The sequence below is a fragment of the Neopelma chrysocephalum genome, unplaced genomic scaffold (genome assembly GCF_003984885.1).
Source record: "Neopelma chrysocephalum unplaced genomic scaffold, ASM398488v2 Primary Assembly neopelma1_70, whole genome shotgun sequence".
Taxonomy (NCBI): Eukaryota; Metazoa; Chordata; class Aves; order Passeriformes; family Pipridae; genus Neopelma; species Neopelma chrysocephalum.
In genome coordinates, this window is record NW_020897730.1 from 3,637,297 (window position 1) to 3,781,475 (window position 144,179).

A 144,179-nucleotide genomic window follows, 5' to 3' on the forward strand; every position below is an offset into this window, starting at 1 on the left:
AGTTCCACTGCGTCGGTTGCATATAGTTTTCCAGAGCAAGTGTCCAGTGAGAGAGAACTGGACATTTTAATAAGAATCAATGGGCTTAGCAGATGACAAGAAAAGGTTATTACTACTTTTGCAATTCAAATTGAGAATTTTCTTTGATGTCATCAAGCCGAAAATTCAGGGGTTTGATTGGAGTTGATAGTAGAGCCAAGCTGAGAGATTCGTGAGCTTTAATCTGCACCAGCCTGTAACAGGAATAATTCCTGTTCTTAAGAAGCCATACTTTTCTCTACAATAAGAAACTTGATTTTTAGTGGATAGAAATGATGTACCACATCCATAGTTGATGGATTCAAGGGTAAAACCACGTGAGCATATTATTATTTACTTGTTTCCCTGTGTTAGTAAGAAACCTCTCTGTGCTAGACACAAGTGGCAAGATGACCTGTTTGAGGGAGTTAATGGTCTTGGGCAGGTTGTGGAGGTGGGAGTGTTCCCTGGGGAGATGCTGCTGCAGGGGGCAGACCTCAGGTGAGGCTGCACCCAGCAGCTGGGGGCAAAGGAGAAGGTGAGTGAAGGGAAGGAGAAAGAAAAAGCCTAGGTTAGTAGTGGTGTGTTGGTCTGGATTGTATGGAATGGTTACATGTCCCCTTTGTAGAACTGGGAGGTGTTGAAATAACAAGATACTATTATCACAGATATCTGATACTGCCTACAAGAGCATGCAAGGCTAAAGACAGCTAAATGCTTGTGTTTTGCAGAGTAAGGTTTTGAGTGTGACCTTGTTTAGCCTTGTTTGGCTGTATCCTGTGCACCATTAGGGGTATTGCCTTAGGGAGCGAGTAGGAATGGCTGTGTGCTGTGGGGAACCAGGCTACCTGGAGAGGGGGTGCTCTCTGAGCCTCTCACCTGTTGCAGAACAACACAGGCCCGTAGTGAGGGGAGCTCATGCTCCTCCCTATTGCTGAAGAAGAGCCACAAGCACCAAAGCTTTCAGCAGTGGCCACTAACTTTGTGCAACCTATTGTTGGTTTCCTCTAGCTGGAGGCTCCAGGCATCCTGAGCCTCCCGAAATGCTGAGTGCCTGTAAATGCAGTTCTTGCCAACGGGAGTTTCTTGGGAAGTACATGAATTGCTGTAAGTGCTCTAAAAAAACAAACCAGGGGGTCCAAAATTGCAGAATTAAATGATTCTTTGGACTTGTACCAGCTCTGGAGAGATAGGGAAAGCCCTGGAGAAGGTGCAAGAATGCCATAATAGTTTTGCATTCACACAAAGAGTTAAATAACAACATAGTGACCGGTAGACAAAATGAGTGCAGTGAGAGGAAGGATTCCCTGGCTGAGAATAACTAGGATGAGATCCTGTATTCAAAAGCTGGATCCTAATCTATACACGTATGAGCCAGAGTTACATGAGCAATATCCCCAACCCCTCTGAATTTTTTATCTTCAAAAAAATGTTGAAGCCTGATCTTCCCTTTACATGTTGTGAGTCACCAGCCTGGCCAGAGCTGCTGGCAGCGCTCCTTGGCCCCCCAAGGAGATCTTGTGCAAGGCATAGATGCATTTTTTTTCCCTTCTTTCTCCCCCTCAACATCTTAATTCAGTTGCAGGTGTCCCATGTTGCTCTCTTGTCCCAGGCTCCCTCTGTCCTGACACCTAGCTGCTATGAAACAGATGTTGGTGCCATGGGGGTGTTGAAGGGGGCCCTGTGCTTGCCCCTGGCATTACAAGTGCTCACCCTGCCTGACAAGCAAGTGTTGGGAGGGTGCTGGGCGTGGGATTTTGGTTGCAGCAGGATAGTGTTTGGTCACTGGGTAGAGTAGATGACATCTTGTGGTCTCTATTAATATATTCTGGGATTACGGATTATGCCAAGTCACTGCTGTAGGATATTTGGGGATGTATGATGGCAGATGCAGCCCTGTCTTTTATGTCAGGCTGGTGTATGGGTGCAGAAAGTGTGGAGCTGGCACTGCTTTCTTGATAGTCTAATGTGTGCGTGGTATGTGGCTTAATTTTGACCCACATGTATCTTGCATTGATATCCAGCTGTGGCGAAGTGCAGGTCTGTTGTTAGTCCGTGGTGTAGCTCTGTACTAAGTAAATGGCAAAGAAAATATTTTCATCTTTCAGAATATTTCTTTTGGCCTGATTTAGTAAGGGAAAGTATGAACTGACTTTGGAAGTGGATGCCTGTTGGTACGGGTCAGTCCTGCACTCATTGCTGAGACAAGCTCTGTATGTTTAACTTAAATGGCAGCGAGCATCGCGGTGTGAAGGCTCCTGTTATGTTCTGACAAAGAGCTCAAGGGTCATCTATTCTCACGGGTCTCCTTTCCCAGTTCCACACAGTGTATGGCAAGACTGCACATTCCTGGTCTGTGGCCATTCATTAAAATCTGCTTTTGTTCCAAATGTGCTCAGTCCTGTCAAGTTTCATAGTTTGTGCTGAAATTTTTGGCGTTGACCAGATGGGTACAATTCCAGTAGTGAGGTCAGCAGCAAAGCTCACGCATACGCAATAGGAATGAAGTGTCATCAGCAGCTGGGTTGCAAAATGCAGTGAGCTGGGGCACGAGCTGGACTTGCCCCCCGCTGCTGTCATGGCCACTTGCTACTGAAAGCTTCATATGCTACTAAAATATGCCCCCCTTCCCAGGGCTTTGCTTTCTGGCTTTGCTGGAATAAGCTGTGATCGGTTGTTTGTTAGTTTTTTCTTGTTGTTGTTTGTTTGTTTGTTTGTTTGTTTGTTTTTTTTTTTTTTTTTTTTTCTCAGCCTGTTCTGTACTTCCCTCTGATCCCTCTGATGGAAGGTTTTCCTGTTATCCTGCTGCTTAATGAAGAAGCCCCGCTGTTTCTGGAAGATACGTTGAATTGAATTAAATGGGTTAGAAGAGTAAGCTAGAAAAATGTAAATATCCAAGTTTCTGGAATTTTCTTGAAAATATAGTACAGTGAAGCCTGCTTTTCACTTATAGCAACATTGAAATTTCGTCCATTTTCTCCAAAGTTAGTGGGACAGTCAGTTACATGGGAAACCACACAGCTGGGATGTTGCAGGAATAGACCACAGGGATCAGCGAGTCTCTGGTGTGGTAAGAAGATTGTGATTTTGCAGGTAATACAGGATTAACGTTATTCACACTTAATGTATGAGATGATTTGGGACTGGTTTTGGGAGACTTTTTCCCTTCTAATTTCTGTGGCGGCATTCCTGGTTCGTGTTCGGTAAGATGCGGGAGAATATACCAAACACGTGTGTGCCTTCTAGTCCTTAATTCAGATATTTAAGGGTTGTTCTCCCTGAAGGGAATGCTGGGACTCCAGCCCAGGGCTCACAGTACCTTCCTGGTATGGTTTTCATTGCCGTGTTTGCAGCAGACCTTATCGATGGTTATAAGCAGTGTGCGCTGATTTGTGGCTTGATGCTTGCAGCAGCGGCACTTGTTGAAATGATGCTGAAAATATTCCGAAATCCTTCTTTAAAATGATTTCCAAATGTACCCTCTGTGCCTGGTTCAGCAGCCCTCGGCAGTGCAGCTGGGATTTTGGAGTTGTTGGCTTCATTGATGCTCCCTGTGAGGACTCTGAAGTGATTTTTGAAACCAAACAAGGTCTTCACACAAGTTTCGTGTGCCTGCCTGAGAGATGGCCGCTATTGGCTTTGAAACCTACATTTTCCTGGAAGCTGGGTGCCAGACATTGTTTCTAGATAATAAATCCCAGTGGGTGCATAGTTTCCGAGGTCATGCTGTTTATAAGCCCTGTTTATAAGTTTCTCTGCTTCTCTTAACACATGTGGGTAATAGGGATCGCTGTATTCAAATACATTTTGCCCTGGAGCAGAGGTGCTGCCCAGCCTCGTGCCAGGTGTCCCTGAGCTGAGCTAGGCCCACGAGCTCTCTTCTTAGAGAAGCTCCCACTTTTCTTCTGCAGGTGGTACAGGTGGTGGGCTCATGTGGGTGGGGGTGAGCTAGAGGGGAACAGACAGGTGTGCTGTGCCACAGACCTTTGGGGCCAGATATGGTTTGGTGAAGTGGCTCCATACGGATGTGCAAATAGCCAAGTGTTCACAGTAGGACTTCAGTGATTCTCAGTCTGCTCATCTGGAAATTGAATATTCTTATTGAAACGCACAGTTTTGGGCAAGGATTTAAAAATAGATGGCTGTAGTGTATTCTCATATTGCTAGAATTTATTTCTTTTGTGAAGTAGAGTTCCACATCTCTTCTAATGTGCTGTGAAATACTATGCAGGAGAGCTGCGTGTGGGCAAGAGGAGATGAAGTGAAGTGGGTGATGGAGGGCAGGAAACTTCAGGTCCTTTACTGGGGCAAGTTTGATTTCCTGAACCCTGAGGCTTAATTCTGCCATTGTGTAACTTGTGCAGCTCCTCTCAAGTCCATGAGAAATAAGTTTGTGTAAGGTTGCTTTACATAGTCTTTGAGTTGCTGATGTAATATACCTCCACATCATTAAGATATAGCAGTAAACACACAGTGTAGCTATTAATGGAAGTGAAAAAAGTGAGAGCAACAGTACTGGGGTGTTGCTCTCCTTCCAGCTGGCCTCTGAGCACTGCTCTGCAAGGCTTCATAAACATATTACTTGTTTTACTGGGATTTGTTACTGTACCCTCTAACCTTGCATCTTCAATCTACTGATACTTTTGATTTTGGGATCATTGACTCTGTTGCTAAATTAATGTATATTACATACATCTGCTACCACTAGTATACTCATCAGATGCCTTTCCCATATCAGGAATACTGGAAAGTTCTTTCACTAAAGAAAAGTAAGCTCTGGGCAGACTTACACACGTGTGATGGCTTTGAGGTGATCACAGCCACAGTAGTTTTATGACAAACGTTTGCATGTGTTCAGATGTAGTGTGGCTTTAGGTGTTGTTGGTGCTTTCAAAATCAGATCCTCATCCTTCTCGCTGTTCAGATGCATATGTGTGTTGAAAAACGCAGCATACGGTCAGTTGAAAACAATAGTTTTCCAATTTTTAAAAGCATATGGAAAACCTTTTTAAACCAAACACAAGCAAGTTGTAAGCACTCAAACAGCTGTCTAGGCAGAAACCGCTGCAAGACATGTATAGCAGCACTGATACTGCTACTGCACTCTGGTTTCATTAAATATTATGTCAGAAGGAAAAAGTGAAAAGTATTTGAAATTTAAGCCTGAGTCATGTGGGTGCAAACGTCTGAAGTCTTACAGCCCAGTGTTTTGGCACTATATAGCTTCAGGATATCTTTCAAGGCATCAGAGTTTTTGCTATGACTTTACAGCAGTCAGGAATCTTTAAAACAAAGCCCCATGATTCCAGCAGGCTCATCTGGCACCACTTAGCTTGGGCAGTTCCTTTTTTCTACATTATTTATTCTTTGTAGAAAATGAATGGCTCTGCAAAAATGTTAATTTTGGGAAGCATTCTGTGACCAAAAGAAAATCAAAATCAGTGAGTGCCTTGTGGAAAGCCCCCTGGGAACCGATCTTCAGGGTTCGTTTATAGTGTACTACTAGTTTGTGTTTATGAAACTGCCAGCCTGTTTGATGACCAAGACAAAAAAATAAAGCAGTGATTTCCTTGAAGGAAGGCAAACTAAAGCATTCAGTCTAAGTAGTTCAGCATTTTAACTGCATGTTTCATATTTTCTGCATCCCTGGTGTCAGCCAGCAGGACAGTCAGCAGTGGTGTGCCCTGAGCGTTACTGTTTCCTTCCAAGCATGGCTGTGTTCCCAGCAGACAGACCTTTGGCTGGGGATGGGAGGTGTGCTCTGTGCTGAGGTGTTGGGCTGGAATCCTCACCCAGACAGGAGCATGGTGGTGACTTAGTTTGTGACTAGCTCTCTCTGTAGGCAAGGTGAGAGTCTGGCCCAGAGACATGTAAATATGTAGCTGAAAGGTCCCTTTAAGCAATATTTAGTACTTACAATTTTTTTCCCCCACACAGTGCTTTCATGTATGATAATTGAACATACTGACACTTCAAATAGTAGCTGGAAAAGTTACAGGTGATAGTGTTAGTCTTCTGAGATGTTTCTCAGTAAGTGGATCAGAACTCTTAGACCAAAGATTTTAAATGTGAGTGATTGTAAAAGTGTCCTGACAAGACCTAATTTAACTTTTCATGATTTGTTTTTCCTGCTGAAATGCTGAAAATATGGAGTGGTAAATATAAATCTTAGATGCATATTATCTTAAGGAAAAATAAAAAGTTTTGTATTGCTGCTATTTAATATTCTTGTAATGATGGTGCATCAACAAAATTATACACAGCCACAGCATGATTAAGTTGATCTCACTGCACTGACACTTACCTTAGCAGTTTGGGGGTGACTTTTGGAGTGTTGATCTTTCTGAAGAACGTCCATACATGTTTTCATTGGAGAAATAAATGTTCCTCTCACAGCTCAATGGCTGATTTTGCTTCCAGGCAATGTGAACTGCTACATTTCTAACCTGAGTTGTTGATGACGAGTTTTACTGACTGAGCCATGCTGGGAGCACAGTGCTGTTGGGTTTGGGATCTCTGTGCTATAGCACCAGTGCAGTCAGTGTTCTTCCACCATACCCCTTTGTGGCACTGGGCCTGTGTTATGCCAAACAGTTTTCAAATGTCTCCTCATGTGAAAACATTTTCTCCAGATATATTTGATGGGAACTGCCAAGAATACTGAGAGCAGATAGAAAGTTAATTAAGTGTCCTGAAGCTCAGATTTGTGGCCACCTCTTTCTTCTCATTCCAGGTTCCCCTCTGTATTTGAGAGGTGGTTATTCCATATGTCTCATGGGAAGCTTTCAGTATGACCCTGGAATAAGTTTACAAGTATTCAGAGCCTCCATTTAGGGCCAGGCTGTTCCAGAGAGTGTTTTACCTGGTGGACTGTGCTCTTCTGAAAACTCGCCCACTCAATGAGTGCCTGTAGAGGAGAACTGATGTTCAGTCTGGTGAAGTAGCTCCTCTGAAAATCTTGCAGTGGAGTCTGATCCAAACTCCGCTGGGGTCAGTACCAACCTTGAGCCTGATGATTGTAGGGCAGGGCAGCAATCCCATCCTGGGCTGTTACAGGAGATCCACGGTGTTTGTATAGTCTTATTGAAAATGAGTAATTCTCCCCGCTATGGAACTTCTTCCGGAGACTGTCTGCTGGGTGGGAGGCAGGATAAGAGTTTGAGGTTTGTGGGGGATCAAGGGCATGGACCTCCATGATGATGGTGGCAACATCAAATACATCATCTAAGCCTGCAAGTTTCTAGCTCTCCATTCCTTCCCTGAGCCCAGGTGTTGGGAGACAGGAGGGATGATTGGATGCAGCATTTCCTCTCTGAGTGGCTGCAGGGGGAGGCTCTCCGGAGCGAGCACCAGCTTTTCCTGCTGTCAGGATTAATCTGTGCTTTCTGAGCCGATCACAGTGATACTGACCTGAAAATGGTATAGTTTGTTGGAGAGAGAAATCACCCTGCCCTCCAGTCATTCTGGTTAAAAAACAGGCAAACAAAATTTCTGTTATTATTCATCAAAACTGTCCTATCCAAATTAACATGCTGCACTTGGTTTCTAGTGTCATGTTAAAGAATTTTGTCCTTTTTTTTCTCGTATTTCCTTCTGCTGGGGAGAGGAACATGATGAGAAGAGTTGTGTTATGGTGTGATGGTTCTTCTGCTTTCAGCTTTGAGCTGGAGAGCATAAAGACAAGCAGTAAGTGTTAGAAAAAAATACGCGAGACTTCAAAAACAGGGTTTTAATCCTTTTTCCCCTTATTTGAGGCTATTTATTTAACAGAACCTTTTGCTCAATTTTAGCTTTTCCATATGGAATTTATTATATTTTTTCCATTTTTGACCAGAAAAATAGTTTTTGGAACTTAAGCAAACACCAAGCTGCAGCTCCCTGAGCTGCCTGGGTGTCGGGGCATAGCGTGGGCCTCTGCCCCAGCTCACTGCACAGTGTGTCACCAGAAGACGGCAGTGAATTTCATCCATATTTGAGAAAATTGCCAGCTTAAGCACTTTTCTCTTTTCCCTAGTCCATGGGAATTTTCTGTGCCTGACTATAAATTTGAATCAGAAAATGTAGAAGCTTGAATTCTGTCCCAGTGCTTTTAAGAAGGAGCCTGTGCAGCGCAGATCTGCACAGGCTTCAGTTTTCACAGCTGTGCTCTGTTGTTTGGATTAGAATTAGAAGGAAGGATATTTTGAAAATTTTATGTCGGTCCTCTTGATAGTGTGGCTGAAAGGGCCTATTGAGCCTGGTATTGCGTGTTTGAGAAAATCCTGTTAGTAAAGACAGCTTTGGTGCCTCCTGCTAAAATGAACTGCTGGAGAGATGTGCAGTGCTGTTAAAGAGTACTGGGTGCTTGTTTTTCTGGTAGGCAACGAAGAGCCAACCCATCAGTGATTTCTGAGACACTTAACACTCAGTGATCCTCCAGTCAAGGACAAGGCACAGAGGCTGACTATGCTCTGAGCTGGGGTCAGGTTCACCCTTCATGAACTGGGCTGCCCCTGGGAACCGTGGATTTGGGGCCCGGCTTTTTTTTTGCCACCAGCAAAGCTGCCTGTTGGAATATGTAGTTGGGGTGATGGGAGAAGCGGAGTCCTCTCTGCCACGTTCATGTTGATGGAGCACCAGTGCTGAAGTCTGCAGAAGGGATGTTACTTTCTATCAGATTGGATAGTTCACTTTGATAAATGTGTGTTAAATCACTCAGGTTTAGGCATGCAACCTTATCTCTGTGCATAGGGATATGCCTTTGACTTCATTAACTTTTATCTTGCCATTTGAGATGGCAATGTAACTTTTCTGTAGTTTATAAGGAATGTTAGGAAGCATTTGTTTGTGAGTGACTTTTGTTTTGATCTGGTGTTTAGAGGCTCTTTTTTCATTAAAGAGCCTGAAGCTTGTTATTGGGACATGTAACATTTTCAAAGGGCAATGTTTTAATCTTGTAGCTCTAAAATACAGAGTTGGTATGGAAGGACAAGTTGAACAGTTTGAAAGGTTACAGGAGCAAAAGTAGGTTCTCATGTTGCCTCTTCCCACAGATTAGTATTACAATATTCAGTTCTTTCTCTTTCTTGTAGCTTTGAGGTTGTATGTGATTCCTTGTACCTGACAGTCCTGCAGGTACTGGCTCGGTAGCAGGACACTGGGTTCCCAGGACTTACCCCACTGTGATGACTTAGGATTTCGTTTCCTCAACAGCTATCACGCACGAAGTTCAGATCATTTCCTTGGGGCTGTTCAGTGGGAACTGGGGCTGCCTAGTGTAGGAAATAGCCCTGTCAGAAATACCAGACTTGCTGCAGGGTCTGCTGAGGCAAAGGGCAGCCTTTCTGGGCATCGTGGCCAGCCTGGGACCAGTCTCTAAATGAATGAGACCACTGCCTTTCATAATTAAGGGTGATGATAAGCCCTGGCACTTCAGAACAGTAAAAATATTCACTGAAATTCTACTTAGTCACTGCTTAATTGTTCCTTTTGTGAAGCCACTCTCCCCCATCCTGCTCACGTGTAAAACACTGACAAGTTTCAGGCTGCAGAACTGGTGGAGCTCATCTCCCCTAACTTTTGAAGAGATGCTGAACTGCAAGTGTGAGCTGAAATGAGTGATGGCCAGATCTTTGCCTGTAAAGAGACAGCTGCAGCTTAGGGATTTCACCCTTGTGGCCAGACAAGCTCCTACTGGTTTTCTGAGCCTGGGACTGGCCTCTGGCAGGTCAGAGCAGGGTCCAGCTCTGTGAGGCAGTGAGGTCTGTATAGGTGAAGGTATCTACAGGTGTTTACCAGAAAGACAGAATCTAAGGAGGCTTTGGACTAAGTTAAGTGCATTGTAGTGGTGTAGAGCTTTTGGGGGTAGGAGGAGCAGGTCATCAGCTGGGGACCCGAGAGATCCATGAGTAGTCAGGCATGATCTGGGAGCCACATCTGCAGAAACCTTGCACCGAAACAGGTCACTTCTGGTTCATTTAAATTACTTTCAGAGGGCATTTATATTGGGTTTTTTTTCAGTTTTTTTTTTAATTTGTTTATCAGGAGTTATTCATGCTGCTTATTCATGATATTAGAAAAACAGCCAGCTGCAGTGGGCAGCATTGACCAGGGAAATGCCCATATCTTGTTTGTTTTATGTTTACTGCATTGGTTCTGGAAATAACAGCCTGATTTTTCATTCCTGTTATGATCTGAGAGTGTTGTTACGTGGATGTGGAGCTTTCCAAGACAAACAGAGTGAATGTGGTTTGGCATTTAAATCACTAATGTTGTATCAAGCTAGAGAGTTTCAGAAGCATTAATGTCTACAAGAGATGTCATTTTGTTCACCTGGGGATAAACTTTGCCCTTGTCTATATGTGGGTCTTGTTTTTGGTCCAAATTCAGATCTTGAGAACGTTGCTATAAACCTAAGTGCCAGTACTAATGCTAGTGGAGTTACCATGTGTTTCTTTTACTCGGATTGAGTAAAGAAACTTCATGTGTTTTTAAGAGTCCAAGTTTTACCTGATTTTTTTTCTTCTTTCTCCTTTTTTTGAAGAGTAGATACATGAGACAAGATTTAACGTCTAAGAAAGCTGAACTAAACTTTTCTGTATGACTCTTTTTGGAAAGCGTATGTTATTGAAGTCATTCTGGACCGGGCTCTAATGCTGTTTGGATAAGGGGCTGCTCTGTATCCGACAGAGGAACGTCTGTGTCACGCAGTGAGTGCGCCGCCCGCTTGCTTTGGGGTGGGGGGAAAACTGCTTCACAAAGTATTTATGGAAGTGTTAATAAACCTCCCGGTTGCTATATTCCTCCCCTCCTTAAGGCGAAAAAGGGTGTATGGGTCCCTCACAGGAGGGTTGGTGTGGGGCCATGGTGGCAGCCTGGCAATGGGCTCAGAGCATCACCAGCCCTGGTGCCCCATGGTGGCCGCAGCTGCCTCCTGGCACAGTGTGCAGCCACCACACACCCTCAGGGCTTCAGCAAATATTTTCAGTTTTCAGCCCAAAACCTTACTTCTTATTTGTGAATCCAGTCAGTTTCTGCGACCTTTTCTTATTTTCATATTTTCTTGTGAAAGCTTCATATATTTGTTTCTTCAAAGGGTTTAAAATGCCCACTCTGCTTTTAATTTTTTTTTTCAGCATTTCTCAGGAACAGACCAGTGTTTCTTATCCAGCAGTCATGGTCACAGAGCTGAAGTTAGAAAAGCAGTCTCTCTCATCCTGGGAAAAAACCCCATTGTTCCCAACATTTTGTTATTCTCAAATCCATATGTGTATGACAGGAAAGTGCAGTCCTATTCTTCCTCATTTCCCCAAAATCTACCTGGTGATTTTTAATTTTTTTTTTTTTTTTTATTTTTACACAGCTTTCTGGGAGATTTTTAAATCTTTCTTGCCTCCACTGAGCTCTGCGACTCGTTATAAATCTGCATAAAATCAGACTGGAACATTTGCTTTAAAATGACCTAGTCCTTACACTGCCATACAAGTGCCATATGTGACTTCCCATATTGATAGTAAGGAAATGTTGTATATTTGAGGAGATCTAGTTAAGTAAGTCTTTTTCAGTAATTGCATTTGTGCTGCAGAGCTGTTGGGGCAGGGCTGCTTTGGCTGTGCTACACAGTTTCCAGAAAAGTTAGTCTTTATAGCATCCCAGTTAGTAGGTCTTCTCAGGCAGCAGTAGTTTTATTTAAGAGAGAGTTTTTTTATATCCCTTTTATTGGGACTCTCTGCCTAAAGGAGCAGGTAAGGGCTCCCTTTGCAATGCCAGTGGGCTTGACTGGCCAGGGAGGGATCATGACTGTTGGGAGCGCTCCGAGGGAATTGGTGACTGTTTCGCAGCAGGGACAAACTGACACAGCTCAATTTGTCCATCTATTGGAGGTATGGAGGAGTGACTTTTAAGCATATCATCACATCCTTAATGTGATTGGTTTTTCCACTCAGAAGAAGGTGATTGCAGTACCAGCAATGCCAAGGTGACTGAATCCTGTACAGTGGAGAACAGAGGGTGTGATGCTGCCTGCACCAGGGTAACACCACTTGCTTTGCCTGGGTGATTCACAATACTTGATGTTGTTGTTGCACTCTTTGACCCTTCTAATCCTTCCTGACTATGGGTACAAACAGGGTACAGAGATGCTAAAGCCCAGATCTCCAGTGGAGCAGGGAGCTGAGCTGCCAGCGCACACCATCATGGAAAAATGGGATGTAATTTTGTGCTTTGTAAAATTCTCATGTATGTGGTAGTTTGTACAGGTCCAGCCTTCGAACAAGACTTTGGAAGAGAGTTTGGAGACAGGTGTCTGCCTGAGGCTGCCATGACACTCAGTGCCTGCCTTGGTCGATCTGACTGGGAGCTGGCAGGCTCCATAGTGAGAGTTTGTGCCATAAATGCTGTGCAGTGACTTGCTGCTGGGGCTGCTTATCCCACGTGGTGTTTTCTGCACCGTGCATACAGATCCAGAGCTTGCTTTAGGAAATACTTAATGCTGTTCTGCTTTGTACACCTGGAGGTCAAAAGGGAATGTGGTTTTTCTAGCTAATCATCGTCTCTTGCCAGCTAATTGTAAGTAAAATAAAGCAAAGGAAAAGCATGTGGAGTCTGGCCAGCGCTTACTAACGTCTGAACCAACTAGTCTAATGTGGTGTTATTTTTCTGACTTGATTTTACTGACCTTCTGTGGGAATTTGAAGTTTTATCCTGAAAATCTCAACTTTTACTGTGTAGTTGTTGTTCTTTGTGCTTTCTTTAGATTTTTTGTTTGTTTGTTTTTCTTTTTCCTAGTGGGTCAATATAAGGAATTACTTTGAACAGTGGGTGTGAGATGGCTGAAAGAAAAACAGAAAGGTTTTTGCTACCAGCACTTACATTATAGATACTCCATGGAAGTTAACAGTGAAGGGTCTAATGGGTAGGATGCTCACTTACAGGGGTCGTATTTACAAAGATCTGGAATATATATCTTCCTGGAGGGTTGTGTCCTTCTTCTTTGGACCTGACACAGGATCAGCCGGACACTTTGGATGGTGGGGAGGCTGCCCACTCCCTGCTGGGCGAGTGAGCTGTTTCTTGGTTTTCTCCCTTGACTGCTTTGCCCTCTTCTCCCAGATCTGCCAGACCTAGGATGCTGTGTGTCTGTTTGCTGAGACACTGTATGGACAAAGGCTGAGTCCTCACCTGAGGAGCTGAAGAGTTACAGTGGGGAGCAAGATGATTTTGGTTTCAAATGTCCATGATTCAATTAATATCTTGTTAATCCTGTGTTAACGCTTAACAGCATGTGGTTACTAGTATAAATATTTGTTCTTGGTATGTAGCTACAGATATGTGGTAGGATTAATGCTAAATTGTTAACAGTTAATACCCAGTTTAAGTAAAATCAGTTTTTCAGACTGCTTTCCTTTGGTTTCTTTTTTTTTTTTTTAAATTTGGCAAGAGTATTCACAAATAGGGTTCAGATGGCCAGAGCCTCCAGAATCTCATTATCTTAATTGAAAAATGTCACCCCTTGACATTAATAAATGATTTAGCTAGTACATGATTTAGTCGTTGGGGAGAAATGGAATTGACTGTTACAACCATCCTTCACTTCTAGATGCTAATGATAAACTACAGCCCACAGTTTTAAAAATTAATAGCTCTGGGTTTAGAACAATATTTTTGTATATTAGAACATCTCAATTCCATTATATTTGATAACATTTTATTCTGGAATACTTTCACTTATAAAAAACTGGAAGGTGCTCAAAGGACATCCTCTAATGTTTCTCTTCAACTTTTTACAGCCTCCAGATGTGTTACCAGTGCTCTGCCTCTTCTTTTTCAAGAAAATCACATTGTTTTGTTTCGTTTGACCATTCCTTACTGGAGGAAATAAGTTGTTTAGACAATGTGTGGGGATTTAGCTGTGTAATGAACTACCACAGTAAACAAGTAATTAATTCTCATTGAAACGTAGACTGTGCTCTGTGCATGGATTTTATGGCGTCTTCTGGAAAGCAAAAATATTTTTCTGTCTAAAAAGCATTTCCTACCCAGTGACTAGCTGTAAAAGAAACAGCTTGAAAATGTTTCCTGGCCAAAGGAAGGGATCGGTACATCCCTTCAGTTTGCCTTTGTGGTTAACATCACTGTGTGTTTTTCTAACCCTTCTTTTTCTCAGTTTTATGTACCTGGTGTTAATAAATATAGGTACAGAAATAACAGCCTGCCTGAGCCAACTGATTTGATCTTTTCATTTGCTAATGCTGATGCTGGGGTTTTGCAAAGGATAATCTCAGGATTCAGGCTTGGCTTTGCTCCTGTTTGAAATCACTGTTAAAATACAACTTTGCTGCTGGATCAGGGGCCTGTGGATTGTGCCTTGTTTTTTTTCCTTTTTCTTTTTAAAGAACTAGATCAGTGGGCAAAATACAGCATTACTGCATTGAAGGAGACAAGTGGTAGGACAGTGTGGCTGCCGGAGCCCCGTGCGTGGGATGTGCCCTGCACATGGTTGTGCAAATGCAAGCTGGAATTTATGGTGAGGCGTGTTTCGGAGCACGGCCAGTGACAGATGGGTTTTGATAACCAGCTTTTGCCTTTAGAAACAAAAGTATAGTGTTTATTTCGGCTTCTAAACCAGGTTAGTGAAGAGCTGTTAGCAGTACCAGGTGCTGTGCAGCTGTTGGTTTGCAGAGCTTGATGTTTTTGATGCTGTTACTGGTCAGCAAAGGAAAGTTGGAGTTGGAGATATTGATATTTCCAGAAAATAGGTAATCAAAGGTGGCAAACGTGTGTCATCAGGATTTCTGCTCAGCCTCCCTGTTAATTCAGGTTTTTTGATGTTGGCTTCTGGCTTTGCCTCTTGCAGTTCTCCGTGGGTCAGCATAGTGGATTTGACACTGTGTGGGCAGAATTTCACTGGCATCAGTCCCTCTTAGCAATCTGCCCTGCAAGCTCTCTGAGCTACCCTAACTCAGGAGGATGAAATTATTCCAGATTGTGAGGACCCTGTTCCCTCTGAGTTTTTATTACTTAGCTGTTTCCATTCCTGCCATTTCCTGGCACCACTCAGCAAAGTTGTGTGGTGCATGTTTCCTAACGGGGGGGTGGTGACTCTGCAGCATGGACATTTCCTTGGGTGACCTGACACTAAGGTTTCAGTGTCATTTATTTGGCTGTTGTATCATACTGCAAATGACTGCTTAACTTGTCTGGTTTCCTTGCTGATTCCCGGCAGAGCTGTTTGCCTTCTTTCAAATCATGCATCACTTTAGCCTGACCCCCATAGTCTGGGATTTCTGCAGTGCCTCATTTTCTATAGACATGTGATTACATGTGATTTTCTGTCTTAAATGGTTGTTACTTTTTTAAAGTTGGCTTTAATCTGTTACTGTTGCAGACAACATCTAAAACTGTGATTGAGATGCTCAGAAAACCTGGAGTCAAATGAGAAGATTCCTAAATTTATTCACCCTTTGAACTCTTTCACCTGTGATGGTTTCCACACTGATGGTTACAACTTTGGGAGACCAGGGGTGAAAGCTAGAGCTGTTAGGGATGGTGAGCTCTGTGATAGCAAAAGCCAGGTTAGAATACCCCAGTGGTTTTTTGGTAGCTGTGTTCTCTGGCAGAAATAGGTTTGAAATGTTTTCAAAGGCTGGGTACAGAGTAAGACCCATAAATAGATCCTGTAAACATGCTCTCCTGAGTTGCAGAACAGCCCTCAGTAGTCAAACCTAAAGACCACAAGCTATTCATGCTTGTATATATTCATATGTGAGTGTACTGCCATGAAATTGTCACAAAACTGGAACTTAGGCAGGCTGAAATGGAAAAGCCATGCCAGTGGAAATAATAAAAAGTGCTGCAGTGTTATTGCTATGAAAGTCTGCCTTTATTTACAATAACAAAAGTCTAATTTCTACAAAACTTCAGTCACATGCATATTTTTATGTCCTGTGAGCAGCCCCTGGTGCCCACAGGCCTGTGCTCTGTAAATAAGGGACTGAGGCCTTGCTGAGTATTCAGCATTTCAATGCTCATGTATCTTTTCCGGAATTGAAAACATCTTTTATTCCCCGGGCTGAGCTGGCAGCCTGCACAGAAGGCAGTCTGCTTTATGTTTATCAATCCAGGGAGAAGTCCAGCTCTTGTGAGTGTATTTCTCATCTGCCAAGAGCATCAACAGAAACGTAACTATCTTCCACTCTCTTTTTTTTTTTAATTACTTAAATATGGCCATTCAGGGAGGCGTTTAATTCTTTAAATATGGCAAGCAAGGCATTAGTGAATTAAGGGTAGAGGTTTAATCTCACAAGATTTCCACAGCTCTGCTGGTGGCTGGCCATTGGCGATGGCTGGGTGCTGTGTGATGATGTGTGATCTGTCCTGGGGGGTGCTGTGGGAGCATCCTCCCTTTTGTACACCAGCCCTGAGCAGGGAATCCCATCTTGCCATGTCCTCCATGCCCCTCAGTACAGGGGGATGCTATCTTCATGGCAGACCCTTTTGAGGATTTACCTGTGGACCGTGTTTTTTTGGGGACAGCCTAATTTAAACTATTGCCCTGTGTTGAATATATGGAGCATATTCAAAGGGAACAAGAAGCCTGGTCCTGTTGTATTCATTAAGCTATTCCATTCATTTTAATTACTCTAATTTAAGTTGTGATGTAGGTATTTTGGGGCCTGGCTGAAATCCTCTGATCCAAGGCTGTAAACAAACCCCTGGCAGTGAAAGAAAGCCAAAGGACTTTAGAAGGGTCTTTTCAGTGATTCTAGTGCCCATGTGTGGAGGGATGGGGATGTGTAAAAGGTTTCCCAAGTAGCTGAGGAAATTATAAAAACCTGTAATGGTGTGTTTTACCATCAGAGTTTCTTAGGTATTAGAGTTTTTTAGTTATTAGAGTTCTAGCAAGAAAATTTCTTGCATAAATTGTGGCAGCCTATTTCACTAACTGACCAACAGGTTTGTTACTGTATGAACTTGATAATTAGTTTGTAATCCGTGCATAGGCATTTCATCCTGGTGGTTTTCTTGCAGAGAATAATTTGCCTTTTATTTGTTCAGAGTGGTTTTTTTAGTGAAAACAGAACTCCCATTCATGATGGGCACAGCAAATGTAGTAAAACACTATCATAGCTGGGATTTGTTGTACGCTATGGATTTATGTCAAGAATGTTAATGATTTGTTTATGAATAAGTGAGCCTGTAGTATTGTGAAACAGTATCTGGCAGGGTTGCTGAATGGACATTTTGAGAGCAGAGGATTCTTGAATTGAGTAAGCTGTAAATATTTGTGTGTCTCAAACTAGTCATAAGTAAGCTTATGTATCTTAAACAGAAGTGTTTATTTAATGCCTTATCATCATCTACAGTGCTCATCTGGCATATATGTGTGGGACACTTGATAACAAGCAAAGAGGTTGTTAAGTATTTTTTAAGGGCAGTTAATCTCCTTCTAGTGGGCTTCAGTTTAAAAATAAGGTTTTCTTCCGGAAAGCAACTCAAATCCTTAAGCAGAGCAGTGAGATGTTTGCAGAGTCAGTGTGGATCAGGAAGGTACAGGTTTTGCAGTTTCTCACTTGGGGGTAGCACCTAGTTTAGCAAAGCCACTTGAGTTTCCTGATAAAGTTATCATGTGGATGCCAATATGTCGTATGGTCCCAAACACACACTTTCTTGATGAGGACTTGGGAAGGGTTTACAGCTTTCTTCTGATCCCTATTTTCTTGGAAGAATACCTTCCAGTGGGTATGGGAGGTAGTTCATTCCCATCTTATATGAGACCAAAGACTGATAGACATTTCCTATCTGTCGGGGAGTATTTGTGAGAATCGAAACACAGTCCCTCAAAAGAATAATTTGGGGGCTAAATTGAACCTCATCCCAGGTAATTCCTTGCATTGCCTGTTGAAATTTGCATTGTGAAGGTGTCAGATCTAATCACTGGTCTGTCAAATCAACTAACCAACAACCGATATCCAACAGCATAAACTGAGAGTTCTATCACTGTCCTTAGTCAAACTAATGTGTGACTTTTCATGCTAAAGTTTAAAAAAATTGATTGCAATATTTATCTTCTCTCCAGTCATCCTTCCTGTAATGAGCTTTGTAGCTGGTTATATGGGTGCAAATGCTTAACCTGAAGAACGAGTTGTCACTCGAGTAGGATTCGTGCATTTTTAAATGTGGCTAAGCCTCTTGAAAAACTGCAGGTAGAAGATGATGCTGTAGCAAGAAGCTTTGCTGTGTGACTTCATGCACCATGGGCATGGGCAGCTGAGCACAAAGCAGAGGGACTTCAGAGCTGGATTCAGAAGTGTCAAAGGTGGTTGGTGTTGTGCATCCAGGGTGCTGTGTAGAGCGTGACTAAACTCTGCCTGATAAATTATGGCATTTCTTGAAATAGTGCCTTGTACTTTTTAATGAGCTGGGCTATCAGCTCTGCATCAGTGGATGGTTAAAATGAGGCAAGAATTGCTTTAGCATTAAAACCATGCCTGGAGGACTTTCCTGAGAAATTGCTTATGATTATTAAGTGAATATAATACAGTAAGACAACCTTACTTCTTTGCTGTGCTTTTTTTTCATACTGAGTGCAGTTTTGGAAGTTGAAACATGTACAGATGGAAAGTAATGTTTAAATGGGAATGGCTTTGGAAGGTGTGCCGTGCTCTCTCCCTTTGAACGTGGATAGGGACGAGAGGTAAGTCACAATTTATTGAGATACAACTTTTATAGAAGAATTGGATTTCCTCTAAATATGGTTTGATTGTGTGCCAAACAGAAAAGAGGCTGAAGCCAGAGCACTTCGTATGCTGAACTGGAGAAGAATATCTTCCAAACTGAATGGGCTAGGCCAAAATGAACCTTATGATGCTTGTTCCTTCTGCCGTGCATGCACACTTATAGCTAAATAAATAGAAAGATACCCACCCTCTGTGACAATTGATGATGAAACAGCTGTGGGAGACAGTCGGGCCAGCTACTACCCAACCTACTACAGGGCAGAAACACTCTGGGAGTGTTTTATGCAGCCTGGGGCAGGTGGCATAGGTTGCCATAGGTAGCTCTGCCAAGTTAACACTGAGAGTTACCCCTGTGTCCTGTGTACCTTATTTCTTCAATGGTGTGCATGTTCCTGCCACTGTTTTCACAATTACCTCCTGTTTCTTTCCCCGAATTGTCTCAGAGAAGGTATTGCAGCAAATGAATAGCCCACAAGCTGCATGTTACTCCAACATAGCAGCACACATTCAGGGAGGAAGGTAAAGAGGGAAACTCAGTGGAAGCTGATGAACTAATTTGTTCTCTAGATAGATGCTTGCACCCTTTTTCCACTCAGATACACACTGCACCATTAAACACTATTAAATATTGGCAGCTTCACACTAAACTGCATTTGTGATTTGTCTACTGTGTAATCAGAAAAGGCAATCCCAAATCTGCCTCAGGAATGGCTTTACTCTGCCAGGTTAGGAACATCAGTGATAGCCACCAGAGCCTTTTAATTTCTGACTATAATGGTGATAAAACATGAAAGTGAAGTGCTCATGTCATAGAGCATGAGTTGGAACTAATCACCTTCCTACAGATGCTACAGGGAAAATGGATCATAGCACATAGCCCTGTTTCGTGTGCTGGCTGAAGCTGTTTCCCTTTAATCTTTATACCTTTATATATCTTTATATTGCAGTAATGGAGTACTGTGTGGAATATCACGGTTTTCAAATTATTTCTAACCTATATTTCTACAAATTAATTCTTTTAAAAATCCTGTGTTTAAGCAGCTGCCCTTGTCATACATTTTTTCATTGTGCCACAGTAAAAACCCATAGTCATCCTGTGTGGATAACTACTGCATACATTCCCCTGGCTTGAATGAGAGAAAGTGTTGGTAGTTTGTGTTCCTGTTTCTTCAGGGAGTCACTGTAGCTCTTCAACCTCTGATTTTCTCTGCTGTGCTGTGGATGACACTGAGATGTATGTGATACCCAGCAGTGCTTAAGGATGAGGAGAAAGCAGAACTGAGAACACTTCAGTTATGGCGGTTGTTGGATTGTACCCAGGAGGGAACTGGCTTTGTTGCATGATCAAAGGTCCCCTTCGCTCATCAGCTACTGGGAATGGAGCAGACAGATGTTTATCTAGCCCATTGTCTTGTAAAACTGTAGAATTGGCTTGTGCAAATAGCTGTCCATGCAAAACTTGACTCTTGTTGTTTCAGAGGCTTTTCTAGTGTCATCTGAAAATCTGTTCCAGCCAGAGAACCTGGAATCCAAAACTGAAAAAAAATCAAACAAGGATACCTTCTACTCCTAAAGCCATCTAACACTAAAAATAGTATAGTTGGATGAAAGGTTGGTCTGTTGGAGGGGAGCTAGCGGTGATTAATTGATGTGGAGTTAGTCTCTTCTGAAAATCTGTAACTTCAGTTAACAACTTGCCCAAAAATTTCCACTTTTGAGGTTGTCTGTTTCAAGCTTCGCATCTGGACTGAAATGACATACTTTTTTAAAACAAAAATATTTTTGTTGTGGTGGTCTCCCAAGTAACTTACCAACAGTACAAACATTTTTACAGACTTTGCTTTAAATAATGGTAATGCTTGGAAAGTAGGAAAGCAGCCCTCTGTCATCTAGCTCAGAATTACCACTCAGCAAGAGAAATACTCATTTTGAGTGTTCCGCTCTGACCACTCTCTGACTTCCCAAGTGGAGACCTAGAGGCAAAACATTATTTTGTGCCCGCATGGAACATTTTGTGCTGAACGTTCGTGATTAGGGTGTAGGCAGAGCAGCTTTGCAGGGGGCAGTCTTCAGGATCTCAGCAGCTGAAATGGCAGCTCTGATGGAAGTGAGTGGTGATGAGACAGAAGTCTGGTGAAGCTGTCATCCTGTTGTGCCCTGTTTGCTGTGTTGCTTCACTGATGGATGTACTCCACTGTGGTTCCCTTCTGATGATGGTGCTCTGTCAGGGTAGTTGGTCTTGATGATCCCAGCCATGGGTTGGTGTTCACTTTAATTGCCTTTTAAATGATCCTTGCTTTCCAAAGGTAAGAAACCACAGTAAATATCTGGAGCTAGAGAGTTACTTTTCCTAAAAGGATTTGTGGAAGAGACCAGGAAACTTGACAGATTTCCTTGAAAAGTCTTCTGTGGATTCATCTTTCGTTGCAGAATTGGGGCTGACCCTTACAGAAGTGGCATTGGAGACTTGTATTGAATCCCTGTATGCATGCATCCATCTGCCTCACATTTACAGTTTATCTGGTTATTAATATACCAGAAAATGTTCAGAATTGGGCTATTTTTCTTTTTCTTTTGGCCAGATTACCATCCTTGACATCACTTAGTGTGGCTTGGAGATATTTTGAAAGAACTCTATGGCCATTATATATGCAAATACCTTAGATAAGCAGAGGTGAGAAACCATTGGCAGAGCTGCAGCATGAAGAATTTAGAGTATAAAAAAAATGAATTATAAGATTGATGACCTTTGTGCTTAGTGATCAGAATGCAAATAACAAGAGCTGCAAATCTGGGCAGAAAGGCATGCTATAAAAAGCATTATTGCAAGATTAAGCTGTGGAAGACACATTTTTTCATGGTAATCTACTGAATTTATTTTGACAATTATTTATTGGTGGTGGCGGTTATGAAAGTGGAATTTTTAGCAGTCTTGGTATAATTATAGAGGACTGAATTTGTAAAGCTGCTCAAACATTTTGTATCAGGGTTGAGTATTTTTTTCAGCCAAATACGTGCCTTTTTTTTATTAAATGAAATATTTGTCTTGATACTTTTTTCCCCCGGTGGAATGACTAATATGTATTCACAGGATTCAATACTTTAATATTTTATCAGAGGCCCCTGAATTCTTTCACTCCCTTCTCTTTCAGGGTAAATAATTTAGATTTCAGATGCATTAAGTTTGATAAAAACCACCTTGTTAATGTCTCCTGTAGAATTACAGCTCTGTGTGCTTAGAGGGTTTCTGGAATGACTGCATCAGTAATGCTTCTAAGTTAAATTGAATGGGGCAAATGAAGAAGACGGTGGGGGAATGCTGGGCAGGCAGTTAATTTATTTTAATTTTGTTGGTTCTTTCACATCTGTTTAACTAGCTGCCTGACACAGGTACACAGGAGACCATAAATGTAATGGGTATTCAGAACACTTCCATCATGTTGTATTACAGGAATATATATTAGATCTGCATCTAGAGAAGCTCAGGGCTTTAACAACCCATGTCCTTTTCCCTGGATCTTGATGTTCTGTATTATTTCTTTTCCCCTAAGTCTGAAACATGTTAAAATATTACTTGCAATAATTGACAGGGTTTGCATGAACAAACATTTATTAATAATAACCCCCCCAAACAACCCTCTCATCTACATTCCTTTTTCTTTTGCAAGTTCATTTCTTGAAGTTGAGCCCAAACTTGAAAATACAGAATTGATTAGTTTTTCTTTGATGTAAAATTATTTAAGTTCTAAATTGGCTGAGAATAGATGGTGTTTGTGGTGGTCAGCAATCAATGGAGGAGGGAAGAAAGTTGAGACTACTGAGAGTAAGGGTGTTCCTCTTTGTTGCTGTGTGGAATTCTTTATTTTCTAGTTTTTTTATGTGTGGAAACTTGCAAGTGGTTGCTATATTGACCAGCATTTGGAGCAGATTGGACAAAAGCAAGAGTATAATTACTGGAAACGGAGAAAGTAGCTTTCACAATGTAAAGATGTTGAACGATGTTCCTTGTAGAGGTAAAGTCTTCCTGTTCTGCTGGTCTTGCTGGAACAGAACATTTGGATAGTTTTGAACTCCTTTGTTTCCTTTAGTTAAACAATTTAATATTTCCATAATTCAGTGCACCTTATTTCATTGGCAATGTTGAATTATAGGACTGACATAGCACTGTAAGTAGTAGTGGCAAGTCTTCATGTAGGTGCATGTGGTAGCACATGTAAAGCAGCAGTAAAGACGAGGATAGTTCTGTTCCTGTTGAACTTCAGATTGTATTGCCAGACATTTCTGTGGAAGCAGGGTTGTTTTGTTCATGGCATATGAGATTCCTAAAGACTGGGATTTGGTTATGAATGAGCATGTGTTTCCAGAATGGAATTACTTGGAATGAGTTTGTTTAATCGATTGTGGATTCCTCCAGAGTGACGCTGCAGCGCCTGTGTGAGGAGTTAGCTCTTTTTAATTGGTCCCATATGTACTGGCAGATAGTATATTAACCATGCCTTGGGGGAATGAGGGCATCTGGTTGAATATCATAGTGCATATTTTATTTCTTTTCTGGAGGGATTTGTTTTTTTTTCCTAGGGTTTTTTTCCCCTCTTTGTTCTAAGAACTGTGGATATGTACGTATATGTATAATCACCAGCATTTTGGAACTTAATACTCAGCTGAGGGATTAGTTAAGCTTCTGCAAAATTATCTGAACTTTGCTGACAAGTAAAGAAGAAGAAACTGAGGTTTTATAGAGAAGCTGGAGTTTCTGAGTATCTCTGGGTTTGAGCACTTAAATTGCAAGAACTCAGAAGCTTAATCTCCCTCCTGTCAACCTCTAAGGACTTGTCCTTTGAAAACCAGAAAAATGGAAGCATCACAAAAGATTAATTACTTTTGGAAAAACCTTGAAAACACCATGCGGATTTAACCTTTATATCTGGAGGATGTGAATGTTGGAGGGCTGTCCTACCTGTGGATGCTTTATGTTGGCCCCAGCAAAGGGGAACCCTATACTTGGCCATTTTACTTGAGTCCCTCTGAACTGGAAAAAGCAGAGTAATTTTGCATCTGGCTGTTAGGGCTCAGCTTAACCAGTAAGGTAGCTGCAACAGAAAAAGGAATGTAAATGAGTCGGTTTGATTTTCTTTTGTAAAGGTTTCTTGGTGCAAATCCTGTCAATTATCCAAATCTAAAGCTCTGCTGAATTAATGAGACACTTTGTAGAAAGGTATTTTTGATCACTTTCTGTAGACTCCCTTATTTCTGATGTAGGCTCTCTAGTGTGCTACTTTTATTCATGGCTTAAAGAATTGGGAGGACTTACTATGTGAAGTTGCCCCGGGGATAGTGGTTATGCATTTGCACTACAGTGGGACCCAATTTTGGTCTATATTCTGCATTATCTGCTGAAAGGTTTGTATAGCTACAAATCCTGGCAGAGTTTCCCCACGATGAATAATTTGCTAGTGGAGGCAGAAATGGAGTAATATTACAGGAGGTGAAATGCCTGTGAGTGTAGTTAGGGCTGGGGAAGTGTCCTTGGGAAGGTGTATGGGACAGAACCAGACATGGTTCACCTGGGAATGCTGTGGGGCATGTACTGATAGTGCTTATGGACATGTGTGGAGGGAGGGAACACTAAAGCCACCAGGATTCTTTCTTCACACCCTGCAAGGTTTGAGAGGATACACCTTCATGAAGGCTTTCCGAAAAGGCTGACCTGCTGAAGATGCAGGTCTGTTCATTTGGAAAGGGCTTTTGTCCATGGGAGATAGGAGGACCCCCTCTCAGAGACCCTCAGGAGTGCCAGGCTTACATCTTGGGGGTGGTTCCAACTTGGAAAAGACAGTGATGTAAATTAGCATCAGAGGACTCAGTGATAAAATGAACAGCTTTAGAGGAAGGAGTGGATTCTCATTATTTTGTAGCTGTAAATACAATAATTCATTAGACCAGAAGTTTATCTGGTTTATGTTTAAGCAACACATATCACTCTTTTGTTAAGAATTTGTACCCTTCTTTCTCCATAGTATTAGACACACTGTTACCTCTAGCAAAGTATTAGGGCAGATTCCCTGTTTGCAGCAGGTACCTTTGTCATCGAGTTCCTTTCCCTGTCTCAGAAAATAAGTCTTAGCAAGGCAAGAAACAGGTCACTGAAGTACATAACTGCTTACCAAGTTATTGATTTATTGCAAAAAATTAAGAAGTGTGACAGAGTGAAATGCTGGTTTTGAAAAGGCTGTATTGGGGAATGCAGTGGCTGTCTGGCAGGTATTGTTTGAGATGGGGTTGCTCTGCCAGGCACAGAGTGAGGAGAAAGAACTTTTTAAAGCATCCTCTGACACAGAAATTATTGGAACGCCTCCAAGAGCAAATTGAAAAAGCAACAGCCGCCTTCATGCTGCAGGATTCCATTGTTTTAATATTGGGCCAACTATACCAAATAATACATCTACTGGAAACTCATGTTAGGAGAAAAATATGTTGGAAAGCAGCTAAGGGGTCAGCTCAAAATCAAAGTGAATGAACTTGACATATCTATGCTGCTGCATGTTCTATTTTGTTCTTTCTCTTCTTGTCATCTCCTATTTCTTAATTTATTTCCACTCTTCCTCTTTTTTTAAAACCATTTGTCTTGTCTTGGACTTGTATTTTGACTGCCATTTGTCCTGAAAAATGCTGGAGCTGATAAATACCTCTGCTTGCACTGAGAAGTTCTGGCATACTGGTATCTTTGAAATTGTAATCTGGTTTAAAATTCCAGTCTTGCGCACAGATACGGTGCTTTTGGGGAGGTACTTCTGCTCTGGTGATGAGATGATGAACAGCAGATAATGGGAATGACTTTCCCTCAGTGCCACATAACGGAGATGTACTTCCAAGACTGGTTTTGTTTGCTGGACTTCTGCACACATTTTGAAATCAACATCATCAAGAATGGGATGGAAGGAAAATGCAGACTTGTTACGCAAGTGTAAATGTTATTTACAATGATTGCATTTAATAAAATATGTAACAAAGTTATGTTAATTGGGTTTGTTTGTTACAAGAATTAGTTCAGTTGTGACAAAGTTATTAAAATTTGAGAATTAACAATGATTTCTATAGCCAAAATAGTGGTAGCTGATGTCTTAGGAACGTCTTATTTTATTTTCATGATTATGAGTGTCTTTGACTCCTTCCTCGGCTGTGAATCTCTATAGTGGGACTTCAGGTTTTGAGCAATTCTGGCTAAACTAGAAACTTAGTCTCAGAATATCCTCTATATTTAGGTTTGTTTAGGTCAGGATTTAGTTTGACTAAGTATAGAGAGATGTTAGAGGATCAATCATGAAATTCTCATCTGGCTCTGAAGTTCCCTGCAGTTTGGAGGGTGTTTGTATCTGGGATTGTGTTTTGTTTGGGCAGCGATCCTGCTGATTGGAATCGCATGAGCTTGGCAACAGAATGAAGGCATCCAGCCAGAGCAAACTCAAAGTACACGGGGTCTGAGAACAAAACGTTTCACATGAATTAAATCGTGAGGAAACAGACATTCTTTAAACTTGTAAGAAAACAAGGCAATGTGAGCACCGTCACACAGGCAGCTATTGATAGGGGAGTGCAGGTTTTATTTATGAAATCTTGATAGTTGTGCGCCTATGAGATATGTCTTATCACTGTAGGAAGAAGAATATTCCCTAACAAACTGGTATTAGAGTAAGGTGGAATAACTCTCGGTGCTTGCATGCAAAGATTCAGTAACATCTTTGCTGAAAGGCCTTTTGACACTCAGCTGATCTTGTATTTCTCTGTACCTTGTCATGTTTTTCCATCTGCAGTATTGTGTTCCCCTTCCCTTCTATCTATCCGTAGTTTCTGTATGTTATAGGTTTATCCATCATAGCTTTGTGCTTGACTGCCTTGTTACATTCAGTAACAGCAGGAGAAGTCCAGGAGGGTCTCTGCCTGGCAGCAGCCAGCATTGCCTGCAAGCCTCTCCTGGTGCTTTCCTTTCCCCAGTCTCATGTCCTGCTTGCTTTGATGCCATCTTCTGCTTGCTGTCCTGTCATACAAATTAGAACTTACCCTGGCAAATGCAGATCACTCTTTTCTATGCCCAAACTATCCCTGCTGCCCCTGTCTCTCTTCTATGCTGTCTGCTGAGGGGTTTTGTGGGAGCAGGGGGACATGAGGGGGGCAGTGGTGGCAGGCACTGGTTCAGTTTCTAAAGTAGAACCATGCAGGGCGTGTGGAGGGGTGACAAAAGTGCTGGGGATTTTGTTTGGCGTGATGTTATAGTGGTGTGTGGTTTTATTTTTTGTTTGTTTGTTTGTTTGTTTTTTGGTTTGGTTTGATTTTGGTTTTTTTTATGTGTGTGGAGCAACATTCCCAGGTGCTTTGTCCCAAGACCCTTGGCGTGCCATGCCCTCAGCCCACTGAGTTGCACCAAGTTGTGCCATGGGCCTGTCCAAGCTCCTGTTCTTCCAGATTGTGTCACAGGGTGCCCAAAGGCAAGTCTGTCTTACCACTTGTGCGTGTTGCCATTTCTTTGTGATTGAGAGATGTAAAGTCAGAGGTAATTATCTGCTTTTTCCCATAAGTACCATCTGTTACCTGAAAGAGATTGAATGGATTTGCTTTGATAGGGTGGCAAAATATAGATCTTGAGATGCTAGATGAGAGATGCTTTTAATAACCAGATTTCTAGAGCTGGATTGCTTTCAAGAAGATTACTTGGGCTGGATCTGCTTGAGTATAAAAAGTCATGATATGGTCTTGGGTTTGTGCATGCCAGTCAGTTTTGTGTTACAAAGCAGGTTGCTGATGGAATGATTTCTGACTTTATCATGACAAAGTGCTTCCATCCCCTCTGTAGTGGGTTTTATTGTAGTGCTCAGTACAAAGTTTATATGAACTACTAGTAAAGAATAAATAAATAAAGCACTGTATAGTTTAATATGGGGAGGAAAAGCATTTAAACTGTATTAACAGTATTTGTTTAACAAGAAATGGATCAGATGTGACATTTATCTCTACTGGACAGCATTTGCTTTAAACAAAACAAAGCCTTGAAATGGATCAGTTTTCTTATGTATCAGAATTCTTCTTTTCTTGCTGAGAAGCTGGAGGCTTGGGGTTGGGTGGTCCTCTGGTCACAGCTGTGCTCATGTCACTGAGGGGTAACCGTATTGCTAAAGGTCTACTGTGTTGTCATCTCCTCTGACCACGAGTAAGAGTGAAGCCTCGTATCTATGGACTGGAAATAGGTGAAAAGGAACATTTGCATTTTCTAAAATTCTCTTGCAATTCAGTGCACTTGGTTGTGTCTTTCCCCTCCTAGGCTGCTTTGTCTCGCTGTAGGATGCTGTTGAAAAATTTTGGTTTCGTTCCAGAACTAAATGTATTTTAAAGGTAGAGAAGTAGTTGCACTGAGGCAGTAAATTATAGAGGTTATTTTTGAATTTCCCTGTGACTGATCTTTTGCTGATGCACTAATGTGGATTTCATCTGGGAATTCCTTTGTAGGTGCTGTAGAAGGATGCATTGCCCAGAGGACTGCTTCTCGTTCTGGCAAATCGGTCGTTCAGAGTCTTTGAACTTTTAGAATAATTCTTTTTGAAGTTAACATCCTGTCATTTTCAGGTTTGAGCTCAATCTTTGGCAAAGTTGGCCAAATACAGGTCATCTGGAAATGTGATGCTAGGTTATCGTGTATTTATTGTAATGCTGTGGTTAGGAGAGAACGGGGGATGAGGGCTAAGGTGCTGAAGACTTTCTTACATTCACCATATTGCAACCCAATTAGCCTGTAAAATATGTTTATTTTGCTCATCTCCTGTTGCTGGATTTCAGATTACAATGAATTACAGTCCCCTCTTTCTTGACATTTATTTTTATATTAACATCCAATGTATAACCCCTTCTTAGATTTTTGAATTTGGGTCCTTGTTTCATTTCCATCATGACAATTAAAAGATCCACTAAACCCAGGCTTGCTCAGTATTGTGAACAGCAGTGACTGTTTTGTTAAGACCTGAAGATGAAGGGCATTATTATTACAAATTTCAGTGCATACTTTTCTCCTCCAAGTCATGTTTCCTTGTATGTAATCACAGTTGTTTTCTCCAAGACATTTGGCGAGAATTGTGGAAGTGACTGTATTTTTGCTGACAAACTAAACCAAAACCCAAATGCTGTTAATTTTTAGTTTTAACAGCAACAGAAATTGTGCCTGAACTAAATATATAGCACCTAAAATTTGCAAATTGAATGTTGTGAAATAGTTAGTCTAGAGCTGATGTGTGACTGTTGATCTGATGATAAAATATATGTTGAAAACAATTTAGAAGTTCTTGATTCTTATGTTTAATTAACTGGTAACGTAGAGAGTTAGTGATGGCAGGGGTTTCATTGAAATAAGGAGCACTTTGAAGGTCACCACAGAGGCAAGAGACAAGTACCTCTACAGTGACAGTCTTAGCCTGCTATGAGTTTGGGCTACCAGTTATACACCCTTCAGTTTTCTTCTGCAGGGGGAAAGGATGCCATTAATATTGGTAAACTAAGCAAAATAAACTGATAGAACTTAAATTCTTGAATAAGCAAAACTAGGATTTTGAATTAAGATAGTTGCCCAATGTTATAGGGGGCTTTACTTAAATTTTACTCTGAATGATTTAATGTTCAGCAAATAGGAAAATACAATGCTAATTACAGCTCTGATCGTTTCTGTGGTATTTTTGTTTGCTCAAGGCACTTTAAAACTTACTGCTAATTTCTTACTATGATATTGTTCTTTGGATTTCTTTCAAACATAAAGTCATATCAGTAACATCATTTAAATGGATAAAGAATGAATGATGTGTAGTTTTGAACTATTGTTATAGTCATGCCAGCTGAGAATATCTTCTTCTGATGGTTTTCAGTATAAGAGCCACCACATGAACCCAGGGGTTCTGGCACATGAAATGTGAATGGTATAAGGTTGCCTGAACCTTTATTCCCTGAATTGCCAAAGTCATACTTTTCAAGAATTTTGTGAACTTAAAGCACTTTAAAGAAATATTCTGGGTTCACATCACAGAGAGTGAATGCCTCTTCTCAAAAAATATATTGGCTACTGTTATAGGTCAGCTTTTGCCAACAGTTTCCGCAGGAGATGCCAGTTTGGAGTGGAAACCTAAGAAATGGGTTCAGCAAAGCACTTTATCCTGTTCTTGGCTTAAAGTACATGAATAATCCCATTGACTACCCACGTGTGCTTTACTGGGACTGCTCACATAGTGAAAGTTAGGCATGTGTTTCAATAATGTGCTTATTTGGGGACTCACTGCGTGGTGTCTCCTGGCACAGATTTGATTTTCTTATGGCAGCCATCATATGACCTGTGTGCAGGGAGCACAGCATTGTCTGCATTAGCCATGAGCTCCAAAGCAAGAGGCTATTTCTGTGTCCACCCCCAATCCATTCTGCACTTCTCTGGCAATTAATCATCTGTTTGCTGCCAATTGTGCTCTAGTGTTTTTGGCACCCAACCACTCCAACTTGCTGCTCATACAAGTATTGAATTGCCTTTGTAAGGCAGAGAGTAGTCTTTTCCTTGTTTAAGATTGTATATGTGGTTGTTACAACATGAAAAAAAAAGTAGATAATTATAATAGTTTTCTTCATTTTGGTCAAATTGTGCTCCTTCTGTCAATAGTCCCACTGAAGTTTACAGAGATGCCAGCAAAAGAGAACAACCATTTTGAAAGTCCAAGGGAAACTCAGAGGGGCTAGATGGAGTTTTTTCCTCTATTATCTAATAGAAGCAACCTTCTTTATGTGAAAAGCTCTATAAACAGTTCGTCTGTGGAAATAGAGCTCTTTCAGCACTGAAGGGAGGGAGGAGTTAAATGCTAGGACAGATTCTTCTTCAACCTGATGTTTTGCAACTATTGTCTCTGGTTTGATTCAAAATTCAAGTTAAGGATACATTTCATAAGTTTTCCATATTTGCCTTCCTCTCCCATCCCCTGCACCCACAAGAAAAAGATAGCCTTGGATGCAGCATTTCCCTGTGCTTGAAAAGGGATTGGTCACAGGTGGGGAATCACTGTGACCTGCGCATGGCCGGGCCTGACCTCCAGCACCCTCTCCCTTCTGCATAATTTCTTCTCCAGAAATACAACCTCAGCAATAGGTTAACAAACCTAGAGCCTATATACAAAATCAAGTCAAGCTGATAGTGCTGCAGTTGTAGTAGACAGTTGTAGAAGTTAGTTAATGGGACCAGCAAACCCAACACTGCAGTTGGTAATTGATGGTGCTCCTTCATCCTCAGCATCTCAGACCTTCCGCTTGCTTTATACTTGTCATGGCTGTTTATCTGCTGTTTAACCTTTGCTAACAACTTCACTGCAGAAGCCTAGGAAACTCCAAAAAAAAAGGCTGTTAATCACAACTTAAAGGTAAAATGAAGTAGATTTTCTCAGTAAGCTTAGTAATCCTGGCTGTCAAAGAGCTCTTTTATCTTCAGAAACACGTCAAAGAATATTCTTTAGTGTATAATCATCTTAAATGGAGTACTTTTTTGCTGGAGCTGTGTTAGGGAGAGTGAATAGGAGAATGTGTAATATGAGCCAGATGAAAAATAATATGAGTGGATTTCTTTGCTGGGATGAAAATGCTTGTACAAACACCGCAGAGGCCCTGAAGTATTGCTGTTAACAGGCTGTAAGTTCATGTGTGAGATAGGTAAACAAGTACTATTTTCACAGATTGTTAGGGTATATGCCTTGAACATGCTTCTAAGAGTGTTTGAGGTGCTGTAGTTCCACTATCATAACAATTATTAGATCTAAACACTGATGAACTAAGTACTAAACTGTTTTAAAAGTGTATTAACAGGCTTTCAGTTAGCTGATGGTAAAGTATTTATGAATAAAGTAGGAAGTTTATTTTCAGTGGAGTATTCATATACGCAAAAATCCGTAGAAAACCATCATAGTATCTAAATAGTTGATTTATTCCCTGTGTATAAATAAAATGTTTAATAGGCACTCTCTTCATCTAAAGCACAGGACTGAACAGCAAGGATCTGTGTTGATTTTCTAGTTCTGGTAGAGACTTCTTGCATGTTTCTGGGAAATCACTTAGCATCTCTTTTGCTGCAAAAGACCCTGTAATGCTTGTCTGCCTTGCAGAGAGGAAGGGGAGGCTGAGAAAATGGGTGACTGCAAAACAAGTTAAGAATCCCCTATCAAAAGTCAGAACAAATGGTTTAGTTTGATGAAAGTAATCTGGAGTCATTCCCCATATGTCTAATAACTGCTGATTGATAAGAGTCGAGTTATGAAGCTTTGATAAATTCATATTTCATTAGACAGTGCTGCAGTATGTTACTAGGTGGGAGTATTTCATTGATTTGGTTCATATCTATGTGTTTCCCCCCTGAGATATGTAGTACCAAGTGAAAATGTTCAGTTTTTCAAATGAAGGTCAGTACAAAGAAACATCCAGATGTTCAAAAATTTCTCTAACTTCCCTGATTCCACAAAATTGATTTGGAAATCTTTCAAGGATTCACTTTCTTCACTCTAAGCAATTGCTGAAAAACTTAATTTGATAACTTTACTATCCACCTGGATAGTTCTTCACCTAAGCCTGGGGAGTCTGTTAAAGAAAGTGACAAGTTTTGAATGACATCTATTCATTAGTACTGTAGTGACATTTACTTTGGAGACTGCAGGAACTATTGCTTACAAAGGAAGAGAATATAAAATTCACATGATAAAGGCAAACCAATGAGGCATTTACTTCAGTTGGAATGGTAATGTCTACAAAGGTCAGTGGGATGAGATTTAAGTATAGAGGAAAGAGAACAAGAATGAATAAATCCATAGTTCTTTGAACGCTCTTTGATCCCCTGTTATTCCCTCCCTGTGGACATTAGTAGAGGAAGTGGGTCCATGAACAATTTTGTAATATGCCTGTGAGTGATCAGAGATTGAATTTAGACCCTTTTTGGAACACACGTGGATTGTAATAAATCCTCTCATTTTGTGTGTATATCTTTTTTAGTTAAAAGCAGTATCCACATTGTTGATAGTAATAATGAATGCTCTTAAGTTATGAAACTTGTTAACTCTCCCCATGAAAACTTCCTAGGCATTGAACAGCAAATGAAACATGCAGGCATGTCCAACTATTAACTCTCATTTTTCTGCACTATAACTGGAGGTAATTTCTTTTCTTTTTCTGTTTAGCACTTTCAGACCATGTTAAAGACTAAGTTGAATGTCCTAACTCTTCGTAAAGAGCCTCTCCCAACAGTGATCTTCCACGAACCAGAAGCCATTGAGCTGTGCACCACAACTCCCCTCATGAAGACCCGGACTCACACTGGATGCAAGGTACTCGGAAGTATAAACTTAAGGAATGGGAAAACTGTGGAAGTGTCCCATGTATTTGTGAAAGCTCCAAAGAGCCCAAAGGAACCAACATGATCATTGTTGTTGTTCTGGAAACCCCATTAGGTGCTACTATTACTATAAAGTTTCTGAATCAAAAAAGGAATTTAGAATTTCTGACCAGAAATTTTGGATTTCAGGAGGAAAAGATTTGGGTTATGTGCCATGATGCAAATTGTGGAGGATTTCTAACAGCCTGTAATGAATATTGCTTGTTTTAAACACAGATGTTATTTCTGCGAGAGCTAAAAACTTGAGGTTAGTTTTTTTGGGGGTGTGAGCATTTTTTTTTTTTTGTGTTTGTTTGTTTTTGTTTTTTAAGTAAGATAAAAAAAGAAAAAAAAAAAGGAGTGGGAGACTTAGGTCTTGATTTGGTTAAGCAACAAGATGAATTTGCCCAGTTACATCAAAGCACAGCTTCTGAAAAAGCTATTCCTCTTTTTAAAAGTTTAATGGCTTAAGAGCTTTGAGTGTGTTCTTTTGTGGTAAGAAACCATATAAAAATAGCAAACAAATCTGCTCTGTTTGCATCTTCTGTTGGAGCCATGTTCCTTGATTGCAGAGCTCGCCCAGCCTTGCAGAGCCGTGGGCAGCCTTGTAGACTGAGCTGGGTACCAGTTTGGCCTGTGCTGCCCGTCAGACCTTGGCAACTGATTGCCCTTCATCCAGCCTGGCTGTCTGTTGTAGAGAGTATCCACCCTACTTGGATATATGCCCTTGAGGGTCTTAGTAAAAATGGAGAGAACTGGGCTTCAGCCTCCACTGCTCTGTAAAGTGTGAACTCCAGAAGAGCCATTGCCTGCTGGTTCATATACTGGATAAGGTCCACAGTGCAATTACACATCCTAAACCCCCACCCTGGCAGTGTGTATGCACAAATGTGTGCACACATGATCTTCCTTGCTGGGAGATCTGATGCGAGATGGGGTTGGAAGAAATTGCTTTATAGTGTGTTCCCCTACTTCTCTTGGCATATGGTACCTGGGTACTTCCAGGTTTGGTACTTCCTTTGCAAAGTTTCTTCTTGGGAAGTGTCATTTTTGTTTGAATTTTTGCCTTTCACAATAGCCAAGAACAAGACTGCTGCTGGCTGTTGGAGCAGTGCTTCCCTGTGCTGATGCAGAGGAATGCAGAGGAAGTGACCCTAATGTGCTTTGTATGGTAGCTCGTAGCATCTGCACTTCCATGGTGATGTCTTTTGTCCTTTATGTTGACATGTAATGAATTTTTAGAGAATATTAGCTATGATCAAAATGATTCACAAAGTATCTGGCTTTCACCCGTAGTGAGAGAGTTCAGACATAATAATGCTTTCTGAAATCAGTTTATCTTTGTGAATGTGTGTAGAATTTAAATGAACCTTTTTACTTAACCTACAGTCCTTCGATTGGAGAAGATGAATTGCAGAGAGATGTTGAACGCCTCAGTGAAGAGAATCTCATTCTATATTTAGATCTCTTTTATTTATTCATTTATTTTTTCTGCAGTGTAACATAGTAGTTGTGACTAGGGAACATCTGCTACCACAACACTCCCATTTTCCTTCTTGCAGTGTTTTGCCTTCTCCCCTTCTCCTGTAGCTCATGTCAATGCTGGAGTCTCATGATGATGTTTTTGGGGTAGTGGCCAGCCCCTCTTCAGGTGATTCAGCAGTTGTGATTTTCAGTACCCTCCTTAGGAAGGTGGCTGCACATATATGTTGTTGCTGTGGCTAAGAAATCCTCTCCTGTTCTAACCAAAAGGCTTTGATTTTACCCAGTCTCTGTAGTCACAACCTCTTTCTTTCTTCCCCCCTGCCCTTTTCCTCACTAAATGTTTTCTTCTCTTATGGGGCTTGTATCTGCCAGCTGTTTATAGGTAATTAGCCTTCCTCACCTCTTTCTCCTCTGATTATTAGTTTCTTACTGAGTGTTACAATAATAGTGTTGCTGTAACAAAACTAGGATTTTATAATATGAGATTTTTCTCCATGGGATCTGATCTACTTCTGTTATTCCAGATGTAAGGGGGTAGATGCTGTGGTGTCATTGGTACCACCAAGCCTCTCTGGTTCTGAGACATGGGCTTCTCAGGCAAGAGTGCAGCATCCAGTTTTTACTTGCTTTCGTGAGTCACATTCTTTTGATCCTTAATCGTTTTATTCCTCTTGACTGAAATCCCTCCAATTTTTCTATATAATCCCATTAATGAGATAGCATCATTCTTCTGACAGAGGCTCCAGACATCTAATTTTATTGCACAGTTTTAACATAAGCCTCAGCTGGCACCATCTTCTTATGGGAACTTGACACAAGCAATTGCTTTGCTCTTCAGATGTCTGGGCACTGGTTTCCTTCTGTGATTGCTCTTTTCCTTGTCCTTTCATCAGACTTCTCTTTTTGCTTTCATTTTGAGTTAACTGTTGAATCCTGAAGAAACAAAACTTTCTTGCTGAGATCTAATCTCATTCTGTAATTGAATGGGGTGGTTTTAAAAATAGCAGAGAAATGTCTTGCTTGAAGTAGTCTAGGGGGAACCCCCACCAAATTTGGAAAGTTAAATAATTGAACAAATTCAGAGAGCTCCTCTTTCCTACTCAGTTTCAGATCTGACACAACTTTTTTGCCATCGTGTTTCCTAAAATATATTTTTTACTTACAGCAGAAGGCTTAAGACTCATTCCTGCTGCAACTGCATGTCTGGATCTGCCTGCTTGGGTTGTCTCTGCTGTCGCCGTTCCCACCCTTCTAGATGTGTGGGCATGATTTCCCCAAGCAGGAGAAATGGATAGTATTAGCATAGATTTGCAGCACAGAGCTTTAGGCAAAAATATTTTGGAGTTTGTGGTGCTGGTTGCTCAGTCAGACAGGTTGACTCGAGGCTGTAGTTCCCAAAGGACACCTTCTTGCCTCCCTTTTCCTCCTTTCCCTACCAGTCCTGCTTGCAAATGGGGAGAGACAGCTGTGCACCCTGGGGTTGGACTGTTGCAGCCCCACTCAGCCTAAACCAGAGCAGGATTTCTAGGTACAATAAAGCACTCAGACTCAGTTTTTCCTTGGGGGTCATTTGCTTTTCTTTGAACCATGGTGAATGCCAGATGAGAGGCAGGTCTCTGGCCCCAGAGGAACTGCAGCTTCCCATCCTCCTTCAGCCGAGCCTGCCGGGGCAGGGCAGTGGGATGCAGTGCTCAGAGGGTTGTCGTCTCTCTAGGAGTCATGGTTGATACTCTTGTGCATCCTGCCTTTTCCCTGCAAGAGACATGGCATTTGTGAATACTGGATCACCAAGTGTTAAGGTTGGCAGCTGCTCTGAAGAATGAAAAAAAAACCAACTGGTTTATTGTATATCTGTAAATGGCAAGTCTAAGCTTAAGCTAAACCACCCATTGCTGGGGAAAGACTACAAAAAGTGAGAATAAATCTTCTGTTCTCACTATCTGGAATACACTTTCAATCCCAGGTTCCTAATTTGATTTTATTTTAATAGAGCATGTTTTCTATATGGATATGAGTATGATTTAGATATCTGTATATAAAAACGTGTCCATTATTGTTCAGATCCTAAGGATTTTGATTAGTCTGTGGCTGTCCTGCTTGTGGGTCTTTCATATCAAATGTGTACTCTTGTGTTTTAGCTGAAAACCTCCTCATCCCTTATCACAATAAGTTCTGCCAGATGGAAACCCAAAATCTGGATTATCTCCAGAAAATAAGTTACTCTCTATGCAGAAGTGCGTGCTTTCTCCATGCCTTTTAACAGATTTTGTTTAAGTTCTGCATGTTTTATTCTTCCTCAGTGTCCTAATTGGCTTACACTGATTCTAATGTTTCTTGATTTCTGTCCCTTTGAGCTGTGGTGGTGGCACGAAGGGAGCTGCCTAAGTGTCTCTCTCTCTCCTACTTTAGCTTTTCCAGGCACTGCTGCAGTAATGCAAAAGGACAGAGGTTAAAAATGCTGTCTGTGATTTTTGAAGTGGTGTAGTAGGTTTAATTTTTTTTTTCCCTTTCTGTTGGAAGGCTCCTCAAAGCGAAGTCAGTGCTGAATAGTCAGTAGCTTCCCTGGGTCAGGCAATCTCATTCCTCCAGTTCCCACCAGCGTACAAGCTTTTCTCAGCAGCCTGGGAGGCTGAGATGAGAGGAGCATAAACAGTGCAAATAATTGCATTTTTAAGAGTAGCTTTTATTAAGGGTGAAAATATATTTTAATGATATGGTGTTTGCAGGAGTGATACTTGTTACTTGCCTGTCGTATTGGATTGACTTGGTAAAATTATTAATTCAGGCCTTATGGAAGGTATGATGTTGAAACTTCTCTCATGGTGTGTCTTAGGTAAAGAATGATGAAAGTCTTGTTTAAAAATTTGTATTAATGGCATTAGAGTGGTGATGGTGTTTTAAAATCAAGTCTTGCACATACTGATACAGATTTAAAAATAGCCAAGAAGTAATATAAATAAATGGAGTTTGGTCTTTCAGAAAAGCTTAATAGCTTCACTCCTGAGGCAAAAAGAAAGTGGTTCCTGTACTAGGCTGGCTGCAGGCTGGTGACCACAGTGGGGCTGTGCTGCAGCTGGGCTTCCCTGGCACAGTGTAGTGTCAGCAGTTGGGACCCAGCTTTGACCATTGCACCTCTGGGGTACACCTGGTGCTGGTACACTTATGTCAGTCTATGAACTGGATTTAAGGTGTTTTCTGGGAGAGCTGGGAACTGTTTGAGGGACCCTTCCTTACCTGTGTCTGCCCTTGCTCTCCTGCAGCTGCAGCTCTGGCCCCTTCAGGAAAGCCACTGGAGCAGCCTGTTGCCCTTGTTGCTGCTCTTCTCCTGGCCTTGCTGGCTGCTGCCAAGAATTTTCATTTTCCCTTTGTCTCTTTTTCTCCCATTTTTCTTCTTTTCTCAAAACTCACTTCCAGCATTAGAGACAATTCCATCACCTGTGGGCCCCACTAATCATTCTCCCTGTGTGTGAAACTGTCCCAACATGCTTTGAGCAATGGGATGTACACCAGTGTAGCAGAGCCTGGAAGTTAGTCTGCAAGGGAAAGGCTTGCAATAAGCTTATAGGGTGAATAGAGAGTAATCTTGATTGTGATTCTGTTAGGATCTATAGAAATACAATGTTTCTCATTGGGATACATATTAAAGAAATAAAACATTGTCTTAAAATTGCCCTGCTAAGCCTGGTTCCAATTCCTTGTGTAAGAGAGTCATTTAGGAATAATGACTGCTTGGATATTACTGCCTATTTCTGGTTTTCTGCCTTGTTAATTTTGATTGCAAAGGCCTTGCAGCAGGACTCTCTTACTGCATACTTGCAAAATACCCCATTTCTGCTCTACCCTAGATGTCTCTACAGCAAATTTAGTAATGCTGTGTTGTTGCTTTTATTGGTCATTGCACTTTTAAAACTTAGACTGTTGTTCTTTGGCTTTTTTTCCCCTCTAGATCAGACTTTCCCAAGATGTTTTGCCCAGCATTTCTGGCCTGTGCAACCTCTGCCACCCTAGTGCCCCATCCTAATCAGCACAGCCATGGTGGTGGCCAAATATGTTATCACTTTAGCTTTCAGGGGACAGCGTGCTCCCCATCTGCTGCGTCTGGGGGCCCTTCAACATTCAGAAAATGTTCAAATGAGGAGCCATCTTTCCAGCTTCATGCAGCCCAGCAACCTATGCAGCATGGTTTTGGTGGTGACAACACCAGCCTCATTTCTCTGCCCCTTTGTTGCTCCCCAACCCCTAAATTCTTGTTCTGCCCAGCTGACGTGTGGACAAATGGCTCCCCTCTGCTGCACTGTTACTGTGTTACTGTTATGGGTTGGTTTTGTGTGTCTTGATACTGAATCAGACAAAATTAATGCAACAAGAAGGCTGTCTCTAATTTCAATACCCAAAGACCGAGGTGTTCTTTTCTGGTTTTGCTGTCCTGTTGACTCTAAAGGGCTGAAAATGTGTCCATAGACTTTCTGGGATGGTAAAATTCAGATAACAGAAATGGGTAGTTAACAATCTACTGTTTTACGTAAATTTCCATAAGTAATTTAAAAAGCCTACTTCTGTTGAACGTTTATTACTCTTTTGGCTACTGAAGCCACAGCTGATTGGAAGCTGCACATATTCTTAAAACCACCTCACTTTATCCTTATAAAGCTGATTAAAAATGTTCTCTTTGCATCTACAGAAGGGTCAAGAATGATTGTTTCGAGTGCAGGTTTATCCAGCTGTAAATACAACTCCCACTGGCTGCCTGGTCTTCATTATCATTTTGTAGGCCTGTAATATTAAGATGGCCATTAGCATCAATAAAGAAACAATTTAAACAAGTGAGACAAGCTAAACTGTACCATCACTCCTGAGCCTAATGTTTTCTGCCATGTTTAATGTGAGAGGGAAGCACAGAGCTTATTCTTGCTTCATTAAAGGCTTTCTATTGTTATCTTTAAGCATTACATATTTTGTACTGTCAACTGAGAGCTTGTTTTCTTCTTTTTCCCCTTATGAAATGAAGCAAAAGGATGCATGTGAACTCTTGCGTTGGGCAAATCTTAGTAGCTTCAGTATATTTAGATATAGTTCTAGTTGGTGAGAGATACGGACGCTTAAATGAGGTGATTTCCAAAGGTGTGCTATGAAGATGAAATATGTTCTTTAATTTTTCTTTGTGTAGTGTTACAGAAATGAAAAAAAAAATAAATCCTGAAGTTGTGGAAGAGTAGAATGCTTGCAGAAATCTTGCAAGTGACTGTATTGGTCGAATATTGTTCTAATGTTGAAAATGGAGAGTTGCACGTGCTCATTCGTTTCAAAACATGACTGGATGGATGGTAAGGTGCTGCCTTGCACCTCTGAAGCTGATGAGAGCTTTGCTGTGGGCTCCACTGTGAGCACGGTGGGATGAGCCGTGCCAACAGCAGGGCCCTCAGGCAGCACACACTGCACAGGGCTTGGCACTGGCTGATCTCAGCTTCAGAGAGAGTCTCTCTTGCATATGATTTTTTTTAATTTCATGCATGGAAAGCCCATTTATATGAGTGAGAATTTATACCTTAAATATATGCAGAGGATCTAATAGAAACATGAAGGGTAGATGCAAGTGCAGAATATTGTTAAAAGCATCGTAATGCTTCATTTCCTGAAGTCCAGGAGTCTTAGGTGGAGAATATAAATTGGGTAAAGCAATTGAATTAATATTTAACTGAGCCTGCTTTAAATAGGATTGTTTGCAGTGTTCAGTTTTGCTGTTTGGATGTATTTTGGCATAATTTTATTTACTTACTGGTCAAGTGGCATTGTAAGAATAATGTATGCTGAGAGCAGTGGAAGTTATGTCCTATGTTCTGTCAGATATGTTGATGGTATTTGTTTTTTTCTTAGCATTTGCACTGGTGACATTTTTCAAGCCATGGTTCAAGTAAAGGGCATTTTGTTATTCAGGAAGTTCTTACATCCCATCTAAAAATGATCATATATTGTAGTCAGCTTCATGTTTCTGCTTTAACTACCTTTTATAGGAGAAAGTATATGTCTGTTTTCTGCATATGGTGGAGTAACTTTGCTCTGAATATTTGTATATTAATTAAAGGAAAACAGTTTTGCCTATTTCCATTTACTTTTGCATTTTCTTTAAGAAAATGTGTCTGAAACCATTTTAAAGAGTTCCATAAAAGGAATAAGACCATCACCTTGTGAGGACAGCACTGGTGACAGAGAAGACAGAGGGATTTCTGGGAACTGCCCTGTTGTGACCAACATGCAGGAACTACCCTGGGTGCAAGGTCTTCTCCCTGTGGTTCCCTTTGGGATTACCTCAAGAGGGAGGGAGCTGGACATTTTGTCAGGAAAATTAGGGAATGAGTTGGGTTTCATAGAGATGTGTGCAATGAAAATAGTTGTGTGTGTGTGTGTGCACCATCCCAGGACTAGAGGATTGTGTCTCCTGATCCTTGGGCTGAATGGGGAGATTTCCAGTTATTGTGGACCCTGCAGACCTGTCCCCTGGGAAGAGAGATCTCCCGCCAGGTCCTGACAATTAGTGTTAAGCAATTCTCCTCAGTTGTTCCTCGGAGCAAGACTTGGAGTCCCAGATTTTGTGTGTGGAGTTCCCAGCACTACTTTGTCTTGCTTGAAGAAATAGGAGCAGAAATGTTGCACCAGGTAAGCCAGACTTTGCTCAGATATATGTGTGTCCAAGCCCATTTTCCTTGGCAGTAGACTGCAGAAAATAACCCCTAAACAACACAACTCCCTTGAAAATGTAAAGATAGGAAAAATCATAGTATCTATTAGCTTGTTGTGCTTTACTCCCCTTGGTGCACGTATTGTATTGCCTGCACAGCCATTGTGTACCTTACATTTCTTCTTATTTCTGTAGTTATGTCCATGTAATGGATGCAGTGTGTCCCAGTGAAGAAAATGGGTGTCAATGCATGATATGGAGCCTGGGAAAAAATTTTTAACCTAAACGGAAATCCCTTTAGTTGGAATCTAGCACTTCCTTTGGCTTCAAAGCTTTGACGTTATTAGTTGTCTTTGATTCAACAAAAGCTTGAATTGGAAATCATCTGCCCTTAATTTTGTTAGCAAATGGTGTTTGTCAGTAGAAGTAACCTAAATCAAACCTCTTAATGTAAAAAAGGGCATTAAACCATTTGTGTTTCGTTTAGTTATGGAGGAGAGAGTGACTGACATTCAAAGAGTGCAGTGTAAAATGCCACCATATAGGAATTAAAAGTGCTCCCTGTGGCTTGGTTGAGAATGAGCACTGTCTGTTTCTGAATTTCCACCCTTGCTTGTAAAAGCAACTGGGAAACTGAGAGGTACTGAGGAACCAGGCACTGTGTGCTGGTGAATGCTCAGTTGCTCTTTACTGTGTATCATTTGTACTTCTGTAGTATTTCTCAACCAGAAAGATCCCTGAACACCTTCTAAACAGCTCTGTTGTCCCCTGCTGTTCAGCTGCTGTTCTGTGCCAGCAGCCCTGTTTGCAGAGGTCAGATCAGTTCACCAAAGCTCAGGGGAAGGCTTTGGTGTGGGCACACTATGCTGAGGATAGAATACAGTGTAGGGGAAAACTGAAAAAGATGCTGAGAATTAAAATGCATACTTCTATTAAGTAGTAATGCATTGAATGAAGGTACTAAAAAGCAATATATATTGATGAAATTCCTTTGATGCATAAAACTCCACGGAATACTTCGGTATCTTGAAACACAAATGGAAGGTTTTTTGTCAGTTCTAGAAATACCACTTTTCAGGGTACTTGGAGCCGCTGTTTAATTATAGCTGTCTTTGTAGGAGATAACATACCAAAATAGTTTTCTCTGAAAGAATATTTAAATATTCAAAACCATTTTAATCTCTTTACAGCAGGAAATATTTAAAATTTGAAATTCTAAATTTACAGAATACCTTAGGAGATAATCTTCAATTACACAAGTATACAATGTCATATAATGTATGCCAATAAGTTCTAGCTTTTGCGGTCTGGCACAAAGCCAGGATACCAGTATGAAGCACAGTGGCAATTGTAAGGTCCTAGATAGTTACAGATGTGTCAGGGTATTTATTATTTATGCTGTAGAAAATATTGTGCTCATCACAATTGCTGAGGCAAAGCCTTCTGGTCATAGGAGCTAATTGCTTCCATAATAAGGTTCAAATATCTAAGGCCTAATAGCTTTAGACACATAAAAATTAAAATTAGATTGAAATTTATTATGTTGGTTACGCCGAGCAGATGCTGCAGTCACTGTCAATTGTTTTGTTCTAGGGTGTCCTTGAGAAATATTTCCATCTTAGTGCAGCTGTCGCAGTGTAGGGATGGAGCTGTGATTTGTGTTGCTGGAGAGCACAGGGAAGCTGGTGCTTGTCCCTGGCCCTTGGGGAATACAGACCCTGCTGTGAGCTGACTCCCAGGAGGAGGAGGCACCCTTCCTTCATAGCACATGAAGTTATTCCTCAACAAAATCAAAGGACTTCTGGTTCTGTGGCTGTTGCTCCCTGGTATTGTTGCACATGAAATGTGTTGGGAGAGGTGTTGGCAGATCTTTTTTCTTGTGCTTTTTCACAACAAAGACATGTGTGCTTATTCTGTGAAGGTATTCTGTGTGGCTCTTCCCCTGAAGCCATGGATATTGTTTCTTTGATTTCCATTAGAATACTGCAAAATTTGCATTTGGCACTGGGTACCCACTGCTCAGGCTAGTCTGAGCCAACATGAGCCTTCTTGGGAATTTGTAATCTCTGCTTACAGCTGTACTGTGCCCAAACCCTGCAGTTCTTATTTTGGGGCCAATCCTGTGTGCTGAAAGCTTCCCACTGGAGCAAATGACGTTGGCAAAGAAGGAGGCTGAAATTGGATTACAGATCCATTCTTCTGTAGATGAGGTACCATTGGCTATGTTTGTATGTGCACAGGCTGCTGGAATGTAGATTAATGTTGCAGTTGAAAATACATTATTTCATCACAGAAAAGAAGGTTCTGTGTGCCACCTCTGTTTCAGCTGGTCCCAGAAGTAATCCTTGTACTGTTGCAGTATAGTCTGCAGTGTAATGTGATGTATAAATACATTAGCTCAGAAGAGGAAAGAAATTTTTCCATTCCAGGGGTTGAATGTCAGCGTCTGAGACTAACAACATCTTATTTATTTCATTAAAGGATATTTTTTTTGGATAGTTAATTAAAAGTTCATAACAATAACCATTACAATGCTTATGGGCAACTTTAAGGGTTGGTGTATGTTATCTATTGCTGATTTATTGTAAACTATTGGGAATATTTGACTTCAGGCTTGTGGAAATTAAATAAGCTTTCTTCTCTGAGATTCTAGGTTGCATAGGGATAACAACTGCAACAGAAGTATGAGGGTGGTTTTTTGTTTGTTTGTTTATTTTCTTTAAGAAAGGAGACAGATCAATTTTGAAGTTTACAGTCTGGTTTGGAAAATGAGTAAGTACTCCTCAGTTAAGAACTTCCCTTGTACTACTAACCCAAGAATCTCTGGTACTCACTTATAGTAATTTCACAGCAAGATCCTATTAAATGATACATATTGCCACAGAAGTAAGAAACTGAATTTTGCAGCAATGTAAATTTGGAATTAAGTTTATCATGTTTTATCAGTAAATGAAAAACTAATGTTGAATTGGTAGTGTCCTGTTAACTTTGATGGAACAGAATACTGTTTGATACCCACTGAGGGTATGGTCTATCCCTTTTTGAAAGCTGGTGTTCATTTGCCTGTTAGCTTCCAGGGACGCTTTCTGATTGCTAGAGCATAGCACAGTGAGGGAAAATAATTACTGAGTTAATCAGCTAAAAGATGGTCTTAATTCATTATGCTCTTCAGGTTTTTTTCACCTCTAAAGCCATGATGACATGATCTTATGATTAAAGTGCTCTCAAGATTTAAATGGCATGGCAGTGACCTGCACTTTATAATCCTAAACTTGGGATGTAGATAATCATACATTTAATAGATGCCTATACACAAACATTTAAAGTAGAAGGAAGCTACTTTGACTTAAATGAGAAAATTTTGGAAGAAGAGCAAGTTGAAAGTATCTCTATAACTTCACTTTAGAAAGTTCACTGAAGATTTGTTGAACTGTTTGCTGAGAAAGATTTGTGAATGAGTTGTTATTCGGTGGGATTTTTTTCATCCTCAGGAACTTGTTTTATTTCATTATTTGTTGTGTGTTTCCCCCATCCTGCAATTTATTTTTCAATAGCAGAGAGAAAATAGGAGGGGGAAAAGAAAACTTCAAGCCAGAAACAAAATTAAATTAATATATCCAAGATTAGAGAAGGATCTTTGTAAAGCCTGGTATAGTTGAGTAGTAAATTGGAAGAGATGATAAGGAAAATACAAAATGAAATAAGGTAAGATAATGCATGTGTGTTGTGATTATTTTGAGAATGTCATTGAAGTTGATTCTGAGTGTCTTCTGGGACAGGATGGGCAGAAAACAGATTGGTTCCAGTTCTTTATAGAAGCCCCTTTTTTGACTGAATTATTTGTAGGCTGGGAGTAATTGCCCTGTGCTGATGTCTGACTCATTCTTACAAATAGTGCAATAATGCACTTCAGCTTTGTCAGCTATTTGTAACCACAATGGCCAGAATCCCTGTGGGAATCATCGTTAATGGGATGCAGTTCTTGGGTTGGCTTTGCAATGGTATAAATTGGCATACTTCCTTGGACTGAACTGCCATGTTAAGTTATATCATCTAAGAAATTGACCTTCTAGTTTGGCATGTGGCTTGGAATTCCTAATGATTGAAAGCAGTCTGTTAATGAAATCAAAGTAATTGAGTACAGCATATGGGAACTAGTGCTGTTTGTCATTTGTTATTAGGCAGAAATGCTAAAAATATTAAGTAATTCTTGAAATTATTTTTATGAAACAGCTTATAATGATTTAAAGAAAGGTGTGTTTTCACCCCGGAGCTTTGCCTCGAGTTACATTTGAAGGTCTTCATACAAGGCCAAATAAATGGTGTCACTCTGCCTTCTCAAGTGGGAAATATATCTAAGATAGATATAGATCTAAGAAATATATTGTATATATAATTTAAGTTTGGAACAGTTTACAGCACTTTCTTATACTTAGCATAAACTGAATAACTTTAATTACCAATTACTTACTGATGAGCTGCTCTAAGGTTTTTGTTCTACAAGACTTTCCTAATCTGTGTATATAGATTTTTGTTCAATGTTATCAATTTTATGCAGACAGTGTGTGTCTTCAGGGTGGAATTTGTCCCCAGACAAGGGCCTTGTGTATTACTGTTGCTGTAGCTGTGCTCTGAAGTGGGATTTGACATGGGGCATTGGGTGAGTGTTGGCTGGAGTGGGAGGCACATCTCTAGTGACAGCTCCATGCCACTCCACCGCTGCGGTTGTGCATGTCTCTGCATCCCAGCTCCCGGCCCGGCTGCCACTGGGGGCGAGGGGCCTGAATGGCACCACAGCAGCTGCTGAGCATTACTTGACTGGGTGGTGCTGTGTGGCCTCTCATGGAGTTTCTTTGAGTGGTTACAACCCCCAAGGAACTCGCTGATGTGACTGCCCACCCAGCCCTGACTGCCTTGGGCATGGCTGCGGCTGCCCGACACTACTGTGTTGCACCACAGAATGCTCTTGTACATGTTTACCTAAGGTCCAAATGTGGTCCTTTTTTATGGTTTTGTTCGTGGGGCACTAAATAAGAGCTGGCCAGGAAAACATGTGGTGGGATTTCTCTGTCCTGGTCCTGCTCAGCAGCTGCAGTTGTGTCAGCTTCTCAGGTTCTGTATGTGGTACGGTCACAGGTGAGTGAACCTGGGTTAAATAACTAAATAAATTAAATAGGAATTGAACAGGTCACAGATTTGGGATGTCTGTGTGCCTCCCCAGGATGCTCACCCCAGGCCCAGCATGGCTGTCACCTCCCTGCACCCAGGGCCATTCCCTGGGCTCTGCCTCAGGGCTGTGGTGGGGCTATGACGGGTCTACTGTTCTTTGGCGGTTCCTGGTCCTGTCGAGTGGGGTGGGAATGTTTTTTGTGTGTTCTCCACCTTCAGGATCCTTTGGGGCTGGGTGGTCCTTGCTACCATCTGGGTATGGAGGAGAGTGAGGACATGTCCACATTGTCCTGGCCTCAAGGGCCCTTGCTGGTCTCTGCTCTCTGACTCAGGATTCTGCCCCTGGCCGTGCCCACAGCAAGGGGCCAGAGCCAGTACAGGACAAGTCCCGAGGCTCCCGTGTGTGCTCCCAAACATCTCACCATCTCCAAAATGGGCAGCTGGCTGTGCCTGAGGGCTGTGGTGTGAGCACCCACAGCTTTTCTGAGCCTTTGTCATCTTGATAACTTAGCCAATGGCAGTAAGCCCTTCCTGCCTCCAAAAAGAAACAAAAGAAAGCAAAAGCCCACTGGTGTGGCTTGGCCAGAGCAGCCATCCTGTTCCTTAGATCCCCTCTGCTGGCTCCCTCAAGGACACTTGCATGTCACCATAGGCCTGAAATCAGACACTGGTGACTGGTGGTCATTTAAAATACTCTCATCAAGAGTTTATGCAGTGGAAATCAAATTCCTATCATTTTAGACAAAAGGATTTCAATTAAAGTCCTCCACTGTGACACTAGAGGACTCTCTGAGAGTCTCGTGTGCAACCAGAGAAGTTTAGATAATTTATCCCCTGGACTTGGTAGAGTGAGCCTTGTGAACCATCATGAGGCACTCTTGCTGTCTCTTTGGATTTGTTAGCCTGCCCTCATTTTGCAGTCAAGTTGTCATCTTCTGCTTGTGGCTCAGTATGGGACGACTGGCTGATGGGGGCCTTGCTGGGGACAGGTGAAGAGCAGGGAGGCAGGAGCAGGCTTGGGATGGTTAAGAGCCCCACTTGACATTTGCACTGCGAGGCAAATGGCCAAAGGAGGGGCATCTCTAAATTAAATATTATAGTACTACTTTGCAACACATTTTATGGTATTATTTTTTTCCAATTAACTCCTCGGTAAGACGGTGAGTTTTATTTTGAAACGAGACATAGAGATGATGATTACAGAGATATTTCTGTAATTTTTTCCCCCCTCCTTGAGTTAGGTTGCATGTTTGTTCTCTGTTAGCAATTACCTTCATGTCCGTATAAGTACAAGAGGTTATGGAAGTTCATGATGTTTCTCACATTGTAGCAGCTTTCTGCATACCAACCCCTTTGCCCTTTTGACTACATGAAAAACTATAAATGTGTCATGCAGTAATATTTAAATGAGTGCTTTTAAGGTCCCAGACACTCATTCCAGAGCTTCAATTTCTTAAGAGCTGTCTGAGCTTTACCTTGCATGCAGCCATCACAGTCATGCCGACTAAAATCCTGCTAATTATTTTGGAGACATTTTTGTATGATGTGTCTTGAGAAAAGAGTCTGAGCATCTGTGAAACAGATGAAGTGAAAATTCCTCTGGCGTCTATCAGCAAACATAAACAGGTGGAGCACATCCAAGTTTCTGCAGCTGAGGGAGGGGCTCCAGAAAACACAGTTGCTTGCAGCACAGAGGGAAAATCAAATGAAAAATAATTACTTATATATCTTTATTTCATGCTGCCTTGTCATATAAGGCCAGTCCAGGAACAGCAGCTTTCTGCTTCATTTCAAGGGCCATTGTAAATTGATTGTCAGGTTTGTATAGGAAATGAACAGGACACTGCAGACTCTCTAAGATGTAAATTGCTGAATCTAGAGCTGTGCACTGCAAATAGGGCTCATTTCTCAGTTTGAAGGGTGTTACAATGTTTACACTTATTGCCTGTGCAGGGTTAATCAAGGTAATCGCTGAAATACGTTGTTGCATCAATCTCATAATGCAGTATTCCTGAAAATCAAATGGTTTGTGTGTTTTAAGGCAAACCCCAGGAATTTAGAAAGGAAAAAAATATGCCGCTGGTGCCCACTAAAGGAAATGTGTGTGGTAGGAAGCTGTTTTTGCTGCCCAGGATGAAAGGCCAGCTGGCATCAATTAGCACTTTATGCATATGTACTTTTATAGAAATAATTTTTACTGAGCAGGTCTCAAAGCCTTTCAGTGTCACTTAGTTAATCCTCCTAACAATCCTGGGCAGAGCTGCACCATTATACACATGGGCAGACTGGAAATCGGGGAGGTTTAAGTGACTAATCTGTAGCTGCAGAGTGAATCAGTTCTGTCCCATCCTATCTGTCTTTGCAAGGCAACACTACCTTCGCTCAGAAGGGAACCCAAAATAAAACATAAAAATTACAGCTATGGTTATGTAGTACATTTTAGAACATCCTCCATGAAGCAATGCCTTTAAACAGTGTAGAGGATAGACATAAGATTTGTTTATTCCGTGAAGGACAACTACAAAGAATTAAGCAATTTGTATATTAATTGACTTGTCTACTTCAAGTGAATTGTTGGTGTTCTTGTAAAAGTGCATAGACAAAGACTGACATTTCTTAGTACATGAGAGAAAGCCTTGCTGCCTTCTCAAGAAAAAAGAGAGACTGGATTATTTTGTTTGTTTGTTTGTTTTAATAAATGCTTTCTTCTTCTAAGAGCATGACTGTGCAAAAATGCAGGCGTGCCAAATTCGACTCAGTATGCAAAATGAGCAAATGTCCTTCACTACTTTCTCTGAAGTGTGCACCCACTTAAAACAAGCTGCTCTCTGTTTTCCATCGTAGTCTTTAAAGGCCAAGAAAGTGCAATTAAAACATGCAAATATGTGGCTAACCCAGTAGTTTCTCAGTGGTGTGATCTGACCCTTGGATGAGAGCTCGGTGTCTTGCTCAGTCCATGTCACATGTGGGGTGGGAAGGAAGTGTGAGAGACTGCAGGCTGTAGTTGAGAGGGAGGTGTCGGAAATGTCATCCCTAAAGTACAGAGCCTTTCTCTATAAGATTCCAGGGTGATGAGGACTTGTGCAAATTTTTTTCCTACCTCAGGAAGGCTGTTGAAAGGGGAGTGGGGAATTAAGAGGAAAAAACTGCCTAGTTGCCTAGTATCTCATTGCTGCTGTTGAAATCAGACAGTATATAGACAAATTATTCTGTAGTCATGTCTGACTGTAGCCTCAAGGTATAAAGAGTGTTTCTTTATTTCCAGCTGACAGGAGGTATAAATGAGGATCATCACTGTGAATGAGCTGGAAATGCCCTGTGGTTTAACCCTCGCGTTTGGTTAAGCTGGTGTGTTGGTTCACGTCTCAGGGCTATCTTTTCAATTAATTCTCCCAAAGCTGACAAGCTGAATAACATGAAAAGTATTAGGGTGCATGTGTCAGGTGATGGTGAAAGTGCTGCCTGATTATACAGATATTAAAAGATATTTTTAATAGAGTGCTGTATATGCATAAGCAAATTCTCTATCCATTTTATAGCAGTATAACTCCACAGCAACTGCACTAAACATGTAGAATTGCTCTGATATCCCACCACTGCAATATAAAGCACGGTTATAAGTTCCTCCAAGATGAGAGGAGTGTTACATATAAAGCCAGCTGCATTTCGTGTAATATAGGAAACATATTGTTCATATTCTACCAAGTGAAATCTGTTTCAAATTTCTTTCGCTGAGGGTCCAGATCATATAAATGATTGTGGCCATTGCTGTATAGCACAAAGCAAGCTATATGGTCTTTTCATGTCTGGAACAGTTTGACATAATCAACATGTATATAAGATATTTAAGATGCTTGTTCAGCATATAAAAAAAGATATGGCTCAGGCTGCTATTCCCAGTTGTCAAATTGGATCTTAGTAGAAAATGAAACTCCCCAAAACGCCATGTGTTCATCACAGATAATATATATTAACTTTATCCAGTGTTTCATTCTCTCCCTTCAAAACCTAAAAAAAGGGTAAGATAGTATTGGCCATTGTTGTTCTGATGCCCTTATAAAGTGAATAATGCCTATATCCCTGACTTTTCCCTGTGTCCAGTTATCTTGCACACCCGTCAGTGGTTTGGGCAGGAGATGGGTGTGAGGATGGTTGCAGGTTTCGCAGTGTTAAAAGTGTGTCCCTACAAATCTTCTGTTCCAATCACTTCTTGCATTTAGATTTGAGACTTTGCATTGAGGATACAGACCCTGACCATCTCTGCATTGTTTTGTAAAGACTGTACAGAAAAACTAGGAGAGTGATTATGCTTGTTTATACTGGATATATAGCAGTACTCTGGTACTGATACCATGAGTAAATCCTCATGGTTTCCTTGTGATGAGAAATGAAGTTATTTCATTTTACCAAAGTTAAGGTGAATCAGAATAATTGATTTACCTGGTTCACTTCAACATGGAGGGATGATAGAAGTGGACATTGCCCCCTTCTCCCCCCTTTTCATTTTTTTTGATAAGACAGATGATGTTATATTTACATTTGCCTACATTTAAGCACAAAGTTTAATCAGATTTCATATAGTTCCTGGGGGTTTGATATAGACATGAAAGATTGTATCCACACAAGAACAATTTCAGTTTACTAGATGATATTTTTAGCATCCTTCAAGACAACTAAAATGAGCACCTACCTCAAAGCAGATCAAGACTTTTTTTTTTTTTGCAGGGCTATGAGCAATATGGATTTGTCATGGACAAGCAGCATTGGCTGGAGATGTTACTTTCATATTTATGAATAGTCCTTTAACAAGTTCTACAAAAGATTGGCTTAAACAAACAATTTTCCAATTTAATTTGTTTTAAAAAACAAATTTGTTTTAAAAAATAAACTCCCAACATTATAAGGATCATTTTCTTTTTTTCTTTTGAAGCCCATAGAAATAATACTATCTTGGGGACCTTTTGTTCCTCTTTGCAGAGCACCGTGAAGAAAATTGGTTATTGCATTTATTTCACTGTCATTTTCTTTAGATGGAACAGAGATTGATTGCTCTTCTGGGATGAGAAAAACCAGTCTGTATCATTCTGTGATATTCTGCACTAGCAGCAGCAGAGAGTATGAAGCAAACATTTTAGTGGTGATCTTGGTTGTCAATGAATGTAGATTCAATTAAGTTAATTTATTTACATTTCTTCCTATTCATACAGTCAGTTCCCCCGCTCTATCATTGTCTAGAAGCTGCTTTTTTTAACCGTAGTTTTAGATACAATTTTTATTCCTAATTGAAGTTCATGATGAATATTCCTTTGATATTGGTAGTAGTTGGATTTGGCTGAAGGGTACTACTGCATTTTATGAGTCTTGTTTGTTTTTTCCTTTTTATCCATTAAATAGCTTACCTTTGACAAGCAGATTGCTGACCTTGGCTGGGTTTTTTTTGATATTAAAAGAAATGAAGATAAATTGCTTATTAAAGGTTTTAAAAGAAGCAGCTGCAAAGCTGAGAAAGGCAGTTTAAAAATTCATGGTGATCAGATACTTCTCGAGGTATTTGTTTATTTTTTGATAGTTGTGTGTGCAAAGAGACCAACCAGGCACAATAGTGGTTGTTTACTGGAGGAAATACTCCCTTGCAACTATAGCCGGGGTAACTGCATATGCAGGCATAGCCCATTGTTATTCTGTGTGTTGCATGTCCTGAGTAGTCTGTAGAACAGAAGTTATAAAAATGGCCTCTTAGGACTTTGTTTCCAAAGACTTTTCTCGCTCACAGGAAATGTTTTTATTCTTTTGCTATATATTCTTATACTTATTTACTTCTTGGCATTCAGTTCCTCATAAAATCAACATCTATGTTTAAAAATATGTTTTTCAGGAGAGGTTGTCATAAAATGCATATGGATGTGATGGTATTAATTTAAAATTACATGTTCCAAAAAATCCCACTGAGGTGAATTCATTTGAGAAACAATCTATCTCCATACAATGGAACATATGTTTACCTCAAGAACGTTACTAACTATCTCTAGGGATATTACCAATAAGAGAGGGAACAAAAGTGAAGGATCATTCACATGTTTGGAGGAGTGCTTTTTGTTTCATGTAAGCCTGTGGTATGTGTTTGAGATATATTGAGAAGTACAAGCATTTTGGCTAGTCCAGGCTTGTCTCCCCATTATCCCTGCGTGCTGAGATATTTGTGTCTCATCCACACCTTGCTTAAATGGGGTAAAACAAATGGACCTGAGTCGTCATCTTGTTCTATGTTTGACCTCCAGCAGTGGATGCCTTGAAGAACGAGAAACTGAAAAGTAAACAAAAAGACAGGGCCTTCACCTGGCCAATTGCTTGGTGTCTAAAGGGGTGTAGGATAAAGTAGCTTGTGCCTGATCTCAGCCGGTGATCATCTTATGAATCCTCTTATCCTTCAAGCATGAGATTTGATTACCTCAGGTCTTTCTGTTCATGCTCACATTGCTGTAAATATAACACCTGCTGTGTTATCTAACTTTGTAAAATTACCTAATTTTATAACCCTTTGACTGAGGAAGTGCGCTTGGTTGAAAGAGGGAGCCTCTTTGTCTCAGCTAGTAGTGTCAGGCCAGATTCAAAGCAAAAGTGATTTTTACAGCTGTGACCTCTGCAAAAACTCACAGACTGTTGTCTGCTGTGCACTCTTCCTCAGGTAGAGGTGTCCTGCTCTGCCTGTGCTGTTCCCAGTATAGTGTATGATGCATACACAGCAATACAAATATATTCAAGGTTAAACAGACCAAAATGACTGCAACTGCTGGTGGTCTTGTAAATAGTTCAGTCATGCAATCTGGAAAGTGAGTGTGACTGAGAGGTGCATTCAGATCAGGGCTGAGATATTTGAAATACCTCTGAATCCTCCATGACTAGCAGAACATGTAGAAGGATACTGTCAACCATAGGAAATACCTCCGTGTTCCTACTGAGTGCTTAGATTATGTGTTACAAAATAAACGTTAAACCCTGCGCATTTAAAACCTGATTCTCTGTATCTCTCCTTGGATTTAATACATATAGAAAATGCCATTTGAAATGCAAGGCAATTACGAAGTTTTGCTTGCAGAAGGGAATATTGTAAATTATTGATAAAGGACTGGTCTATTTGCATAGCAATCCTTACTTCCAGAGCCAGTCCTGAAATGCAGCAGCACAGTTCTATTGTATTGTGCTGTAAATTTATGCAAATTAATTGTCTTTCATACTGATGAAAGCTGTTTTCACTCTGGGCAGGATGAACTGACTCTGATGTCTCATCCTGTTTTTTCCTCCCATTTTCCCTCCACCCTGATCTCTGGGCACGCGCACTCATTGTTTTTTCTTTTTTTCCCCTGACGTTCCTCTCTGTATTCCAGACAAAGGACCTGTTTTTAATTTTCATGTGTCATGTCTGTCTCATAAAACACACACACTGGATCATATGACTGTTGTGCAATATTAGAGGGCTGTTGAAATTAATATCACATAGAAGGCCTTGTAAAGTCATCTTGAAATAAAATGTACTAAGTTTCAAATTTTAAAGGGACAATAATTCCACGCAGATGAGAGAAGTGAAGATACATTGACTGTGAATAACAAGTACACTTAAAAATAATCCTTGTGGCTTTGACTCCAGTCACTGTCACAACCCTTGCCCCACATGGGCAAGTGGGTTAGGGGTGTGCTGTCTCAGCCCCTCGAGGGGAACATGGTGGGACAGTCCTCCTGCTCTGCCATGGAGCTCTATTCAGCATGGTGGAGGCCCCTGTGCTGTGCATGGAAGAAGTTGGCCATCCAGCATTGACCCAAAGCATCACCTTTGATGACAGGCAGTGTCCAATTATGAAACAGCTACACATAACTTAGTTATGTTGTTCTGCCATGTCCTAAGACTCTTTGTGACTAATGATTTAATAAGGTTTTATTTTCACATGCAGGCATACCTTTTTTTAAACAGTGTATGAGTTCAGTTTCAAGAAGTCTATGGGAATTAGACTAGGGAAGAAGATCCTTCATAGATGTCAGCTGGATTCTCTCTAAGGCCTGTGAACAAGGGTCACCACTGTGTATTTCATTCACTTTTGCAGTCAATGCTGCTGGAACAATTACAGGAGTTTAAAAAAGTAAACCCAGATGAAAACCTGTTTTTGCCCCCCGTCATTCAAACAATAATACACTTCCTAACATGAGACACCAGAGGCAGACATATCTCTACTGATTATGTGGAAGGATGTGGGGATTTTAATGACACATGTTGCTGCTAAGTTGCCAAGCTGATCTGGAAAGAACTTTTTTTTTCTAGGACTCCTGCAGTGTCAATTCCACAGCATGTATTGCAGCAGGACCCAAACTGTTTTCAGGCTCTTTTCTCTGGAAAGGGTGAACTGGAGTCAAACCCCGACCTTCTTCTTCCACCCTCTTCCCCTCCCTTAGCTCAAACAGCACAACAAAGAGTTAAGCTGATGATGAAGGGTGAATGAACAGATCCTACAAAACATGTAGGATTTTATAGAAGCAAAAGCAGTTTTTTCCACAGAAGTATGAGCCTGTTATGCATGTGCTTTAGACATGATACAGAACAGGAGAGAAGCTGTTGAGTGCTCACATGGAGGGAAAGGGCTGTGCAGCTACATGACGACTGACAGGACATCATCATTTTGAGATGACTGTTTCCTTCAGGTTAATTTTGTACTCCTGTCTTACAGAAATATGAATAGTGGCAGGAAGGAGTTCACAGAGAAGTCTGTTAACCTGGAGCACATATACACAGTCTCCTCTTGTTACTGCTGTTATTATGCACATCTGTCTCATTTGAGAAAGTGTCCTTTGCTTTTCTCTTGTGCTGTGTTTCTTGATTTGCTGTCAGCTGGGCGTTAGATAACTCTCATCAATGGACTAACAAGGGATGGACAGCAAGGGCACCCACACTGTCACGTTGCCTCATTTTTTTCATGAGTTGGCTTTCATGGGTGTGGGTTGGGAGAGGGCCTGAAGGGACTGGAGCTGAGCAGAATATGCCCTTCAAGTCTGACATGTCTGCTGATTTTTGTTTGGCTCCTGTACTCTTACAAATTGCTTGCTTGATTAAAATGGCTGTTAGGCCATTCCTTGCACCTCTCCTTTGGAGCTTGTCCATTCTCCATTCATGTTGCTTTCAGACTGAGAGCAGAGCTGTGAAAGTGCCCTTTTCTTCTTCTGGACATGCAAACCAGTAAGCAAGAGAAACATCATGGCCTTCCAAGTTTGTATAAGAGATCACTCATTTACTGCAGAATTGCAGTCCTGAGGTACCGGGGCTGAGAGCATCATGCAGTGACACATCTTGGAGAGGCTGGGGCTGCCTGTCCTCAGTGCACTGCCGAGGGCAGCTGCTGCTGTGGGCTTTACAGAGAATTTGAGATATTTCTTCCTGGCTCGCACCAGTTGGGAGGGCTGAGCTGTTTGTCTCCTTGTCTGTCCCTGCCGACCACTGCTGTTGCTAAGGTTGGCACCCAAACAGACTGCGACGCCAGAGGCAGGAGGTTTATAAGGTTATATCTCATGGTCCTGAAAACCTGTTTTTAAGCCACTAAATTTTTGGTAGTTCTTCCTGGGCAGATTTTCAGGGGAGAACAGTGCTCAGTGAAAAATATTGTCTGGGCAGAAAATGCTGATTAAAATACAGCTTGCTTTTTGGAGCTACCTCAGTAAGGAGGAGGCAGTCCTTCTTCCACTCCCTGTGCCACAGGGCAGAAGCAATCATTTGTCAAAAATAGGAGTTTTCGGTTCTTGACATGCAGCTTTTTCTTCCCCCCCCCCCATAAGACTGCAGTTGATGTACTGTGGTCTGAAAAGCCAAGAGCAAACAGAAGGGTCATGACTCTATCTTCTCTCTCCTCTCCAGGTTCAGGAGAGCAGGAGGGAATGCAGCACACAAGTTTCTATCTGACCAGAACAGGGTATGGCAGCTGCACATGCTTTGCTTTTGGTGGAGAGGTAGTTTCAGCACTTCTGTGTGCTGATGTTTTGCAAACTGCAGTTGCTTCAGAGGCACTTTTTCCACATGTGCCTGCTTGGACAAAGCAAAATATTTTTGCTTAGGATTCTTTGAGCCTCTCTTGCTGTCCAAAGATTCTTGGAGTTCTTCAGGCTTTTTGTAGAGTTTCTTTGCACTGACTCAGAGGAATATTTCATATATACAGTGGCAAATTGTGGTCTGACAGGATGGTGTAAACCTGGAGTTGTTCCATGGCAATAACTGAATCAAAATCTGGAATGGAATTACACTGCTATTTCTAGATCCTGAACTTTCCATGATTTTGTTCTAATTTCCTTTATCTTGCGCTGCATTATGTTTTCACAATGCTCAGAATAAAACAGGTTTGTTTTTACAGTGAATATTTTTAGAAAAAATATGACTTTGACTAACTATTTTTACTTATGGATTTTTGTTACATATGGAATACTTTCTCCATTTTACTCCTACATATAACCAAGGACAGGAGTATGGCTATGGCACTGTGCACATGGCTAGAGCTGCCCATGGATAGAGCATTCATGCCTATTCTTGGACCTTTTCTTCATTTTTCTCTTGCTGAGGATTTTTGCTTTGTAGGATAAATGGCCATCACATACCCAGAAGAGGTGGTGTTTGCAGGCTGCATAAATGTATGCTAATGCAAACGTGCAGAACAGCTTCTTTTAGGGTGCCTTGCATTATTCCTATTTCAACACATTCTGACTGCTGGAAAATGCAGGTTGCAAACATGAGCGGTCAGTCCTCTGTGTTCTTTGGCATGCAGTTTTGGACCATGGTAACCAATTGCAACCACATTTAGAACTCTCAGTTTTTAGTATTTTTTTCTTTCCTTTTATTTCCTTTCTTCTTGTTTCATTTCCCCAAGCTATGGCTTAAGCGTGGCCATAGATGACAACTGAAATTGCTTCATCCCAAAGCACCAGGATGATGTTATTGGGTTATCTGAATGAATAAACCCTGGTTGGCTTGACTGTAATTTTGCCTTCTTTAAGGAGCAGTTCCTAAACAAAACACTGATAGTAATTAAATATTTAATTTTAACATTCTCAGTAGTCTCAGAAAGTATCAAAACCCTTCCACAGATTCAAAACTACCATAACTAGAATGCCACAAATCTCTTCATTCTCAATGTGGACTGAGATGAACCCTTGTTTCTGGGATCTTTGCAGCTGATTGGCAGACAGGTCCCTTTGGATCACTCTTTTGCTTGGGTGACAAGTAGAAAAAAATGTGCTCAGCCCCACTGGCTGCTGCCAGTACTGCTGGATGAGAGCCTCTTGGTCTGAAGAGGTGTCCTGCTGTGCACAGTAAGGGTATGGCAATGTATTATTTTAATGTTGTGTTTCAAAATGAAGAGGAATATGGTTTCTGATATCAGAGTAGGTGTTGCTGCATATGGCCAGATGGCTTTCTGGCTCACTGAGTTAGAAAGGAGGTAGGCTATCTTTCTTTCTAACAGATTCAGGAAAAAGGACAGTGGTAGAAATGGGAGTATTTAGCAGATTAGCTGAATTTTGGAAGAAATTTTGAAGTACATTAAAAAAATATATATTTATTTGTTTTTTATTTCTAGAAAATTAATTTCTTTTTTGTAATGATTTAGGGAAAATTTGTTATAATGGCTGATTTTGAAGATTTTTAAAAAAAATATACAAGTATTTGTGTTTATGTCTGTATGTAAATATAAACACTTTAAACCTGTTTAAATGGCATGAAATAATCATTTAGCTAGTGATTCTTCCAAACAAAAGTCTCCTGCTGAAGACAATAGAAATTCTGTGCACAGATCCACCGGGGCCCGGGCAGCAGCCTCAAGGAAAAATCCTAAATTCTTTCATGATTACGTGTTTTGACTATAATGTTTCACTGTTGTCTTTGTAATTTAGCCATTCTTAGATCAAGTTAACAGTGGTTTTTCTGCTTGGATCTCTATAATGATTTCTGCAAAGCTCAGTGAGTTTGCTTTCCTGTGTGGTTGTGTCCCATGTGGGGTTTTTAATTTTGCCCCAAGCTCAGCCTAAACTGCTTCATTTAAATGCATTTCACATCAAAGTCATGGCAAACACAAATGTTTTCCTTGGTTTTTAATGACATTATAAAGTTGGTAAAACATTATTTAACCCTGGGCCTGGGTTACCCCACCTAAGGAGAGTTCCTACCAGTTACCTGAATTTGCAAAACTTGGTGGATAAAGTAGTGTTGTTTATGGAGATGGAAATAAGAAAACCCGGGATTTGGGAGAAGAAATTCATCAGGGAAAAGCTTCGAGACCTTCTTGAGGCAACTCCTGGTTTTCTAATCCCTTTTACCAACAGAGGTCCTTTTGATGCACAGTAAATGATGCTTATCAATTGAAATGGAAATCCATTATTTACTTTAGGGACTGATGGTTATCCAATAGGCATCTGTGATGAAAGACCTACACTTCAAGGAGCTCATCTCCAGCATCTTAGCTTCCAAGCATTGATGGTTTTCTCCCTAGTGACAGAGAGGACTGAGGGTGTTCCTGAGGGCACCTCATCTCTGCTGTATTAGCGCCAGTGTAACATATCCCTGAATTTTCCACCTTTGCTAGTGTGGAGTCAATTACTTTTCCTGTCAGTGCAAATCTGGTGCTATTTGAAGGGCTCTTGGAAGATTTGTGAGGCATTCTGATAATTGCAAGGATAAATTGCTTTCCTGCTTAGCTGGGAAATCCTTTAATTATGCTGTTGGAAGCTTAGCAAGGGTAGAGCTTTAGCTGGCTGCTTGGGACAGACAGCATCAGCTGGTGCTTGGAGGAGGAAGGGATACACTCTGTTCTCTGTCCACATCTAGCTCTGTCCAGTCAATGCTCTGGGAGTCACAGCAGACAGTGAGGAAGTAGGTAACCACAGTCAAACCAAGCTAGACTTTAAAATTTTGAGTAGTAGGCTGTAGGAAAAATCTTAATCCCAGCAGATTTCTGTTCTGCCTTCACTACTGTGTAGGGAGTATGTTGTGAATGGAGCATCAGGAGTGCAGTGCATGTGGTCTGGCTGTGACCCTTGCACAGTGACTTGTCCCAGCAGAAGGGGGAAGCCTGGGGCTCACCTCTGCAATGCATTCCCTATAGCAGTTCCTCAAGCCTGAAAATGAACAGTCTGCCTCTGTAGCCACAGCCCATGGCAGAATGTATTCCTATTTCTGTGTAATTCTTTTAAAAGGCATTATCTACTGAGTTAGTTTCTCTCAGTAGGAGCCAGAGGTTTTTTGTGTAACTTCTGCAGTCTCATGAGGAAGATAGAAACCATGGCAAATATTTTCTATTCTCTGCAGAGTTTCTTTCAGCCTGCAATTGCTAGTAGGCAGCTCTCCTGCCAGTTTACCTGCAGGTTGCTGTCTGGGAAATGCCCCTCTGCCCTGTGGCACATAGCAGGAGGAGCACAGAGGATGTGACCCCCCAGTGAGTGCCTTGCAGCCAGACTGTGGGGATCCAGCCAGGGCAGGTGGGTGCTGTGCTGCAGAGCATGTGTTGAAGGGCAGCAGGGAGGCACCTGGGCAGGGCTGGTGGGCAGGAGGGGAGGATGTGACCTTGTCATACCAGTTTTCTTGGCTAGGTGTCAAAAGCTGTGCAGAGCTTGTCAAAGAGCATGAGCCAGGCTTATTTAAAAAAGCCTTTTTCTATTTTTACTTAGTCATAATGCATGTTTTACTAAGTCATAGCAATGCTATAAATTAAGTCATCTGCCCACTTGAAAAATGCCCTAGTATTGATTTTACAATATCCTCAGTTTTCTTAGCCATGATTCTCCAGAAAAATCCCCGAGGAATCTCTGCAAGCCTAGGGGCTTTTATTGATTTCCACAGGATAGATCTCTGATTCCTCATTACGTGCTGTATAAAACATATTCACCTACCTGTGCTGTCAGAGATTTTGGCCAGCAATGAGATTATACACACTTGTGGAAACGGATTTATTACTTAAAGCTTTGAGAGCAGGAGGCAACTATATTAGTTGCTATGATATAAAACAGCCCATATCAAAATGTTTAGAACTGCTGTGCATTCTTAGGAATGTAAGGAAGTGATGAGCTGGGCTTAACAACTTTGTTCAATAATTATAGTGTTGTTCATATTTAACCAAGGAGAATCAAATCACCTGTAACGATGAAATAGGAGTGAGATCATTTGTGACAGTTGCAGCTTTAGTTTAGCAGGTTATTGTCCATGAAATTAGTTAGTAACTAATAGGTCTCTATGCTGTGATATGCTACAGTAACATCTGGTTTTGTTTTTTCTGCTTGCAGTTCTTGGCTTTGTCCCAAAAGACGATGCACCTTCTCTGTGACAATCAGTTGGATTTTCCAGCTGCCAAGTCACAGAGCAAGTTCATTTCAGACCTTAGATTTCTGTCTGTGGGTCGAAAGTAACTCAGCTGATTTCAGATAAGCTGTTTCATATATGTTTGCATATATATCTGATGGAAAGGTTCGTCCTTTCATCCCATGTAAAGAGATTTGTCCATCTCTCCATATATTGTACTGTATGAACTAATCTTGGCAATGGAAGTTTTATCTGTTTCAATGCAGACTTAGGAAATGATGACTCCCATGATTTTTTTGCAGTTATCTTTCTCTCTGACTTTCCCTCAGGCATTTAAGTACTATCTCTCTGGAGGAGACTTCAGCAGCAGACATTAGGAATGAGAAAAGAGTCGCATGATATGAGTCATTAAATAGCAATAAAGAAAAAAAATGATAAACTAGAGCTGTCTCAGAAGAGGAACCACCTATTGTGAATTTTTAGGATTTTTCTTTGCTTATGCTAAATGTCTGCTTCTCTCTCTAAATGAAAAGCTGAAAAATGGCTTGGTAAATGGACATTGTACACTTTCATAATTAGTAAAAGCTTTGGTCATGTCACGGAAGTGACTCAAATGTTCCTATTTCATTCCTTCCACATTTTCATTTCATTCATCTTAGGTTTCTTGCTTACCAAGATAAGAATTGCATTTGGGAGGGAAGGAAGGGCTGTACTAGCAGCTTATTTTGACAGCCAGCTTCAGTTGCTAGAGGAAAAAAGAAGAAAACAACCCCCTCCCCCCCTTAAGATCTATCTGTTGCAGTGAATTATTTCTGCTGATTCCAGAAGGCTGTGATGTGGAGGGTAGAGTTGCATTCAATCTCTGTTTGGGGCTACTCAGAGGCATTTGAGATGATGGCTGAGCTGTGTCCTGGGAGGAAAAAATACAGGTGGCTTATTTGCAGATGAATTTGAGGGGTAGATTAGGTAGAAGGTGGGCTGTGGGGACCTGTTTTCTAAAGCTGAGCTGCTGCTGTGGCAGGTGTGGTACAGCCGTGTGCTGTGAGCAAGCTCTCCATCTATCACAGTGGCAATGACCAGGCCTTACTGCACAACAGCCCTCAGAATGTAAATATTTAAGGGGTTCTATTGGAGAGTAAAGCTCTTTCAAGAGCCTTCTGTTTATAATCATTCACAAAAGTAAATGTTTTCTATTATACAGAGAGCATGTGGTGGGTTCCTGTGCTTAAGCACTTTGGTGAAGTCCTATGAAACGTGTAAAGAGCTGGTGTGCTCAGTTTGCTGCTACTCATGGGGCACTTGACCAGTTCAGAGCAGCTTTTTGTTCCCATGGCAGTGAGCTCTGCGGGCTTGTCCCAGCCTACTGCTGTCATCCTCCACTTTGAAATGGATTGAACTTCAACCTTCTGAAATGTGGTTGTGGCACATGTCATATCTCAGGTGAGTAGCTCATCTGCTCTCAGCAAATCACATCCCTTTTTTTCATTTTCAAATGCTGAATAACACAAAGTTCAGCTGCCTGCAGGTGTTCACTGGTCAAACCACATTTTTTATTAGAACACAGGGATTTAAAGGTGTTTGGAATATACTGCTTTTGGTAACATTGAGGGCAAAACAAGATGATGGCTTTGTAGCTGATTCAGTGGAAATGTTGGCATCTTTTAGGACCTTGCTAGTAGCTCCTCTGTGCAAGGATGATGTAGTTTCAGCACACTGTCGCTGTTTCTAAACTTCTGGTTTAAGAAAATGGTACTACAAAAAGCCTTCTTCATGCCAGAGCTGCTTCTCATGGCCCCTCATGCAATGAATCATAGAGAACACTGAGCTCCCCGATTTCTTTCAAAAATTGTGCAGGTTTTGTTTGTTTTTTCCCCTGATGATTTCACCTTGCTTTTTTTTTTTTTTTTTAGAAAGTTGTTTGTGCTGCCACAGAACAGGCACAGTTGTAGTGACCTTACTTTGTATCACTGTAAATATTTCCAGGCTTAGCTGAAGTGAGCAGTGTAAACACACCTTCCAACGGGCTCTGAGGTTTCCTCCCACGGGTACAAGTCTCCCATGTAGCAACTTCAGGCTTTACAGGCAGTTTCTCATTCCCATAGACTGATGCCCACATATGAGTCAGGGCAGGAGCCTTGCCCAGTGGTGTGGATTAATGCAGGATGAGTTAATGTCTTGTTGAATTAAGAATGCATTGTCTTTTCCTGCCTGGTGTTATATTTGACAGTTGTTTATGGTCTGGTGTCAAGTTATAATAAGATAGTATTTTTTCATCTGTTTAAACCAGTATGGATGGGTTATTGAGGAACGCTGAATACTCAGCTAATTTGATCTAATTGGGATTTATTCAGATAGCAATATAAAAGTGGACTCTGATTAAATTTCTTAAATGTACCATGAGACATTTACCCTTGAGAGAAAACAAGAGGTAAAAACACCCTGGGAGGCTGACTAGCAATTTGGAAAGCTTACAGTAAAAATAATAATGGATGTTTGACATTTTTTAATATAATGAAATCACATTTTTATAGTTAAGATTCTTCGTCCAAGATATTAATTTCTGCTCTCCATTCCCATATATTGTATTATCCAAAAGGAAAAGAAACAGTGCAACTAACCCAGCTGATTGTAAGGAAGTTCTTTAATTTTGGAGTGAATTTTTTCTTATCCTCTGAAGGATGAAAGATGTCGGTCATACATAAATTAATTTTCTCCATCTTTTCTTTACCATCTTGCAACTATGTAGTGCTTATGCTGAATGTGAGTGCTGCTGCTGTAAAAAAAACCAAGCAGGAACACAAAAATCCCTGTTGCATCTCAGTGTCTGGGAGGCAGCTGAGTAAGAGGAAGTGAAAGTTTTCTGATGGTACAGGGAGTACTTTGCCCTTGAGACTGGCCAGATCAGAGTGATGCAAGTTCAGCACTGGCTTGGAGTGATGAAGTACTGGAAATAAATAAATAGTAATTTATTCTCCTGTGATGGCAGTGTACAAGTGGTACCCTAACAGGATGCTCTCAGTTTTACAAGCTGCTATTTGCCTGCCCCACCCCAGTTTCTGATTCCTTTTCTGTTTAAAATATGTGTATCGGTTTATATAAAAAAAACTTGATTCTTTAGGTTAAAAAAAAATAAATACAAGCTTCCCAGTGTTAAGATTCAAAGTTACCTGCTGGTGAGGATGGGTTGCAGGTGCTTGATGCACAGAGGACATGTTTGTTACAGCCTGGCTCTGAAGCTGCACTTTTTGTGAAGTGAGATGTGAGAGGATGAGCTTGTAGAGTTGGAGGTTCTGTAGTTCACTGAGGATGTGTTGACTAAAACCAGTGTCTCATGACCACAGTTTATGTGAGGAATAAAAATTTTTTTAATTGTGTTAGCTGTCATATGAGTAATGGCAGAGTGACTGTTTCCAAATCCAGTATATCCCAAACTGTAGACTCTATGAGATGGCTTGACTGGTGCTAGGTAGGGATCTGCTCAACAAGAGTGTCTGTGTTTGGCCACCAAGTGGCACTCCGGATGCAGCAACCTAAGAGGGAAAGGGTTTATTTTTGCCATCAGGTTTCAGGGATGTAAAATAAAATTATTTGCAAGTGTGCAGACACCATTGAATCAAATTGAATTGCTGAAGGTTAAATTACTATCTTCAGAAATGTTTTTATAATATCCGTCTTGACATTTCATTATCCCAGTACAATATAAATATCAAATTTGATTAGCTGTCCAGCAGCAACAAAAATAAACCAACATATTTCCATCATTTTTACTCCAGAAAACTAGTATGAGGAATCATAAAAAATAGCAGGTTGCCAAAGGTAGATTAAAGCTTAAAAATATCCATTGAAAATAGTATTTGGTTGGGTTGCTGGAATATTTTTTTCCCTAGAAGGTGCCATTATGACGAGTGTTGGTGTTGGAGGCAGGTCTTCAAGCTGCTGCATCCATTGCTGGATATAACCTACTGCAGTTTGGGCAGTGCTAGCTTCTTCATCCAGCTTTAGTGATGCTTCCAAGATTCATTTTGACACATTGAGGTTGCACTTTGTTTATAGGACTAAAACCTCCCAGGAGCTCCCAAGATTTGTTTTTACTCGTACAGGATTCAAATAAAATATCAAATTGACCTTGTTGACAAAACCATTTGTGGGTAATTGGCTGCACCCATATTTCTAAATTAAGATACTATAGGTCAAGCAAAGCTTTAGTGTGAATCAAATTTGAGTTACCCTAAATTTGGATATGGTGCTGTGTGCTGGAATTTAAGCAATGCAATATTTAAAACATCATTCAGTGTCATAACAAATCATCCATCATACTCTGTGGATCTAGAATTGTTTGTAACAATTTTTATTACCGTGAACAATTTCTAGTTCATACTATAATTACTATTCAAACTACGTGACATCAACCTAATTCTCTTTTGTGAGATTAATTGGTAACTCCAGCCTACTGTTTTGCATATGTAACTGTGAAGGCAGCTGTTGGAAGAAGAACTTTAGCAATATTTCTGAATAAATGCACTTGATAGAGCTCCAGTTCCCAATGAAGATGAGATATCTCTGCAGCTAAGGAAGAATTACGGTTCCCTCTGGAGCCGTGTCTGTCACAGAGCATTGTTAAGTTTAACGATTGTTTTCAAAAAAGTGGGAAAAGTGGCCCCATCCACATCAGATCATTTCCTTGTTTCGAATGGTGTCTGGTAGTGATCACACAGCCCCAGGCAGGACAAATGATTGCGGCTTCACTGACATCTGTGTGACTTCAGATTGGCTTTGGGCACAGACATCATCCCGCTTTCTCTAAACAGTCTTTTAAATGTCAGCTTCCCGTGATGGGAGACCACATCAGACCGGGACTGAAATTTCGGAGTTTCAGAATTCTTTCTTGCTTTTTTTTCTTGCCTGCAAATGTCAATCGTATTTTCTGTCAACTTGATATTTTCAGGAATCTTTGATTCTTTTTAAATTATGTAGGTTCACCTCACAGTCACTGTGTCTGTACATGGATACCCATGGGGTGACATTAAGTACTCGAGAGATTAGTATGCAAACACTTCAAACCCAAAATCTTTTTATACTTTATGGTTTGTACTCAAGTGCAAAATAGGCCATTACTTTCTAGGCTGTTGCTTAGTTGGGATAAAATGAAACATAAGATGAAGTTATAAAATTTAGAAGGGATTTGTACAACATTATAAACTGCATCCTTAATGGCTGATAATTGCAATAATTTTGTAAGTGTGATGTTCCTTTTTCCTGGTAGTGGAACCATAAAACAGGTTTAACAGCAGTGCAGCAGAAATAGTCTATCCTCTAAAGGTTTAAGATGAGAAACCACTCTTCTTTTTTATCTTAACAAATGAAGAAAACACTATATTTTCTTTCTAAGTAGTAATGGACTATCATGGGAAAATGTATGACTAATTTCTCTTGAGTTTCTGTTCTAGAATCTGATTTCCAGTGATGATTTAGGGCTTGAAAGAGGTATTCAGGAAGTTAAGCCAAACATTTTGGAACCTTTAAGGCTCTATCTATTTAACGTGGTGCATTCCTTCACTACTTTGTCTTGAGTTTTGATTCCTACTGTCTGACAATCACACAACAGAAAGGTACATTTACATTTTAGCACTTAGCATAGATTGGTTATAAAATGCTGAGCTATTACATACTTTGATCACTCTGGATCTGCTTAACAAACAAACAAAAGGTCTGATTCTCTGTCCCTGGTCTGGAAGAGGCACTCAGACCCCAAAATCACCTCTGAAAGAGCAGATGCTGCTCCAGCCCATGTCCTGGTGACTGAGGAGCTCTGCCAGCTGGTGCAGAAAGATGAGACAACCATGTGTGTGAACTCCAACTCTTGGTAGCTGGGTGAGCACCACCACAGGATGGGTGTGTGGACACTCTTACTCCAGTCTGGTTTGGTCAAAGGTGGCACAGCATGGAATGCTAAGGAGGGTGTGGGTGGTTGGGTTTGGGGTCTACACTGCCACCTCTTCCTGGGGCAGTGCTTACCCACCCACACCATCCTCCCTGACAGGCCAGCCCATGATGGTTAGAATATTTCCTGGGCTGTGACTGGGAGCTGCGAAGGTCACATTTACAGTACAGCTGTGTCAATGCTGAGGTGATGGTAAGAACTTTATGTGACTTCTTGGGATTTCCAGATATTGTTGGCTGCTCTGTCTTAGTGTACAATGTCCTTTTCCCTTCCTTCTCCTGTCGGCCTAGAGAGATCATGCATGCCTTGCACAATAACTTCTCTGATCCTAACTCACTAATCTAGCTTGTCCAAACAAGCGTGTCATCTCCATATGACCATGAACTTTTCCTCCTAATAGGCTTGATCGTGCTGGAAGACTTTATGAACCAACAGAGTGAATTTTGATCCCTTTCCATTTTTGTGCAATTACACCTATTACAATGGTGCCTGAGCTACATCAGGGAAAGGCACAGTATTTATCTTGGCTTCTGGTTCTCACTCAGCCTATGGCACCATGACTTCACTTTCATCTGTTATGGAGATGCTGTAGTAGCATCCCCACATTTCCCTACATGAACCTGATGTACTACTGCACTGTGCATAAGCCTGGTGTATCAGGTATCTAGTTGTATGTACTAAACACATATTTCCCCACAGAAACACAGTTTATGAAGCCTTTTTTAGTTTTTTGTCAGGTCTCTTTGAGCTTTCCAGATTTGTGTTTTGGTCCAAGCCCTTTAATGGGAGTGACTGTGGACTGTGCTGCTGAAGATGGAGGTGAGGGAGTAAACATCTAAAAGGCTTCGTCATTAACAAACAGAGATTGCTTCAAATGACAGACATCAGTGCACAAGAGACTGTGCTGGCCTCTGTATTTCTACTTTCTGTGCTCTGTGCCAGAGGTTAAAATCGTGTTTGTTTCTTCCATTTCACAAATGCTGGTGACCAAGTGCAGAGCAGGTCAAAGTCCAAACAACCTTCCTCTTAGGCAATGGCTCAGAAATAACTTGGGGCATTATGAAATACCTCAGACTGACATCTGTATGACTACTTGGTATTCAAATAATGAACAAGAGCCTGGGCTTTGCAGTTGCTTCAAGTCTTTTAACTGGCTAGTTTGTCTTGGTTTGATAGATCAAACAAGACCATATCATAGGACTCAAAAGTTTTTGGAAAGGTATTACTACTGCTGTTGCTGAGGGGAGGACTTTTTTCCCTCTGTGGCATTTGTTAGCAGGAGTGTGTCTTACCTCATGTGTGTTACCAGAGCCCCCAGCTCTGTTCTTGGTTTTCTTCCTGACCAGCTTTTACACCTTCTCTTGTTCAAGGGTGTCAAAATTCCCTTTTCCTTTCAGCTGTTGCTATTTTGCATGAAGTCACTCTGAGGAGAGTGGAGAAGACCACTGCTGTGCTCTGCTGCCAAAGCACACAGTAAATTCACATGGGCTGACATGGAGCACTGGGGACCCCAAGGTCTGTGACCTTGCTGAGTTCCTGCTCTCTATTGCTTTGCTATTAAAGAGTTGGGCACCAGTCTATCTTTTTAGGTTTTAACTAAAAAAAAAACAAAACAAAAAACCCAAAACATGACAAACCCCACTATTTTCTTAGTAACTTCAAGCTGATCATCTTGTTGGAAAAGAGCTACAGCTCCTTTCAAACAGGAATTCAGTGGGACTTCAGAATATGAGGTATTTGGTTCTTTTGGCAGTGCTGTGCATGTGATAATGTCCTTCAGGGGTGATCACGGCTTTGTTCATCTGAGAATCATCTGCTGAGAAGTGCATAAGTGAGTGGAAGAAACTGATATTACGAGAGTTTGCATTCCCTATCAGGTCACAGAGTGATCAAGGAGAATGCCTGTACACGTACCTAAGTCAAGGTCTTTAAGTGTTATGAAAGCCACTCTGTGTGTCTTTAGCCATCTACATGGAAGGATTTGTGTTAGTCCATTGTTGATTCTTTCAGAATTTTTCCAGACCCAAGGGGATTGTGCCATTTGGCAAAGCCCAGAGCTTTATCTCCTTTTCCACACTTGCTGGACACCCTTGGATACAAATTTCTGTTTTTACATTGTGTGTGTTTTCTTAATTTTCCTTTCAAAAACAAGTAGGTGCCTGAAGGTTGCAGCTTAGTTGCTGGAATTGGAGAAAAATGCAAGCAAGATGAAACCTGTTCTTGCCATTGCATCCTTGATTTAATTAGATTTTGGTATATTTGACATTCTGTTGTGTAAGAGTTTTAAGTATTAGCTTGAAAGTGTGAAGGACATTATGTGTCCTTTGCCTAAAGCCTAAAGAGCATTTTCCTTTTAACAAGAAACTCCAGAGCAGTTTGGTCTCTACATCAAAGAGAAATGTTTGGTTTCCTGATCTCTTCCAGACAGTTTTTAATACAAGTCCAAACTCAATCTATATGTAGTAGCCAAAGTGATTTTTGCCTTCTCTGGAGTTCTTACTTGCTAAACTTAATCATGCTGGTCATGTGTTTTTCCAAAGGGCAGCAGCCTTATATAATGGAGAGTAGATTTTGCTTTGGCGTGTGGTACTGTGCTGTCATCCTCTTGGACCACCTCCAGGAGAGCACAGGTGGCAGTTCTGCTGGGATCTCACAGCTTCTCTGTTTTTATTAGCCTTTCTGGCTGGTATCCTCTGCTGTATGACCCACCCTTGAGATGTACTGTTTTTTTGGACCACTCCATGGAATTTCTTCTGTTCACCTTCTAAAATTTCATCCCAATATCCTAAATTAAAAGTGTCTGGGTGAACCTTACAGTGTTCCTTCTAGTCATTGGTTCATGATCACATTAACTACGTTTGAGTGACTGTAAGGAGCACAGGAGTATCCTTGTGGATCACCCAGGGACATCCATGCACCCCTATGACGGGTCTACTCTGGTTTGCAATCTGCCCTGGAAACAGCTGCTTATCCCTCAAGAGCTTTCTCTGGGTCATGTCGTGGCTGGCTCTCTGTTCCACACATTTCCAGTCTTCCCCATATAAACTTCCCACTTGCTGTAATTTTCATAGTTCCACACTCTACCTGGGCTCTGTCCCAAGCTGCTCACACCTATTTCCATCACCTGGCTGGTGCGGGCAGTGCTGGTGGGGTGCTTGTCCGTTGCCAGGATTGTACTTTTCTGGGAGCAAAGGAAGGAAGCAGAGCAAATGGCAGGCAGGAAAGAAGGCAGATGCAAGAAAATAGCAAAGTTATCTTGCTTCATGTATGCCTGTCCTTTGTATTTGCTGATTCTCTGGTGTTTATGTAACAGAACCTGCTTTGCACTGTGCTGTGAATGAGGCAGTGCCCCAAGTTCTGCAGTCATTGGAAAGCTGTGTCTTTTAGCAAGAGTAGCACTCTGACCGTGGCTGCTAGAGCCCAATTTCTGTTTCCATTAATTGCACTGCTTGCTCAAAAATTGCCCTTGCAGTTTCCCTCAGTAATACCATTCATCACTTCTTCTTCTAAACTCCAGATTTGGGGTATACAGGGGCATATAGGTAGCTGCTGGTTATATTTTAATGATACAGCTTGGTAAATGCTTCTTTAAGAAGAAAGGTGTTATAAATAATTCAGTGGAACTGTTTTGTAGTACATATGTGTATATAACATAGCCTGTTAAAATGACATAGTGTCACTTTAAGGATGCAGATGGGAGTCTGTTTGCACTGCTGACCAATTTGGGCTCTTAGGAACCTAAGGCAGTGACAGGCATTGTGATGCATTAGTGCCATTTCTGGGTGTTAGTGAGTTCATCCCCAGAAGGGCTGTGCTGCAGTTCACCAGTGCATATTGCATGATCTTACTGCCATGGGAGGGGCTGCCTTGTTTTTGCTGTAGTTAGTTTAAATGTGGAGATTTTTATAATCTCTCTGGTGCTTTTGTGAGAAGGGGAGATGCAGTTGTTCTGTATCTACTTTTGAAAATTAAAAAGCTTACCTTGCTAATGACAAAATATGAGGACAAATTATGATCTATATTGTCTGCCATAGTACTTGAGTTTTCAGGTGGGGACTAACCTTTAATTCAGCTTTTTATCCTTGGAAAAGAAAAGGTAAATAAGATCCTCCAAAGAAATGTCATGTGCTGGCTGCCCTTGCCTGGAGTAAGAAACACTGCAGGGTTTTTTGTGTTGTTTCTCCCCCGCCCCCCCCATGACTTTGGTTTAGATGCAGTATGTTTTCTTGTAAATAAGATTCCCTCCCAGGAATAGCTAAGTTGGTCTGTTCAGATTTGATTTTTGCATACATGTCTTGAACTTCAATGCTCTTTGTAGGTTTGCACTGTAATGAAAGAATCTTCTGCTTGGTTTCAGCCCCAAAAGAGGTAGCAATTTGTTTTGATGAGGAGACAGCACAGGAAAAGTGTGGAAGGCTAAAGGCAGATAATAGGGGACAAATAGCATAGTGTGTGCTTGCACTGTAAATATCTATATTTTTAGCATAAAGTAAATTCTTTGTTACTCAAGATGCCGTTTTCTTTCTGTTGTACTGTCATACTTCAATTATGCTCATGCATAAAATGTATGTTATTTTCTATTTAAAACTATTTAGCCAAAATAATAACAGCTTTGGTAAGAAATGACACTGTTAACAGAAACTTAGCAAGGGCTGTAATCCTTGAGTAAAAGTACAACTGTGTGTTGTATCAGGCTCCCTGGGAACAGGAGCACTTTGCCTTTGCTTGCTTCGGGCTACATGGAGAAAGCTACAGAATTTTAAAAGACGAGTAATTCCTTATTTGTTAATGCACACAACAATTTCTCTTGCCAAATTGCTGCCTGCATTTTTAGATACTGAAAGAGTGGTCAGCTTTGCTTAGAATGCTTGACACATGTTGCTGTCTGCGCTCTTTTGAAAGTCTCTCTGTCAAATCTCAAAGCAAAGGGAGAGAGCACTCTAAACCCATGGGCTTTCTTGAAATGCCTGGAAATATTTGGTTCCTGCTCTTTGGGGAAGAGAAACCTCCCCCTGTGGGCAGTTTATTCCAGTCTTGGCCATGTGCTTTGTCACTTCAAACTCTGCTTCTTTGTTCTTCCTGTCTATCTGATCCTGGAAAGTGCTGGAGAAAGTATTATGCACTGGTCGGACTCTTAGTTTGATATGATCAAGAAACTATTAAGCTCTTACAAGATCTGCTTATTCTATTAAATAATGTTATTAACTATATGAAAAATTGTAACTCTAGGATGGTAATGAATGAGACTGAGTATTTACTTGTTTCAGAGCTGTGAAACTCCTTGTTGGTGGAAAATGTTAATTATTTATGTAGAGAATAATCATACGACTTCTGAGACTTCTGAGATTTTTAGCAGATATATATTGCAGTCATAGTTAGCAATATGTTGATTTTTGGGTGGGGAGACCTTGTTGAGCTTATTATGCAAAACAGGAAGGCAGAAAATAGGAATAAGTGGAGCTGCTGTTGTGTTTCTTTTACCCTGACTTCTCCTAAAGCAACATCAGCTATGGAGAGTAAATAAATTTGATGCTCTGCATGTTCAGTTGTTGCTCTGAATCAGTATTGATCCCACCACTGTGTTTTGCTGCTCTATCTTTATATCCTTTCTTTCTAACTATTCATACAAATACATAAATCCTTTGCAAATATAAATTGGAGCAATTTTTTAAATCCAGATGGCAGTTTTGTTTGGCTAAGAACTGCAAGACTGGGGCCTTTTTATAATGTTATTGATTATTATATTTTAACTGCAGGTATTCGTTGTTGCACAAAGACAGTAAATGTCAAGAAAAACAGGGAAGAGTTTATTTATTTTCATCATAAGTAGTTTCTTTTTTTCCTTAGATCCCTAAAATTTGTACCGGTTTGATCTTTGTCAAACAGATCAACATCAGGGCTATTCAGGTATAGATTTTGTCTTTGTAGAGTCAACTTCAGGGCCAGTGGAAACCGTGAAAATTAATTTTCTGCCCTTTGTAAAAGCCATGACCTCTGTAATACAGAGAGGTGAACTGTGGATATGAAGGGAGCTTCTAGGAACTTGCGGTACCGCTGCTGTGAACAGTGATTTGTCTGACCTGCAGCCATCTGAATTGTACTGGGGGCAAGCTGCTGTAATAGATGACATAAATTGCAGCACTGGTAAGTAGAGCTGTCCCTAGAGAAGAGGACCTTTGCCCCCATCCCCTTCTTTCCTCCAGACAGTCCTCCATTTTGGAGTGCTGCTTTCCAGGCTCTCCCATCCTAGGCTTGGTCTTTCATCTTGGCTGAAATTAGCACCATGAAAATCTCCACATCTCAGTTTTTGCTTCAGGTGGTTAAGGGCTGTATTTCTGGCTGCTTTGTAGGCTTCTCACCTTAGAGCTGAAACATATGCCAAGAGAATGGGTTGGAGGCAATGTGGCATTTCTGAGTGAGGTGCTTAGGTAATGCTGTGATTAACCAGGAAAGGAAGGGGGCTCCCTCTGTAATACTGTAAAAAACCTCCTGATGCCTAGAGAAATCCCAGGAGATAACCATCTCTAGAGCCCAGACAGCCTGATGAAAGCTAAGGATCACTTTCAGGTCTTTCTATGCTGGTTGGAAAATCATCCAAACAGAAAGTAACTGTATTGAAGACAGAGGCAAGCACTAAATCCATTGTGAAAACAGGACCTTGGAGGAACTGTGGATCATGGCTTTGGAAATGAATTAAAAACTGTATGGCCCTATTGTCTTCCATCATTATACTCTTTGGGACATATTTGTTCTTTTAAAATCTTTTGTTTAGCCTGCTAACATACTGTTGCTGAGTGAGAAGTTTCTGGTTAAATTGTAATATAGTGTCATAAACCATAGAAGCAGTGAGGTTGTATTCTTTCTTGTCTGTGGAGAAGCCTGTGTTGCTATGGCCTTGATACAGAGTTTGATAACACAAACAAATGATGAATCAGGCATATTTATCTAAGGGCTCATTTAGCAATAAAAAGAGTTGTTTAACTGTATTTTCTTCTTAATAATGTATTTAGTGCTTTTTATTAATTTGAAATGTGCAAGATCTGTATTTCATTGCTGCAGTGAAAGAGCCCATCCCAGGGTAGGCAATGTATTTCTTTTTCTCCAAACTTCGAGTAAGACTTTTCCTGGAGATGCTAAAACTCGTGAGAGCTGGAAAAATCTCAAAGGGTTTTGCTAAGTCATGGAACTCATTTCCCACAGTGATTCATTAAGGAGATACAAAAGTAGTGACAGGGTATTTTCATCAGAGATTTTGTGGATGTGGGTACAGTTACATTTGTATGGGGGTGATTTTTCTCTGTTCCCCCTTGCTCTTCAGGGAATGTGTTTCATTTGCAGCGTGTAAAGAATAGCAGAAGGAGCAAGTGCTGCCATTTTTGGGAGTCTCTCGTGTTTGTGCTTTGTTTTGTAATTTTTTCTTTTTTTGAATGTTACTGATCTTACAGCACTCAGAGGAGGAAGAACTGAAATAGTTTTATTATCAATGCTTTTCTTCTGTTCTTTCTGCGATGTAGGCCTGACACTTCCATTGAAATACAAACCAAATCTGTGGTCATCTTCAATGGTTCTTGAAGCTGGCTCCCTTCCCTTTTGCTCTTAATTTCAGGTGTTGTCAAGTTGTGCCAGGAAGCGAGTGCAGTTGAGATGTTTGGTCTCCTTAGCTGAATGTCTTAGTAACAGAGGCTTTGTTCAATTTTATTACTTGGCATCTTCTTTTGAAAGGAAGAACTAAAGGGGAAATACAAAGATCTCATGGGGAATGCGCAAAGAAGGGAACCTTGAGGACAAATCTCTTACTCATAAAAGATGGTGAAAAACATGCTCTCTGTGTGGCTTTCTGGGAGTACTGCAGTGTCCAAAGTCTTGGGGTGTATGTAAAATGCACATGCCTTGGTGGAAAACGTGGCTGAAGGATACAGCCATTCCCATACTGGCTGTTTGTGTGCTCCATTAGGTACAATCAAAGTTTTTGTAGGACTGGTGCCAAAGTGAACTTTCTGTGGGTTGGAAAGGAAGGGGAACAAAGTAAAGGCAAACAATCTGCTCTCCTCTCCACCCGTGGGCTCTTTCCCTCTGCTATGAGACAACAGCTGTGAGGAACCCAGTACTAAAAAGCTTTCTGAAACATGATGAGGTGCTTAATCAGATTTCCATGTTCAGTTTCAACCTCATGTAAATAAAGAATGTGTAGTGAAAAGTCTTGTGTGTAATTTGAATATGAACGTGACAGTTGGTGTCTGCTTGCGGGGAGATCATGATCATGCAAATTTATGCCACTTTCTGCTGGCAGAAGGGATGTTCTCAGTGTGAGGCTTTTGAGGTATTAGAGGAAAGGTTTTGGAAGGACTTTGTGTGAAGGAAACTTCAAGTAATTGCAATAGTTACTACAGAGTGGATTGGTTTTTTTCTTGCTTCACTGGCTTCATTCACATCTCTCCTTGCTCTGTGAAGACTCCTGAAAGAAAATGGGAAATGAACTGGCTTATCCAAGAATTAATTTCAACCCAGTGGTAACTGGATACAGAGAAAGGAAATTATGTGAGGCAATGGAAGGAGACAAAGGAGAAAAGTGATCTAAATAGCAACATAAAGAAAATATCTGGGAATAAAAGTAATCATCAACTTGTACAATAATGTGTCCAGCAGCCCTGCTGAGGTTGTGTGTGATGGATGTATTTTTTCATTCAGTTATGTCTTGCACTACAACGTTTTTAAATCGCTGCTAGAATGAAATTGATTTCTTGAGTTTTAAATAGTGCAGTGTAAATCTTCCACTCACACCAGGACTTGAGTCTCTGACTGCAAGCTCACTGCAGTTTGCCAGTTCCATTTGATTTCATTTCAGATTCATCCCCGCAAGCCAAACCACAAAAAGAGCTTCCTGTCCAGTGGAGAATGAAATGCAAGATGCGATCCTTTTGTTGCTAACGGGAGGTTGCAGAGAGCAGAGCTGGCTCTTGCTGAGGTTGTGTTTGGGCTTGGTTAACCATTTTGGCAATGAGGCAGAGACTCCTGGTCACTGGATATAAGTTAGATGCTCTTAGGTCTGAGGGCAGTTTATAAAAAGACTTACTAAGCAGCAGCCTGATGTGATGAAAGGTGAAAAGCCTGGATCGTTGTATTTCTCAGGGTTGTCTTTCTGAAGGAGAGGTTTGCTTGCTGCCTTATTTACCCCACACTGGCTATTTGGCCTGTGGACTCAGTGGGCTTTTTCTTGTTGGCTTTTGTTCCTCTCAGAGCTTATAAATTAAGCTGTCAAGAGTAACTTTTTTGTCTTTTGGTACATTTATTTACTAAATCTTAAACTTGCCAAATGTAGATGGATTTTCCCCTCTCCTTTGCAGGCAGTGGGATTGCTGTTGGTAATGGGGCTGATCACACAGGGTAAGGCGGACTCCACTCCTGTGGGCATGGCAGAGGTTTCTGTCTTCTGTTCCCCTCCCCAAGTGGCCTCAGTGGGAGGCCTGGCAGAGCTCTGCTCTGGAAGGATGAGAGGTTTATTTGGCCATGAAGAGGGGCTCTGGGATTTCTGTGTGATTGTGGGTGTCTCACTCAGAGCTGGGACAGGATCTCAGAGATGTGCCCTGTGCTTTGATGTCCATTGTCTGCAGTCCCTGGGGTGTTTGTCCTGCATGGTGTCTGAGGAGTGAGAGGTTCTTCATGGGTGAGCTCTGCCCTCAAAAAAACCCCAATGCCTGAGATGCTGCCCTGGCAAATGTGGGACTGGGCATTGGGACACCCACCCTGGGCCACAGTAACTCTCCTGCTGCCATGTTAAAGGGTTTTCCTAGGCTATCTCAGAAGCAGCAGCAGTGAAACTAGTAATGTGTCTTTCCTTTACTGGGAATGAGCATTTTTCAAGGAAAGGTATTTTCACAGTGCCCGAACTCTTCTTCTCCTTTGCCTGTTACAGCTACCTGGAAGCATGGAGTCTGTAAAACCTGAAAGGACAATGATGGGCTAAAAATAACCGGAGCTCTTGCGTCCTTCAAAGGCATTTAGTTGGAGAATTATATCCAAAGTGATTACTATATCACTTTACACCTTGTGTGGTGAACCCTTCCAGGGAGGGAGCTAAGGCGGGATCTGCTGCACAGTCACAGCTGAGAACACATGGGAAAGTAAAGGCACCTGTGAAGGGCTGCTGTGAGTGTGGCGTGGGGACAGATGGACAGAGCAGTTGCTGCCCAGCGGTTGTTTTTCCTTAGGAGTTCTGAAGATGTAAAGAGTTGAATGCATATCTTGCTGAGCTTGTTTATTGTTTTTGTTTTTGAGGGGGAATTTTAGCATTGTTTTAAGACTTGGGTTCAGCTTTGTTTCCATTAAAGGAGTCAGATGCTGGATGTTGACTTAACTGCTGAAGAGGTGCTAACGCTTCCAGCTTTTTCTGGAGCTACTCTTTGATTCCTTGGAATAAATCAGACTGATTTATTTATCAGACTTAACTACTGATCTTTTTTTCTCTCCCTCCTAATCCAGTGGGCAGCTGTCAGAGTTGATGGTTATTTTCCATTAAACATTCACCCAGCTCAGTCTGTTCTCCCTCTGAATTTTGTCTCAAAAATAAAACAGTTCTTCACATATTTCTGTAAGCCACATTACTACATTTACTGAGTATTTCTGTGTGCTGAGGAGCTCTGCTGTTCCCACAAAGACCCTCGTGTTTGTGCTGTGAAGGCTTTGGCTGGACACGGGTGGTGTGGGTGAGGAAGCAGTGACAGGCAAAAGGAAACTGTGCAGCCTTTTTACTTAACCGAGTTATTTTTTTGGGTCTTAAGCAAATGTTTCTTGAATGCAGTTCACGGTATTTGCTCAGTGATCCAATGGAATGTCTGGGATATTTTTGTTTTTTTTTTTCTCCAGGGCCAAAAAGCAGGTTTTGGCACTAAATCCCAAAGTTGCCAGTCTGGGGCTGAGTCACTGTGCTTTAGGGTGAGGAGAGCTGAGCTGGTGCAGTGGCGTGGTGAGACAGGCACCCTGGCCAGCACAGAGTGCTCCCACTGTGCCTAGAGCTGGATGTGTTAATTAATGATGTTGAAAATGACTCTACAGCTAGATCTGGGTTTACTGAAATGAAAGCTGTGCCAGGACTTACCGAGCTGCTGGGCAGCATGCTGCAGGCCTGTCCCACTCGTATCCCAACTGCGCTGTGGATAAAAAAAATCCAGTTTCAGCAAACTCAAATCTGTGTGACCCTCTGGTGAGCCCTGCTTTGCCCCAACTACCCAGCACAGGAGGCACTGTGGGCTTTGGGCACTCTGTCATTGCAGTGAGGCCTGAGCACAGGTTTCCTGAAACACAGCTTCTTGCAGTGTTTTCCAGACCTTGTGATGATGTGGGGATGAAGCTTGCTGTGTTCTGGCCTCAACAATACAGTGTGGAGTCTGGGTGCATCTTGGACTTTCTCGTCCTGCGTCTGCTTTTGTATTGCAAACCCAGAGAGTGTCTGCGTGTTTGTGTTCCAGCTGCAATCTATAACGAGACATGCACACGTCCTTCCAAACTTGCTTTTGGCCACTCTTCTTCAAATCTCCTCTGTATTCCTCTTAAATACTTCTGTGAGTTTGCTTAATCTTTAGACTGGTGGTTCTTGCTTGGCTGGGACAAACTGACAAACTTCAGGCTTTGGAATAGGTTGCCCAGGGAGGTGGTGGAATCACCATCCCTGGAGGTGTTTGAGGCTCTTGGATCTGGTGCTGAGTGATGTGATTTAGTGGTTTAGGTGTTACAGTGGTAGTGCTGAGTGGAAAGTTGGACTGGATGATCTTAAAGGTCTCTTTCAACCTTGATGATTCCATGATTCTGTGACAGTTTACTTGCTGACCTGTGCATCCTGACACAGACCCTTCCAGTCACTTCTTCATTGCCACATATCCTGAAGTTGCCACAGAAGAAATTCTGTTTTCAGGAAGAAAATATGTCATTAGCTCTTGCCTCATCACCTCTGCTTGCCTCACCTTTAAGTGAGGAATATCTTGTTGTCTCGATCAAATAACCAGTTGCACCTAGACCAAATTTGGGGCTAAAGGGATGTTTACTTTAAAACACCGATGGACAAAAGAGACAGTGATCTATTACTAAGATTTGCACAAGATTCAAGATCCTGCAGGGCATCCTCTGGTGACTGCAAGTATGCAGAGTAAATACCTGCTGGCTCAAGTTCAGTGCTCTATTTGTTTTATTTTTTTCATTTTCTTTGTCGATTTTGTTGACAAAGAGCCGCCTTATTTGGTATGGAAGAAATAACTATATTAAAGAAATAACTAAGGAGTTAATTTTGCATATGGTCTTTTGATCATAGTCTTGAATAGTGCGAGAGCCCAGAGTCCTCTGTGAGTACATGTTCCCATGCCAAGTTGCTGTGCCAAGAGAGCATCTGTCCTCGTGTAATACAGTAATTATGGATCTTTACAACTTGGATCTGCTTTCTTGGAGCAGTGATAGTCTATGGACTGGGAATATGGAACAGAAGGAGAAAAGGTCATTCAGCTGCCTAAGTTTAGTGAGGCTTGTGAGATAGGAGCAGTATGGACATGTGGTCCATTGAGGAGTCGGATCTGAAGTCAGATCGACACAGGCAGGAGCTGTGACTTCTGACAAATCACACTGTGCTAGAAGTGTAAATGTCTATGGCAGCTGCTATGTTGGTCTTTTTGAAGCTGTTAAGTTCTTGAACATAGTTATTAAAACATATTTTAACTATACATTATTGGACTGAAGGGGCTGAAAACAACAATGTCAAAGTACTCAGATGCTTTTGTGTTTCCAGGACAGTGCATGAAAATGACATCAATTATTCTTCATGCTCTTTGATTTGAGGCATCTCTACATGTCAGATGGGTGTAGCTGTGTTAAAAAAAAGGCAAAGGCACAGCATTTTTCTGTTGAGGACAGTTTTGTCAGATACTGATACTGGTGTTGGCAAGTCTCTAGGGCAAAATAAGGAGCTCTTCAGAACATCTTGGCTTTTACTAAAGGTTTGAATGCTTGCAAGCATAGAAGTGCTGAAACCTCAAGTGTATTTTATGTCATGGTTGTTGACAGTGGCTTGTCAGTGAGTGAAGTTTGCCACAGGAAGGCTGGAAAGAACATGGATAATTTTTAACATGCACAAGAAATTGTTGTGAGGTGTATCTTCCAGAAATTTGTGGGACAGATGGAATACATAAACCAAAGGACTGAAAGGACTACAAAGAAATATACTCTTACCCCGGAAGAAGATATGACAGGAAATGCCTTTACTGCTTAAGGTTAACACAGTGGCATTGAGCTGGCTTTTGCATTACTTTTCTCCCTTAGAATACAGTGTCCAAGGCAAGTAAAGGCTGCAACAACTTGATCATAATTTACTTGTTACAACCAACCCGTAACTATTCTGCCTTGAACGGATGCTACAATCATAGAATCATTAAGGTTGGAAAAAACTTCCAAGATCATTGAGTCCAACCTTTGAACACTACCTTGTCAATTAAACCATGGCATTAATGCCATGGCCAGTTGTTTCTTGAACACTTCCAGGGATGGTGATTCCACCACTTCCCTGGGCAGCCTGGTCCAATGCTTAACAACCCTAGAGGGGAGGGACCACAGCTACTGGCCTTACTGTGTATAGGATGACACTTGCTATAGGATATGCCATGCTGTCACAAATAAGTAATTTTCCTGAACCAGTGTTTGCTGCCAAGTGACTTCCAGTGTTTCAGAGGAAGGAAAAGCATTATTCAGTCTTGGTGAACTTTGGCTGGTGGTCAGAGCTGTATTATCACAGATGCAGGTTTCAGCCTGCCCTGTGGCTTTGGCCTGTCTTTGACAATGATTACTCTCTAGTTAGTAAGGCTGTACAGTTGATTCTGTTTAGGCACTTTTCCAGTGTGTGTTTGCATGTGCAATAATAACTGTAACAATAACAACAACAACAACAATAATAAGACTACTGCTACTACTAATATCTTTTTGTGCCCTTCACGTGTGATTCTTATGAGTATTAAAGATGAAATTCTGTTTTGGATTTTTTTTTTTGTACTTCCCTGCTGGCTTCACACTGATAAGAGATCAACAATTTTAATGGAAAAGACCACCACTGGGAATTTTTGCCTCAAAATAGTTTTCTTCTCCATCTGATAATGGGAAGAATCATCCGTTCTTTGACCTTTGATTGGCAGACTTGGAAATTGAAAAGCAAGATGGTTGTACTGTAATAGCTTTACTCTAATGATGTGTGTGGTCACTGGTTTCTGGGTGTTTAAACAAAGGTGGGTACACTGTGAGATGTGTTGAGGTAAGAGCTGAAATACAGGGAGCACTGCTTGTGGAATAACCTTGTAACTGAGAGCTCAGGGAGAAGTAACCTAAAAATCCAACTTTTGCTGGTTTTAGTTCATACTGGTACTGTCCCTGCAATTATGCAAATGTTAATGTCTAAGTTAATAAATTGGACAGTTTCAGATGGATTAATATTTAGTGGATAACATGTAGATGATACTTAATCATGGAGAAAGCTTTCTTCTGAACAGGATACTGCTGTTTTAGTGTCAAATACATTTTTGTGTGTCAAATATTTGAGGTGTCTTGCCAGCCCCTGTATCCCTGTTCTGTTTTTATCAGGGGACCATGATGCGATGAAATGTTAGACATCCGTCTTGACTAAGAGCTTCAGTGATGCTACTCTTATCAAATGCTTGTATCTCAACTAGGAAAAAAATAATCATTCATTTAAAAAGAAACAAAAAATAACAGCACTAGTAGGTGTAGATGTTTCTGTGTAAGATACAGTACAGGAGAAACTCTAAAGCAGAGGCTTTGTTTATTCTCTCTCCTGTGAACTCCTTGTTGTAATGGCTAAGCACCTTATAAATATTTATGGATGTGTCCTCAAAGGAAAATCAAATTTATATAATGGAAATGCAAAGTGGTGTTAAAAGAAGTAACTTTCCAAAGGTTCCTACACAGTTATACCGTGACAAAACTGGAACAGTAAATCAGACTAGTATATCCCATTTTTGTAAATGAGCCATCATCCCATCCTCCTTATTAGTTACTTTTGCATTGGCTGCTTTCAGAGTAATTCAGTGCTTTTCTTCTTAAAATAAAAATACTTTACTTTAAGTAAATACATTATTTTTGCAACTTCACCCTTAAGCAGGCCACACATGGATTGATACCCAACAGGGGTTTGCAGTTAGTGTCTGCAAAGGAACAGAGAAGAACATTAAATTCAATTTATGCTGCTGTGTGATAACTTGCTCTGATCTTGCTCCTCAGCTGCTGGAGGTGTCACGAGCATCACTTGGGAGTTGCCTGTGCTCAGAAGCTGATGCTGTGTGCTGGGGTGGATTAGAGCATGTTGCTCAGCAGTGCTGACTGCCTGGGAAGGCCTGTAGTAATGCTGCCTAACTGGGATGGGGCTGCCTTAGCTCTCCTCTCCTCTTCCAGCCCTCATGCTGCTGCTCAGGGCAGCTCACATGCTGTCAGCAGCTTCCTCTTTAGGGGAAACCAGTAATGAAACAATTCCCTGCATCGACTGCTGTGCACTCATGAGAGGTGCTTATTTCTGCGGGCTCCAGCTGACACTGGTCTTCTACAAACAGTGACTGGGGGACAAAATGCTGCAGTGGTGGCAGCTCAATCCTGCAGCCAGGGATTCAAGGCTGTCTTTGGGCAGTTACAAAGTGTATGAGCAAGAGGATATTTTTCTGTTTCTCAGAGTTTAAAGCCTTTGTGCAAATCTCTTTGAAGTCAGTGAAGGACTTGTGATGTTGCAATGGGCTTTGAATTTGACCCCAAATGTCAATTTACAGTATGTGTTTGGTTTTTGTTAGTTGACTTGTGAATATGAAACAATGCTGAGCGAACCTTTGGAATATATTGAATTCATGATTCAAACACAATATATTGGACAATATATTGAATGTGCAAATTTGCCCAATGATCTTGATCTGTTCAAAGCAATATGACTGTGGATATATGTTGAAATACCCTCCAGTATGTTGCAGACATATTCCTCTTTGGTCCTGCGTGTGCTGTTTGTATGTGTTTAGTTGGCACTGTGATCTCTGAGGTTTTCTTTTAAGTTATTCTACAGTACTTGAGGGAACTCAACTCTCATCACTAATAAAATAAAATAAGGCAAAACACTGGTAGGTCTTGCCTTGTTAACTGTTCTAGCTGTTGTGTTTCCCACTGTTCCAAAACCAACATAAAGCTTTATAAGATTTAGCATATTCCCGGTGCAAAGCATGAATATTTATAGGCAAAGAATAAGACTTCCCATTTTGAAATGTCAGTGCTATGAAATTGCTTTTTTGGCAGGCGTGATTAAGCCACACAGACTTCCAATAAAGTTTTGTAAGATTTTTCCTTAATTATAGCTTAATTTAGGTCTCTGAGTTTAACAAAACCTATGAAGCTTGCAACAAAATATTTTTCTTGTGGAAAATTTTGTTTGCATGGATTACAAATCCTGTATTTCTTGTGGTTATGATTTTTTTAATGTGCTTAAATGTGGAAATTCCATATTTTTTTCTCTACATTTCTTAACTCATTTACAACAATAAAATAACTGATACTGTGTGCTTAATACAGAATTTTGAAGAAATTAGTTTGGAAAGTGTATGTGATTAATTTTTTGCTCCAAATGCCTTGAGTAAAATGTACTGGAGGTTATAAGACATCAAGCAAGAGGCACAAGGTTCTGTCTCAGGCAGTTACTTCTGCAAGACACAAATAAGAAGCAATTTTGCTTTCATATAGTTGTTCTTAAATGCACCATTCTGAACAACAGCGATAAATAGAATAATCTGCATAATTGTATTTGTGTGCCACTGACCTGTCTTTTCTAGAGAAAATCCCCTTTTCCCAGATCAAATAATCTCCCATTCAACTGTAAGTGAAAGGAATCCTTATTAGCAGCTGCACAGATTTAGGGGAATATTTCTGCACAGGCTTAACATAGAATTTTGATATGGACCTCTCAGTGAATTTGATATTTGGTGAACAAAATACAGTAAGGGCACTAAAACCACCTTGCTTTCCTGTGCTGTTTGGGATTTGATTTTCTCAAAAGAGCTAGACAGAAAAGCAGAGAGATGATGTGATTAAACTAAGGTAGATCTATTACTAGATTTTTTTAACAGTATATTTTTTAAATTGATGTAATAAATGTCTCAACCCTCTTCAAAGATAGAGTTTTGAACAGCTTTGAGTTATTCCTGGCTTAATACTTAAGTAGAAACAGCAGAAGTGGTGGAAAAACAGGATCATTTTGAAAAAAACCCCACATATTCAAACTGTTTAAAATCCTCTGCTGTGATCATGCTTTTCTGACCCCCTGCAGCCTTGCATTATCAAACTGAGAATGTCTCCATCTCCCTAATAGTAATGTTCAAAATATGATGCAAATAAATCATCTGAATAAAGTAGGGAGGAAAAAAAAGCTACCTGGGGCCTGCTCCACTGACACTTGCACTAGCAAACATGAACTTAGAGGCAGTGAGGGGCTCTAAAGGTGGGCTTTCTGGGGGAGCTGACAAAAGTGAAATCCGTTGAAACTCAGACACTGACCACTGTTAACTTCTGTGTTTGAATGGTGAATTCAGCATCTGAAAAGCAAATACTTGGAGAGCAGTTTGAAAACTGTTTTACTGAAAGTGAAGGGGAGACAGGGGAGTTTGCAGGAGGTGGGGGGATGTTTTTATTTTCCAGATAAAGAAAAGTTCCCTGGTATGGCAGAAAGTAATACCTGAGTCTGCCATCTGTGTTTTCACCTGTCTTTGCTCTTCTTTGCAGGTTACATATTTGGGTAAGGTTTCCACAACGGGGATGCAATTTTTGTCAGGCTGCACAGAGAAACCAGTCATTGAATTATGGAAGAAGCACACGCTCACCAGGGAGGATGTTTACCCAGCTAATGCCCTTCTGGAAATTCGCCCTTTCCAAGTGTGGCTGCACCATCTGGACCTCAAAGGTGAGGCGACAGTCCACATGGATACCTTTCAGGTAGCACGTATAGCCTATTGCACTGCTGACCACAACATCAACCCAAACATCTTTGCTTGGGTCTATCGGGAGATCAACGATGACTTGTCCTACCAGATGGACTGCCATGCTGTAGAGTGTGAGAGCAAGCTGGAGGCCAAGAAGCTGGCCCATGCCATGATGGAGGCCTTTAAGAAGACTTTTCACAGCATGAAAAGTGATGGCCGGATCCACAGGAACAGCTCGTCAGAGGAAGTGTCTCATGAATTTGAATCTGATGATGGCTGACTGGACTCATTCACGGTTCAGCAGAGGCAGAAACGGCTTAGGGAATGAGAGCTGATAGAAGAATAAGCAACAATTGAAACAGGGGAATGAAAGGACTGCCAAACACTTGTCTGACCAGCTTTTTAAATCAAAAGAGCAATTTGGTACCTACAGATTACGCATCATTAAAGTAATCATGTTACATTGAAATCTGCTGCTGTTGTAAAAGTGAGAAAAATATCTCTCCCCCATCTCTCCCACCCACTCATCGCTGTCCCTTTCTCATCTCTGTAGTTCAGGTGCATACCATGAAGTACAGTCATCCCTGTTTTTCTTATAAGACTGGTCAGGTAATTCTATTAGTTGCTTCTTTGGCATTCCTAGCTGCGGGCTGATGCTGATGCACAAGAGCAAGTAGACCTGGAAAGCCCTAATGGTTCCCGAAGAATCTTTCTCCACAATGCATCACAAAAATCCTTTGACCGTACGTAGGCTAAGACAGCCATACATAGCCTTTTAGACTAATGGCCTGGCATTCTGCAGTTAATTCACATTTCACAGATAAAAATGAAAGATGCTTGTATGTACACATTATATCATATGCTATCCTTTATTTTATTCATTGTACCTATTTTCTTAATATACCTGCTGCCACATCTTTCACCCAACACCAGTAGTTGCAGTTTCAGACTGTGTACTGCAGGATACCAAAAAGGGGTGGGCAAAAATACTCCCCAATGGCTGGGGGTACAGCAAGTCAGCACTGCTATCTGTGCATTTTCCTACCCTGATGTGCTCCACAGGAGGGAGGCCCACTGGGAGTAGTTGAGGGACACTTGGGTCTGTCAATGTTTGAACTGTGACTTCTCATCAACCTCAGGTCTGAAGTGCCACGAGCACGGGAGCCATGAGTCCGTGTTACCGGACATTGCTGGTCGAGTGGCCCTGCTGGGATGGAGCTGGGAGTGTCTCATCACACAGCCAGGGCTGTGTTACTGTAAAGATCAAAGGAAATGGTCCCTTAGGAGCCAGGTTTGAACACCTGTTCTGGTTGAGAACCTCATGTTAAGATTCCCGTATCTTTCCTTGTTCGCAGATATACAGTCATGCCTTTCTTAAATGCAGATGTTTAATAAAACTCAAATAAAAGGAAAAACTTGTTTCACTTGATATTTTTTAAGGCTGAGAGCAGATCAATAGTTTGCAAGTAACTCTGCTCCTTTGTACGACTTTATTTGTAATTATGGTAATGTTAGGGGCACTAGGGCACCTTACAGAAGCCTTAAAAGAAAGCTAATCCAAGCAGATAGGTCTGTGTCTGTGTTTTGTGCATCTATGTGTTTGTATGTGAGAGTGTTTGTGCGAGTCCAGTGGTAAAGCATGTACATTGTGCATGGAGATATATTGAGGAGGGCCCACACCTCTTGAAAATATGCTTGTTGCTTTGTAATGTATGTAAACTGTTCTCCAGCATAAATGCATTCATACTTTAATAAAAAAAAAGTTTTGAGTTAAACCCTTTTAGTTTTAAGCTGTCTTTCCAGTGTAATCTCTGTGGTTTTATGTGTGTGGGTTTTGTATTTGTTTTGTTTAGTGGAATGAAAATGTTAATTTATTTCCTTTTAAGTATTACATCAGTTTTCATGAGAATTACCATTAGCACTCTAAAATTATTTTCTCTTAAATATTTAGGTGAATTATTGCTGTGAGGTTTTGTTTTGTTTTGGAGTTTGAGTGTTTTTGTTTAGCTTTTTTTTGGATTTTTTTTTTTTTTTTTTTTACTTTGTTGAGGGTGGACATGATCTATAATTTTTGTTTATTAGGATGATGCAGTGATACCACCCCCTCCCACCACCTGACTAGTTGAAATGAGCTCTGCTGAGTGGGAGCAGTCACCTGCTGGGGTGGATTAAGCAAAGAATACCTTCGTTGTCAGTTTTGGTTTTGTCTTTTCTTATACAGGACAGTCTACATTTCTGTTTTACAGATGTACTGATTTACAGTGGGTTGGGGAGTGCTCAGAAAGGATATTTGATATTGTGGTGTCTGCGATAATTCCTCATCAACTGGGGGCTATGGATTACATGAGAATTTTGTATGATAAAAATAAAATATGAAGGAGAACATTCTAGTCCTTTTTATTGGAAAGTCAGACCCTTTGAAACATGAACCAGCTATTTTCTAAGGGTTCAAACATGCAAGGGAATATGAGGGAATGTGGACTGCAGTTTGTCTTAGAAAACATGAGATTTGAAAAATAATCAGTATCATGAGTTTGGATCCTTAGATAATATGGAATTCATGCCAAATCTCTCTGAATTATCAATACCAAATGTGTGATGCCATTTGCATGAAGGAGAAAAGCTTTCAGTCCTGAATTGCAAGCATAGCAGTTATCACTGATTATCGGTTGCCAGTAGATACTGGAATGAAACATCAAGTTGAACTTTTCCTTCAATTAATCTGTTGGAAAAGAAATATCATGAAGTTTCCATCAGAAGTCACTTCCAGTTGGCTAAAGGCTTTTCTGTTCAACTACAAAGAGCCCAGTTTTGGATCTCACTGCGTCCCGCTGTGGGTTGATGAGTTCCTTCAGTGTCAGCCAGGAAAACATGTAAAGGATTTCTTTTCCTCTTCTGCTTGTAGGCAAGAGTGAAAAAGTTTTGAATATCTAAGTGTGTTATTAGAAGTGTGAAAAATGTAGAGAGCATTTCGGTCTTTACACCTTGACATCCCTGTGTAACATCACTGGGGTTATGTCAAGGTGATTTTCATAATTTTTCTAACTACCTTAAGAAAGAGAAAGTAAGTGTTACTCCATATAGAGTAAGTTTGTTCAGTTTTCAAGCTCTGAAATCTGAATTTCTTTTGTACCTACCAAATCTTCTCTGGAGCTGTGAGTGTATGATTGCTCAGGAGCAGTTTTGCTATGGGGAGAGCAACACTCTGCACTGGCAAGCACAGATTGCATGAGAATTGCTTAGATGTGCGTGGGGTTTTAGCCCATGGGGATGGAGAAAGGCAGAGACTCATGTCTTTCATGTTTTAAACTCAAAAGCCCCTAAGAACAGCTTAATGTTTTGTTTAAAAAAAAAGAAGGAAAAGAAAAAGAAACAACCCAAAACACAACCAAACAAAAAAACCCCTCTGCAGCTGGTTTCACTCCCTAGCTTTCCAGTAGTGAGTGACTTCATTTTTACATGAAAAAGGATTTTGCCAATGAATTGCTTTTAATTTTCCTAAAACCTACAAATAAATAGCATGTGATTGAGATAGAGAGGCAATCCCATATCAGTCTCTTAGAAAACTTTACATGTATATGTTTTACATATATATGTTATTCTTGCAAGTTTTGAGACTTCAATATCAGTGAATTCATGTTTAATTTTATTTGAATTGTAAGGTTCTCTGTGTGTCTGTATACACATATATATGTACACATGTACACACACACATACATACTGAAACATGTTACTTGTTAAATATTTTCTGTCTGGTGGACATATGTAACATTGGCATATATGTGAAGGCAGTCTTGCATGTTAGTCTTGAGATAAATGGTTTACTTATTAAAAATTTTTTTGTTAGTGAGAAGCAAATTAACTTGTCTATCTACGTGCAAAATTTGATGTACCATATGCATTATTTACCATTTACCACCAGAACTCTCCCTTCCATGCCCAATTAGCTGCTGTAAGAATGATGTATGATTGGGCTCAGTTTTCCCTGTGGCAGTGAATTATTAATTTGTGTGTAATCGGGAAGTGATATCTTAAATGTCTGATTGTTATCCTGTAGACTGGAGTGTCCAGTCTGCCAAGAGTTTACAGTAAGAGAACATATCCTTTCCTGACAATAGGGACACTCATTACACCTTTTCCCTAATGTAATTTTAAACAGATACAGGGGATTTTTAAAAGCTCCTTTTTTGTTTAATTCCATTAAAATGCTTCCTCTTGTTCATTGTACCATTGATCATCTTTGGCTGGGGAAAATGGGTGCTGTCCCTCCCCCTCCCAGGGCTCGCCCCGGGCCCAGACACTTGTGCCCCTGTGGCTGCACCCACAGGACATCTGTGTGCCTGTGTCAGAGGCATGGCATGATGCTTGCACGATGCTGGGCTGGGATGGAGGAGTTGCTGGTACCTGTGGGAGAGTGTAAGACAGTTGGATTCAGCTGTTGGTTTGGATTTTTATAGCTAAGTTGCGCAGGCTAAGCTTGAAGTTTGGGAAGACCTCTCTTGTGTGGCAGTAATTCTTTGTAAGTGCCATGAGAACTTCTTCAGTTAGGATTGTAATTTTGGTGAGGGCTGTTAAAGAAGATACAATAATTCGTTGAAAATAGTTGTGTGTTTGGAGAGATGTTATCCTGTCTGCTGCAGTGCCTTCCCTGAAAAAGGGTGGTGAAACATGTTGGAAGCACAGATGTGATGCACATGCTGAGGCTGTGCTGCAAATGGGTGAATGCTGCAGGCTGGTAAAGCTGTGGGGAGGGGTGGGAGGACACAACAAGGCCCCAGCTAGCAGGGACATGTGGGTCTATGGGATAATGGAGATGGCCAGGCTGAGATTTTTGGTGTCTGAGCATGAACTGGAGATGTGAAAAACGGGGCGTAGTTCATCTTTCTCTGACGGGCTTCCCCAAACTGAACAGTTCAGGGAAGATTGAGGAGTGAGGATAAGCTGTTGGAGAACTTTCTCAGTTTAGTTCAGCAGAGATCCCTGGCACAGTTGTGTTCTAAGAAAGTCTTCTCTGGAATGTGATGTGCTCAGCTCCCACAGTGGTGACAGGGTTAGGGATGCTCTGGTGTGGCCACTGCCCGGAGGTGGTTGGGTTTGTGTGGGTTGGACCCTGCCCAGTACTGGGACTTCACAGGGTGGTGCAGCAGCAGAGGGTTGCTGCCTTCATGTAGGACGTGCCAGCAGCAGGGTGCTTGATGGGCTCCTTGGGTGGCACTATCTCTGTCCGTTCTCCTTTTCCATCAGATGGTTGATTTACTTTGCTGAAAGAGAAGCTTCAAATCCTGCATCTCAGCAAGAAATTAGCGTTGCTGCAAGTTCTTTTCAGAAAAACTGGAAGCAGAAGATCAGGTTTCTAATGCACGATTGAGGAAGTGTTAAAAATACTCAGAGTAACAATCTCTATCTACTGAGCAGCCTTTGGGAGTGCATTTGAAGATAATCCTCACGCTGTGCTAACAGCATGGGAGCATTTTAGAAATAGGTCCTGTAGGCAGTGGGCATGATTTCCAGTTATTGCTAGAAAGATGGGAGTGGGGTGTTTTGGTTTCTTTAATGTCTCTGGTGGAAGGTGTATGTGAAAAGGCTGTTAATGTTTTCTCATGAGGAGAAAACTGCTCACAGTGACTTGTGCTTACATTGGCAAGGTGAAAACACCTATTGAAAATATGCCATTAGAGGTAGCTCAGCTTTGATGGCAAAGGAGTGACTCTTAGTTACTGTACATGTTCCATGGTGCAGAATCAGTGTGTCCCTTTACTAGGGGGCTGTTACTGTGCAGACTGCAGCATTTCTCCTGATTTCTCAATCAGAATGGGAAGATAGTGCTAGGCGATAACTTTTATCTATTGTGTTTGATTTGCATTGTGCTTTACATTCTCTGTTATTTTCCTGTAAATTGTATTGCTCTTGGAAAGAGAGGAAACATTATTATCCTATGAATAATGCATCATGTCACTGGTATGTTTTTTGATGGGAAGTATAGATTTTCTGAGAACGATGGACAGGAGTGGATTTCATTCTTAGAAAGTAAATTGTAATTTTATACAGTTGATATGGGTCATGTGCATGTGAAAAATGAGTTATTTCTATTTCAAGTTAGTTATCTCAAATTAGTTACCTCTCATTTAGAAAGTAGAAATAGTTTTAGGCATAATTACTGGGAATATAATTAATCAAGGTTTTCTTGCACAGTTGGGTTAAATTGTTGTGGCTGAGTGCTCAGTACCACATCGGTGCTCCCTGGCTCAGTCTCATCTTTAATGGATTCCAGATCTGGTGGTTTCAAGTAACAACAGCTTTTCCAGATCCCAAGACAATAATGAAATACGCAGAGGAACTTCAAAGGAAACTCCTCTAAAAAGGAAAAATGAGGTTAAATGATGATAGTCAACTGTGGGATATTTTTGTATTCATAAAATATGTCAGACTTATTCCAGTGCAGAAACAGGTGAAATCTGAAACTGTGCTTGACTAATAGCCCATGCTTCACATCTACCCAGGCTCCCCTAAATGGTTTAGGACCTGATTTTCTCTGGGGTTTTCAGGTATATTTCTTTGTGTCTTTTTCAGTGAGCTCTGGCCACACAAAGAAAAGGCATTTGTGCCTCCCTTCCCTGTTTCTGATTGTCTTTGCTATTCGGTAGCAAAGGAGTAGCCTGGGATGAGCTGGACACAGGTCTACTTTGAGAGGAGCTGTGGAATCCCTACACCCACTCCTCTGACCCAACTCGGCCATCCTGCTCTGCCTGTCCCTGGTGTCCCTGTGAAGAGGTCACTGTCACTTCCAGTGAGCTCTGCTCTTCTCCCTGGGCCATTGCAGTGTCTTCTGCAGGTAGTGTGCTCTGATTAATTCTGTGTGACCTGTCAGAAAAATACATTATTCCCTACCAGTGCTGTGGAAGTGTATATATGGTAATGCATTGGGCTGTGCTGAGTAGAGAGGGAAAGGCTCCTTCCTTCAGTTTGCAGAAGTTTAACCAACAATAATTGCCTAGTGTTTACTAATTGACTCATTACAGGTCTCTGCTGGTGTGCCTCTAATCTTTACTGCCTCAGGTCGTTGATGTCTTGTTGTCAGGATGGTGAGACTGGTGGGCATGGGACAGGACTGGTGGCCCCAATTGCCTCACACGCCTCTGGGGCATCAGCCACCAGTGGGCACATGGGAAGACACATGGGGCCAGGGCAGCCCTGTCCTCCCTGGCTGTGGGATGCTCTCTCAGCTGGGCCAAGCCATGGGCTGGCATGCCTGGCAGGCTGACAGCACCTCATCTGTTTGCAGGACGACGTGATGCCGAGTTGTGCTGAGCTTTCCTAAGGCAGCACAGTCTCGTGCAGCAGGTCACAGCATTCCCTGTGCTTTACTTACAGAAATCCTAATTTATGCCATTAGAAAGGTTAAGAAAGAAGAGTTTCAGCACGGTTTGCCTTTTGCCTGCACGCTGCAGTGGGTCTCAGCTAATTCAGCAGCAATGGTTTGTTCTGCTTGAAATCCTGGAGAATGGCTCCTCTCCCGAGGTATTTCTTCCGACTTAATTGCCAAGTTATAGTGAAATATGAGGTTCGTTGTTGTCTGCTGGAGCACTGGGGATTCTGTTTTGTTGGCACATTTTTCATGACCTCGTGTCAGCAGCATAACTAGGCTATGAGATAATTTGTATGCTTTAGATGAGCAGCTGTGTGCATCTTAGCTGGAGAGAGAAATAAGTGTGATCAATTCAGTGGAGTTAATCAGGTAAAACAGAGAATTAACTCTAATCTTGCAGATTAAGTGATGTCAGTCCGTGCAAGATGTATGTAAATTTCATGCAGGTGGAAATCAAAATGGTCTGAAGTGATATATACCCTGATTTAATAGAAAGGAGAGAAACAATAGCTGCAAGTGTGGAAAAAACCCATCTATGACCATTCAGTAGCTGAAATGGGTGGTGTTGTACCCTTATTTGCCTGTGATGCTTTGGTTCAGCAATAGCTTTCCACTCATTTCCAATTTAAATTTTGCGATCATAAGGAAGGAGAATTCTCGTCCCTGTGCTGTGGCAGGTGCCACAGAGTTACCACAGGGTTTTGGAAGCTATTGAATTTACTGACATTTTGTTGGCAACAGGGCTGAGGGTTAGGAAAACCAGAAGCAGCAGACTTGCCATACTGTCTGGTAATCCTTAAACTGCATCTCCTGTGGCAAATGTGTGAATTGCTTCAAGGAACAATGGAGGACAGATTCTGCACTGGCTTTTGCTCTGCAGAAGCCTCCCTGCATGGCAAGTAACTGATGCTTTGGCATTAGACCTGGACTCTGAAATATTACCCTGAAGAGAGAATTGTTAGACATTAGCTCTGTCCCAGTAATCACAGCATTTTTCTTATGTATTTCTGATAAAACTAAATGATTGTGTTTTCAGTGTGTAATATTTAGGTAGAGAAGTCTGGTCTTATCTGTTTTTTGGAAAACTGGGAATTACCTTGAGAAAAAAAAGATTTAGGGCTATTTATCATTTGTAATTAGGAAGAGCAGCAAAAGCATGCTATTAAATCTGCTTTTATTGAGTTTTATTGAGTTACAGCATGTCATCCTGGGCATCCATGACAGCTCACATGGTTTGGGTGCTTCTGTGGAGGAGTGTGAAAAATAGAAGCAAAAAAGCTGCTGTAGTTTATTATAACAATGTAATTATTGCAGCTAATAGTGTATGATGAGGTGTCACCTCCCCAGGTCTTTCTGCCTTGTGCTCCCAGAGGAGAGAAACATAGTGGGGGAGGCCAGCTCCCTGTCCACCCACCAGAGGTGATGAGATAGGAGATGGCTCCACTGTCAAATCTAAGCCATGGTACAAATCATAAATGGCTTGGTTGAAGAAACCTTAAACATCATCTCATTCCAACCCGCCTGCCTTGGGCAGGGATGCCACCCACTAGACCAGGTTGCTCAGGGCCCCATCCAACCTGGCCTTGAACACTTCCAAGGATGGGGCATCCACAGCTTCTCTGGGCAACCTGTGCCAGGGCCTCCACCACCCTCACAGTAAAGAATTTCTTTCTAACATCTAATCCAAGTCTCTCCTCTTTTAGATAAAACCATTCTCCCTTGTCCTATCACTATCTACCTGTGCAAAAAGTTTCTCTCCTTGTTTTTCATCAGCTTCCTTTAAGTACTGGAAGGCTGCATTGAGGTCTTCCAAGAGCCTTCCCCAGGCTCATCACCTTGAGGAAAAGGAGAGTGGTCATTCGATTAGCATGTTGTTATGTACTTGAAAATTTACATGGGATTGTCACATCATGAACAATTTTAAACCAAGTAGAGACTGCAAGATTGTGTCCAAGGGAGTAATAAATGAACATGTGGTAATAGAGAGCACATCTCAGGAGAAAATCAGCAGAAATTAAAGGCTCCATTCCTCAAAAATATCACTCCCAGTTCTTGTTTGTTGGTACCTGTTTCTAAATTCAAGGAGGCCCACTGTGAAGTGTTCAGATAGAAAATCTCATGATGCAAGCAAAAGAAAAGGAGTTTAATGACTGCTGCATGTTCTACATTCCATAATTTTATCAGTAGGCTCTCAGACTTCCAGAAATTGCTCTGAAATTGGCAGCCCAGACTTAATATCTTCTTCCATTTTGCCATCACATGCAATTTTAGTTCTCAAGTGACTCCAATTTTAAACTCCCAGTGATTTAAACAGCTGCATTGTGCAAAGGCTGCATTGAGGACATGCTTTTGTAATCAAGCAGCCGAACTCTAAATTTTATGGTGTGATGGTTACTGTGCCCCATTCAAACTATGCCCCATTACACAGAAGTCCATTCCTTTGATTTTACCAAAGAGACCATAAATATGACAAAAAGCATAGCTGGAAAACATGATTTCATGCCTGGATTTTTCAGCTACTGCAAAGAATAAATGAAGTGGTCTCTGAAAGAGGCATATCTTTGCAGTGAATTATGCTTGTGTTATGGCTAGCAGAGCTCATCAGTGAGATTACCAGAAAATACATGCCTGCTACAACATTTAGAGAAACAGGGAACTCAGATTTCAAATTGAAATAAAAAGAATATATTATTTCAGTAGTTTGATACAGTAGAGACTCAGGGTGTGGGGGGGAAGAGATATATTCTCTTGATATAAGAATGTAAAAGATGTTCCATAAATGCATAAATAAAATTAATTGTCAGCAATCACATGCTTAGCAAACTATAAGGCCTTAAAATTTCTCATTGTATCCTTTCCCTTTGCCCCCAAAGTGATGTAATGTTTTCATCTCTGAAAACCTGGTTTTGAGAAAGATTTGGCTCCAAAATGGAAATGTGCTTTTGATTCGACATTAGAACCTAGTAGACAGCCCCATTTATTTGATCACTGCAACCTTTCTTCAGAAAAAGTCCCAGGGTGTGTTGCCAACTGTGACTGGCAGTATATAGCCTGTGTGGTTTCTGTCAGTAATACTAAAGCTTAACCAGGTTCTACCATTAGTTCACCGCCAACTTGAAATATCTGAATAAATGCAGTCAAAATTTCAAAATAAAATTGAATAGCTATACTATCTGGCATTACTGAAGCAAAAAATAAAACAGCATGCACAGGTACAATAATTGAGAATTTAATTCGGGTAATTAAGTTTAATACATAATAAAATTTTATAGTAAACATTTTAAATGCTCCTAAAAATATGGAGGCTTATTTGTTCAACGTTTTATAGAAAGGTAGTTATTACAAACAGTTCTATTGGGTAATTTTGTACTGTGAGTTTTTTATGTAAAGTACTGACTTACGTGAAAGTCCAAGTGCAAGTCCATGGGCACGTGATTTCAGCTGGCATTGCATTAGATCCTGCGGGACAAAGGGCAGGCTTCATGCCAGCTTTAAAAATATAATTGCTTGCTTGCAAACCTCAAATCAAGTATTTTTCTCTGCCGACATATTTGCTTTTAATGTAAAAGAATTGATATTACTTTCCCTTTCCTCTCTCCCCTTCCCACCTTCATCTTACCTGGTGCTTCCTTGATTGTTGGACCTGGTGGCCAGGCGTGTTCCAACAGCATTTGCTGCAGCCAAAGGCAGAACAGTACTGAGCTGGCTCCTGCCCGTGTCCTACTAGCCTGCTGTCCTTGGGAGTGCCAGCAGTCACCAACCCTCCCCATCCCACTGCGCTGTCTTGCTCAGGGCGGGGTGGATGCCTTCAGTGACAGAGAGACAAGAGATGGATAGATGAGCCCTGTCTGAGGTTGCAGTCAGATGAACTGGCGGGCCTGCAGAGCAACAGGGCTAAGGGCTCCTTGCAGCTCTCTGTCCCTGCTTCCTTCTCACAACATCTTTGGATGGGCTGGTGGCCATGCAGGTATCAAGGGACATTTGCAAAGGAGATCAGAAGAAAGATTTAATTTTGTTCGTCCCACCTCTTATTTTAAGGGCTAGGCTGATAGCCCACGGATCCCAGTGAAAGCCTGTGAAAAAACGGGCTTCAAGGCACTGGATTTTGGATGTTTCCAGAGATAAGGTAATAACAATAATGCTGGGCTGAAGATTAATGCCATTCAAAATGTTGAGAGAGTAATAGCGATTTCCTGAGTTGTTTCTGTGTTAACCACAGCTTCAAGGCTCAGTAAGTTGTGCTACACCGTCAGCTCACTCCAGTGAATCAGAAATACTTGTCTGGAAGCAGCTTAGAGGTGCCAGGCATGGGCTGAATGATGCCAGGAGAAAACCCAAGGCAAATTGTGCAACTCTACATTTATGTGAGTATACAGCCAAAAATTCTTGTGTTCAATTCAAGGATAACAAATACTTTTTTTTTCTCAGATGTAAATGTAAGAAGACACAGTAAAACGTAGTATGTCTCTTCAGTAACTAGGTGTTACCATAGCAGGCAGAGCGGTGCTCCGTTTTGTGCATTGTTGGATCTTTGGAAGTGGCTTGTGCTCCAAGGAAATCTGAATGTTTACATCTTTTTAAACCTATCTACCTCATTAGGGCCATCTGATGTTCTTATTTTCCTATGCCTAATTTATATGTGAATCCTATTAAACTACCAAATGCTAAGATAATGTGGCAAAGAGTTAATAGGTTATACACATGCTGTGCAACTTTTTTAAAATCAGTAGTAAATCTTTAAAGCCGTTAAAATCTGTTTGCTCCCCTATGAAGAATTCTTCACTCTAATACAGTGATAATGGGTAAAATCGCCCCATTCTTTCTTGTTCTGATGGTATTTATGCAGCTGAATATATCTCCCTGTGCTTATGTCTGTCCCAAATGGAAAACTTAGCATATCATGGCTGATTTTTATTTCCTTCCTATAGGTCTCCAAGTTCTGCTATGTACTGTCTGTAATAGGGAGCAGCGACTCAATGAGTTGAAATAAAACTGTCAGTACTTCTCTTAGAATGGCGCTTGAATTTTGGGCAGATCCTCTACCTTGGTACTGGAGAGACTGCTACAGACTTGCACCAGTAGAAACATTGAAAATCATCCAGAGCATTTGAAAACCTGGTGGTTTGTTAGCAGTTTCTCACGCTCAAAGAGCATCAATACAAGAAATATGGCCTCAAGCACCTGGAGACTGATGGGCAACATGTTTTGGGGCAAGACTGGTTCCTGAGGCTGGCTTAGAAAAGATTCCTCATGCCGCTGTCCCTGTCATCTCCTCAGGGGAAGAAACAGTCCTGCTCACCTTCTTTTGACCATCTTTCCACAGGTTTAGGCCTTCTACTTCCTACTGCATAGTTTATCAGCAACCCAAGACCATACGAGAACAGGAAAGTTTGGCAGGGCTTTGCTGTATGAGGATCATTGTTTGGAGGTATATCAATACAAGACAATCAGCTCTCACAGGTTTAAGTATATACAGCTGGGAATCAGGGCTGAAGAAAAGAGTGTGGTGTCAAGAGAAGAGGAACCTTTTCTGTCAAGGTGGGCACAACCTTTCCTAATACTTTATCTGCACATCATAACTTAAAAGATGAGCGTCAGCAATGGTCTAAATACATCTGTGTAACACACACCACAGAAACAAGCCACCATGCTCCACCAGAAAGAGTTCTTGTATTTAAACTGTTTGAAGCTTCCCTGGGGGTGTCATTTAATGGTGACAACACATCTGTAGTACCTGTGTACTGTTCAGGGGAGTGCTGCATATAGTGCTGTTCTTATGAATATTTAAGAAAACCCCAAAAGACAAAAATTTCAACATAGTCTCCCAAACAGTTTGCAAGCCTCTGACTTTAGCAGAACACAGGAATCAATCCTGAAAATTGTAAAATAGTAACACCAAAAGCTGCTTGACACAGGTCTATTTAGAGAGGGAAATGAAAGCACTCTGATTTTTAGAACAGTGAAGAATATGGGGAGAAAAAATTAGGGCCATTGAAAGCTGTGGGAGATTAGCACTTCTGAGAAGCAGCTGGTTTATTACAGTTAGGGTTATTACATTAATATTCAGCCCTAAGGCCTACATTTTGTCAGCCTGTAAATAAGTCATGTCTGTTGAAAATGCTTTCCCCCAGCAACGGGAGGGTTGTCTGGGCACTGAGCTGGGTGAACAGCACCCAGCACAGCCACTGAGGGGCAATGGCCTTACACTCACACCAGAAACCCACCATGGGGTTCTCAAATAGCTCTTCATCACAGACATAAATAAAATCTACTGTCAGGCAGGTAGAAGGTTGCAGTGCCATCAAGGCCAATGGCCCACCTGAGAGAGGCACAGGCACGCTCTGGGGTCGGCACAGCCAGAGCTCTGTTCCAGCTCAGCCAGGGCTGTGGCCTTGCTGGCACCACCACTCCCTTTGCCCATGTTTCCCAAAGGGTGAATAACAATATGATCAAACACAAGCAGCCAAATCTCGCCACTCAGGGAAGTGAGCAGGCAGGAGCAATATAGCAACATGCTGCCTGCTTTAGGATAAATTAATATTATGTCACTCCAGCTTTTCTGAAAGTTTAAAGGTTTAATAATGTTGCATTCTGCCTTTGCTTCTCCTACTTGCTTTATGTTTCATTGTGTAACTGTTGTAAACCGTACAATTGCCTTACAAGATGTTGATTACTATGTGATAAAATATTCATCAAAGAAGAGCAGTAAAACAGCAGATCTTCAGAAATATATTGCTTGCAAAGACTTGAAAACAAAGAAAGGCAAACCAGAATAATTAATTAACATTAGTAGAATTCTCAAGATAATAGAAACCAGACTTTTGTTCTAAAATCCTATTTGTTCTGTGTCCTACAAACTCAGATTTTGAGGGGTATGTTTTCACAGCAAACTTAAAGTGCACTGTGGTTTACATTTATGAGGCATAAAACTCAACAGACTTTTTTATGAGTGCCTTTGCATTTTCAGTCACGAGAATTTTTATATTGTCTTATTGTGAAATGGAAAGAATTAAGTGATTGTGATGGTGCTACATCCATACACTTACTGTGTCTCACTGAGGAGAGGGCTGTGGCTAGAGGACTCCCCATGGATCTGACTTGGATCCCTATGATCAGCACCTGGAGCCAGGCATGGCTTTTACTAAAGGTAAAGGTGGCTTTACCTGCCCATGGTGACAACTAATGCAGCAGCTGCATAAGCTGGAGCAAGGAGCTGTTTGAGAAACTACCTCAGTTTTCCAAGGGTAGGATCTGGGTCTGCAGCATTAATGGTGTTGTTAAGAAAGTGCAGAGAAAGGACAGGGGAAAAAAACAAAATTGCCAAGATCTGCTGCACCTTTTGGGATGAAAGGTAACAACAAAGAGGGCAGGACGCAACCTCTAATTAAATAAACCCTAATAATTGGCTCTTTAGGTACCCACGAGGCTGTAAACTATTCCTATTACTAATATTATTATGCCCAAGAGACAAAGAATAAAATGATAGAGGTTAAACAACTCACTTGTATCAAAGAGAGGAGGCTAGGAGATCTGTGTTTTAAACAGCACAAGGAACTAGTCACACGTAGTGCTGAGCATCTGCAGTCTTCTGTAACACTGAAACCTGAAGATCAACCCCATTTCTTATCATTCTTTCCTACAGCAGCACCAGTCCTGTAACAGGAAACCAACATTGGTTTATTTGGTTTTGGTTTGGGTGGGTTTTTTGTTGGTTTTGTAAGTCTATTGATACTGTATAAAGGTATAACAGATCTTACCTAGAAGCAGCCCAAAATCATCTGCTGCAATCGCCAACCACGTTGCTTCATCATTAACTTGAATAATGCCACTCTTGTTTTTAAGAACTGTAAGCTAGTTCTTGTGAGCTTCAGAATAACATGCTAATATTCCATTGCAGTAAGTGTTCCTTTCCATTGTTTGGGTGGTTTTGTTTTGTTTTTTTTAATGGACATTTATAAAATAACTGTGCTTTTTGATTATCTAATACTCCAAAATGAAAAATATCATAGTTTTGAGCTATGATGGAAAAGGAGAAACAGGAAAAGTGGAAAGTCAAAGGAAAGATCTTCCCATAAATGTGTCAGTATTACGTAATTTAGTGCGACTCCTGATGAAAATCTAGTCAATGGCAGCTTTATAGAGGTGAAGTAAAATCAACATGCATATGTGTAAAATGAAGTCACCACTTCTTTTAATCATAACAGTCCACAACCTTTCCTAACATTGCTTGAAGGATTGACGTTTATAAATTGATCTCATTCTCTCTCTGTAGGAAATGAGGAGAAGGACTGACATGTTCTGATGTGCCTGTTACCTCTGCTGGTTTGGAAATGGGGGAATAGCAAGGTAACAGACACTTCAGTATTTTTTTTCCCCTTTTGCAACACAAAATAGTCATTTTTAGCATTTCACCTCTGCTTTTCTGAGGAATAATTTTTAAAGCTCATAACTTTTCTACTGATTTGGAAACCTTGCCTGTGCTTCACAGAAACAGTGATAGCGCTCCAGTCATCAGTCTCTATTTACAGAAGTACCCCTGGACCCTTTGAATGTGTTTATTTTCTTCCCAAATAGAATATAATTTTGTTTTTATCATTAATTATCCAACCTGGATATTGTTTTCCTCTTTCTGCCCTGCATCATGATTTTTCATAATTTGCTATCTTCCTAATAGTCTTTCGAATAATCCCAGGAGAGGTCCCTCATTAATTGCTTTCAGTGTATGCACTTTGATACCCTTCCCGTAAACTCATTTGAATTAAGCCTGTTCCTGCATCCTCTTGTTAAGCAATAAAAATCAAATACATTCCAATTATCCCAAGTATAATTTGCCCGGTTTTAGGACTGGTTATAGACACAAGCCATCTGAATTCCTTTTGACACTAACCCAGATGCAACCACAGCAAGAAGAGTCTTTGACCAGGGGCAGAATGAAAAACAGACAGGATCAGCATTTTTTCAATATTTGGTTCACTGGACAAATAAAAACCCCAAAACCTAAATCCCAACAAAGTCAAAATCAAGACCAAAAAATTACTGATAAAACCAGGTCCACTTAAAGGCAGCTGTGCTGTTGCTGAGCTGGCCGTGGCTGGGGAGCAAGCGGGGAAGCTCTGAGCATCAAGGGAGGGTGACATGGGGCCACCAAAGGGGACTGAGGAGCCCAATCCTTGATGAGTGTCCTGCCTCATCACAGAGGACGGTTCCTTGCTTTGAGATCCACAACTCAGGAAGGCAATGAACTCCACAAGAAAAATGATTCATGACAGAATTATTGCCTGGTGTCCCTTTATCAATGTGGGCAGGTGCACTCACGTGGAGCAGGCACAGGAGAACACTTGGATTGATTCAATCCTCCCTCCAGCCTTGGCTCGACACAAACCCCAGCGAGGACAGACAACTACTGCCGCCGGCAGGGATGAACCCTCCAACCTCACTGCAGCTCTTCCAGACGCTTCCCGGCTGGGGCAGGCAGAGAGTGTACGTGTCCAGCCACTGCTGGTATCTATTCCAGGACTGCAAAAGGTACAAATTTGCTTCAGTAACAGTGATCTTGGCAGACAGCAGAGGCAGCTCCAGCACGCTTTTTTATACATACATATTTTGGACTCCCACTGAGAGTTATTAGTTATTAAAAAGCAATCAAATGAGGCTGGTTTTGGAATACATTTGTTAGCCATATGATATCAATTAAGCCCCAGTCTCCTGACTGCAAGGAATTGACATTACCTCATACGCAAGCAGAATTAAATTCCTTCTCTCCCTCTCCCCCTCTTTGAAGTTGGTAATGTCAAATCTCTCCCACATTCCTGGGGAAAATGTTGCAGCTATCCTGAATATGTGGATGCCTTCAATTTGTAGTTAATAGAGCTGCATAGCAAATGCTTGTGCTGGAGTAGGCAGCGGCAGGGAAGGAGTCACTTGGCTGTACAGTGCTACATCCCATGGTTGTCAGTCCCCTGAATGCTGAGGGGGGGCTGAGCAGCTGCCCCCCGAGCCCCAGGTGGCTCAAGTGAGATGTTGTGCCTCTTGCTAATTACCAGAGAAAGGGAGGGTTTTCTTCACTCACAAGTAGTGGGCTGTCACTGGTGGTAAACCTACCTTATCTCAATGATTTGCAAAGCCTAAGGCAGAGCTAAGAAAGGAGCAGAAAGTTTCCACCCTCTCACACTGGAGTGGAGTTCATATCCCAAACACCACACTTGGCATAACAGGAAACCCCAACAGAAGGGCTAAGGCCTGTATTGACAATATGATACTATTTTGTCAGATTTCTAAATCCCCCTGAATAAACCTCATTTAGATTTCACTACAAATTTATTTATTTGCTTAAGAGACATGGCCTGCCAATACTTCTGTGATAGTGAGTATCAGGACATTTCCTTCTGTACCTCTCTGGTTGTCAAACTGTCCTGTACACACCCAGCAACCCAATCTGGCCAAGAGACACAAGAATCTACATATAGTATTTTAGAGACAAAGGAATTGCTTAAGTGAATGCCATATTTCCTTTTCAAGGCAGTTTTATCCCTTCGTGGCTTGTTTTTATCAGGCTTGCCCACTTTAATGAATATGTTGCAATTTAAAACAGGGAGAATACTTTTGTCAGCCAAGTTGACAGAGGTTTTGTATTTATAGTGCTATGCAAAATACATATTTCTGTCAGAGTGCAAACTCACAAACAATTGCCAAACCAATTAAATTAATGTATTCCAGATTAACAGCTCTTGCCAATTAGTGAAAAAATGCCCATTCTTAACTGTAATTGAAGAAAATATTTTTTCTTAGGTATGTCAAACAAACAAATAGTTTTATAAGTGAGAAAACTACCATATAAAAAACCTTCTATAAACATTCTAGTTCAAAATGGGGATATTCAAGGTTATGAACTGTGTTTTTAAGAGCAAACTTGTTAAAAGCAACAAACCACTGAGCAACATTTTTTTAATTGTGTAGCATTTGTACTCTACACAAAAACCTGTGTGCCTGGCATACTCTCTAATGCAATTTTATACAAATATATATTTTATATGTATTTTTTATGTGCACTATGCATATTTATATGAAATTAATATTTTTTGAAATTAGTTCCTTCTCTACAGGTCAGTTACAGCATCTTCATTGCTTTGTCTTGTTTCTATGACTTGAAATAATTTATTGCCAAGATATTTCACTGTGTGGGGACTCCTGAAAAATTTTAGGCAGATTTCCTACATGACAGACAAGATTTACTAGTACATCACATATTCATTATTTCTATTAGTTAGGACCAGGACTTAAGTATTGCCTTTGGGATGAGTTTCTTAGGTACCTGGGTTTGTTGTTGGTAATAGGGAGTCACAGGCCTGACTCCAAGCTCCCATGGTGTGCAGGACCTCTCATCACAAAGGAAACACCAGCTGAGAAATATAATTTCCATCTTTTTTTTCTTCTTTAAAGAATGCAGTAATGCCAGCACAGTTATGATAAAAGGTTCCCTCTGGCAACAGAAGCATAAAATAAGAATATGATAGGCCCTCTGACTGCTCAGAGCTGTATATTGGCTCTGGCATTTTTATTTTTTAAAAATTCCACTCCAAACTGCATAAACTTGGACCAAAACTTATGGAAGTTAATTTATTGATCTTGAGCAGGATTTGCTTCATTGAAACGTTTGTTGCAATTCCTCCTACTTTGAGTTGTAGGAATAGATGTGAAAATAGCCACAGAATAACATAGATATTGGGGATTCTTCCCAAAAACCTCTCCTTGGTGACAAATATTCTTGTCCTTCAAGTTTTTTTTACATTGACTTTGAAAAATTGAGCACTCCAAAGTTCAGAAATGTCAAACCTAAGGCTATTAGGACAACTTTATTTTGTCAGTGAGTGGCAGACACATTGATTACAGGCGTGTTTGGTGAATTCATGGTATTATAGCACTCAAGGAATGTTGAAGGGCTTTGTGTGAAGGCTCCTGCTGTCTCTGTAAGCCCTGCTCCTATTTGTAAGAGCCAAAGGTAGGTAACAAATGAAGTAGTCAAGATGTGGCTGCAAAGAGACCATATTGATAGTGGAGGTGTTTGAATACCAGCCAAAAATATAATGTAAAAGTAGACTGACTTGAATAGGTTTATGTCGGGGGCGGGAAACACTAAAACTTTAAAAAATGTTTAGATACCTATTTCTATCTAAAAATGATATTTGTTAATTAGCACATGTATTTAGCTTGACACACATGCACATAACTTACATATTACTGATGCCCTGCACAAATATATGCCTTACTCTGCAGATATTGTCTAGAAAGATACATTAGAGGAGTTGAGAAGGTAACGAATGGCAGATCAAATGTTGTTCTAGGTCCAGATACAGCTGGGCTTCTCCAGGTGGAGGTTTGACCCTGCTGTAAGGTGAGTAGGTGACCTGTCTGCCTTTACCCTCTTCAAATGTAATCTTTACAGGGTTGAAGACATGTTTATGAGATAGGGGAGCTTGAGAGTACTTTTTTCACTGGAATTTGTTGTGGTGTGTAAGGCAAAATGGTAGCAGAAAAAATTAAGAGAACAATTGTCCTTTCAAATGTCTACACCCCCCTGGATATTTCTAAGGGCAGAGGCAATCAGCCCCCCATCATGCGACTTCTCCCTTTTAATGCCAAGAAGAGAAGGGGCTGGAGTCCTCCCTCTCCCCAGCTGAATGGAGGTGACCTGGGTGTACTTAAACATTAATGTGTAAAACCTTCAATTATGTGCTAGATTGAAATACAAAACCTGAAAGCAGCTCGTGACTGCTCATAGTAATGAAGAATGGAAAGAATGCAGAATTAGCAAAACACCAAAACATGTCAGTCACTTCAAAACATGATCCTGAGAGACCTTGGGGAGGGGGTCGGAGGCAGGGGCAGCTGGTTCCCTGTGCCTGTGGTGGTATGGCAGGAGGTCACAGCTGGATTTGCTTTTTTGGATGGTCACATCCCCACGTGCCAGAGGGCTGAGCTACCTGTCCTGGCTGAGTGGGCATAAAACCACAATCCAGCATGAAACTACTGGAACTCCTTATTTTGGATTTGGGTGAAAAACCCTATCTCCCTTCCATGTTTGCCAGATCTAGGCTCTGGTTTCCCTGCTTCAGCTGGTATGTCCTTCTCAGAAGGCTGTGAGGTAACTGGGTTCTGCTTCTTGGGGCTTTGCTTTCCAACCAAAGTACTTAATTTTGGAATAAAATGAGGACAGATGAGATGTTAGGAGGGTGTGGGATGGCATATGATTCTCCCTGCTCTTAGCTGGACAATAATATTCATTTTCTTAATGCAACTTGGTTGACCAAGTACGTAGCATGCATGTCATGCCTATATTAGCAATGTTATAATTCTATCTCGTATTGGCCTTTTTAGTCACCAACGCGCTTGCAACAAATGTGGGTAGAGCCCTTCCCAAATCTTCATTCACGAAGCCTAGCCATGATGATTATAATTTTTTAATTTATTTTTTTTTAATGTTGCTATACAGCAGCTGATCTTTTCAAAAAATACTGAAGAGCCCTCAGCCCTTAGTGAATGGAACTGAGACCCAGGGAAAGGAAACCTGGAAACCTGGAACATCTGTGTGTGGTCGTGCTAACAACAGGCAATGTGTTGGTAAGGTTTGGTCTTCCCATCAGGCACTTTACACTATGGATTTAGGATGTTTATGAAGGAGATTAATTCTTTATGTATTAGCAGTGGCGGCAGGGCTTGTCAGAAAACTTCGGCCACTGACCAGGCACCTGCTCCTGTCTGCAGAACCTGTGCCTCTGGCTAATGCTGATCTCCTCTGTACCTGTGCGTGTATGTATGTATAAAAATCCTGGTGCAGTGGGTTTCTGAGCGATATATATTTGAATTAATTGTGATAAAATGTTCTCATTAAATTTTCTTGCAATTTGATGAGAGATAATAGATTCATGATTTGATTTTTTTAGTCTGTCTACAGTAAAAATCTAACAGAGTTCTTCATGTGTTCTTTCAAAGCAAGTAGACATAAGTGCAAATTGACAGTGCAATTTTCAAGTGCATTTTCTGTTCCGTCATCAATAAGGAAAATAGTGAGGGTGCAGTAAGCAGTCCTTGCATGAGGATGCTGTCCCTGATGATTGTGGTTTTATACAGTTTCTACACCTCTTTCTTGTCAAAAAAAAAGCCAAAAAATTAAGATGAAGCTAATGCAAACAGAGTCTTCAAAAACGTGCATTTTAGTGTTGTATAGAGACTAAAAAGAAAGATCTGAGCTTTTGTCCTTCTTTTCTTTATTGCACATTTCAAATCAAATCCAGCTCTGGGCTCATTTTTGGAAGTTCCTAGGGCTTTTAAATCTGGGATTTCAACATATTTCTAGCAAGGTAAGCTGCTTTTTATGTGCTAGGAAAAGGGATGGATGATGAAAACAGCCAGATTTTCTCCTTTCATTTAATGCAACGTAAATTAAGTGTGACTCCTCTGAAGCTGGTGCAGGACCTGCATCAGAGGATAGAGGTAGGTGTAAGATAGGGCTGATTCCCCTCCCGTGGGTTACATCTGAGCAACCAGTTTGTACTCAGAGAGAAGAACTGGGAAGTGTGGGGTTTTGGAAAGGGGAACAAAGGAGACAATTGTGTCTCAGCTGTCAGGGAGCGGCGGGATGCTCAGAATCTGCGTGCTGGGCATTTTGGCTGATCCACTGTTCAGCTTTTCCTGAACCACTGAGGTTTTGTGTGTTGCTCATGTCCACAGCTGAGAAGGCCGTGTTTGCCAGCTGACCCCCCACAAAGCAGTGGGGATTGACCGTGGCTGATGCGAGCTCTTAGGCTTCCTTGCTGGGGCAGAGCCTTTTTCTGTTGCTTGGCAGCAAGCACCAGCACTGGTGATGGATGGCTTGGCCCAAAAGCAAAGCAAGGACCATGCTGGACTGCCCACGTGATCCAGAGTTACTGCACAGGGATGGGGTGACCATTCACTGTGATTTCTTTTCTGCTGACATTGTGCTCTGCAAACTATGAGGTGCAAAAAAAAAAAGTGAGGAAGTTTCAGCATCAATTAAATGACACTATGACTGTATTAAATCCATGGACCCATTTCCCAAGAACAACAGGAATATAGGACAGCGGGATTGAGTCCTTGGTATATTTCCGTCAAAGGCAGCCATTTGTCATTTTAAGCTTGCACAGGTTTTTGCCCTAAAGGTCCTGTAAAAAAGGTCTCTTTTTAGAGTGATTTTTGGTTTTTTTTCTTCTGTTGAAAGTTGGACTGCTCCTAAAGATGGTTATGCTTGTGGCTTGTAATTGCCTACCCTTACTGATTTTGTGGACAAAGTATAAACCAGAGCAGTGATGAGGGGCACAGCTTGGGTCTCTGTTCCAGAAAAGCCATGTTCACTGTTGGGGTACAACCCCAGAAGGAAATGCACAGGTATGCATGAAAGGCCATCAAAACAGAGTTCCCTCACCAACCTCCCAGATCACAGCCCTGCAATGGGGCACCCTGAGAGCTCACTGTGCTTCAGCCTTGTGCTAAAGTGCAGCTGGTCTCGTCCTAAAGCCAACCCAATAGACAAAAGCTTTGTCAATAGTACTTTGAAGGGCTGGCATCTGGCTGTGGCCATGCCAGGCCGTGAGCCAGGGCTGGTGTGTGTACTTTGTGGGAGGCAGAGCTGACTGCCAGCACCTTCATGACTGGCATCAAGAGAGGAGGTTGCTCTCACAGTCAGGTCTTGCATTGTTATGAAGTGTTAAATAGCCATCATACATCTCACTGGGGAAGACCAGGAAAGCACTGGGTCCTCTAATCAAGATGGTACTAAAAACAAATTTTCTAACAAGGATGCTCCCACATCACACTGGATAATCATCTTCTTGTACAGAGGCCTCTTTCCTCTTTAGTTTCAGAGCAGGAGATGGTCAGTGACAGGAAGAACCATACTTTAAAAAAAAAAAAGGCAGATGGTAGGTCTGTGATTTCAGTGCTACAAATACCATTTATCATCAAGGTGGGTGTTTGGAGTCAGAGAGCAGTGCAAGGAACAAGGTGCCAGCCAGCCTGCTTGAACTTCGGTTCCTCTGAGCCAAGAAAAACTCTAATTATTTTATGCGACATGTGGCCCTTTGATTCTGGCAAGCAGAGGCAGAGAGAAAGTTGCTATGCAACCAAACAAGCAGCTGTCAAGTCAAAGAGTCCAGGAACTGGGAACTTTTACAAACAGGAATTGTCTTGAAAATACGAACAGGCAGAATTTTATGGTTACTTCCAATTTTCATGTTTGTCATCATCTTGCTTCTGAATTTATTTAACCAATGTTGGTGAAGGGTCATAGAAATGTTGCCCCAGGTGCAGTCTGGCAGCCTGTTTTGGGAGCTGTAAAACTATGGGAATTTGGCTTTGATGACAGTGACATTCTTTACATGCAGTTGACAAGGGTCTTTAATTATTTTAGTCTAGACTTGCACTGAGTTCAGAGTGCTCCCCCTGTGACTGCTGTGCTGGCAGCAGTGCCTGTTCTCCCAGAGGTTGCACCCAGGCCAGGGCTGGCAGGGATGACCTGTTCCTAAACCAAAATGAGATACAGGGTCCCTGCAGGGACCATCACCTTGGGGTGAACATTTGTTAAGATGAATGACTGAGTTTTGCTCGTGTTTTCTGTGAAAATAAATTTGGCTATCTTCTCAAAGATGGGGCAAACAACAAACTGGTGCTACTCCTCTGCTCAGAAATAGTTCTGATACATGTGCTAGCAGGGAAGCCTGTCTGGCATTAGCCTTTTATTAAATAATTGAATAAATGGTAGTGAAAAATAAGGTTCCTTTTCTTCCCTCAGATACAGACTATGAACTAGCAAAGGTCGCTGACAATATTTTTAGTGGAGTTACAACTGAATTAGAACAGGACATAAAACACAAACTCTGACTAACATTTGTGCTATTTCCCTACTTAATAAATTCCAAGAGAAAAGTACAAAAATCAGTGTTTACAGAGCCATAGTGCTGTCTAATCTCTTATACGGATCTGAATCATGGGTCATTTACCCCCACCACCTGCGTCTCCTAGAACACTTCCATCAACGCTGTCTCTGTACAATCCTAAACATTCACTGGTCAGATTATGTGACCAATACATCTGTTCTAGAACAAGCAGCAATCACAAGTATTGAGGCCATGTTACTGAGAACACAGCTGCGTTGGGCAGGGCACGTCTCCAGGATGAAAGATCACCGCCTCCCTAAGATCCTGCTTTATGGTGAACTTGCCACCAGCTGCCGCAAGAGACGAGCCCCGAAGAGAAGATACAAGGACTCCCTGAAACAACATCTCAGCCTTGGCCGTATTGATCAGCATAACTGGTCTACTCTGGCCTCCAATCGGGAGGTCTGGAGACACACCATCTATAACGCTGCTGATGCTTTTGAGAAAGCACGCAGGATCACCCTTGAGAGAAAAGACAACACAGAAAGAATCATGCCTTACAGAACACATCTCCTGAGGAGTCTTTCTGCTGTGCCTTTTGCAACCGGACGTGTCTATCTCATATTAGCCTTATTAGCCACCAACGCGCTTGTAACAAACGTGGGTAGAGCCCTTCCCAAATCTTTGTTCGCGAAGCCTAGCCATGAAATTCCAAGAGAAGAGGGCATTCAGGGCTGTAAACAAGTCATTTATGACCATCCCTTCCCATAGAGGCTGTAGACACTGTTTAGACACTCTGACTTAAAAGCAATGAATTGTAATAATCACTTCTTCCCCTGCACCAACATGTAATTCATTGGAGTAGCAGAGGGGGCTATTAGGCAAAGGCCCTGCACAGGCAGATTGGTGGTTAAAGAACTGGCAAGTAGAACTACAAATCCTTCATCAAATTACATCCAGGGTGTTCAGGGTGCCTCCTCCAGCTCTTATTGATAATATCTAGACAGCAAATTATCATATCAAAGTATAAATTCAAAGCAACAAAGTGATAATCATCTCCAATTCCTGGTGTATAAGCAACTAATGAGAGATTCAATATACTGCAAATGCAGGAGATAACATAATAATTACAAAATGGTAAACTGTTGAAGACTTTTAGGAAGAAAAATAAGGAGAATTTTTTTAAGTAGTGCTTGTTATAAGGAAAACATGTATCAACAGCCCATCTTTGACCAGATGCATTAGGGAAATTACACTCAGAGGTGTTGGGAAGTGTTCAAGGCCAGGTTGGATGGAGCTCTGAGCAATCTGGTCTAGTGACAGGTATCCCTGCCCATGGCAGGGATTTGGAACTAGATAATCTTTAAGGTCCCTTCCAACCCAAACCATTCTATGATTCTATGATTTTATATCCCTTTGGTATGTTTCCTTGTTCTGTTTTTTTCTTAAATTGTGTTCCAACAAGACATCATCATTATTTTTTTAATAGTAAAGCTCATTTTCCTATTGCGGTAATTAAGAGTCTAATTTGTCTGTGATGGTTTGGCATTTTCAGAATAAATACAGTGAATGGGTAATGGTGCGGGCCCTCAGGAAGCCTTTCAGACCAAAAGGCTCTTAAAAATATCTATTATAAGATGTTAAATCAACAAAGGAGGCAAAAGGGAAAAATCAGAGATTTCTGCCTGTGAAGCTGCAATGTGTCTGCCTGGAGCCGGGAACTGGTGAGTGATGAGGCAGTGGGGGTGGTTGGGTTTGCTGGTGGCAGGTAAATGTCACGCAGCAGTCCACTAAAGGTTTGTGAAAGGGGATGAGCTACAAGATTGGGTTTTTGAGGCAAGATTGTATCAGATGAGAGATGTACTGCTGGTGAAGTTTTTTAATGGCTGATTACATAAGAAAATTGCATCTTACAGATATCATGCATCAGGAATCTGCAAAATGGAACCATGCCCTGGATCTGGAGAGGGGAGATGGAGACTGTGCTCAGGTCCTGGGTCTGTCTGTGCGAGGGGATCATGCTGGTTTCAGTGGAGACTGAGGCAGCTAAGGGAGGTTTGGAAAAGGGCTGGAAGGCAGACTTGGGCTCTACATGGCAGGGCAGTGAGGAGAAGGCAGCAGGAACTGCCTAGGCAGCTGAGAATTTAATTTATGCAGAAGCCCAACAACTGAGCAACAGTAGAAAAGCAGGTAGGAGCTGAGTTGAGCTGGAGGATTGAATTCCTTATTCACTTTGGTGACCTTACGCTGGGTGACAGCTTGAGAACAACAAACCACTCCCTGGGGAGAAGAAAGCGCTGTTTCATGTGTCTGTGAAGCCATCATTTGTCTCCTGGTGAGTGCACAGGTGGAGGCTGATCTCCGGCCTGTTTTCAAACTGTAAGTTGTTGGAAATCCTTGTTCCTATGAGCTTACAGTCAGAATCAAAAGAAGACAGAGAGGCTAGTTCAAAAGAAACAAGGACAAGAGAAATTTAAGTGTGCAATATTCAAGATGTCACTAATTGTAAATAACGATTTGCCTGACCTTGGCACTGCTCCCAGGAAGTCACATCAGGCTCAAGAATGCAATGCGATGACGCACGACTTGAAAATAGTGTCAAGCCCCACCTGGTTCCTGTTAACTGAATGCCTTGTTGACATTGCTCATTTGTTCTTCACTGAGCTGAAGACTCATGGACTCATTGACAGATGGAGCCTGATGGAATTGCTTGGCAAATCTTAATGGTTTTAAAATGTTTAATAAATTACTAATTAAAGGAGGAGAAAAAACAGAACTCAGAAAGGTCTACAAACATGTGCATTGGTTTTCTTCCCAACATCTTGTAAATTAAGTGTTTTCAATTGATTGACAAAAAATGTTTTATTTCTTTTTTTTTAATCTGCCTTAGGGATGTTTATGAGACTACTTTGATAGATATACCCAAATACTGACAAAGGTCCTTGACTCTTCATCAAGGACCTTGTCATACTATGTGAAGATATGATTTCTCTGAAACCTGCAAGTGAATCACACCAATTTGGTTTTTGAACCAGAGTCTCACAGGGGTGCCTTCTAAAAGCCCAGCTGACAGCAGATACAATGGTCATGAAGTAATAAATACCCATAATGGGTTTTTTGGAGGAGTATGCATTGAATATCTTTTCATACCTCTAACACAAATATAGAGAAGTATGTTAACTACTGTCATCCCTTTTAGTCCTGCAGACTATCCGACCCATCTGCTTTTCTTGCTATTGCTGCAAAACTGGATTTTAACTTTGTGAATGAACTTTGAGGTAACCATAGGGAAAATATCCAAGAGGAAGGCATCACCTCACAGATTCATGTGCCTTTCTGTCCCCTTTGAAAAACAGCATGAATTTCTTAATAGTGGAATGATGTTTGCTCTTATTTCCTTTCCCTTTGGAGACACATTTTTGACTTCCATAACATTGTGTTTGTGTGTGTATGTGTGGTGTATGTGCTTATGCAAGTTATGCACATGTGGATATTTATGTCTACATATCTGCCTTTCTGTCCCAGCTTGCTATATTCTTGATGGAGAAAGCAGGGCTGAAATGCAACTTGAAGGGATACGGGAAGCTGGAGTGCCTGATGGCAAAACATCTCTTGAGGAATGACTCCAGTTCCTGAGCTCACCCTCACAGTAAATGGCACACACTTTGCGAGAAATCCTCTGAGTCAAGCTTGTCTCCTCCTGTTGTGCAAATGAACTTTGATAATGAAACAGATGCAATTTTTAAGATTGATGCATCTAATGAACTTCTGCTCATTCAAATTTGTACTGAACAGCTTCTCCATGTGAAAAGTGAGTAAGAGGAATATAGTTCACCTATCTTCCCTCCCATCTTATTTCTAGATAATATAAATAAATATTGCCAAGTTACTTTTTTGAGAGAAATGAACAATTTCAATGAACAATTGTGAAACCAACTGTTTCCTCTTCAAAAATATTGATTGTAGCTAATTATTCAAATCAGAAATATGAGGACCATATAGTTCCTTCTGAGGCCTGAAGATATCTTGCTGTGACTTCAAAAACCCAGTAAAACCAAAACCAAAACAATCCCAAATGATGACAGCTGAAAGGAATGGTGGGGATTCTTCCTCTGAAAGTCTGAAGTTCTACAGGTATCTATGTTTCTTAGTCATATAAGATCTCCCACTGGTAAGCAAAATAACAAAATGGAGAAAATGTTTGGAGTACCATCCATAAGAAAACAATGAAATCATTGGGAACTTAGCCAAGATGTAACTCAGACAGGCAATTAAACAGAGAAAGCATTCCTGCCTTAATCTTACTGTGTGTTTGTTGGTCTTAAACTAGAATTAGAACTTGTAGATTTATGAACTGTATATAAGATAAATAAAAAATCCCTGCTGGAAGAGAGATTCTTTTATGCATAAAAAGTGATGTTTGACAGAGATGATTCTGCACCAGAAGATTTGACTTTTAAATATTCTCACAAATCAAAGCGATTTCTTGATGAACCAGTTTAACTCTTCTGAACACTGAAGAAAAGCATCCATGGTGATATAAGCTGAAGCCCTAACCTGAACAGCTGCAGCCAAAGTTGTGTTTCTGTTGACAGCTGGAATCCCTCGAGCCAGGCCAAGCATGGCAATGGGAACAAGGCAAAGGAGTATAAATACCTTAACACCTCACAACCAAGCCAACCCTTCCCTCCTGCTGCCCTTGGTAGACCCTTCCCTCTAAATTAGTGTCCCTCTTTTAGGCTCAAAACTCTTAACTACCTGTAGAATATCTCCTGAACCAGCTCCAACCCCTTTTTTTTTAATGTTTTTTAAGCTTGATTCACCTTTTGCTACTGAAACTCTGCCGTTCTCTCAGGGTGAGTGACAAAGCCTGGATCGGAAAGAGTTTGTAAAATTTGCTAACTTTTCACAGGTGAGTGTAGCTCGATTTGCTGGGTGAGCAAGAACCTGCCCATGAAAGAAAGGGCCGGGTGAAGGAGTGGAGAGGTGTTGCTGATGCTTTCGTGCAGCTCTTCCGCCTTTAACATTAGGAAGTTTCCCTGGCATTTGTTTCTGTATTGAGGGAGGTGTGAGGAGTCAGCAAGGCAAGGGCTTTTCACAGTGTGAGATAACAGTGCTGTGTTGTAAATGACCCTTGTTCCAATTCTGTGTGGCCCAAACTGCTGTTAAACCAAAGATAATTCTGGTTCTGGGAGAGGTGGCTTCTCCGCTTTGGTAGCCATAACTGTGCCATTAAGAGAGGGAATCAGAGAACCTGAATATTACAGAGTGCCTCTGCTTGCCCTTAAACCATGGGGATTGCCAGGGTTTAGCAGAGACATGGGCTGAAGAAAATCTGGGCTGGTGAATGACCTTCTGCTTCCAAACTTCTACAACTTCATGTGAAAATAGCAGAAAACAGTAGATGTGGGGTCACACAAAGCTCTGTTTCTAAAGGCATTTTCAGAAGAATCTCATTTTAAGGAAGCACTAGCCCTGGAAATAACTTATTACACTTATTTATAAGATGCTCATGAATAATTTATGCTACATTAACTTGTAAATGTGATAGCTTTTGAAACCATTAAGCTCCAGTAGCTTGCTTTGTAAACCCATTGGCTGGGTCTCATTATTAAAAGCTAATTAGCTCATTCAACTGGAACACATTCTGTAAAATAGCTATACTAGTATTCTTCTTATTATTACAACAGATTATATTAATTTTAAAAATATTCCAGCAATGGCAGAATGGAAATATTTAATAAGAAGAATATAGCATTCTATACAAGGAGATAATTTCATTACCACTTTAACAAGTTTTCCAAAACTGGGTAAGTGAGGTTTCAGGATTATGATTGTTTTTATGAATGTATGATATTAGAAATATCTGATCTATACATTATTTATTTAAATATTAAGGATTATAGCTTATACATGGCAGGGATATTTTCAAAGTGTTAATTTGGATGTGTGAGAAGCTTGGGTCTTTGTTTGAAAAGTTATACTCCTGAAGTTAGATTTCTAAGCCATGTTTGGCTTGTTAGAATGCAGATTACAAGTAAGTGTGAGCAACATGTCCATAACAGCAGGTGGAAGAGGAGGGGTAATGTGTGAGGCTGCTCTTGCCCCCACTCCCAGGGAAATACTGTGGTCATCAGTCAGTTAAAAAGTCTTCGTTTTTTCCATGAATTGTGTTTTTTATTTGCTATTGAATTTTCATATTGAGAAAATACTGCAGTTTTCTTCTGTGCTGTTCTTCCTATAGGTGTCATTCCTGCCACTGTGAAGAGAAATAAGAGGAGGAGATGAAAAATAGGCACCCACGGAGTATATGGCACCTCCAACACCAGACCAAGAGTCACACCCAGCACAGCTCCACAAGTGCCAAACCCAGATGTCAGAAACACCCCAAGAACCTGCTGGGCAGTACCATGGGGAAGTTTATCCTTTCACAAATGACTTGTTCCCAAGTCACCCCATCCCACCCTCTCTATGAAAGTAATTACAGTGTACCTGTCCAACACAATATAAGAGGAACTGTTTTGTAGAATGTTGTTTTTTTCATCATAAAGTGTCATTTAGGTTCATTTGTGCTAAAACCCTGGCTGTGGGAGAAGAGCCTCTGTGGGAAAATCAGTTGCCACTGGATATAAAAAAATCCAGCTGGTTTGATAGTAATTATCTGTTGTTGTATTTAAAAAGTATTTGTTATGTAAATTATCCAAACATTCTTTTTTTCCCAAATATTTTGGGTTTATATTTGTCTTTTCTTCAAATTTAAACATTTTTAAACTTCAGTACATTTTAATCCCTATTACCAGCTTTTAAAGGGATTAGGGTAAATGGCTTTTATTCTGCAGTCACAATACTATTGCTTTCAAATACATCTTCTTGGATTTCCTGTTCAGAAGAAAAAAAAAAAAAAGAAAGAATTTAAATAATTCACAGCAAAGCTACAACGTCTGCTTCTGCTCTGATGAATGTTTCCCTTTAGGAAAGTCAGTTCTCTTATTAATATAACATCTGGCTTTCATCTTGAATAAATACAACAACTCAGAAGCAGGAGAAAAAGAGTAGAAAAATGTGAATTTTCTGGCATATCAAGCAGCCAAAAGGCCTAATTAACAGAAAAAATATCTAGCTGCTTGAGAAACAGCCATAAATGAATATTTTGGGACAAGAGGATCTGCTTGGACACTTGGAGAGCTAAGAGGAGTGGGATGGCAAGAACAGCAAACAGCACAGATCTGTGACTCTGCACGTCACAACAGCCACTGTCGGTGGGCCCTGCAGGGAGCCCTTGCTGTGTGAGCTGCAGCAGGGAAGCTGTGCAGCCTCACTGACTGCTTTGTACCCCAGCCATGGCCCATTTGGCACATGCATCCACCCTTTGCTGCCCTTTGCCCGTCAGGCAAAGATATGCACATGGTTCTGATGGAGGTAGGAGGCCAAATTAGCATTTGCCCATGACCAAGGTCTTCCTGGATTGAACTGAGTTCATATTTCTCGCCCCTCTCCTTTCTATTGGGAGTGCATTGATCTGCCCTTGTCCATCCTTGTCCAGCCTGGTGAGAATAATGCAGATGGTTATTTTTGTGCTGACAGTCACCAGTTGTTATTCTTTAAGGATGTGAGTGGTCTGGAGATGCCACACATGGGGCAAGGACTGCTGCTCTGCTGGGATGGCAGTTGCAGTGTGGGGGTGATATCACAGGGACCTTCTCAGGTGCTGGGAAGTTCCTGAGTAGAGTTTATTGCAGCTTCAAAAATTGTGTTCATTGCAGCTGCTGACTGGAAGCTGAGCCCAGCCTGCAAAGCAGTGGTTGGCAGGAGAGCAGTTGGCTATAAATGCCTTTTTATTTCTGTTCCATTTGAGCTACTGTGTAGCATTTTGATCTGAAAGCTCTCATAATTTAGAAGTTTTAATTTAATGCTGTAATTTTAAGAGGTAGCTAATGTCATGTTTAAATTTAAGAAGACTTACTTTTTTATTTTTTTTTTTAATTAAAGCCCTTTGGCCCTGTTTATAAAATGCACTCTAAGGGCAAAGTCCTGGGAAATGCCCCCAAGAGCTGCGTGTGCCTGGGGACTTGTATCTTGTCCCTTTATTAGGTCTGCTCCTGTCAGCCTTAAAGCTCTGCAGCTTCACAGTATGCCCCTATAAGGTAAAATTCAATTCCCCCTTTCTGTAGAAGGAAAAACTGATGCACAGACCAGATAAATTACCTGCCCAAGGTCAGAGCATGACTGAGGGAGCAGTAGCACACTGATGAAACCACCTCTATCTCTTTTTGATAAGTCAGAAATTGGTTCTTATTAGGAAGCACTAGAATGGAATATCTGTAGCAAACCTTTACATAAGTCTTGGTGGTAAATTTCGTGGTGGAGAGATGACTAGGTTACTAGTGCACAAGTGTGAGTGAGTAAAAGTACATTTATGGGGAACAGGCAAAATGTTACAAATAAATTTGCAAGAATGCACTGTCTTCTGTCCTGCAAGACCATAGGGACCAAGTTTGGCCCCAGCCATCCTTACTCAATTCCCACTCACCCTGATTACTGTTTTTCAGCAATTTCTGAGGTGACAGACCACGAGGGCACAGTCAAGTTCTCTTGTGATGGCCTGTTTCCATTAGCTGAAAGCAAAGACCTTACATGTCAAAACCTTATGTTTCAAGAAGCTATTAGTTATTGACTTGACTTCTGCTTGACAAGTACAATATTGTTAATGAAAAGAGAGGAGTCACTTTGTCACTATGGTGAAAATGTAGAGAAAGATTTCTGTTGTGGGTTAGACTTGCTTCGTCCTGAGAAAAAACAGTCTTTTATCTCTTTTATGACTCTTCTGTTCCTAAACAGATAAACACCAGTTGCCCAGAAAAGTGACATCAAAATGAAAGAAGACTTTTGAGCCATCTTTGTCCACACATTGAGGCAGCTGAATTTGCAGTGCTTTCTTTTATTCCTCCACCCCTGACCCCTGAGAGCCAGGCAAGTCACTCACTCATCTGCATTTTCACAGGCACTTTCCCTCCCTGTCAGCTCTCAGAGCACCTTAGTGGGCTGGTTCTCACACTTCAGTGCATTTTGCAGATAATTTTCATCTGGTGATGCATTTTAGTGCACTAGATTGCTACAAAGAACTCTTAGTGAAGTATCATGTGATTAAAACAATGATTATTTGAAAACTGTAGAGAAGAAGTTAGCTTAACAGAGATTCACAACTCCTTTCAGAGCCTATCCCAGTTCCCACTGACATCTAGGGGGATGCTGTCACCAAACCAAAGGGAACATGGTGACATGCTCAGTGTGAATGGATATTGAATGCTGCTGAATCCTTAGGTGGGACCAAGAAAACACAGACACTCTCAATAACTAATTGCAGCTCTGGAGGTCTGGTGAAATTAGGAGGAAAATGCATTCCTGGATTCAGATACAGATAATCTGAGATTTATTTTTTCATCTCAAAAGGCATAAAGATCAGGACAGTGGTTTTAACTTAAGCACATACTAGTTGTTTTTTCCCACTCTTCCTGTATGTCTGCAGGAAATTACAACCTGAAAATAGCCAAGCTGTGATAACTCCATCACTGCAAGGGTTCGTCTCTTGCTGCCTTTAGCTCTGTATTCTGATGTGTTTGTCTTAACCTGCTCTTCTCTTTCCAATTACAGCACTGGCCCAGGAGCTGGGAGCATCAGCACTGACCTCTGCTGTGCCGGCCGCCCTGGGAGCCCCACTGTGACATCAAATAGCCCAAATGATGATGCTGAAAGCAGCAGCAGGAGATGCGAGGAATTTTTCCCAGTCACAGGACTTTCTCAGCAGCATGTATTGTTCGGTCTTTCCATTTGTAATCATCACAGAGTGAGTCTTTCCTTACAAGTACGAGAGGTGCAGTCCTGCTGACATTGAAAGCTCTGGCAAAGGGCTCTAGGCATCAGCAGGAAAAAGACCATGTTTTAATGGGTTTTGTATCTTAAGTAAAACCTCAAATTGAATTATTTTCTTGTTGTGTATAACCCTCTCAGTAATCTAAAAACATTTATTGCTGTCACCATCAGAATAATTCTTCCCTTTAACAAGAAGATAAACGACGTTCATAGTCCATAGAGGTACCATTCCTTTTGGGAAAAGAAAGTCTCAAAAACATTTTTCTAAGAGGTTTGTGCAATCTCTCCAGATGCTGAGTAAATCCTGGACAGCCCAACTGCACTCAGGTGTCCCCTCTCTCAGGGGCTGCCCTGTCACTGTGGTCATTATAAAACAGGTCAGCATTTACATGAAGCTGAGTTAAAACTCATCTTCATGAAAGAGTGCATTATTAAAAATGGCTCTCTTTTGCTAGTCTTCTTTGCTGCAGGAGTGGAAACCAGTTTGTTTCAGGTAGCTTTAAATGGGAGTGAAAATGATAAAGGTGAGACGCATCAATGCCATGAAACACTTTTAGTGAACAGGCAGACACTGGACATTTAGTATTTTTCTCAATCTACTTAATAACAGTCCCTTGTATAACATGGTCTACTTCTGTCATTTATTAAAATCTGTGATTTGGAGGGAAGAAAAAAAAAGCAATATATTTAAGCCTCAAAGGGTTTCGGCAGGGTTCAGTTTGTTTAAGTTGTCATATGTTTATTATTTTCTTCCAGAAGAAAATCCTTATTCTTTGTTGCAGAAGGGTATTTTATTAAGTTTAGACAAACTGAATTGGCTTTCAGCAAATGGCATTTGGCTCTTGAACTAGGAGGAAATAGCTTGGTATGGTGTCATCATATTACAAAAGTGATATTGTGGCTAGAGGTCAGAAGTTCTGGTGTTGGTTCATTTGTATTGAATATATTGAATTTGTGATGCATTATTTGAGTCCCTGTCAGTGTTTTTCTCAATCAGAATTTCACCCTAGTCCAGAATGAAATGCAATGTGGTCCATGTTCCTAGAAACAAAGGACTTCTTAAAATGTCCATATCACCATCGGTGGGTATGGGACACATGAGCTGCTCCAGGTGTGCTGAGCACGTGGCCAGCCCCATGCCTGCCCCTGGGACTGTGGTTTGGGGTCTCATAAAAGCAGGTGGCTGCTATTTGCCTCCAAATGGGTGAGAGACATGACTTGCAGGGATTGCAGACGTGTTCATCATTTTGGGAGAACCTTTTGCTCAGCTGCCCAGCTGTTCTTCCCTGAGCTTAGAATTTGTCTATAACAAACTAGACCCCCAGCCAGCTGCAGTGGTTAATATGCTGCTTAGCTTTTTCTCGTGTGGCTCTTGGGCAGCTGAATTTCTTTATGCCACCACTGCATGTCCCATTGAGGCCAGTTTGCTGCTGCTCACCTTAGATTATAGGTAGCCTGAGTGCCTGGCCCAGGTGTGTGTCACACAGCGGGAGGGCTGAGGCTGCTGCCTGTGCAATACTCACTGGCTTTTCTATCAGTGACTTCTTCCAGGCCAAGGGCACCATGGCTTCCACTTGCTCCCTGTAAAATGGTGTCACTAGCTCATCCCTGGAAGTGTTCAAAGTCAGGTTGGATGAGGGTCTGAGCAACCTGGTCTTGTGGAAGGTGTCCCTGCTCATGGCAGGGGCCTTGAACTAGATCGTCTTTAAGGTCCCTTCCAACCTAAACCACTCTGTGATTCTATGAAATTCAAATCACCTCCTCATCTTCATAAGTCACCCAAAATTTTTTCTCCTCATGTGGTGGAAAGGTCCTTGTGTCATATCTTCCTGTGGATTTGCTGGCAGGGGTGAGAATATGCTTCTGCCTTCTGTTCCTAAACACCAGTGTATGACGAGGCAGGCTCAGCCAGTGGTGTTTCCATGCATTTATGCTTATCCCGTCATAAATGAGAGAACAATCTCTTGGGCAGGAACAAAGCAAGGGGAGGGAGGAGATAACTGAATAATTCTGGTTGGAAATATTCTATTTTCTTATATAAATATTAATAATTTCACCAGGAATTGCAACTGAGTGCAAATACAGTTTAGTGGATTTTATTTTTTTTAAACCATATTAGCAAAAGCACAAGTGAGGGAATCTCTGTGACAACTGTGACCAACAGAAAATTAATTAGGATTCTGAATCTCTAGTGCTGGTATCTTAGGGCTCTTTGCTTCTTTGGATTAAATTGCATTAAACTCTTTATTAAACAGAGCAGGGAGCTTGGCACTGGAATGAAGCCCACATCTGCACCTGGATTTTCCTATTAAAAGTGGATAGAGTAAAAAGAATGTTAAATCCTTTTATCCATGAATCAAGACATACTAGACAGGACATAGAAAACATGTTTTCTTTTTTAAGGTTTATAATTTTGGGTATTTACCTTCCATGGATTTACAGTGGGGTTTTTTCCTGTTTGTTTTGGAGTGTTTTGTATGTTTTTTTAATGCTTAGAACACATCCTTTAGTACCATTTGCTTGTCTGGGATCCCAGGATGAATGTTTTTCTTGTATTTTTAATGAGGCTGAAGTTAACATGGGCATGTTTGTTTAGCAACAACATACACAACTCTTTGCACGTCAAGGCGCCTTTGTTTGTGTACCACCATCATCGGCTCTTTCAGCAGGATCAGGGAATAAAGCTGGTAGTTAACTTCAGATGTGGATGGAAAATGAAGCATTGAACCTGAATCTCCTCTCATTTATGTTGCTATAAACTCTCTCTAAGTCAGCTGAATTATATTAAAAAGAGGGAATTTGGCCAAAGTTATTCACAGTCTTGCACAAATAAGATATTTGAGTCTGGTCTAAGGATCAGTTCTTGATTACTGAGCATTTAGCAGTAAGTCTTCAAGGAGCAATAACAGGGTAATTTAAAAAAAAGAAAAAAAATAAGGAAAATAAAAATAAAAAAGATAATGTTTTCAGGTTCCAGAAGGGAACATCATCCTTTCTGTCTATTCAATAGCTAATTTCTTCCTAGGAAATTCAGTTTTTGAAAATAAATGAAGTGTAGTATCAAACCAATTGGCAGCTCTGAACGATGAGCTCTGGTTTCTCTCCCTGTGTGCTCTTGGTGACAGTCAGACCTTGAGGCCCTCTGCCTCAGTCTCAGGATGGAAATTTCAGAGATGAGGTGATGATTTTGATCTCTCTCACAGATTTCTCCCCTGTAAGCCTCAGTAACTCACTCTGCTTTGATTTTCCACATAGGAAAATAGTTTGTCATCACCATCTTCCTGTCATGGTTCCTTGCTGGTTGGTCAAGGACAGTGATGCTTTGACTTGCACTGACTGCTCCCACTGCTACCTAATCTGGCAATATGCAGGGTAGGAACTACCTACCCCTTGGTTTGCGTTATGTCTGGTGTGCTGGCTCTTGATCTCAGGGTTTTGGGTCACTACCTCGAACCTGATGAGTTTAATGTGTTGTGTATAACTCAGTGGAGACTGAGCATCCTCCAGCCGGGGCCAGCAGCAGCAGGGAGCCCCCCTGTGTGTTCCAGCACATGATGCTGTGATGCTGTGTGCACTTTTGAAAAACGCTGATTCTGTGACAGAAAGACCATCAGTTTTTCTTTTAAAATATTAATATCAAAATAATATTTCCCAGACACATGCCTGAGTAGTGGTTGTTGCTAATATTTGGATGGTAAAGTGTTTGTCTGAGAACTGTCTTCATTCATCTGCAAAAGTAGCTGGATGAATGTCCTGCTTTCTCACTGCACAGCTATGTATCCCACCATAAAACAGAAAGGGGGAAGAGCCCTGGCAGCTCCCATGTTTGCTGACACTTTGCAGCTGCTGAAGGTTGTTCTTCCTGATCTGCTGCAGCTGCCACAGAACCAGCCTGGGAGACATGGGGTGTGAGAACAGAGGGTTAAAACTAGTGCACTCCCATGGTGTTTAATGATGTCTCTTTTCTCTTTAGATAATGCCTTCCAACCATAACCCATGGATTTGTGTTGCCATGTAGGGCAGTGTCAAAGTGCTGCAGGGTATTGAGCACATTGAGCAGCCTTCACAGTAGAGAGCAGGGACAGTGCCTCCAGCTGACTACTGCTAAATATTAAGGGGAATAAAATATGGATTTGCTGGATTTGAAGAGGTTTGTAGCCTGTTTTGTGGACAAAGGTTATGCAGAGGCTTCCAAACCTTGTAAAATCAACCCGAGTAGGGACAGATATGAGATGAAAGCATCTAAATGTGTCTATACAGCCAAGGAGCCTTTTAGAGCCAGAGGAGGGAACTCTAGGGGTACCAGTCCCTTGGCTGGCAGCAGCCCACACAGAGACAACATGTCATGTGCCAGTGCCAACACTATCCTCTACAGGACTTCAGCTAATTCTAGAAATGGTTTTAACTTCAGAAAAATCAATGTTTTTTCATCTCATTGGTGAGCTCTGCCTTCTCTTGGAGTTGGGCTTTTGTTCCCAATGCAGTGAAAAGACGTGAAAAGACACGAGGCAAGATGAGTGTTCCCAGCTGTTTCTGGCCTCCTTCACATTTTATTTCCTGCTGCTACTCATTCTGCTCCACTATAGAGGAGTGTGCTGACTCCCACCTCTCCAGTTTGGGGAGCTGCAGGCTCAGCACCCACACACAACTCATGGTCCTGACCCCGTCCTGCACTTGCTGCCACAGCAGAGACGGTAACGGGAAATTGGTCTCTGGCTTATGCTCCCACCCAGCCCTTGTCAGCAGCATGGAGAAGGCCATGCATGTGCTGATCACACAGTGATAGAACAAGGCTGAAACTGAAAGACAGTAGGTTTAGATAAGATATTAGGAAGAAATTCTTCACTTTAAGAGTGGTAAGGCACTGGAACCAGTTGCCCATAGAAGCTGTGGCTGCCCCATCCCTGGAAGTGTTCAAGTCCAGGTTGGATGGGGCTCTGAGCAACCTGATCTTGTGGAAGGTGGCTCTGCCCATGGCAGGGTGCTTGGAGCTGCTTGATCTTTGAGGTCTCTTCCAACTCAAACCATTCCATGATTCTGTGATTCTATGATCACGTATTTGCACTTGTTAACAGAGAAGGTGAAGTAACAAAACCATTTGAATTTGAGGCCACTTTGCCATCTCCCTGAAAGTACTTCTCAAAGGTGTGAGTGACTCAGTAAACACACAGCAGTGGAAAGCCTGCATTAAGATTTAAACCCCATGGATGTGAACATCACAAAGAATTAAGGCCAAAAAACCGCGTTGTGCATTTAATAAAACAAGGACTTTGTCAAGGAAATCTTTGATTTTTTTCCTCTATAGCTTTTTCTGCATTTTGTTTAATTACACTTTGGCCATATTCTGCCTCTGACTGCTACAATGTGATGCACTCCTTGGAAGACTGATGATTTTGGAAGAATTTATATATTTCTACTTCTAATTCTAAAATTCAACAAATATTTTAATTTCTGATTCACTTAGGTCTGGCTCTAACCCAACTTGCATGTCTCTAGGCCTCAGGAATGACATCTAATTTTGAAAGCATTTTGCCAGGCTCAGCAAGGTAAGAAAAATGAAGTTCTCATTAAACATAGGAAGGCAACATTTTTTTTGGTTTGTAGTTTAATATTATTGTTTCTGAACAGCTTCTCAAGGAGTGGCTTTGGTCTTGAACAACAAAGGCATTCCTGCTTCTAAGCATAGTAAAATTTTTTATGAATAAAGCAAGAAATGTTATTTACAGCTAGAATTCCCTAGACCCTATAAAATATATGTGCATAATTTGCTAAAATAATGTGAATTTTTCAAGGTGGTCAAGGAACTTTATTCACTTTTCATACTCTCAACGATCCATTAAGACACAATGAAAATAAAATTAAAAAAGATAAAAAAAGAATGAAAGGCAACAAGAAAGGTATGTATGAAACAAGGCAGAAATGAAACACTACATTAATTATCTTGGAATGCCCTTTTCACTCTTGTGCCTGTTTTGGTGGGTTCCTGCCCCAGAATTACCTGCATTCATCATCATTGGCATTTGGCTGTTCATGGCAATTCTTGCTTTTCCTCTTGCTGCTCGTTAGCTGATTTGACAGTGTCATTTATGAACAGTTTTCTTTTTTGTTCTTTTTTTTTTAGATAGAATATAATGCTTGTCAATGCTGTAGCTAGAATAGCATGCACACAATTATGCAATTTTATGTCTTAAAGTAATGCAATTCTGTCCTGAGGAATGTGGCTGCATAGCACAGCCAGTGTTACTTTCTTCTGTGATAGTTTAATGATTAAATGAACAATCTGCACAAGGATGTCGTTGGGCTGTTCCTTCCCAGCCTGCAGAACTCATCCTTCTCCTTGCTGGTGCTGCAACACATTGAGTTGGTGTAAAGCATTTCCTCATTCTAAAAGCAAGGTAGTGACGGATCTCTGGTGGGATGTGGTGCATATTTTATGTGTGCACCCAAAATTAGTGGATGGAGAGTTTTCTTCCAGAATAGAAGAGGACAGACTGTTGAAATATTTTTAGGTGATTAAACAGACAGATTTCTCAAGAGAATTTTTGAGTCCTTCCTGGGAGCTGTGATAACATGGCCCAAACACATTCAGGTGTCTGGTTCTGTTGCTGTGTGCCCTGAGTCTCAGAGAGCCCTTGGGTATCCTGGGGTAGCACTTTACCACACTGGGAGTTTCCTGCTACCTGCCAGACAAGCAAGTCAGCTTTGAGCAGAAGGTCACTGTGTGCTGGGTTGGAGAAGCCTGAGGCTGTTACAGATGCAGAAGTTTGTGTCATTATTCAGTATTTCACTGACCACATAGACCCAGAATCATGATTTCATGGACTTTATTTCACAAAGTAGCCAATGCAAATATTATCAAAGAAATGATACTGCCAAACTTGCAGGTGGGAGCCTGTGGGATTCCATGGGGCCCATATAGCAGAGAAATCCTGGCCAAAAGCTCTGCCAGAGAGAGGGAAGTTCACTACAGAGTGAACAACTCTTTCCTCTGTGCTTAGCCCTGTTTGCTGCCTACCATTGGTGCTAAATGGGGCTTTGAGAGTCACCTGGGGTGATTTGCTGAAAGGTACTGGAGACCACCATAAGAAACTACAGTGATGTCTGACCTTACCTTGTGGCACAGTTCGCAGTCAGCGTTAGGTCCTGTTTCTGGCACCATTCCAGCTGCTTCTTCACTCACTGCTACCACAGTTTGTCCTGACAAGTCCTTGACTGGTGGTGTTTCAGCACTTGACAGTGAAATGGCATTTCATTAACTCCACTCTGTTTTCCACACAGTCTTCTCAGTGACACTGACACACTGTAGAGCTGCCTCAAAACCATTTAACTTACATTCCTTTAGGTAATTTACAGTGCTGATTGTCTTCAGATACTTTCTATTATTTAAATGTATATGGTTTAATGAATGAAAGCAGACAATAAATTTTGTCTTGCTGCTGGTATCAAAATAGCCATCTAAGAATTCAGTCTATCCTTCAGCTTCTGCTGCACTGCTGAAATGCACACAGAGAAATCAGATCACTGCAACTCAGCCTGTTGTCATAAAGCACAACTTTTTCAATCCATTTCTCAGCAAATCACTGTTAATTACCTGCAACAGGCAATCTTTTGTGAACATTGCATAGAAAACACAGTAAGATATAGCAAATTCCAGACATTTTATTTTCTGATGGAGAGTAGTATTTGTTGTAAATATAACCAGCTTAATGACAGCAGATGGGTTTGCTCATTTAGCTGCATAATCCCAATGCCATTAATCTCTCTTCCAGAAAATGACCTCCTGTAAGTGAGCAGGATTGGTGCAGAGTTTTTTTTCCAGTAGTATCAGTATGGTGTCTTCAAATTTGATGGACCATGAAGAGAGAGAGCGAGCCTTTGTATTACAACAGATCAGTGACATAAGCTCAGGAGTATTTGTGATGGGCGGGGATTTAAGCATTCCCACCTAGTGAGCAGGTAGAATGCTGTGAGATAAGGATCTATCCAGCTATGTGTTTGACGACATGGCCAGTATTTCTGGAGTTCAACTATATGTGCAAATTATATTTCTGCTGCCTGAAATTCCTATTCAAATGGAATTTTTTTTTTAAAGAAGTTAAGAACAAAGACATGCAAATAGGCAGGTCTGATAATACACATGCATCCCTAGGTAGAACATCTTTGGATGCCTCTGCATAAGAAAAAAAAAAGAGCTTTTAATTGGATTAACACCTGCAAGAGGAATATTTCTACATAAATGGGGGGAGCTGTTCTACTGAGTCTACATCTCTTTCCTAAGAATTGTTGTGATACAGACAGGAAACTGGTGCTGGCATTATGAGTAGGATTATTTGTTCCTTGCTGATGGCCATTAACATTGTCAGCAATTTGCATACAGAAAAAAACTGAGCTGCCTCTCCTGCAGAGATTACAACCTGAATCCATCATTGGCAGCACACCTCAGACATTACACAGTAAATTCAACACCACAGTAGATAAAAATCCGAAGAATTAAGGGGTTTAGTTAGGATTTTATCTGCAGCACGTTAGCCTTTTTAACAAGATCAGGTGTCTTTTAGTGTAAACAATCAGACTTGAATACTAGATCGTTAGAGGCAATACCTCAGAAATAGCCTGCAAGTGGACTTGTTTCACTTGCTGCAGACAGCTCAAACCAGATAAAAGATTAAAAAAACTCAAAAGAAAACAGAAATCTGTCAGCAGAAGAAATTCAACAGGGCTGCCGTCTCAGCTTGGGAATTCAAGTCAAGTCTTGTTTTGTCTTAATTAGTTGAACATTGGTGGCTGAAATTACCTAGAATGGGATGAAAAATGCTGGGGGACAGGGTGCAAACACACATTTTCCTCCTCTCTCCTGGGTTAGTGACTCCATGAGGGCTTTCCATGCCCTGCTGGGAATGAGATGAGGATGTCAGCTGGGCCAGCAGCTGTGTCTGTGCAACCTGGGCTGTGACTGGGGGCATCCAGCACCCACTCACCCATCCAACGGGGACTGAGGTATCCCCAGGAGGAGAATGAGGGAGTGGGTGCAGCCCATGGGCACACACTACACTGCCCACCCTTGCACCCCACTTTCCTTCTCTGCTCTCTTAAGCTTCCTCCCAATAATTATGGGTTTCACTTGTACCACTTGTGTTCTGCAAGATAAATATGGACCATTGTGCCCCAGGTGTCTCTGCTGCTGTCAACAGTACACAGGGTATTGATGGTCTGTTCTTACTGCTTTGCTACCCTCACTTATCCTATGGTATTTCTACCCTCTACTGCCCTTTTTATTTCCCATACATCTTCAACTCCATTTCAATTTTTAATCCCATTCAATGAATGGCCAACTTCACCCTGTCTAGCATTTCTTTTGTACCACGTGACACCCAGATATCTTTATGTCTACCTGACCCCAGTGCCTGTCTGTAAGTGTGAAACAACTTGTTTTGGGTGGGAAGATATTATTTAGGTTGTAATATATTTCACTTTTTAAAAATTTTCCTTTATTAATAGCTCATCATAAGGACAGGAAAATGTCTTTGGTACTCATCCATACCCTTTTCTAACACGGTGTTGGAGTCGCCTTTTAATAATCATTTCAAAATAGGCATGAGCTCCGGAAAACTACTTTTTTTTTCATCTCAGATCATCTTTTATTGTGGAAACCAGCTGGCCTTTGAAGCATCATATCAGTTGTACCTTCATAAAAGTCTGCAGCCACTCAGGTGAGTTTTGAATGTGTAATCCTTTTTTTTGTAGCACAACACAGATAAACAAAACAAATTAGGCACACAGATAGTTTAAATTCTTATAGAAGATGTGATATTACTTCTAAAAAAACCCCAAAATAATCAGAATAAGATCTTCAGACGCAGTAGAAGCAAAATAACTAAGTCTGGATATTCCCAAGAATTGCATGTCCCAGATAAGTAGCAATTTCCTATCTTTAAGTTCAAGCACATAAATGCCTTCTGAAATCTCTCTTGGCTCTGCCCCCTGCCCCAGAAATGTTGGGGCTTTTAAGTTCTTTGTTTAGCACCTAAATCTGAAGTGCCTGATTTCTGAGTGCAGCCATGCTGGTGCAATGGCCACTGCCAGTGCTCAGAAAAATAGTTGCCTTTGTAGTGTTTGGGCTTGGCTTTTCAGAGCTATCTTTAAGTGTGTTGCTTCGAATGTTTATCCCACTGGAGACTCCATGGTCTCGGCTGTTTCCTACCACGAGAAGGAGGAGTTTCTGCAGAGCACTGCGGCAGGCAGTCTTTGATCCCCAGAGACGGGGCTGTCTTGGAAACATCTTGCACGTGCCAGAAGCTCACTGAGCTCTGGTGTCCCATGGGCAGCCCCAGTGAAGGGGGTGCATGTCTGGGGTGTCGTGTCAGGCACAGGGGCTGTTCTCAGGGGTCAGCACGTCCCGTGGTTTCTTATGACAAGTTCTGGCAGTGTGAAGGAGTCCCTGCTGCTGCAAACAGCTGTTTGCTCTTGTTCAGTAACAATTTGGCTGCTGGCAGAAAGGTCTTGCAGAGACATTTAGGAAGTGGAGGGGACACTGCCTTGGAGGTTGACCCCGCCCCTCTGCCCTCAGCACTGGCTCTGTGCCTACTTGCAGAAAGAGGAGACAAAGCTAAATTCATTTCTGTGGTGTGTGAAGGCTTTGGACAGAAGACTGGAACACCTCATGCTGCAAAATGGTGGTAGACGTTGTGTTGAGGAGGGTGACTGGCAGCATTGGTACAAGGTGCAGGAAATGTGCTCTAGCATGAGATCTCCCATTTGCTTTACTTTGTTTTGCAAGATGGAGCAAAATGGGATTGAGATTAAAGTAACCATTTCATGACTTCATTACTCTAGGTGGTATGAAGAAAAGAGAAAGAAAGTGTTCAACTACTTTCTGCAAATCTTGCAGAATCTCATGTGATAACTCAATATTTGTTGCCCCAATATCTGTTGAGGTAAAAGGCAGATGCAGAACTCTGCAACCACTGGGCAGTAATTGAGGTGAGAAGACTTTAACTAATGCATTCAGGTGTGTAGCCAAAATCTTATACCCACCCTACGGCTTTACTTCCAAAATCATGGTTGCAGCTTTGTATTCTGGAGGCCCTGTATCATGTGATGGAAGCAGTTGTACATCAAAAGGCAATCTCCACTGCTCTCCAAAAGCAAAGCTGAAGTGCTGTGTGCTCCCAGCCCAGAGCCCTTTCTTTACAGCCTTTCAGAAACAAACCAGCTGGTGCTTCCGCTGTTGGCCCAAATTGTGACATTAACAAGTAAACTGCTGGTTAGTGCTTCAGAGGTTTTCAAAGCAACCATAAAGTTGTTTGAGAAGTAAAGTAGAAAACCGGCAGCAAATCCCTAAGGGGCACAGTAATTTTGCAGTTTGCATTCACTCTGCTCCTGGCTACGCTGTATTTGGAGTCGCTTTCTTGTCAGCCCTGTGTTGAAGGGCTGCATATGTGATTATTGCAGCCTGCCCAAAGCAGCACAGGATATAAATGTATAGATGAGTTTGTGGCATTTTCCTCAGTTCTGCTGTGTTTTTGGATGGCTTTGGGTGGCAGTGCTGTTGCTACTTAAAGGAATTGGCATGTGCCCAGCAGCTGCTGCTCTCCTGTACGCTAAACTAACAACTGCTTAGCGTTGGCACACTCACAAGCAGCACTGTTTTGGGAAATGCAATAAAAGAAATACTCTAGCATGCACAGTCTGCCATTCTCTTGACTTCAAAAGGAGCTGGAAGCTCAGCTCAGCCATACACAACTCTGCTATACTTCCACATCACTCCCGAAAAAGCAAGACAAGTATCATGCCAATGGGAGTGTATATCTTTGGAGACAGCAACAAGAAGAAATGAAAGCCAGGACCTGATTATGAGAAAGTTGCACAGGGCTGGGAAGGCTATAACACTGTTTTCAATTGTGACTTTTCCAGGTTCAAGTATCTCTGAGGGTTGATCAGCCTGGTGTGCGCAGGAAAAAAGTCTGTGATTCATCCACTGTTAGCTAATTTATTTCTGGAAACTAATTACAGAGCATTTTTAAAGTATTCTGTAATATTATGATGGGCTTCTATTTAAGTAAAAGGAGTTGAAGCAATCTGGTGAATGATGGAGTATAATTCTGCATTGCTTTCCTTTACCCTGTGCAAAGCATGGCTGATAGTTGCCCACAAATCTATATTACTTCTAATGACATGGCACTTTTCACACTGGGGAAAACTCATTCAAGTAGGTGCACACTAAAGAACACACTTTTATAAGTGTCTTAATCTCCTTTTTTTTTTTCCTTTACAATTTCACATGTTGAAACACAGCTCCTAGGTTTTGCTTTCAGTGGCTGCATGGACTGGCATTCTTACAATTCAGACTGGTGTTACTCAGCATCTGCTGTATTTTCTAATAAATAGTCACCTGATTCAACTTCTTATTTAATATATACTTCACACACTGTGGAGCTTAAATTCACTTTCCTTTCCAAGTCTGTTTCGGTGAGCAGAGAAATGAACAATATTATTGTGTTGAATTTAGCTCAGCACTTTTCCTCAGGCTGGCTGTCTCCCAGAATTCTTCCAGAAAGAGCTGTACTATGTATTACCTTGCTGTGGACGGCTATACTGGTCTGCCTTAAATCTGTGAAGGCTCAGTGAGCTGGAAGAAAATACTTAATATTCCTTGATATCAGCACATGCCAAGAGGGTCATTTTTTTTCAGCCAAACCCTGTCTTTTACATTCTCTGATGTAGCATAGAAATATGGCCATTAATATAAAGGGTTTTATCTCAGCTGAAGGCCTATTAAAAATGACACTGTTATCTGTTATCTATCAAAGAGTGTCAGAGGCCAGATCCAAAGTAAGCAGATTTCTAGGGTTTGCCTTCTTTCTGTCCAGAAGTGATCCAGGGCTTGAGGACATGCCAGACAACAGATTAGTTTTCAAAATTGTACTGGTTTTATATATGCATACAGACATATAAAATGGAAACATAATGTGTATATGTTACATAATTACTACATAAACAGCTATGGAAAACTTAGATATGCAAGCAATTTCTTTTTTGTTTTTCTGGTATAAAAAAATTCAATCCTACAATTGAATACGTATTTATTTTTATCACTGTGCTGAAGAAACTTTTTTTTTCCACTATATATTTCCTTCTCCCAATAGAAGATTTTTTTGTATTTGTCCTGCCATTGTCTGGTACAGTAATATGACTCATCCCCCAAATCCTGGGATATGGAGTAAATCATCTGCAATCCACATTTACAGCCATTCATTCTCAATAACACAGTCCCAAAGAGACCTAATCCTTTTTTTTTTTTTTTCAGGAGAAAGTGAGCGTTTTCCTTTGGAAATGTCTTCACTGGTCATTGAACGCCTTTCCTGTTCACTTTTGGAAGAACACAATTAAGTATCTGATTAGATCTGTCAGCACAGTCAAGGGAGCAGGAAGTAATGGCCAGGCAGAAATACCTTTCTACAGCAGCGACTCATTTACACCAGGAATCCATCAGCCACACGATGCTGCTATAACAATCAACCCAAACAAATGTTGAATGATATTTTAAATATTCTTTAATTGATGGTATTTTATTTTTTCCTCAAAAGGAAAAAAATAATATTTGCCAGCTGGGATAGCTGGGATGCTTTCCTCTGTTTGTGGGGTTGGCTTCGATTAGAACTGTTCAAGGAACAGAGTCTGCTGGCCTTGACAAATACTCATTCCTGGCTTTTCTCTGCCTCTCGCCCAGCTGGGGGCCCTCAGTACACCCTTAAATGGTAGTGGTGGATGTCCAAGGATCGTGGCATGAGATCTCGTGTGCTGCATTGCTCTCTTTAGCTCAGCATCACGTTTTAGGACTGAGCCAAAAGAAGCAGTTTGGTTTTGGCTGACCTCCCTTGCCTTCTGTACCAGTCAATCTCCCATCCCTTCCTCCCCAGGCCAATGACAGCTACAAGTCAACCATATTAAACTGATATCTACCTGTTGGAGCGATTCCAGAGGAGGCCACCGAGTTGATTAGAGAGATGGAGCACCTCTCCTCAGAGGAAAGAATTTGTTCAGCCTGGAGAAGGGAAGGCTTTGGAGTGACATAATTACGGCCTTCCAGTATGTGATAGGAACCTATAAGAAAGATGGCAAAAGAGACTATTTACAAGAGCACGTAATGACAGGACCAGGGGGAATGATTTCAAACTGAGAGTAGGTTTAGACTAGGTAATAGAAAAAAATTCTTTAATGTTAGGGTGGTGAGGCACCCTGTGGTGGCACAGGTTGCCCTGAGAAACTGTGGCTGTCCCATCCCTGGAAATGTTGAAAGCCAAGCTGGATGGAGGTCTGAGTAACCTGGTCTAGTGGAAGGTGTCTCTGCCCATGGTAGAGAGGTTGGAACAAGATGATCCTTAAGATCCCTTCCAACACAAACCATTCTATGATTCCATGAGTCTGTACAAGCAGTGGCTTTCTCCAGGGAGCTCTGTAAGTGTCAAAGGCCATGAGTACCAATCAGATAGTTACCAGCATTTTTTCCAGAGTCCAGCTGGGATTGCTGGTTGCAGCTTCCAAGAGAGCTGGTGAGGATGTGATGCTAGGTAAGAAAGAGGCCCAAAGCATCCTTCAATTATACTAGAATGCTTTGCTGAATAATGAAACTAATAAGATGCTTTGCAGCACTGAGGTTCTATGTAAATCCATTAGAAAAGCCCCACTCATTTTCTTTAGGGTTAGGATGGAAAAATGACTCCACAACAAATCTCATTTTGAAATCCTGTTTATTTAATTGATGCAACTCAGCCTTAAGGATGAGATTATGTATCCAAAGATGTGCTAATGCCAGCTCTTGTTTTCAGGATCATCTTTTCTTTTCAGAGTGCAATGACATTCACATCCAACACATCCCAAAACAAAGGCAAAACTTTGTAGGAGGTTACTTTCTGCCACTGGCTGCAGAAGACAACCAAGCAGTTTTATTATCCACATTTTGAGGTTTGTTTGCTTGCTTTTGGAGGCACTGATCTATAACAGCTTGAGAACTATTGAAACATACAATCACACTACAGTGATCTTGTCAATATAAATTCATTGTACCAGGCCTATGGATGGAACTGCTTCATTCAGTTATGTGATTGTATCAGGCAAGTGTCCATTAATTTTCTGGTGATGCTGAAGGAAGGAAGGAGGGTGACAATAAATCTGCAGAGTGAGTTTCTAAGTGGTTTGGAACTTTGTGTTCTCTGTACATTGAAACCCCTTGAAGTTGTATTGCTTTACCACCTTTTACCACAGTGAGTGTATTTCTGGGTATTCGTACATGTTATGCTTACTGCATATCTAGGTTTAAATCACACTAGCTGTGCGTTTGAGGCCTCTGCAGTGTGTGACATGGAGGAGAAAGTGGCCCTTAGCAAGGTACTGTTTAAAAGTGCTGATCATCCCAAAGGTTTGTTAAACACTCTTCAGACAAATATGCTAACACTAAACAATTACTGCATCTTCCTCAGACAAATGTTGCAGCTGTTTGAAACACACAGCAGCTGTACATGATACTTGAGAAAGGCAAGTGCAGGATGCTTTTTGTTTTGACTTTTCAGGGCATTTAAGGCAGGTTGCATTAAATTACCCATGTCTTGCTGTCATTATCACTCGTCTTCCCTGTCCAAAAATTCTTGGAGCCTTTTTTGACAATCAAGTCAATAGGTTTTGTTCCTTTCAGAGGCTGCAACATTAGCAACCTCTGTATTGGTGGTAAAGAGCTGATCATCTCCTTAGGCATTAGGTGGTTCATCCACATCAGATCTTAACTGTGCAAGTATGAAACTCACATATAAAACTCTGCACCTGTTGGGATGCTTAAATTCACATCAAAAAAGGATATCTGAGCATCTTAATTTCTCATGTAGACTGAGCACATTCTTACTCAAGTCCTGAAAGTATCCTGATGATCAGGTAGTTTCTCCCATCTTCCACCTTGCAGAGTTATCGTGTCTGGAAACTCCCTCAAGACCATAGCAGAAAAAAAGCAAGATACCAAGATACAGTATTGCAAAGCTGGGATAAAATTTTATTTATGAATCTAGAGCCTATTTCTTTCACTTTATTTTCATGTTTCTGATATCAAAGACAAACTGAGTGTTGTGAGCAACAAGTTTGTTATGGTTGAGTAAATGAAGCATAGTGGATTTTGATAAGAGTTAATTATTTTGGGGAGACAAATGTGCAACATCATCAGCTTTAAATAGTTCAAGAGACAAGGGAATTAACAAGATGCCTTATGAGGTGAATTAATGTACCCATCAGAAATTATTTTTTGCCTTTATTATAGTGTGTGTGCAGATTTTGAGGGCTTTGATGATATCTAGATCTATTAATCAATTTAAAATTCACTCAAGGTGAAAAGAAGGAGGAAAGTAAGAGTCATTTCTGATTTTATATTAGTCACAAGTTCAATGCTAAGGTCTGGTAATTGTTTGAATAGGACCTCCCTTTGCTAGCTAGTCAGGAGACACTGAATTTTATTAAATGGGATTACTGGGTCATGACATCCACTGTATTGTGAATAGCATTTGATCAAGGAGAATACAATGAAATAACCTTCAGACAAGGTTGTCAACACACAAAGACATCTTAAATGAAAACCACTTTACTATGAAGCAAATCCAACAACCTTCAGGAAAAATTTCCTTTGTCTGTAAAAGAAAGATACTTAACTGCAGACTTATAGATCAGGTTCAGAACTCAAAAAAAGGCTTCCATTTTGTATACATCAAATAGCCTGCTCCACAAGGGCTCAATACAGTGAACAGTCTGGGGCTGGGCTCTGCCTGCTAGCCCAAATAGACAGTCAGCTTTGATGGCTAATTCCCAATGTGGTTTTTCTAAGGAAGCTATGGGTTATATTTGCTGCCTTCTCTGCCAAATGTGGGGTTGTCACTTCCTGCTCTGCTGACCACTGCTGTAACAAAAAAAAGTAGGTAAAGGGGCAAATTACTCATTACAAAAAAAAGTAGTCTATTTTTTTCCTGCCAGAAATGCCTGCTCTGTTAGACTGAACTACTTCATCTTCTTCAGGAAATACTGGTAACAATCAGTGGACAAATTCATAAGTGTTAAGGAGAGGACTAAGTTAAAAGTCATGTGCTATGAGATCAAAAATTTAGTTATGGATGATAAACTGCAGCGAGTGCCCACATGACTGTCACATAACCTAAACCACTTTAATCCAAGTGCATTCAAATTCCTGAATATTCCTAAGGAAACAGTGCCCAGTGGTGGCTCACCATTCCTATCCAGCAAACAGCTTGAATATAGTTCATTGAACAGGAAAACAGTTCCTGTTTCCTCCTCCAATCCTGTATAACCAGCTGCTTGTGACAGAGCAAGATACCAGGGCTGTGCCTTTCTTTTTCCTGGCTTCTACAAATGTGGGGGTCAAACTATCTGAGAACAGGGAAGGACTGGCATCATGTCAACTGAAGTTCCTGGTGGACCATGTACAAACACACTGACCATATCTCAGTACGAGCAATGTGGTGTTAAATGGAGCCAAAACGGAGAGAAAATACTCAGGTCAAGTAACTTTTCCTTTCTGTGGCAGTTCTGTGCAACAGGTAAAATTATAAGCATTATGCTCAGTGCTCTTTCACCACAGCAGGAAAAGGAACCATGTTATTAATACAGTTATCGTTGCATGTGTGTAAACTGGAGTTAGCTTATTACTTGTGATTATTTTTTTTGTAAGATCTTATAAAGTCATCAAAGTTTATTGAAAAGTAAAGAAAACAAAACAAAACCCTAATCAAACAAAGCACTCAAGTGGAGTGTATGTTCAGTGTGCCTGGACTGGTCATATTTAAGTTCAAACATCTGTTCATCAGCTCAGAAAAAATACTGAGAAAACAGTATTAATTAGGACAGAATTTTCAATCTATCACTTTTTTACTTTTCATTTCTGCAGCCGCAGGGCAAATTGTGGGAAAAATGTGTAATGGACGAGGACACTGAGGCTTTCAAAGCCATGCTACTGTGGCCTTGCTTATTCTGTGAAAATATCTAGGAGCTGAGAAGGAAACCTTTTCATAAGTGGAAGCCATAGCATCAAAGACAGCTGTTCCTTGTCACTTTTTAGTGTGCAGTACCAGTCTCAATTTGGCATGAATGTAGTTATTTCATTAGGAACTGGGAAGGTGAAATCACTCTTTCAAAGCTGAGCCTTTAAAACAAAATCATTTCAGTTCGCTGCAACCCAGAAGGCACCACAGCAATAGTGAAGCTCTCTGTGTGACAACCTTCCTCTTCCACCATGCCTTGGAAAGTCTGAAACCAATTCTGTAAAGAATAGTCACTCAACCTGGTTATAGAATTCATCAGAGGGAAATGCAAATGGCTGGTAATGTGGAGGAATAGAAAGACAAAAGACCAATTCATTTCTATGAGACAAGGTGATGCATCATGGTGTGACACACTATTGGGACTGCAAAAGAATGAGCTCCTCTTAGTACTCATGGGTTCAGTGATTATTTATGACTGCTAACATCCATCTCCAAAAGGGCAGGGTAGTGGTGCTGGTGCTGCATCATTGCTGTGTCTATTGGAAATGCACAGGAGTGGAGTGGAGGGCTGTCTGAAAGTAGATTCACTCACTGGCTCTTTGGATTGACTCTTCTTCCATAGCCTAAAAAAGCATTGCATAAGAAAATTATTGTTCATTGTGTTTAAAGGGAGAGCTGTGGCATGTGAGAAACAGATCCACTTGGCTCTATAGCATGTGCTGGGAAATACTGACACAAAGAGAATAAATGCTCTGCATAGCCCACATTTCTTCCCCTGTATGTCACCTGCCTCCTTTCCCTAAGCACATGCACAGAGAAGGGCTATGCCAGGGCTGGCAAAGGATAGACTAAGAGAGGTAAATCTTCAGTGAAAAGAGACAGGTTTGGGCACAAAAGTGAGCTATGGCCTGCTCAGAATCACTACCCTGTATGCTCTGTGACACCTTCAGGTTAGGACACAGGAGGTAAAAACAAAATCAAACCAGCTTTTTTCACTTTTAAACTTCAGTAAGTGCAAGTACCCTTTAAATACACAGCTGCAGATTTGGGGATGGAACCACAGCATGTGTAATTCAGTATAATTTTAGGGAAGTCAGAGGAGACATACTTTACTGTAGCCAAAGATTTAGCTCTTAGTAATGAATGTTGGAAATTGAAAGGAAAAAAAAACCAATTTAAAAAAATATTCCTGCATCAACACTGCAAAATTAAACGACTTAGTAACATTGAAAAAACCTCATAACATTGTATATCAAGTCAAAATAACTTCCCTCCTCTGCAGCAGCAGTTTATCCGCCCTTTCTGGTATGGCAGTCCTTGCCGTGTGATCCCTGTCACTTGGGACTAGGATACAGCGAGTGGAAAGGCGATGGCTCGGCAAAAATGACTCAGCCAGTTCTAATTTGTAAACTGACAACTGTATACTGGAAAACATGAAGAGCAAACTAAGTTTGCTTTGTAAACAGTGGGAAACATCAGCAATATCTGGTGTAACTGTTATGTAATGCCCGAGACACTGATTTCTGGGCGATGCCTGCAGTGCCGTAACAAACACTGGAAAACAGAACATCAAAGAGAAAACACAATGTAAGAGGAAAACCAAGTAAAACTCGAAAAAACTTGAGAATTCAGAGGCTACTACAACACAGATTATGAGTAGGTATTGATCGCAAGAAACACAAAAAGCAAGCATCATGCATCAAGAAAACCAATTCCCCACGCTCTCAGTTCCTTTGTATAAGAGCTTTGATCGACTCTTAAACATGGCCTAGCTGTTGGGCTAGACCAAAACCTGCCCCACTCTCCCTGTGCCCTGACTGCCTCTCAGAGTCCAGGGCAGAGATACAGAGCAATCACACACATCTGCTTTGGCTGGTCTCTCCCTGGTCCTTTCACCCAACTGTTCTGTGCCCCTCTTGGCGCTGTGAAATGCAGCTGCCCCTGAGTTAGGTCCCCACAGGGACTGCACAGGGTGATTGGCTATTAAACGAAACAAAACAGAAGTTTAAAAAGGAAGGAAGGAACTGAACATTTCTGTATATAGCAGGGTTGGGTAAGTTTGTTGCAAGGGTTACTTGGGAAGGCTCAGGCTTGGGTGAGTGTAAGCACGCAGCACCCATGGGGCTGCTGGTTCCCAGAGGGGATAGTGCAAATGCTGTCTCTTTGATGCATGCAATATAATAAATAAAAGTGTTACTACTGTGGCAAAAGCAGAGATTTTTGTGGGCTGACTGTGAGCAATCAGCAGTGATATGGTACCTCTTTTATTTTAGTACCTACTGGGTGACCTGTTTTTTGGCTTTGACATGCATAGTGTGTATGTCACATATCCTTCAGGGATAAAGTATTCTGATGTACCGGTATTCTGATGGTAAGTCAAGTTGAAGCTTTGCTTTCATATTATAGTGTGCTTTCTATGTAGTTTTACCTTTTTTATGCATCTGGTCACATGCTACAATTATCTGCACAGCTAAGCTACAAGAGGAGTAGAAATCAGACAAAGGTACATCTGAAATGATCTGAAAAAGGGGAGAGAAAATGCCTAGATCTGCACAATATTAGTGGTGTCAGTCAAAACCAACCAGTGTCTGAAGCATGTGAATGAATGGCCTTTTCTGTTATGCCTCTAAAATAGAATGAGACTCTATTTCTGTCCTGCTAGGCTCAAAAGACAAAAAAAAAAAAAAGAAGTTAAACTTTAAGCAAAGCAGAAATGAATTGCTGCTGAGCTGCTGCATTGCAGATGAGTCCATGGTTCAGCAAAGCAGCTATACACTGCTAACACTGGGTAGTGTCTGAATGGTAAAGGAAGAGAGGTATAAAAAAACCCTTTCAGCTTTTATTTAATTTGAAAATCTTTCTAAATTTAGGGCCTAAAGCTTATCTGTTATAGAGACCAGAGTTGAAATTTTGGAGTGGTTTACCACAGGTGCAGAGAAAAAAATAATTTGAAAGTGTGTAGACAGCAGCTCCATCAGCCCACAGTGGTCCCTCTGGCCACATGGCTTCTTAGCTGTGAGAAGAAGTAAATTGCAGCTATCGTTTTGAAACTGGATTTTTATTAGCAACAGGGCCAGTTCCATACATCTAATCTGCTAGGGAATGAGTACATGGACATACTATTTTCTCTGAGTTAAGCTTTTGTGTTGAGAATCTTTCTATGACAAAAAAACCCTCTTTGATTTGACCTTTCTACCTCTTGCAAATAAAAAAACCCTTCATAATTTCTCAGACTATCTTTAACACAAGTATTTCCTTGAGAACTTTCTGGAATTACCTCTTCTAGAAAGCATCTCCCAAGGTGATCGTCAGCTGTAAATCAAATTACTTTTGAGCTTCATTATTTCTATCTGAATTACAGCTCAGTGACATTTCCAGCAATGATTTACTCTAATTAAGTACAGCTTGAACCAAATACTGAGTCACAACATAGGCTCCTTTCCTGAAAAGAAGTATGACACTGATTTCTTAAGATTGAAATTGTAGCAGACAGTAACAGATGCTTAAATTGCTCTTCTTCTGTGAGGACCTGCACGTCCAGATTAAGTGCTGAAAATTCCTGTTTCTTTTTCATTTGCTTGGCTCCCACTTGCCTTTAATGATCAGAATAATTTTCAGAGCTGATCTATCAATGACTATGCATACACCATAACTGAGCAGCACTATGCTATTGCTTCATACAACATTTCTTTGGTTCCTGGTTACTATTAGAATAAAGAATTCCAGTCTTGCAATTATTCTTAGTAGATAGAGAGGGGGCTACTCATGGCTAAATTCTACTTTTTGTGGCTTTGAAGGTCATTCTTAATGTGGTGATAGCCTTCCCAAGCTGATGACTTTAAAAACAATAGTACTCTACTGCACACTAAGAATCCCATGCAAGCTTCCTCTGAGTCATGGTGTTCCCTAAATACTTAATGGACATTTTATTCAGAAAAAAAGGAATCACACAAGTACAATTTAAATAGAAACAAATGATGTTTGGTGCCTAGTTTATAAGATGTATTCTCGGGGTAAAAGCAAATCATAAAACAATTTCTTTTTCCACATTGACATTGTTCTACTCTTTGATTTTTGGATGGTTGCTAATTAAGATAACTGGCTGGTATGGCCATTGAGCTAGACTGAATTAGATTTTCTCCTAACCATGCACATACTTCAGGGACCATTAATGCTCAAAAGTTTGGTGCCATTTTCACTGAATGTTATTGTAGTAGCTTTGAGCTATTCTGTTTTACAACTAACCAAAAGCCAAAGCTGGAACTTTTGAAGGGAACAGACAAGCAGGAGAGGTATGGGAGGGGAGAGGGAAGCACCAGTCATGTTGTCTTTCTCCTGGTGGCACTGTGGTGTGTGCATCCCTGAAGCAGGTGTCGTGGTTGGGAGGCGCTACTACATCCACAGGTTCCCCTCCATTGCTCCCAGATGGGTGTGCATGTTTGGCCAGGTCATGGGCTTTCCCAGCTTCTCAGTTTACTTGTTTGTATATTAATTTAATATTTCTATGACAGAAGGATATTACGTGAGCTAAGTAATTCATTAACAGATCTCTTCAAGCTCATCAGTGAAACCCATTACAGAAATTACAAAGCATTATTTCTAAAGATAAAAAATGTTGTGCCTTGCTGCATCTCCTGCTGTTTGTTGTTCTTTCTTGTCTTCTTTCCAGTTTTACTCTGTTTGTGCTGTAATATACTTGGAAGGGTGCACGAGAGTTGGCCCCCTGTGAGGGGCCAGTTCACTCACTGCACTTCCCCATGTCCAGAAGTTAACCCTCAGGCTCTCAGCACGGCAGTTCATTGAGAAAAGGAAACATTAATGGTTGTGAGAGCTGCTTGAATGGACCTTGGGTCGGGCATGGCATTTACTACTTGTAAACGGAGAAAGTTTTCCACCAACCAACTCTGTTTGGAGCGCACAAGTTTCTTTGGTGTTTTGGGCAGGGAAGGGGCACTGCAGCCATGGAGGCTCCAGCTGGGGCCTTGCTGATGCCATGGCTGCCAGTTGTGCCAGATGCTGTGCAGTGGTTTGATGGGGGTTAGGGTTCCCCTAACACCCAGGGACCTAGGAGAGACCACCAAGCTTGCTACACTTACAGCTGCTTCAAAATTAAACTCTGTTTTTTAAGTAAAAGCTTGCTACCCAACCTGATTTGTTTTGGCTTGATTCAGTTTTCCTTCGGGCATGCCTTAATTCCTGGAATGTTCTGCAGCAACCATTGCTGGAAAACTTTGAGACTTGCTCCCTGACATACGTAGACTTTTCTCCAAGACATCTTTTCATGGAAGTTCATTTTGCTGTTGCCATGATGACTTCACAATCTGTGCCAGTTTTGTCTTTTGGACTTGATTATGTGAAGTTTTGCACAGCTTCAACACCCACTCCCATAAGTGGCCAGAATTAGAACTACTCAGAATGACAAGCATTAGTACTACAGGTACTCAGTCTAAGAAAATATTTGGAGAAGAAAATACAGAATGAATCAAAATAAAGAGCAAGGGAAGCTGGTGCCAGACAAATGCAGACAGAATTATGACTGCTAGACAGCCGTGTTTCCAGCTTCTAAATTTTATCTCAACTGTGGTGATAAAGACATCATTATGTGTATCATTATGTGTGCCAGACTTTATGCATTTCTTCCTTTAAAACATAAGTTCATGCTGGCAGGATCCTGAAGGTGTCTGATGCTTAATCTTAGAAATATGAGTTCAACAGAAATAAAGTGCACAGGAAACAAAAGACAAATTATATTTCCAAAACATTTCTTTTGTAATTTGATCCTCCCATGTAAACAAGAGACAATAAAACCTTCTGGGAGTCTTGTTAGCCAACAGTCTCCAAACTGCAATGAAAGAAGGATTTCAAAACTATTTCACAATTGTGTTTGGATGAAACATGTGTTTACTGTATGTAAATGAACAAGACATTCTGTTCTTTTAGGGTTCATCAGATCCTCACTATGTTAGCTGGTTTGGCATAGGCAGGAAAGTGGTCTTCTTTAGAAGATGTTGGACAGACAAGGAGTTGTTTTTCAGTGGACATTTCTACATTTTGAAAAAAAAATATATATACTTTAGTGCAAATTTTTGGCTCAGAAGGCATTTAACTTGACACTCCCTTATTTTGCTAGCTAGAAATACTGTCAAAGTATGTTACTTAGTGAAAGAGATGTGGAGACAGAATTTCCCGTGCCAATAAATCGCTGTTGCATAGTTCACGTGGTCAAGGGACATGTATTCAAATGTGATCAGTCACAATTTCTCTGTATGAGAATTTCCTTTAATAGCTTGGATGCCTGCATATAGCTGGTCCATGGCATGGCATGTGTACCAGCAAGCCTCTTTCCAATTAGCTAAGGGAAAAGCCAGGATCCACGGCAGATTGGTAAGCTGCTCTTTTACCTCTCTCTTTGTGTAAGGAAGTTGTGTACTTACACACTTTATTTATTTGTTTTTCTGTTCACTGTTATGACATCATTTAGTGAGTTAGGGAGGTTTCACCATTGGGGTGGTAGTTTGCGTTTGGATGGTTTTTTCTGGGTGCAATCGGAGAAAAAAACCTAATTGGGACTTCAAGTATACATGGGCCAAAAATGTCTGCACCTCTGTGAGCCGTGCTGCAAAGGATGACTGCTGTGAATCAGAACCTGGGGCACTGCATTGGGGTGAAATAAAGAGCATTTTACTGTTCTTCAGCCTCCTCTGCACTGCTATGTCACCACCTCCACTGTTGATAGAAATCCAACTCAGGCATATGTGTTCATCTCTGCTGGGAAAGAGGATGTGCCTCATGGAAACTGCTGATGGATCTGTTAATATGGGCTGGCAATGGCCTCATATGGTGTTGAGGAACAAATGTGGAGCTGGACAGTGATTTATTGTTCCCAGGCCAGCATGCAACAACAGTTGTTATGTGCTCAGACTGCTGACACTACCCTATAACCTGTGAAATTCCTCAGTCTGAGTTGACTTTTGTTCTTTCCACCATTCCATGCAGGTACTCTGGCCAGACTAGCCATGCTTGACTGAAGGCTACAAGGAGCTGGGAGGGAGAGTGGCACAAGTTATCCCGTGCTCTGGCCAGAGGGTCTCAGCGATAACTGCTTTTATTGCTCTCTTTCATCTTCATCGCATCAATCTTATGACTTCAAATCACTTCAAGATTATACAAGCATATTTGTCACAAAATTTTGCTCCATGTCATAGCAAGAGTATTTTTTTGTTTGTTTGTTCCTTATGTGAATATTGAATTGATTATTTAGTTTCTTTCCTTGCGTCAGTCCCACGCTACTAGTGTTTCTAGTGAGGGAGAAAACAAA

The 144,179-nt window shown here is 41.2% G+C and overlaps 1 protein-coding gene across 4 annotated transcripts; it reads left to right on the plus strand.

Annotated features, from left to right (window-relative positions):
- Nucleotides 1-536: 536 nt before the first annotated feature.
- On the plus strand, nt 537-86,485 carry PID1 (phosphotyrosine interaction domain containing 1). Of its 4 annotated transcripts, none has more exons than XM_027686236.1 (3): nt 537-556; nt 32,954-33,100; nt 84,514-86,485. In XM_027686236.1, the coding sequence occupies exons 2-3, from the start codon at nt 32,966-32,968 to the stop codon at nt 84,988-84,990; spliced, it is 612 nt and encodes a 203-aa protein (XP_027542037.1). In that variant the 5' UTR covers nt 537-556; nt 32,954-32,965; the 3' UTR covers nt 84,991-86,485. The 4 variants fall into 4 exon arrangements, with proteins under 4 accessions (XP_027542037.1, XP_027542035.1, XP_027542034.1 ...); XM_027686234.1 differs by lacking the exon at nt 537-556 and adding an exon at nt 10,620-10,706; XM_027686233.1 differs by lacking the exon at nt 537-556 and adding an exon at nt 25,678-25,698.
- The last annotated feature ends 57,694 nt before the right edge of the window (nt 86,486-144,179 follow it).

Excerpts from the sequence above, each read along its gene's own strand:
- PID1 (XM_027686233.1), top strand. The coding sequence starts at position 25,678 with ATGCAGACTTGTTACGCAAGT. Across the intron at positions 25,699-32,953 it reads TGCAGACTTGTTACGCAAGT|CACTTTCAGACCATGTTAAA; the intron begins GTAAATGTTATT and ends TTTTCTGTTTAG. Across the intron at positions 33,101-84,513 it reads GGACTCACACTGGATGCAAG|GTTACATATTTGGGTAAGGT; the intron begins GTACTCGGAAGT and ends TCTTCTTTGCAG.